At 37.3% G+C, this 144,179-nt stretch overlaps 7 protein-coding genes across 10 annotated transcripts in view; 4 read left to right on the top strand and 3 right to left on the bottom strand.

Annotated features, from left to right (window-relative positions):
* Nucleotides 1–25,611, bottom strand: part of atad2b (ATPase family AAA domain containing 2B) — an 80,242-nt gene extending 54,631 nt beyond the window's left edge. The window contains exons 1-19 of one of the 2 annotated variants that reach the window (XM_079584639.1): nt 25,330–25,611; nt 22,755–22,912; nt 22,387–22,418; nt 21,849–21,996; nt 19,030–19,126; nt 18,647–18,773; nt 18,158–18,313; nt 17,955–18,030; nt 17,725–17,826; nt 17,491–17,602; nt 17,249–17,364; nt 16,940–17,114; nt 14,689–14,777; nt 14,273–14,432; nt 12,982–13,072; nt 11,879–12,190; nt 8,628–8,772; nt 7,684–7,870; nt 6,819–7,004 (exon numbers count right to left, since the gene is read on the bottom strand). In XM_079584639.1, coding sequence (XP_079440765.1) covers nt 6,819–7,004; nt 7,684–7,870; nt 8,628–8,772; nt 11,879–12,190; nt 12,982–13,072; nt 14,273–14,432; nt 14,689–14,777; nt 16,940–17,114; nt 17,249–17,364; nt 17,491–17,602; nt 17,725–17,826; nt 17,955–18,030; nt 18,158–18,313; nt 18,647–18,773; nt 19,030–19,126; nt 21,849–21,996; nt 22,387–22,418; nt 22,755–22,912; nt 25,330–25,440 — 2,580 coding nt within the window. In that variant the 5' untranslated portion in view covers nt 25,441–25,611. Of the gene's footprint in view, nt 1–6,818; nt 7,005–7,683; nt 7,871–8,627; nt 8,773–11,878; nt 12,191–12,981; nt 13,073–14,272; nt 14,433–14,688; nt 14,778–16,939; nt 17,115–17,248; nt 17,365–17,490; nt 17,603–17,724; nt 17,827–17,954; nt 18,031–18,157; nt 18,314–18,646; nt 18,774–19,029; nt 19,127–21,848; nt 21,997–22,386; nt 22,419–22,754; nt 22,913–25,284 lie in introns of both variants that reach the window. The other variant, XM_079584638.1, reaches the window with a different exon arrangement.
* A 2,180-nt stretch (nt 25,612–27,791) lies between these two features.
* On the top strand, nt 27,792–34,461 carry ubxn2a (UBX domain protein 2A). Of its 2 annotated transcripts, none has more exons than XM_079584642.1 (7): nt 27,792–28,122; nt 29,110–29,175; nt 29,288–29,430; nt 31,816–31,925; nt 32,369–32,506; nt 32,833–32,994; nt 33,644–34,461. In XM_079584642.1, exons 2-7 carry the CDS (start codon nt 29,166–29,168, stop codon nt 33,825–33,827), a joined length of 747 nt encoding a protein of 248 aa, XP_079440768.1. In that variant the 5' UTR covers nt 27,792–28,122; nt 29,110–29,165; the 3' UTR covers nt 33,828–34,461. The 2 variants fall into 2 exon arrangements, with proteins under 2 accessions (XP_079440768.1, XP_079440767.1); XM_079584641.1 differs by having other exon boundaries at nt 29,295–29,430.
* A 2,341-nt stretch (nt 34,462–36,802) lies between these two features.
* On the top strand, nt 36,803–61,321 carry mfsd2b (MFSD2 lysolipid transporter B, sphingolipid). The gene is made up of 15 exons (XM_079639007.1): nt 36,803–36,922; nt 37,467–37,644; nt 45,244–45,369; nt 46,200–46,324; nt 51,236–51,359; nt 52,865–52,943; nt 53,139–53,320; nt 54,629–54,719; nt 56,006–56,127; nt 56,482–56,565; nt 56,782–56,865; nt 59,034–59,143; nt 59,735–59,878; nt 60,052–60,228; nt 60,856–61,321. The coding sequence occupies exons 2-15, from the start codon at nt 37,474–37,476 to the stop codon at nt 60,905–60,907; spliced, it is 1,671 nt and encodes a 556-aa protein (XP_079495133.1). The 5' UTR covers nt 36,803–36,922; nt 37,467–37,473; the 3' UTR covers nt 60,908–61,321.
* Nucleotides 61,322–61,394: 73 nt separating this feature from the next.
* On the bottom strand, nt 61,395–66,407 carry wdcp (WD repeat and coiled coil containing). Its single transcript, XM_079583466.1, has 4 exons — nt 66,275–66,407; nt 63,492–65,652; nt 62,447–62,567; nt 61,395–61,986 (listed from the first exon to the last, which is right to left on the bottom strand). Exons 2-4 carry the CDS (start codon nt 65,418–65,420, stop codon nt 61,814–61,816), a joined length of 2,223 nt encoding a protein of 740 aa, XP_079439592.1. The 5' UTR covers nt 65,421–65,652; nt 66,275–66,407; the 3' UTR covers nt 61,395–61,813.
* A 318-nt stretch (nt 66,408–66,725) lies between these two features.
* fkbp1b (FKBP prolyl isomerase 1B) lies at nt 66,726–82,026 on the top strand. Its single transcript, XM_079583467.1, has 4 exons — nt 66,726–66,877; nt 70,768–70,815; nt 80,685–80,797; nt 80,888–82,026. The coding sequence occupies exons 1-4, from the start codon at nt 66,841–66,843 to the stop codon at nt 81,014–81,016; spliced, it is 327 nt and encodes a 108-aa protein (XP_079439593.1). The 5' UTR covers nt 66,726–66,840; the 3' UTR covers nt 81,017–82,026.
* A 251-nt stretch (nt 82,027–82,277) lies between these two features.
* Nucleotides 82,278–111,371, top strand: mmut (methylmalonyl CoA mutase). Of its 2 annotated transcripts, none has more exons than XM_079583468.1 (13): nt 82,278–82,853; nt 83,339–83,792; nt 84,507–84,874; nt 85,259–85,416; nt 86,137–86,308; nt 86,627–86,875; nt 87,915–88,026; nt 94,596–94,711; nt 100,073–100,188; nt 102,463–102,594; nt 105,837–105,984; nt 107,022–107,189; nt 110,972–111,371. In XM_079583468.1, the coding sequence occupies exons 2-13, from the start codon at nt 83,387–83,389 to the stop codon at nt 111,098–111,100; spliced, it is 2,274 nt and encodes a 757-aa protein (XP_079439594.1). In that variant the 5' UTR covers nt 82,278–82,853; nt 83,339–83,386; the 3' UTR covers nt 111,101–111,371. The 2 variants fall into 2 exon arrangements, with proteins under 2 accessions (XP_079439594.1, XP_079439595.1); XM_079583469.1 differs by lacking the exon at nt 82,278–82,853 and adding an exon at nt 82,857–82,997.
* A 15,772-nt stretch (nt 111,372–127,143) lies between these two features.
* Nucleotides 127,144–141,589, bottom strand: opn8b (opsin 8, group member b). Its single transcript, XM_079584845.1, has 4 exons — nt 141,197–141,589; nt 135,599–135,892; nt 130,802–131,127; nt 127,144–127,648 (listed from the first exon to the last, which is right to left on the bottom strand). Exons 1-4 carry the CDS (start codon nt 141,264–141,266, stop codon nt 127,292–127,294), a joined length of 1,047 nt encoding a protein of 348 aa, XP_079440971.1. The 5' UTR covers nt 141,267–141,589; the 3' UTR covers nt 127,144–127,291.
* Between the last annotated feature and the right edge of the window lie 2,590 nt (nt 141,590–144,179).

The following is a 144,179-nucleotide window of genomic DNA, read 5'->3' on the forward strand; positions in this document are numbered from 1 at the left end:
ATGTTTCATCTTTACTTCACATGAACAACAAGTAGATAAGAAACTTTATAGAATAGAGAGAATAAACTTGGCATTTGCAAACCAGTGTGATATCTTAATGTAAATTCAACGTGAAAGGACATGTGCAGTGTAATTTACTTTCATAATGTGACATTTTCAGGATGTTCATTGACAAGAAAAACAAAAAAAAAAGAGGTAAAATTAAGTTTTTCCATTTGCTGTCAATTTTGAAGGATCTCCTAAAAAGCACCCCACTGACTGAAACTTGAAGGGAAAAGTTCACCCAAAAATGGAAATGCTGTGTTGTCATTATTTACTCACCCTCAAGTCGTTCCAAAACCTGTCTGACTTTCATTCTTTTGTGGAACACAAAAGACGACATTTTTAAAAATGTCTCAGTGTTTTTTGTCTATGAATTAAAGTCAATGGGGGCTCCAATTTGATTTGGACCCCAACGTTCTCCAAATCATCATCTTTTGTGTTGTGAAAAAGAAATTAAGTCATACAGGTTTGAAACAACATTTTGGGTAGACTTTTCCTTTTAAGCGACACAATATTCACAACTTGGGGAAATCAACATACAAACTGTTACTTATTGACAATACATCTCTAAAAACAAGCCTTAATATCTTTCATTGTCAATTCTCAAGTAAATATATCTTGTTTCGAGGATTTTTAGAAAATTTTAAAGGAAAATTAGTTTTTATTTTCCTATGTAATGAAAACAAAAATTTTCATGTTAAACTGGAATATTAGAAAGTAACGATGAATCGCATCCAAAATAACATTTTGTGTTTACATAAACGTTCGTGCTTAATAAATGTGTGTGTACTGTGTATAATTATTTTATATATTTAAATACACACACATGCTTGTATACATTTAAGAAATATTTGCATGTATATACTGTATATAGATTTATATATAATTTATATTATATATAAATTATAAATATTTTATATATAAATAACAAATTTTTCTTAAATATACATGAAAGTGTGTGTATTTATATATACAAAATAATTATACACAGTACACACACATTTTTTAAGCACAAACGTTTATTTTGGATGCGATTCATCGTTTAACAGCCCTAATTTTAACACAAAAAAAGCTTAATATATACTATTCATATTGATATCACCTTCCACATTTCATATTGAATGTATTGTAGAGATTGTTAAATCTTAATTTACGATAAAACATTTTTTAAAACTTTACATATAGATTGTTTTATTAATGATCATTATTACCCATATTGTCTAAGATTAATCCATTAAAACACAAAATTACACAAACAGATAAAAAGACACCAGGCTGCTCAAAACCCTGACGGTATTACAGTGAACTAATAAGTGTACACTGAGGTGTAACCTTACACTGCTGGAGCTGACTACTGGCATGTGGCATCCCTCCTACACGCGCTGGCATGAGCCAAAACTCTTCCCGCAGCCGAGCACAGGGGCACGTACCTCCTTCCCGTGATCCATGCCACCTACTCCCACTGCAGATGCTGTTTACAGACGGAACTGGCATCTGTCTCTACATCTTTCTCTTTAAGAAATGTGAGATAACGGACGAGTTGAGAGATTTGTAGTGGTTATTTTGTTGCAGTTTCTTTTAATTTGTCGGAGGCCTCACCCCTGATGTGCAGTGCCGCAGAGAGGACAGCTGTCTCGCTGAACGTGCCAGAAGCCGAGGGCCAGTGCAAACTGTTCTCGAGCTTCTACTTTGCATATTTGGGCTGCACTTAATGCAGATAAGCTCAGGGGCTAATGAACCTTTTTTCATCTTGAACCAAAGTAGGTTCAATATATTCCCACTTAAGACCGACTTGATGTGTACAGAACCAAATTGTTACTGCTATTTAGTTTAGTTTAAATATATATTACAACCATGTTTGTCAATATAACGTGTCAATTTAGACTATTTAACATAATATAATATAAACCACTAAGTGAGAACAAATCACAATCCTTTGGTTCGTCAAACTGACTAGCAAAACAACTTGGTTTGAATCAAAATAGAGTTACAACTACACATCTTAACATAACAGTTACTTAAAGTTTCCACACTAGACACATACATACTTCTGACACTTAAGAGTAAAAAGACACACTAAGGAGGATTTCTTTTCATTAGAGGATTTTTTCCTAACGTAATAAAACAAAATCACAGTATGCCTTGGTTCCATTATCACATCACAAAAGCTCGTTCACAGTAAATGCTGCATCGCATGAACTCTGCATCATCACATCATCTCTGCATGTGCTGCGAGTTTGGGTCAATTATTAATGTGCATTTGGGAACACAACACACGTCAACCATCTTGCCAAACTTGTAACGAGAAGCACTTGAAAACCAGACGTCAACAAAAGAGATTCTTTAAAGACTGCTTGGTTTTCCTCCACCACAATACATTTTAAAGAAAGGATAGGCAATTTTGGGAGAGACTAGCAATAGCGATTTAGCTTTGAAAGCATAAGATCCCACCCTCCCTTCAGACTGTCTCCAAAGCCGCAACTCCTTCAAAACACATGAACGAGAACAGAAGGGAGCAAACAAAGGTCTCACCTTAGTGATTGCTATTAGGATATGAAGAGACTTTCAACCAGCAAAAAAAATTCTGGAACAAATCACCTACCCTCCCGCTAAACAAAATATCCTTGAGTTATACCATTAAAAAATTGTGTTCAAAACCTTGTTATTTGCCTATATACAGTCAATACACATACAGTAAACTTGTAATAATTTAGACTTCGCACTGTCGGGTTCAATCTGGTGAGGCGCTATTTAGTCTGATCCTTTTTGACACGCGATCATAGGATATATCCATCAGATTCCAGAAATCAAACATCCACGCAAAATATATTAAACATGTTCCTCTACCATTATTTACGCCATTCACTCATACTTTTAACACTTAAGTACATGCAATACGTTTCTTAAGCACCTGTGCTTTCCCCCAGTGGGTTACTTTAAGTCACTTTCCATACAGGAAAATGCATTACCATCTTATTCTAAAGCATGACTTCCGAGTACTTCATATAACTACCCTCTGACATCAGTGAAGGCCAAACATTTCCTGATGCTTTAAAGGGCTCCTTTCTGAATTTCACACACAAACCTTCCATCTCCAAATCTCAGAGGCCCTAGATTCAAGCGCTCATGAGTGGGAGAGGCCGGGATGGTTTACTCTAAAAAGAGAATCTGACCGTAGAGCTCTTGTGGTGTTACTGTGAAGCTGCAGTATTGATCGCGGATTTAGCACAGGACCCCCTGCCCGGATGAAGAAACGACTCTCACACCAAGGTAAGGGTGGTACGATTCAGAGCGAGGATGGTACGATTCCACCGAAGGGGCCTTGGGATACGTTTCAAAGCGGGAACAAGCTTTGTGGATTCAAACAGTCGATTCTCAGAATTTGCCAACTTCACCATTCAAAGCCACTTCAGATCTTCTGTGGTTGTCAAAACTTGGGGTTGACGTCAACATAAAACAACATTCGTAACCCATTTCGCTTCTATACTATGGCATTTTTGATTGAAACGGGATGTACAAGGACGGGACTTGATTGTATCCATCAGGAATGGACTGGATCATGAAAAGAGTGTGTTCTATACCACAATTGAGTCAGAGCAAGATTGTGGAGGAATACTGTCCTCCTGAGACATTGCTGGATACACTTTAAGGAGGTTTTTTGACCAGGATGTGCAAGAGAAGCCTGAATTACTGTCGCGCTTCAGCCAAAAAGGAAGGTCCTTTTAAGATGGAACTATGGATGCACAATATTAAATATCATATAAAATATCATTAACTGGCCAATATTAAAATTATACTATTTTGTCTAAATGTACATTTATTTTGTCTAAATTAAAAATTAAAACGTAATTATAAAAAGAAAAAAAAATATCAAAATATCCATCTTTTTTAAATGTTACAAGTTCATTTGGCATCCTAACAATATACAGTAATGTACATCATGATCTGCTGAGCTTCTGAGTTCAAACTGAGCATCAGAATAGGAAAGAAAGATTATTTATGTGACATTCCTATCAGCTAAGAACAGAAAACTGAGGCTAAAATTTGCACGGCTTACCAAAATTGGACAATAGAAGATTGGAAAAACATCTAGATTTCTGCTGCGACATTTTGATTTTCGTGGGGTCAGATCCATGCTTTCATGTTGTTTATGCCAAATTCTATCCAGCCTTGTATCAACAGCACAGGCTGGTGGATGTGTAATGGTGTAGTGAGTATTTTCTTGGCACACTTTACACACACACACACACACACTTTACACACACACATGCACACTTTACACACACACACATGCACACTTTACACACACTATGGTTTTAAAAGTATGATTTTTGTTATAAGAAACAATAAATAAATAAAAAGTGCATCACAACCAGTGAATTAAAAATTAACTTGATTTTCAAAAGTCAATCAATTTGCAACAGCTGAATTTAACATTTTAGCCAAACATGTCAGTGTCTGAGTAACATGTCATTTATTTAAGCCACAAAATAAATGTAATTCAGTAAAATTAGTATAATGACATTTTTTGAACGTCTCCAAGTTTTATAATTACCCAAAAAATCAAACCCCTTACGTTATCACATCTGTCAAAAACCTAAGCTGGCTGTCGGCTGGAATATTAGACTAAAAAACATAGACATATCACACTCATGGGCAATCAATGAATGCTTTGAAATCCACATCATTTGAATATCACAACATTGATGTCTGTCAAAAAAATACCATGCACAATACACGGCAGTATTTACGAGAAGCAGAGGTCCAGCGCGTACACACATAACCTGGACAACTCACGCTACTGGATGTTTTTAATGCGCCATAGCTTTCCGAGAAGAGGGAAAAAATGGCAGCCTGAACGTTATCAGAGACGATACGCATGTAATACATAATGCATGCAAGTATAAATTTGTTCTTCACTCGCTGAAACTGAATCAGAATGATCAGGGAACTGAGTGAAATACTTCACACTGCATGCTAAAGAGAATAAACGCCAATCCAAATAGAGAAACTTTGACAGGTTAGTGAACATTGGTCAACGTGTTGGTTTTGACGGACATTTTTAATGCACGGTTAACATTGTGTTAACTGATGTTAACATTCCTGATTTTAATATTTTTAACAACTTTTTTTTATAACTTTTGTTAAATGATCTTGAGATGAGTCCCTGTAGTGCTCCAAATTGACTCATATGCTGATGTAATATATATTATAAACTTGACAGGTGATTTTTATAAAATGTAGTTTAATCACCATCTTCTCAGTTTAAAAGATTAAGGCAGTTATCAAATGCTTAGTTTTCCAATAAAAGAGGATACATTTTTACACAATTTGTAACATTTAATTTCACTTTTCAGCAAAATCCACCCACGAATGGCTATAGATAAATATAGATATATATTCTCTGCACATTATTTGATCCACTTTTCTTTTTTTTTAATGTTTTTTCTGTAGAGCTGTTTTGAAACAACATGTATTGTAAAAAGCAGTCTACAAATAACCGTGAATAGAATTATATGCACTGACTGCAGATTCTAAATCACTGTCATATATAGGTAGAATTTCAAAGTGAAGACACCACAGGGGTCTTCAAAGGGTCCTTCAACACTGAGAGTTGAGTCAAATTTCCAAAGCAAATGAGGAAACAAAAACAAGTGTGACAAAAACCCAGTGCCACAGAAAGGGTGAAATAAGCAACCCATCCTTGTCTACTATCAATTAAACATGTGTCTTTCCTCAGAGGAACGAGCCTGGCTTTAATGAACACACCTTGCAGGGATAGAGTGAGCGAGAGACGGCCTGTCAATAACATTAATGCTTTTGTTCTAAACACACTCGTGCCCTCCTGGTGGGCATCAGTCATTTCAGCAGGGGCCATGATCAAGGGCTTCACCACCAGCCAATCAGCAGTCGCCCAGCGACGCACCCTGGGATGCATGGGGCGCACAGCATGAGCCGCTGGAGGCTCTTGATGCTGGATTGTGAGGTGAAACCGCAGCGCTGCCAGAGTGACTCCCCGTCAGCATAATTAAGGGAGAATATATATATATATAATTTTTTTGTTATGTGACTTCAGACTGCATTACTTATCACTGCCTTCCACTCTCTCGTTGCTCCTTTCATTTTAAAGACTTCTCTCACATGCTCTTCCTGCCATGTCTTTGAGAACTGATTTTAATGCCCCTGGTGCGCTTAGAAAAGGACTAGAAAAGAATAGAAAGGGAATGATGGGTACAGGTCAGACCTTGAAGAAAAAGGAGGACAGGCGGACATAAAGTGGAAAAGAAACTGTGAGGGAAAAGAAAAAAGGCCGTTGGCCTGTGGCCTAGTGGATGGGCAGATGGTGTACCAATATAAATACACACACACACACACACACAAATAAATAAGTGTGTGTATATATATATATATTTGCGTGTGTATTTGTGTATTTATATTGATACACCATACCATAGTGGTATACAAATAATAATTATTATTTTGTTATAAATAAAATGAAAGATTTTTTATATTCTATTAATTTTACCAGATTTTAACTCTCACATAATGCGAGCAGCATCGGTTTCCATGCAGCATCGGTTTCCATGCAGATTCTCCAGATGGAGAAAAAAAAAAGCCAAAAAATAACAAAAACAAGTACACCTCACCCTTAGCCAAGTAATAATACTTCTGTCCACAACAAGCCACAGACTTTCATGTCTCTAGCACAAACTGCTATGCTAAGTATATGTATGGTTTGAGGTGTGTTCAGGGGAGACAGAGGACAGATTGGTCACCTCGTCAGGGAGCTGCTGGTAGACAGCCTCTGCTGTGGCGAGGATGAGGAGCGGCGTGAATGAGGGCACGTCCTGCAGCAGTGTGAGGAAGCTGCTCTTGACCGTCTCACTGATGGCTTCCCACCAGTCACTGATGTGAGGCATGTAGATGATGCTGGGTACACACCGCCGAGCCTCACGAAACACCTACAAACACACACACAAACCGAATAAAATTACTAATAATAATAATGCAATGCTCAACAATAAAACATTCAGATTTGTATTTCTTATATGTACTGCCAACCTATTCCATTTTTATTGATCTTTTATTTAGTACTGCATTTTCATATTTGCTAGAAATATGTATATTTTACATTATATATATATATATATAATTTCTCTGTAATGCAAATCTAATCTTTGTTAGTTAGTTACTGACTTACCAATAAATGTTATAAAGTGTTTCTAAACCATTTACCTTATTTTGTGCAACACAGATGTAAGCTATTTTCTAGATTTCTTATTCATTAACTGCTATGTAAAAAACTAGACGGTTAACAAAATGCATAAAAGGTCAAACTATTTGTGCTACAAACCAGTGTTTTAATGATTATATAATAAATCTAAATAATATGATAAGAAATATCAGTTTGCAACATCGAGCAGCATAACGGACTGTTTTGGTACAGGAACAATAACTGGAAGCGAATGACAGCGGAAGCCTCGCACATTCATGCTACAAACGGCTGCACTAAAATTAAGAATAAGGTGGATGACTACCATGATCACACATCTTAGTCACAACACTGTTAATACTACAAGCCTACAGCCCCACACACAGGCTGTGTGAAATATTCTAAAGTGATTGTGTATCTCAGCTTGCCTGAGCACAGGACTCCTCTGGGGTTTTGGCACTGACGGAGTATAGTGTGGGAAGGTCAAGACGGTGCACAGTGAACTTCTCCAGGTGGTGCAGCACAGCAGGGGCCAGGTGTGTGCTCTGCCCCGCGCCCTGGGGCCCCGTCAGCAGCAGCCGTGGCCGGTAAGAGGTGGGCTGCTGGTAGGCAGAACTGAAACAAACAGGAAAAAAAAAAAGGTAATTATCCATCCATCCATCCGTATTACTATCCATCTATCTATACATTTATCTATCGAGACACAACCTCAGATTCTGAATTTAGGAAGAGTTGCTGACAAGCGGAATCAAGCTATGATGACTGACTAAAACTCCAATAATGTAATGAAGAGAAATAAAGGTAATTGATAAAGTTGGCAGCTCTTTAGGGATGACAAATTTTCATGCATTTGACATCTATACTGTATATTAATATATTGAGATGAACCACTTGCCAACATCTCATTTAAGTGTGAGGAGCTGCAAGTATTGATGATCTCAAGCTAATGTCATAAAACGCAACCACTGAACCATGAAGAACAAATCAATGCAAACGAGATTGAAGTAGGTCTTCTGAGGAACAAAAGACATCTCAGAGCTGACGGTCAGTTCTACAGCATTCCAACAGATGGCAGCAAAACACAGCGCTTGACTAGCAAATAAAGCTCTCAGGTTTAGGGAATTATAAATGTAACACATTTTGTTTGTTGTTTATTTTCTATTGCCATATCAACATGAAAGGAAATATTCATACAAATTATAATATCTAATATTCTAAATCTAAAAGATAACAGCTATATGGTAGTCATTGTTTATGACAATATTGTTAATTATGTATAATCATAATGAATGAAGGGTCTCATAGTGCACTGATTAATCATAAGGGTGCTGAGGATGACAACTGAGATTTTGTGTGAATTTATGTAACTCACGTGGTAAAGTGGAGAAAGGGTTTATGGGTGGTGCAGGAAGCGGCTTTCTTCGGCGATCCTGGCTGAGTTTCATAAATGGAAGGAGCACCAAGACATTCCTCGTCCTCGCTGTACGAGTCCTCCACCAACAGATGATTGTCCATGTCTGAAAACACAGACAAGAAACTTTAAATGCTGCCATTTCTATCACAGTGCTTTACAGCCAGTTTAACTAATACAGAAAACTTAAAAAACTGAAAACAGAATATTCAGCAAGAAATAGTGCTTTGATTTCATGCATTAATGTTGGGGAAAGGAAAGTAAAATAAATTCAAATAAAATAAAATAGTAATATGTTATTATTTAATAAATTAAACCCCTTCCCTCAGTAATACATTTGTAAAACATTATTCAAATCGGGAAAATCTTAGCTCTTGTAGTTGGCACTTTCTCTTGAGAACTTGAGAAAAAAGCAAGAGCAAAAACTGATATTTGCCTGATTTTAATATTTTCTTTACAAATTTATTCTTGAGAGAAGTTTAAAAAGGCATGGAGGCATATTCTTGCAAATTTATTCTTTCTACGTTTATTTTTCTTATGATTTGTACTTTTCTTATGAAACAAACCACTAAAACAAAAACATACATAAAACAAAGGAGTTATTGGATAAAATGGTAACAATATAAATAAGAAAGTCAGTAAATAAATGAATAATAAATACATACATGTATATGCCAACACCATAAGTTCCTATTAGGAGCTATATCATGTTTGCCATGACTACTATTTTTTATCTCGCCACATGCTTGCTACTACAGTGGGTTAGAGAAAAGCAAAAATGTTCCCCATTTATCAAAATAAACATCAGTTCTCCCATGCAGACTATAGAAGGGTTTTTCAAGGACTGCCACCCGTCCTAAATCTGAAAGTCACTCACAAATCGGAGGCCTTTCCGGAAGATTTTCAGCTTTAACAATCGCACGTCTACCCAGCATGATGCAGCTCTCTATGATTCAAGTTTTTTAACATGACTCCAAGGCCGAGGGTCACCAAGACTGTATAAGGAAATAGATCCTACTGGGTCTGTGATATCTTTAAAATATAATCATGCACCTCTCTCCAAAAATACTAGGCTTCTGAGCATTGCACACAAGACATGAAATCGGTCCCCCTCCTCTCTCTGGCATCGCCAAAACTCAGGATTATCTCTAAATAGCCTTCTGGGTGTCCAGTACAATCTGTGTAACATTTTTAATTGTAAGACGTGTTCCAATATATATATAGATCAATTTTAAATTACGATCCTCCCCCATTCTTCATCTTCATATGTGCATCCCAAATCTTTTTCCCAAATTATCTTAAAGGCAGAACTAATATTTTGGCCCATTTGACTACCGGTAATACATAAGGAACAATATTTAGATGCCTAATGGCCAGTACCCATGATATTCCGGATCATCATGAGAGTGTTTTTACCCCTGGGAGCATGTGAGGGGGAGGCAAAGATACTTGTGAGCATGCGTCTCATTTGTAGATATTTCCAGAACTGATCATTAGGCAAGCTGAATTGTTTTTAAAGTCTCTCAAAAGATATCAATGCATCTTCCAGAATACTGATATTTTTATCCACTCATTTCTTCCATAACACAGGTGTTCCACCTATTAACAACTTTGGATTGGCCCAGATAGCAGACGAAGGGCGTAAAAAAAGGCTCAACCCCAAAAATGCGGGAGGTCTTTTTCCAAACTGTTGGAGATGGGAAATAATCGGGTAATTACGCACTGGTAGTGATAGCTTTGTTATCAATAAGTGCTTAAAAGGTATAAGCGAAACAACAGATTTTTCCATGTTAGCCATGGGGGAGCCCACTCTGTGCAACAAGGCATAATGATATGCATAATGATACCTAGTCCTACCCTCTCATACATTATTTTTAAAGTGAAAAGTACTGAAAAAAATTATAATTACCTCCCAAATCAAATATAGAGTAGGGGAAATAGTTTGTCATTCTAGAGGAGTGTTACTCATTGCAAGGCTCGCCAAGCTTTAATTTGTGGCTCGCATGGCAGTAAATAATACGGTGATATGATCATGCAGTCAATACAGATATTTCATAGAAACATTAAAAACAAATAGGGCTGTAACTTGTTTCGGATTCTCATCCACAGACGACTGGTTTTGGGCATTTTTACTGTGTGATAAATATAAGCAGCACGGCACAACAGTTCATGCTCACAGTCTCCAAATTAAGAGGAGAAATGGATAAATATTAAGTCTGCTGTTTAAAACAAAGAACCAGTGTAGGAGAAGGTTATTAAGCGCAAACAGCATGGAACTGTATATTTGTGCAGTGTGCGGCATGTCAAAAAATTTATTCAGATTTGAAGCTTGTGTTGTGACAAACACGCACATCAACCCGATCGATCGTTCATAACAACTACAATACATTCAGATTCATCAATCGGAATGGTTTGATACATGATGGGCTAATGTAGAAAAAATAACTTAAGGTCATTAAATGTATTCTAGAAATCCTGCTTTTTTTTGTCATTAAGGGAAATCATCTTGTTTTCGTTACAAATTTGAATGGTAAATCATAAAGAATATTTCCCTGCCCTTTTGTATTTATTGCAATGCATATTGTATGTTCAGGGATGACAGATTGATAAGCAGACATGGTATTTATGACTGGATGTAACTTTTGATGCTTTGCGGTAAAATTGGCTCTCTTACTGACTTTGTCCTATCAGTGTGGCTCATGAAAAAAGTGAAGACCACAGTTCTAGAGGAAAAAGATTGCTCTAATTGAAAAATGACCCATTTATAAAATATTTATATTATTCATCAACCTAAAAAAGGGGGTCAATTTTGATTTAATGTTTCATTTAATTGTTTATTTAACTTCTCACCAGTTATCAATCATCTCTAACATTTCATACAAAGTTTCACTTCAAATAAGCAGTTTAACTACAGCAAAGCATAAACTCAAGACTAAAATGGAGGGATGGAGTCACATGACTTATTACTACAAAGAGGGCAGTCATTAAAAACACTGGGAAAATTATATTCCCAGCAGAAATATGAGGTGGTTATAATAAAAGCTCTGTACGTAAGGTACAAAAAATAGATTTAAATGGATGACGAAACACCTAAATGAGAAAAGAAGGGCAAAGAAAAAAAACAAATGAAAGCAATTTTTGTACCTGTGATGTCTAAAAGAAATAACTCAGCGAACAAAATAAAACCCATCAGCAGGAAATGGAGGGCGTACCGTCTGTGTGTTCCCTGTGCAGGAGCTCTGCGTGGGGGAAGACTCGCATCAGGCAGGCAAGCATTTGAGCCAGCGTGGGCTCCAGCAGGGGCTTCAATACACAGGAAAGGGCCTGGCCGGGCGGAGCCACAGCCCTTTGGCCCGCAGGTACTATGGAGCGAAGGGCACAACCAAAGTCCCGCGCCCCCAAAACGATGGAGCCCACGTCCAGCTGATAGCGCTGGCTGGTGGCGTAGATCTGAGGATAGCGCCGCCGCAGAGCCGCTAGCGCAGCCTCTGTGCAAAGTGCTTTGATGTCGGCCCCACAGTAACCTGAGACACGGGGAGACAGCAGAGTTGGACATGTAGAAATATGGACAAATAGCTAGCATTATATATTTACAAGCTAATAGTTGCATAATTACACACAAATAAATAGGTATATTAATATTAAAAAGTCATTACAACATGTTTTCATTATAGCCTTGCTAACAGTAGAATTATTAATGCTGTGTTCCAATCAACTTAAAGAGAAAAAGTTATTTTATATTTGAGGAAAGTGCAATTTTTTTTATAAAATACAATAAAAATTATTATTATTTTTTAATTAAATTTTATTTAAAATTATAAATAAAATTTAATTTTGATATCAGCCTTTGATTATCAGGCAAACATTTTACTAAAATTTGAGAAATATGCAAAAAAACTTAAGTCCCACAAACATGGCAATATCTAGGAATATACTTTAAGACACGGTTTATTCACTTTTAGGCATATAAAATAATGTATCAGTGAGTCAATATTCCTGTATTAAATTATAATAAAACCTGATGAACAAACACTGACACCCGAGAAAGGTGTGTAAAACATAGTAAACGTTCTTATTATGGCACTGGCATCTTCTGAGTATCAGACAACAAAACACTTTATGATCTAGAGATATCAAGTTGTAATAGAGCTCACATCTGACTTTGAATGTAGATTAAACATCAAACATGTTCTGACTGGGGGTTTTATGGAAAAAAAGAAATGACTTGAGACCCAAAACGCATTTAACGTTGCACCTAGTTAGGATGAACTGTAGAGCTGAAGCTAGAAAATCATGACTTTTGCATCCATCTTACCGACACATTTCTCGGCTAGCTCATTTATGAAGGGTTCGGCTAGCTTGGGGCTCCAGTCCCTGGTGTGGATTTCTAGAATGTGCTTTCGGGCCTGTTTAACACAAACACAGACAGTTTACAGATGAAACAAAGCGCAGCCAAACTGTTTTGATCATAAACTCTTAACAAAGGGGCTGGAGAAAACATAAGAGCTAACGTTTGATTAGCCAGCACCCTGCTGTGAAGACAAACATTATACACATCCAGATATTAGAACCGCACACACCTGACCTGATATTACAACTTCAGCTACAAAGCTCAGGCGTAGTTGACGCACAGTCATGAACAATTCTGGGGTGTAACTATGTTTGACAATTATATAAGAAGCTGTGAAACTATATAAACAAGTCTGATTGAAAAAATAATAGTTACAAAATAAATGCATTTACATTATTGTTTTCCCCAATTTAGTACATTTATTACAAATTATGTATTAAAATAATAACTCTGAATAATAAATAGATGGAATGATATACAACAAATCTATATATGACCATTAGTGAAAATATATTTTGTATGTTTACAATTTAATGTATTGTTTTCCACTACAAATTGGTAATAAAATTTTAAATACCAGATTTTCAATGTATTTCACACTTTTGGACCTTATACAAAATAATATTATAATATTTATTACAATAATAATACTCTATTATACTGATCATCGTTGTGTCTTTGAATGTTTTCTGGTTTGATTGATGGTATTTTAGAGTACACTGATATGAAATCCTCATTCTTGTGAAGATAGTGCAGAACTGCTCTGACTGGTGGACAAAGGAAAAATATATATGCTATGAATCTAAAACGATATTTCCCTTAAAGTCTTATATGTAGTTAGCGTCTATTCATTTATAGCTTGGAGTGCTAAATACTTCAAAACAGTAGCTTGACTGTAAAAGTGACTTGAAAATCTTCTGTTTAAAGGTAACGTTAAAGGCTTCAACACCAGCCATGAAATGTTTTGAACTAAAGCAGGAATGCCCAGACATCAGCAGTGAGCAGCATGCTAAACCGAACTCATCAAATTTAATTGGCATTCCATTTGTCAAGCTGTCAACGAGCTTGACAAACAGAATATGTGAGATTATCAGATAAGATGCATTTCGAAGGCCAAAAAGGCTGTGAAAGACTAGAAACTGAGCTTTCAGACTATTTCAGGATAAGTGTTTTGAGTGAGGGACACCAAGGACTATCTGGGACACAGAGTGTCAGTTGGCTGTACCCGGCAAAGTAAAAAAAAGGATTTGTGCACCTTTTTATCTGGCAGGTTGAACAGAAACTCCCGGTCAAAGCGTCCGGGCCTCCTGAGTGCGGGGTCGATAGAGTCGAGTCTGTTTGTAGCACCGATGACCACTATCTCCCCCCGGCTGTCCAAACCATCCATCAATGCCAGTAATGTGGACACTATGGAGCTAAAGAAATTTAAACACAATGACTGGTTAACCTCTTTGCATGTAAAATGAAAAGGAGTTGATGTGTAAATGTGGGTAGGACATCTAACTCATTTCAAACGAGCAAGAAATATCTTGTTTTCCATGATAGATTCCTTGTAATACCAAAACCCTTTGTGTGGAAATCATAATGAACTATCTGATTCCTTCAGGAGCATTTCTAATCCTGATGATGAAACCTTCTGCAATACCCGCCACATTCATTTGAATGCATTACCTGTGAATTTGATCCTGTCTGCTGGAGCGAACAGGAGCGAGGCCATCAATCTCATCGAAAAAGATGATGGAGGGTCTCATGAGGTATGCCTGCCAGGAGGACAGGAAGTGTTAGGTGTGTGGCTGGACAATCACATACCTAACACATCAAAACAGCTAGGGAGAGAACAGAGACTAACTATATTTCCATCACCCTGTTTTTATGCACATTTTGAAGTATGGCATCAGAAAAGAGAAACGAATGCCAATTTTCAGGGAGGAAAAAAAACGTAATTCGCAAAAAAGTTTACACGCTTGCTTGAGGTGTTTTTTGACTTGAGCGAAAAAAGTTGTGCGAATAAAATGTGAATAATGGGAGATGGAAACCCCACGTGACTGGGAATTTCGGCTCTTTTTAGGGAACCGAACCGGAACATTTGGCTCAGCTCAGTAATAAGAGTATAGGCTTGCGTGTGTTACGTGATATTAAGGATGAGCTTTACACCACACTGCTCGACCACACGCACTCCATGCAGTGACTGAATATTATGGTAATGTGTAGCCTACTGTATGTGCGCGAGATGAATCGAGAGGCGCGGAACCGGTACTGTCATCACACGTGATCACACGCATATACACATCACAATAACATTCAGATAGTTACTACTTGATTTGTGGCTGAGCAGTGTAGCGAAAGGATAATCATATTATTCCGTCTTGTATTAATATACAAAAAGGGAAAACGGCTCTCAGACGGAAACCGACTCTACCCGTTCACTTAAAGTCCGACACATCACAGGCCCTGTCCCAAACGGCACCCTAAGCACTCGCGGTCTTCCTCTGAGTCTGCACTTTACTGACGTAACACCACTTTGACTGTCGGGAAGAAGTCTGCTGCAGAGCTCGCATCAGTGCGGGCTTGGCAAAAGTGCGCATTGAGGGTGCAAATTGACCGCAAAGGGGGCGCTGGCGAGTACCCTTCTGAGCTAAAATGACAAATGGGACATCCTACAGTTTCACGGACTTAACGGACACGCACACACGGCAGCCATTCTAAGTCCACAAGACCGAAAGTGCATATGAAGTGTGCCATTTGGGACAGAGCCACTACTGTTTCCACTCATGGTGTTTTATTTACTGTTGGTTACCAATACCACCGTTGTCCGCTCGCATCCAAATTTACATTTGTTTTATTGTGAATTTGTAAGAATCGCTTTACGTTTGGATGGAAACCCAGCTACTGACACCTGTTTTTTATAGGGACAACAAGACAACTTGAGATAAACTACAAGAATGAACAAAGAGGAAAAAGCTCTAGTGGAAAATTTATGTTAGATGTTAAATACTATAATCTAAGTCTAAGGTTTTATATGTATTAAACTCATTCATTTTAATGTTGTTATTATTATGTAAATGACAAATTGGTTTTAAAACTGCAAACTTAAACTCCAAAGAAGTTTAACACTTATTGGGAGTATTTAACTCATTAGCTCTAATGTGCTTGTTAAGTCTGACATCACACATCACCGTTTCATCTTTTATGAATCATTAAAGCTACACTGTGTACTTTTTTTAAGTTGATTCTTAGCAAAAAAACACTTTGTTCTTTTAAAATTATATGTGCTCATTACTTCTACCAACTAATCAAGTATTCTCATAAGCGTATCTGCCATTTATAATGCATACGGGTGAGCTGCTCGAATAGCGGAAGCCATGCTGCGCCTCCATCTTAAAAATACATTAGCCAAAGAGGGACATACCTGGAAATTCAAACTTCGTCTTTCGCGTTTTTACACTCAGTGGCACCGTGACGAATGTGAGGGGGAGATTACTCGCGACTGCCGGCAGATTTGAAATAATACGGCCACAGTAGACGTTAAAACGCCCTCGGAATGGGAGGGGCTAGAAAGTAATATTCAATTGGTAGTCATACAATTTCACTGTTAGATGGGAGTAATTCCTACACAGGGTAGCTTTAAAATATTGGTGTCTCTCTCTGTGAACCCAGAGACTGTAGTGTACACCATGAGCTTATAAAAGCTTACCTTAAATGTGTAATATGAATAAATAGTGATCAAAAACGGCTGTTGAGATAGAATTCTCTCATGAAACATGAAATGTTTGGACCCGGTAATAGTATTCCATTCATTACAACTTAACAAATGGCCAGGAATGTGCAATATATGTTCATCAACAAATATCACCTCACAGACAACATAAACTAGCTCAAGGTCATACTGGGATCAGAGTTGGGAGGTTGTCTACTAGATCACCTGGTCAAAAAGTAGGCGGAGCTGTCGCTCAGACTCTCCCACCCATTTGCTGAGGCAGTCGGCGCCCTTGCGCATGAAAAAAGACACCTTCCTGTCACCCTGACTGCATTCATTAGCCAAAGCCCGTGCCACCAGCGTCTTCCCGGTTCCTGGAGGCCCATAGAACAGACATCCTCTGCAAAGAGGGGGGAAAATTGTTGGTGTCAACCTCAGCCAACACGCCAAGAGACATTTAAGCGCATGATGAATATTACACACAAAACTGGAAAACCCGTGTGAAAAAAAAATCATACAAGCAATAAGCCACACCTTGGAGGCTGGATCTTAAACTTCTCAAACACTTCTGGATATAGTAGAGGAAAGACAACCATTTCTTTCAAAGACTGGATGTGGTGGGTGAGACCTCCAACACTGTCAAACTTCACCTGCATTGAAAGAGACAAGAACACATGCTAGCCCACAAAGCATCTTTTTCCTCAATGGATATCAATGAAGCATCAAGGAGATGATAATAAATTGAATGTAAACGAGTATACAACTCCAAGACTCACAGAAGTGTCCAGATTCATGGGATCCACGTCCGCTAAACTGGCACCCACTTTTACTCGGTCTCGAAGAACACCGCTAGCCAAATCCTCTGTCCGCAGGTTCATGGGTAGACACCTGTCACACAATATAGACAAATAACAGATCAACATCAAGCCTTAGTAAAATTTCACACTCTTTCGCTCTGTAACAAGCCACGAATTGAGTGAATAAACAGTCATTCAGTTAGGTAATGTCACCTGTTACGAGCTCGGCTCATGCTTTTGCTTTTCCGCCTTTCAAAACGCTCTTCGTCTGATGATGATGTTGATTCACTGCTGTGAATGGCATGTTTTTTTACTCTGGTGATAAAAAAAACAGAAAAGGAAAAAATTATAAATAACCCTCCAAAAATCATAAAACATACAACAGGGAGAAATGACACACGAGAACAGAAACATCTGGACAGCTGCAAATAACCATTATTCACCTAATATGGCTTCTTCTTGCAGGAGATCGGTGTGTGTCGAACAGAGAGCCCTTGCTTTGCTTCCTGTTCACTGGCTCTGAGAAAACGCATATCATAAAAATATTTTAATAATTGCATAGGCTACATGGCTTAAGTTTCTGCGAGACGTAGAGAGTGAGCATTGAGAGCTTTGTTGCTCGTGTGGATGTGTCCGAAGCGAGTACCTATTGGGGGAGCTTCATATCGCTGCACAGTTTTACGCTGCCTGAGGTTATAAGGTCTGTCGTTCTCCTCTCCAACCTCTTCTGCCTCGTCTCCTTCATCGTCTTCATCATCATCAGCCTCCACATCTTCATCCTCCTCTCCCTCCTCATGAGACTCTTAAAAATGAGAAAGAGAACTGTTCCGACACCACGGCCAAACAGAAAAGCTCATCGGCCAATGCCGATATAATGCCAAATATTGGCCGATATCTCAGCCTTTCCGATATATCGGCCTACCACTAACCTACACCATGGTGACACGTCATAACTAAAATATTATAATAACAAAGCTGTCTGCACTGAAAGTGCTGTTTGCAGCAGTTTTCAAAGCATTACTCTTTCTGCTCAGTGCCAGATTTTTTATTTAATAATAATATACCACAGTATAAATGTTATATCTTGATCTCTACCATTATTTGTTCTCCTCATAAGTCCACAATCCACTTATACCTTCAGTTCCTTCCTCCTCTTCAGGGTCCTTTGATTTGCTCATGACTTTGTGATGCCCCTGCATTCCATACGTGTTCCTCCGCAAAGACTTCCTCCTCTTCACACGGGAGTACATGTCCATGTTTTCCTGAACCAAAAAAATTAAATAAATAAATAAATAAACATATAAATGAGAAATGTGGAGCAGAATCAATGGAGTTTGTAGTATGTGAGTTGACTCATCAGTGGGTTCACAGCCCACACTGAAGAGAGAGGCCAATGCTTCAGAGTAACACAGGATTTTAATAACCTCAATGCGGGCAATCGTTTGCTTAATGAGATGGAAAACAAGGCGGCCCAATTGTTCTGCTGTGTAATCAGTGTTAAAGAATAGGAGGAGTCACCAGTTCAGTGTCCGTCCACATGCGTAGGCGCTCCACTTCTCGATTCTGCCGTATGCTGCTGATGTTGTCCATCTCTTGAAGAACTGCTTCTGCCGTACTAATAACAGACAAGTAGAGTAGTAAAAAAAAAATGTAACTGAAAGTTTACTGAAGTGCAGGCGTCTATCAGCGGATCCCTAATATATCTGCTGATAGACGCCGCTTTCAAACGCTCCTGTGTGTATCAGTGTATGAGCTCAATGAAGAGCATCATTGAGATGTCATTGTTGATCATTGTAGCCTATCACAGACATGATGAGCGCGTCAACACAATGGCCAATCAGAGACGTATATGTTGAGTGCATCAACAAAACGGCCAATCAGAAGTGTTTAAGAATCCTAGAGGGGATTAAAAATGCTAGAGGGAAATGCTGGTCACATTTTGAAAATTTCAGTACCGACTTGGTGCCGAAGTCGGTAATTTTGACAACTCTAGACAAGAACATTACACGCATTCAACAACAATACTTACATTTTTAATTTATAGTCTAATAAAACAATAGTTCTCAAACTGTCATTTACAAACATATTCAGATATTTAAAAATAGTAAAAATCAGTCATCAACAGAGAGTTCATAAAGAGGTTTACTAATGGCGCTTTTCCATTACCAGTACCAGCTCGACTCGACTCAGCTCGCTTTTCTCTCCGTTTCCCATTGCAGATAGTACCTCCACAATAGTACCTGGTTGTCATAGCGACGCGACACACACCCACAACCCACACACACACGACAATGTAGGAAATCGAGTGTATGCTGTTTTACATAATATTAGTAATGGGTATATCACGCAATCTCTGGCCAAACTATTTAAAAATGTCGGGGTTCAGGATACTCCGTCTGGCACGTGCAATGATGACGCAGTGAATAGTGACGATTCTCTCTGACCAATCAGCAGTCTGCCGTGTTTCACGTCACATTTTAGTATCGTCTCAGCTCGCTCAGAACCTCGCCGGAGGTGATACGAAAAAAAGTATCTGGAAGCAGGTACCGGTACAACTTTTACACAGTGGAAAATCAAACAAAAGCGAGTCGAGTCGAGGCAAGGCAAGCTGGTAGTGTGTAGTGGAAAAGCGCCATAAGCTTCAGTATTGAGTAACATCGCTCAGAACGAGTCGAGTAAAGCAGCTCAGCCCATTCATGTGCCACACCAGCAGGTCTCCTCTCCAATACACTTCCACCATCTGTCTTTGACTAGCAGCAACATGTTAGCTCACACTAAAATCCTTGATAGGACACAGCCTAGTAAATCCATTGGTTAAAATTGCATTTCAACGTTATCTTGTTGCATCTGTAGTGGTACATGTACACTGACTACAAAACTCAGCTCAGTGCCGCTCAAAAAGCTCTGGGGTGTGTCTGAAGTGAGTGTGTTTAATTGTATTGTTCAGGACACGGCCAATATAATCATCATATACAGCCTACATCGAATTACAGTAGGAAAGATTCAAGCTTTGCCCAAAATAAAAATACGGTATCAAATAAATCAACTTTTTAAACCCAACCTATTCTATTCTCAATGACAGCATCCACACAGCAATATTTAGCAAATATGGAACAACTGCAATGTGTTCAATATGTAAACAATATAATAAAGCACTAATTCCTGCAGAAACTCCTGGAAAACCTGCACATTTTGAAATGCTCATGACAACCATCACTACCTGCACCTCACAATGATTGGCTGCCGCCTGACGTTTTTAGCTTAGCATTTGCATAAAGTTGAGCATTTATGACCCTTTCGATGCTTTCAACATAGTCTCCGATCTGCTTTCAATCCCACAATCCACAGCGTGAGTGTGTTGCTTGGCTCACATTGGACTTAAATGAAAATGCCACTCCATGCCAGTGTAAATATGCCATGTGTTCATCAACATCAAACCACAAATGTGTGTTCAATCACAAAACTTTCCCTGAGAAATTTATTTACAGTATAAAAGAACTCAAGATGAGATTTTTAACACAAGTACAGTCATTTGCGGTCTTTGTATCCTTATGGTGGAATTTAAACAATACAGAAGCTCAAACGAGTGTGAAATATTACCAAAGGCCAAATTACCAATTACCATTACCAAAAATTTAACAAAGACTTGCAGGTTTAATGAAGCAAAGTCTACATCTTCTCAAGTACAGCCAGAACCTCCTTAAGTACCCCTGGGATACATGTAGCCTTGGCTGGGAATCACCAATTATATCAGAAACCATTATGTGCATGAATGCAAGCTGAACAACTACCGTCACCATACATAGTGAGCCCACTTCTAAATCTGCTCGTGAACTCTGTACATTGTCTTGTTTTAGTCCTTGAGTTTAAAATGCCTGTTTCTGCAAGAGTAAACTTTTTGGGTTTCAGATGTCTTACTAATTATACACTAGCTACTCAAAACCATGAGGGAATTATAACGTACGCACACAAAGTCCAAACAGAACCTGATTTCGAACTGTGAGCTCTTAGTGGGGTGAAACTCTAGTTGGTAGGTAGGCGTGAAGCGGAAAAGGACCATCCAACATCATTTGACGCTCAATAACTTCACAGACAGACAACCAGGAGAGAAATTATTTGCGGACTGTTTGGGCCAACACTGAATAGGTGTCTAGACGTGTAAATGTAGTTAATCATGTGTTCATGTTTACATTTGTCTGTAATCGGTAAGAAAGGAAGCAAAGATCCTGAACAAGCTGTTTCATTGGCAATAAATGGTCTTTTTGCACTCAAGAGAAAGTCTGAAACTATCATTATACCGGCATTAAATAACTATACATACAAGCATCAGATTTTACCTGTTGACAAGTTGGTCGAAAAGTAAACTCTGATTGAGGTGTTCGAATTGGGACTTCCTGATGCGACGGCTTCTCTTGAGCTCAACATGACCGTTCATTCGACCATGGTCCCCCTCTGATGTAGAATCACCCCTCAGGCTCATTCGACCTATGGGGGTTACAAAAAAGCGGGTTACTAAAGTCATCCCCTGATGAACATTAAACGTACCCTCATGTGTTTCATGATCAGACATCATTAACATCAAACCTGATCTAAATGCGGTCAATTTGTTTTGAGTGTTACAGATCGACAGAGTACCAAATTAAGTTATCTTTCAGGACTTATTGAGCTTGAATGGTCAAAAACACACGACATTAAGTCAAAATCTCATCTTGGGAAGGTATCCACAATAAACACAGTCAGTTATGTCTTAAGTGAACGAACAGCTGGGAAAGAGATCGAATCGTGTGTTCCCCCACTATTAGGTGACTCTTCCTTGTAAGCTTTCAATAAAGAATGATTCAGTAAATTAAAATGAACACACTAATATACACTTACTGTGTCCATTCTGCAAGGCACCAGTGGACAACCTGGAAGACAAGGTGAAAATGCATCTGAACATAGCTCTTAACAAATAGTATAAAAAGACAGAAAAGTCCTTTTTTTAGTGCATACATTTTTTTCTTTGAGTAAAAGCAATTCTTGTCTAAATACATTTTGTCAAAACATATTGAAAATTGTGTTTAAATTTGCTGCATGTCATGTTGCTCATTTGCCATGTAGACAGTGTAAAAGCCAATATACACTAAAAGCGAGCAACACAAAACTAAAATGCTGCAACACTGGTTATAATGGGATGAGATCATCAAAATACCACAAGAAATAAGTATTAATCATGCGACTCTACATCGACTGTCCGACCTCACCTAGTACAGTGTTTGGACATGGTCCATGAGCCTCTCTGGCCTTTACTCTGGGGACTTGGAGAAGTATCAGTAGAACTTGGTGGCGTCTGTCTGCGTGTCCGCTTGGGAGGTGGGGACAAACGTGGGCTACTGCTGTTAACATCACTGCTGGGCTCTTTCTATAACAGGCAGAGGTGTGTAGGATATTAAAAAGCTTGCACGAGCATGCAGAATACACAGAGAGAATTATGATGATGGCAAGTCCACACTCAAATATGATCTGCACTAGGGACACTTGACGCAATATCACAGCTGTGGCCACGAGTCGCCTGAAAGAACATTCGGATTCACGTGACATAGACTTCATCATCCTCTATTGACCCGGTGAGCGAAGGACTCATGTCATCTCCCAAATTCTTCATCCTCTCCTCCCAGATCTCATTCAAACCTGTCTGTTGACTAAATAAGCCTATGATTCATACATAGCCAGCGTTTACACCACCCAATAACATGCAAGATAAGAAAATAAAGAGTTTGAGGTTCATCCAGCCAAAATTATGAAATCGTGCTATTTCATACTTTATAACCAAATCATTTCCATGAACTTTACAGTCATTTGCTAAATACGGGATAAGAATTTTTTTAAAGCATTTAAATTCAGAACAAATCACTAATGAATCATTATGAACGATTTGTGAATCGGTTTGATGATTCATTCAAAAGAACTCACTCAGCCATAAATAATACATCACTATAGCTTGCGAACAAGTTTTGCTCAAATTTTCTTTACTGAATATATTTTTTAGATACATCTATTTCACTACATAATTTATATGACTTAAATAATATCATACTAATATAAGTATTAATTTCTATGATTTTCCAAAACCTGGAAATCACTATTTTAAAATTTCCTGATATTTCCATTTTTTAATTACCATAGGTAATTATTTATCATTTTTATATAATTTAGTGTTAAAGAATGTTAAAGAATGTTTAAACATTTAATAGAAATTATATACTATGCTATTTTTGGAACTTGCATAACTAGAACTGTCATGAAATGGATGGAAATCAAATCACGTTTTTAAAATTATTGCTTCCAAAATTTCATTGACTGGGAACCCTACATTAAATCAATCTGTAACAGAAAGGTTTGCAAAGTAAAATTCAATAAGTGACATAACGCACTCAAAAATTATAACAACAATTGGATATTGAGCGAAGACGAAATTCATTGCCAGAGGACAAGCCACTTATGCCAGAAACTTGTGGCAGAGTATCTAATACTTATTATTCAAAAAACTTCAAGCATTCTTGACAACTAGCACACAACTTGATAATTAAACTGGACACCCTTGCAAAAAGTATTGTGGTCGTACTGATGACATCAGACGGTAACAGCAGCATGGGACTTCACTACTCTAACATAATAGAGTACAGTACCGTGACAGTACCATGGTGCATGTCCAAAAAACATTGTAGTTCCATAATATCACGATAACTACGATATGAATGCGGGATTATCGTTTCAAACAGCCTTCCTAATGTGCACATCCACAAAAACAACCTAAGCCAAGAGCCGATAACACACAGAATCAGAAGTTTCACCTAAATACTCTCAAGTTCAAAGTTTACTTTACAAAAAAAATCACGAACAATGTCTGTTTTGAGCCACAAGGGGTCTGTCTCAGCTGAGCTTTTCCCTTCCCCCAACACTAGCTTGTTTTATTGTTGAAGACACACGGACGAGACGTTTTTTATCAACAAAAGGTGACAACCGCGCATTTGTTTTGATTGTTAATCGGTGCGTGACAGCATGGCGCGCGCCGGTGCCTCTCGAGCGCAACAAACACACAGCAACAAAATAACGCTCGACTCTTGTCAGCGAGTCGATTCGATTGAACTGTTGTTTTCGATGATCCGATTCACTTAATTAATGACTAAAAACGCTGCAATTTCTTTTAGTGGTGAAATGATTTCAAACTACTTTTTTCAATACGTTTGTAATAAAACTATATTCTTATTTTGCGTTTCATCTCGGTGCTGCTACTCCCAATTCTTTTTTATGACACATATCAGGTGTATACAGGCATTTCCCTACCTTCTCGAAAAAAAATATATACGGTCAAATATTAAGTAATACATCGTTGTCAGTTTTACTGCCAACATTCTTACACAGTACAGTACCATGCAAACACAGCGAGTCGGTTCGCTCGGTTCATTCAAAAGAACCGGTTCAATAGAATGATTCATTCGCGAATCGGACACCAATATAACAAAGACAACTTAGGGGCACTGAGTGCATTAAACCAGCCAGCCGGCTTTATTAAAGTCCAGCTAGTATGTGTGACAAAACACATAAAACTAAGCGACACGCCACGATTAAGCGCTGTCGTGTCATTAAACTGCTATTTCTGCATCGCCAAGTGTCACTCAAGGCGCAATTTGGGAACAAAAGATGTGGACATCCATTTATCCAGCCATTTATCTATACAGCCATCCATCCATCCATCCATCTCCAAGAGGCCAGAGTGAGCAGCTCGCTAACCGGCTGGCGGAGAGAATAGGCTGCCGGTGTCTCTCTCTTCCTTACACGGCTGTTGTGCTCGTCCAAGTTTGGGGTGTTCCTCTGAGACGACCTCGTCCGGCCCGAGATGAAGGGACTGGCGGGCTTGTGCTCCGAGCTCTTCCTGGTGTTCACCATGATTGCTGTCTGTCCCCGCTGATAGACAGTTCCTATCCTGTAGCTCTTGTCAGTTGCTTTCGTTCTGACTGTGTCTCTCAGCTAGCAGAGTGCCGAGGCGCCATTTCTCTTTCTCTCTCTCTCCCTCTGCTGTCAGCCAGCCGAAACTCTCCGGCGAGCCACTTCCGCTTCAGAGAGAAGCGTGAGTGCGCGCGCTTGTATGAAGTTGGCGCCAGAGTAATTTTGAAAAATATATTTGTATACAATACATAAGGGTGAGAAAATTAGAAATAAATACGTTGTTTTTCTATTGGTTATATTTACTCGGGCGGTTCTGGCAGTAGGGTAATGTTTTAATACATTTCTTTACAATAAATAATATTACAATAAATTATTCAATTTATTATATTTATTTGGTGCTGGAAATTGTAAAAGTTACATTTGTGTTAACTGTCTGTCTAGTCTTTTTCTTGAGTAACAAAACAGCGGTCCACATATCATTTTTGAACATGCAACCATGGTAGTACTATGGTATTTTAAGTACCCTGGACAGTACCGTACGTGGTGTGTATCAAAGCATCATTATTACCATTGAATATTTTCTCTGTGTCATGGTACTGCCACGGTACTTTTTGTTAAGGTGTTGTTGCCAAAAAAGGTATGATATTGTTAAATTACAATTAATTGTAATAATTATATGGTCTAACCTGAAAATATCAGGGAGATTGAATGTGTGACTTTCAGGAATGGAAAATAAATGATTATCTTAAAAGGTCATGGAAATTCAATATGATCTTTTCCTAGTCTATTTTTTTCTATTATAATTTTTTTCTATTTTTAAATACATTTTCCATCCCATACAGATACTCTAACATCTTTGTTCTTATCAAGTGCTGACAGACAGAAAGAAATTTGGAAAATGTAATTTGCACTTAGAAAACTCTATGGCTGCATCCAAAAGCTTAAAAATGCTGCCTTCGGAGGATGCATTTCTAGGCATCGAGCCATGTCCGAATCCAATGGTAGCCTAACTTCCTGTCCACTGAGATACATTCGTCTGATGGATTTTTGAAGGCAGCATAGATGTATCCTTCGCTGCCTTTGATATCCCACAATCCTGTGCTTTCCATTCTGTGACAGTTGAGCTAGAAAATAAAGATGGCGTCTGAAAGTTGCGGTTGGTGGTCAGTTTGTGTAAATTTACATTTTTTACCAACTTTTTCCACTTTTGATGTCATATCTAGCAAGAAATTACTATTGTACTAATAAAATATTTGCTTAGTTATCACTAAAGCTTTCTCTATTTTGCTCGAACTCACGAACTCATCTTCAATCTGCAGTGGTCAGGTGGTACAGCGGCCACGTGGTACAAGTCATAGTTCTCATAAAATTATGAGTTTACACATTGTAATTACAAGTTCTACAAGCATGAGAAGACTTTTTACAGTTCAGAAGTGTTACGGTAATTACGATTTGGTGTGAACTCACATTGAATCTGCAGTGGTCAGGTGGTACAGCGTCAAGTTGTAATTACGAGTTCTAAGAGTGTGTGAAGGCGTTTTACAAGTTGGAATCTCGTAATTACTACATGGAGTGAACACACCTTGATTATCTTTGCCCAAAGCACTTGTTATTAAAGGGTTAGTTTACCCAAAAATGACAATTATTTTATTAATTCCTCACCTCGTGTCATTCCAATCCTGTAAGACATTCGTTTAACTTCGGAACACAAATGAAGATCTTTTTAATGAAATCTGTTCATCATATAAAGCGATCGAGTCTCTTCAGAAAATGTAAAAGTGTAGTTGCGTAGCTCTCAATGGAGGGACAGGAAGCTCTCAAGTTTCATCAAAAAGATCTTCATTTGCGTTCCGAAGATGATCGAAAGTCTTACGGGTTTGGAACAACATGAGGGTGAGTAATTAATGACGGAATTTTCATATTTGGTTGAACTATCCCTTTAACACTGTTAATCAATCAATCAATTAGACTTCAGAACAGACTCTGGGTCCAAATAAAAAACAAGACAATAGGCTACATTAAATATTAATACATATAAAAATATATATTAAAAAAATCACTGTGTTACAGATACAACGGTACCAGTGTCTCCACAACTTGGACAGGTAGCCTATGAATTTGTGACTCTTATATACACGATAAGCCTCAATATTTTCATTTTCAGAATGCAACTGCAACTTTAACAATAATGATTATTGTCAGAAAGGTTTCCTGGACCCTCTTCTGTCTTCCATTGGTCGAGCAAACTCATAGCCCAAATTCACACCTCTTCAAACTTTTCTGATTGGCTAGCATTTGCTAACATTCTTGGCTGTTTACAAACTAAAGCCTTTAGCTATCAGTATGATTTCTCAGGTAGTGGGGTCAGATTATGTGGGGTATTAAAAATCGCTTCTAGCAGCTTTGCTGAGGGTATTTTATTTCTGTGCTGCTGACTGCATCCACCATCTGTCACTGTCTACACCCAAAACAACACACATGCCACCAGTATTCAGCTACGTTCAATGAACCATCTCATTATATTCATATCATTTTGGCCTTGCTATGTCATAGTGACGTGTGCACAAACGTGAAGTCTGGAGACGTCACAGGAATGGTGGACTGCTGTCGCGTAAGGAGCGGCATGTGAGAAACTTACAAGCCGAAGAGACAGTTTTACGACACCATTGAAGCCTTACACTGGTAACCATCTACAGTTTATAATCGGAATTATTAGCCTGCGATTCAGAAATGATGTGTTATGGGTTATAGCGCTTGTTTTCCGTCATAACGGATCGCAGTGCGCTTGCGTGATCGCTACACTATCCTTACGTAATTTTGGCGCACTGTTTTCATTTATTATGCTGCCTTCGACCTGTTTGTTACGGTGAATATGAATACGAAGCTCAAAGCATGCACGTGGGTGCCTTTACCAGAGATTGGCCTTAAAACATTTGATTAAATAAACTGAAGGTATTAGTAAACACATAACGTAGGCTACGTCATGTAGTTTATTGTCAGTGTATCATGACGTCAGTATTAAGCAGCTGATCGCATGTCAAATGTGTATCAGTATAATATTGATAAATTGTCTTTGTACCCTTTAAATGCTTCAGATGTTTTTTATGGCACATGTCCAAAAATCCATAGTAGCCTACGCTTTGCAAGTGCGTATTTTTGGATAACTAGGTAATGCCACATTTTTTGGACGTGCAATGTGGTATTCATTGAAGTACAGTGAAAATGTCATTATAATATATGCATTTAATAATCTTTCAGTACACTAGTATATGCCAAAGTGCCCTAATACCATTACTAAGGTAATTGTAAGGTTTTTTTTTTATATAATACTTATTTTTATGTAATAGACCTATATTTCTATTTATTAATTTTATAATATTAATTTTAAATTGAATTGTTATTTCATTCAATATCAAAGAACTGTACAGTAATTACAATTGATATCAGTATAATAGTGGTCATTTCTGGTCAGTTGAAAATCATTTTGCCCATATTTACTGGTCTGGTATGAAAGCAGATCGATATTTTGAGAATTTCAGGTCTCACTGCACCTGTCAATCTCAGATAGAAATGCCCCATGAATTATTCAGGAAGCACTGATGCAGTGGTTAGATTGACTTGCACCATCCCTTATAACTTATATATGCCCGCATATGTTTGTGTTGCAAGATGGACAACAGAAGACGTCATGATGAAAGATATTGATTCAAGAGAAAGGGTTCAAGATGACACATGGTAAGTCCGCTATACGCCGCTCTGTCTATTATCCGACTTGAAACATCATGCCAGCATCATTTCACCATTACTGAATGTTCATCATAATTGAACGCTTTGTTTCCTTCATGAGCTCTTAGGTGTAAAGGGGCACAAAATGATGAAGAGGAGGAGGATGATGATGAGGAGGCGAGCCCTCTTAGATCGAGTTTCTCCGTCGAGGACCTGCTCGATGAGGTGGAGAAGATCAGCAGTGTCGCCAGTAGTGGCAAAAAGGTCAGACAGTTCATATGAGACGTCTTGTGTGCCATCGCATTCAGAACATCCAGGTGGTTACCTAAAATCAAAATGTTGTTGAAAAAAATAGTACATCAAGTTAATGTCAGGTAGGGGTGGGCAATATGACTAAAGTCCTATTTCACGATGTGATACATTTTATTTCACGATAACGATATATATCACAAAATAGTTATTTTATCTAATTTCTGTTATTAAAAATAAGAAAAAAGAAGCAAATTCCAAACAATTGGACTAATACAATATAGCAAAAATATGAATTAAACAAATCACAGTTTTCAGGTAAAATAGGTGTATTTAGCATGTAGTTAGAATTAGTACGTAAATGTAATCAAATGTAAAAATAAGATATTGCACAGGGCTCCAGACTGCGACCAATTGGTCGCATTTTGCGACCAAAATTTGAGAGTGTGCGACTGAATTTTACATCCAGTCGCACATGTGCGACCAGTAAATTAGTCCCTTTTTTTTTCTTTCTTTTTTTACACGTTAAACGTGGAAGGGGCTTATCAATGAATCCGGAATGTGTGGCAGTGCAAGAAGAATAGGGAATGGCCACTGTAAGTGGCTAATGTGTGGAGGGGGAGGGCCCTAGAGATAATCGAGCGCGCGTTTAAACGTCTGTAGGAAGGAGACGGAGACAAATATCTGCTATGTGCGTCTGAGCCACGAGCAAGCGAACTATTGACTCGTTCTGCGGCTAGTGTGTCAGTTAAATTCACTTGCTGGCTTCTCAAATAAAACATTACAACAGCGATAATAATAAAAAAACGTGAATAAAACGATTACTCTTTGTGCATTGTTCAATGTGAGTGCCAAATGCTCGAACATGACCTGTCATTTACGCCGTCATCACCCGGGAGTTGATAGCGCACGAGCGCAGGCGAGACCTGAACTGCAGATGTTACCATCGGTGTTTAAACTAAACTCATTTATTTTGCCAATGCAAACATTCAAGAGCAAGACGCGAAAGAGAACTCGCGTCTAGATTTGTGTGCGCGCGTGTGTGTGTGTGTGCGCGCGCGCAGGTCTATGTGTATGCGTAGGTTACTCATCTCGGACAGCGCGCAAATATTATCTTTCAAGTTATCTTTCAAGTCTTGCTCTTGAATGGACAAATTCACACAAAAAGTATGTCAACATGTCCGTCTTGATTAATATCCTAGCAGACATAGTATCTGTTATGCCTTAAGTGAACATGTATGAAGAAAGACACTCACAGTATCGGTGTAGGCCTACTGAATCAGCTCTGAATTAAATAGCTTTTGTAACTTTAATAAGGATTCATCTTTAATTTATACAGTCAAATATGCAATGTTATTTTACATTTGATTATTTTATTCAATTTCTGTACCTGAAAACTAATGTTAGACCTACCTGAAAAGCATAGTTTATTTTATTAGTAGGCTAGGCTATCTTTGCTCTATTGTATTTATTTGTGCTTTTGCTTGTGGTTAGATTATTTCCTAATTTTTTTGACAGTAGTCTTTTTTTTCCCCTGAACATAACACCGAAATCATACCGAAACCGTGAACCTAAAACTGTGATACAAACTGAACTGTGAGCTATTTGAAATGTTGCAGCCCTAGTACAGTGTCACAGTCGGATGATGATTCAGAGTGAGAGGTTTTAGTGGCAAAAAAGGCCGAACCCACCATTTTCGGGCTGCGAGAATTCAGCTGGTTGAGGTAGTACTGTAAGGAGACGAATACCATGAACTGCGAATGTTGCAGTCGCTACCCCATAACTGCGGGGAACACGAAGTTTGCCAACAGTGCAGGCACTTCACAGTTTAAACACAATACTCTATTTAATAACAAAGCATAGAGTATGCGGTGTTAATAAATCAATTGCCGGTTGCTTTTAGAAGACAAGAGGCTGTAACGTTAAATCAGAGCGCAAAGGCATTGTAATTTCTGCATCTATTATCAAAGTATTTATTAGTAATACACTGGAAATTAGTAGAAATGTGAATATTTGGTTAGTATGTTGATTTACGGTGTGTGCTCCTAAATTTCCTGGTTGTGCTCCTAAAATTTTCAGTTAGGGGCCACTGTGCTCCTAGGGAAAAAAGTTAGTCTGGAGCCCTGTTGCATAGTCTTCACTGTATGCATTAAGTATAAATGTATTCTTATTAAAGCCAAAAACTAGTTATTGAGTCAAGAGCAGTAAGTTATTTTCTCTTGTTTGATTCACATTAAAGACACAGAGCAGCAGGTAGGTTTATTAGGCTGTTGTCACTTTAAGACCAAACGCACAGTTTATGTCAGCATAAACATGTCATTTCTGATCCACTAGCATCATCAAACAAAAAATGCACAAAATAATAATTTTGAAAAGTATTCTCATGACTGAACTTTACAGGTGGAGATTGTGGTGAGACTGTGGAAAAATGGCTTCACAGTAAACGACGAGGATTTGCGCAGTTACACCCTAGAAGAAAACCAAGAGTTCTTGGAGGCCATTAAAAGAGGGTGAGTATTGTTTTTGTCACTAGCTATCTTTCCATCCATCTATTTGTATGCAAATTTTCAGATATCACATTAAAAAAAACGCTGTATTGAAACGCCAAGATGCGTATAAATTCTAAAAATGCACATAAAAAACTTTATGTGCGCTCAATTGAGATGAATAATTTTTTATTTGATAATAAGACACGCGCATAAACTACGATGAAAACACATTTACCGAATTAATCCCTCAATGCACAGCAAACGCTCACCTGACTTTGGATGTGATTGTATAACTGGACTAACCAGCGGACTAATTTAATTGCACAGCATAAAAAAATGGCTTTAAAATACCCATTGTGTTATCATGTTTTGTGCTTTTTTTATCCCCATCAAATGATGACATGCTGACAGAATAAAATTGAAATATTTTTAATTGTATTGATTTAAAAATCCTCTATATAAAGTGAGCTGCCTCTGGAGCTAGAAGGAAGAGCCGAGGATGAAGAACTAGAAATCAACATGGAGGAAATGAAAGATGAGGTTTATGTCCCAATGAAAAAGACCTTCCACCCGTTTACAGGCCGAGGTTACAGACTGGGAAGGTAGTAGGTCCTCTTTTGCGTACAGTTTTTTAATTTATTTTAAGTCATAGTAGTGATGTTAGTAAACAACGCTATTAATTTAGCATAAAAATGACAGATTTGAGCAAGATTTTAGTTATTCCTACAAATATCCACTAGGTGTCCTCACAACACTTCCACTCTATGATGGTTTAACTGTAAATGTGTTGAGGATTATCTAGATGTTAGTGTTAGTTAGTTAACCCTCTAATCGCATATTAAATCACACGGCAGCACAATAATTACAGTGCATCTGTTAAAAGCCTATCTTTAGAAGTTGATGAAGTTGAAATGATTGTCCTCGGCAGTGTGGCGCCGCGAGTGGTGGCCAGGTCTCGGTCGATACACGAGGACTGTTCTGGTCCTCCTCTCCCGGCAGTGGAGCTGAATGAGGACCTTCCTGTGACCTCCCTCCAGATTTGGCTGGCAGACGGTCAACGGCTCGTGCAGAGGTTTAATCTGAGCCATCGGTGAGTATCATATGGTCGTAGAAGGTGAATTTCACGAAAACATACTTAGGTCATATCCCCCTAAAAGTGTGTCTCGAAATTAAGTACAGTTGATTGGTTATATATTTTTGCCTAGCATCAACTTTAAAACCCTATTATTTAACTAAACATAATTTAAATGACTGAATACAATTTATTGTTGTTTTTTATTATTATGAGTATTTCAAATTTTAAGTTTGATATGTATATATAATTTGATACTGGTATGGCGTTAAAGGATAAATAATACTGAATATGCATCCTTTACATAGTGTAATTTGCTTTCACTCAACACAGCTGAAGTTACTGGCTTTAAACATGATTATGTTTGAATGTTTATTGTCAAAATCCACCCCGGGCTTGTTGTGATGCTCTAAATTTTGAAATCCTACCCTTAAAAGCTCTTACATAATTCGCATTCATCATTTATGTAATACAATCATGCAAGGTAAAATGGAAGAATCGTAAGCTGCAACTCTGCGGCAGATCAAATCAGATTACGCTGGATTTAACGTATGCGTCACAACATGTAAGGATTTCATGCCTCCCGACTTGAACATGATTGCTAAGATGTGGCTGCAAAGCTCCCTGAGAAGATGCGTTCATGTTGGCTTTTATGTAATTGGTCCAGGATCAGTGATGTGCAGCATTTTGTGGAGCAGGCTCAGAGAACGGACGCCCAGTTCATCCTGACTACATCCCTGCCGTTCCGAGAGCTGACGGATGAGGGTCAGAGTTTGGAAGAAGCCAACTTAGCGAATGCCGTCATCATTCAGAGGCCTCTCAACACACAAGCTCCTTTCGGTCACTCCTGACTGTTCCTGCTTTCACCGGAGACTCTGATCTTTTGGTCCCACCCATGTCTGGGTAACATTTGATAAATCCATCTCCCTTAAAGCCGTAAAAAGCCAATGTTTTTGTCTGGTTATGAATACAGGGCTCCTTTGGACATCACTATGACTGTATAAATGGCCACTTAACTCAAATAGCTTTAAAGGAATAGTTCATAGTTCACTTGCAGCAAGCTAACAACCCACTGGACTAAAAGATTATCAGTAAACGATGACTTAAATGCAATGGCATGTGGGTGATTAATAAATGGTAAGTGATGACAACGTTTTCTTATTTAGGGGTATTATTCCTTTTACACTTATGCTTTCTTTTTAATTTTCCCATCATGCTCTTGCACAACTAGAAGTGTTGGCCTTTTCTGATGCAATGCAGTATTTACAAGCCAAGTGTTTAACCTTCACGATTCTACATGTTTACACATATATCAATGAAGAAGTCAGATCATGGAAGCTGCCATGATGCTTAATGGAGTTCTGTGCTGGGATGTCTTATAATGTACTGTTAAGTTATAAATGTCAAATGTTGATGCACTTTGCCTAACACAGAGGCTCTGTTATAAAGACCTCTGCTTGCAATAAACCTACTGATGATATGCTGATTCCTGTTCTCATTTCAAATGGGTTCTAATATGCACACAGAGCTGATAAGTATACATTTAGGAGACTTTCTGATTCATGTGCTTTTTTGTTGCATGAATGGACTTGGGTCGTTCTTCTACTTTTAAATATTTTAGAAGTGATATGAGCTCATGAGATTTTTTTTTAAAGATCATGCAGGTCAGTTGTCTAAAGAGTAGTGTATGTTTATCCACTATCAATCTTCTGCAATGCAATTCAGTCAACCGTTGTCTTTTTAAACTTCCTGTTCATTTCCACATATTGTTTATCGTTGCACAAAATACGTTTACTTGTAATGTCAACCATATGCTCGATGTCCTGGCCAGGGGGCTGAATGTCAAGAATTTCTAAAGTACATTAAGGTTGGGTTGACTATTTTGATCAGGTCTTGCAACCATGATGAGAATTTTTTTAATAATTTACTAGCAAGTTTATATCTGGGATTTTGTGAGCAGTTCATGCATAATTAAATGTGTATTTTCTCTTCTTTTCATGCAAGTCATTGTAAACGCTGAGTCAGGGTGACTGAGGTGAAACTAAAAGATTGTATTCATTTTGTTTTGCTACTAGTTGTAATTTATGCATAAAATATCTGGTTTATTCTACAGAGACTTACCAGTTACATTTTTGTCCACTATAGCTGTGTCTCTGAGATCATACAGTACATGACACTATTTTTTACAACTGGTTCTTCCAGTTTCTTAACATGTAAATATTTGTATGAATGAACATAAAAATATTCAGCAATTGAGACATAAACTGAACAAATTTCACTGACATTTGACAAACGAGTCCCTTGATCAAGGGCAGTCAGTATGTGGTTTGGCCACCGGCTGATTTAAGAGCTACTGTGCGTCTCGTCCTCAACGACACCATATCTGCCAGATCTTGCTGTGAGATGTTATGACACCCTTCCACCAAGGTGCTTGCACATTCTCAAACAATATGTCTGGGGGGACACATGGTTACATGTGGTTTGGCACTGTCCTTATTAGACATTGCAGTTAATTGCTCTGGCCACATCTGTAGTCATCATGTGATCAAGGAGCCTGGGCTTCTTTATACCAGGTGTTTTTCAGAGTCTGTGGAAAAATCTCTTAAGTGTCCTAAGCTAACTCTGACCTCAAAGGACTTTAGATTTTTTTTTTCGACTGGATGTTTTTCCACAGTTGCATGTGCAAAAATAGTTTTTTATTCATTCATTTAATATACTGTATACTGAAAAAGATACATTTCTTTTTTTTTGCATCTCCAATATATATGTTTTTATTTTATTGATTTATGTTTATTATTCCAAAACACTAATTTATATAAAATGTCTGTATGCTAATAATTTTATTTAATCTCATGCTGCTTTATTTATTTTTATTCCAGCCGAGGCTTGACTGTAAAGGGCAGTTGTGACAGAGCACCACCAAAATATGAATCCAAAACATAGACCTCTATATAAATATGAATATATTGTATCTTAATTCATTATCTATATTAATTAATTTAAAATGTGTTTAGCATTCTACAAAAAAATATTTGCATCTAGGCAATTTTAGTCGTAAAGTGAGCAGGATATAGCTAAATTTAGCGATACTAATCCGGGCAGAGGGTGCCTGAGTCCTAGCCAGCTCTAGTGCCCCACAATTTTCCCAATGTAAATTTGTGGTGAACAATGGAACTGCAGCGTGCTTTAATTAGAGCATTTGGGCAGATTTTAGACGTAAACCTAGCTTTCTTTCTTACATAAACCTCGCTCCAGTCTAGACCAAGACGATATCAGCCTGCTTCAGATATGTGTGCATTAGTCTCCATCAGGTCAGTGACTAGTTGCCATCTCTGTTCTGCGAAGTAGCATATCAAATTAATGTATAAATCCATTGGTTTAAATTGTTTAGTTTTAGTCTTTTTTTACAGTCTATGGTTTAAACGTGCTTAGTTCTGCTTTGTTTATGTTTGTTCTGAGATTAGAATTGACTTTATTTCCTCACTTTACCTTCAAATCTTGTAATATTCTAAAACAACATTCTGAGGCAATAAATACTAAGGAAATGATATGCGTGTGTTGTGTGTAGCGCCAAGAGCGCCACCCTCAGGCTGAATAACACAAGGACACTAGACCTCTACCGTCTGCAAAGCTTACAAATTGTATAACTTAAACTAGCGCTAATAATCTGCCCTACCTAAATTTACAACCAGGAGCTGCTACTGGTCACTTCATTTTACTTTAGCCTGTAACCTGGAGTGCATTAAGAGCGTTATGGTGTCTTAACTAGATGTAGGATCCTGTGAGTTGCCTTTGGTGTCCTGCAGGGGGCGCGCTTGTTTGTTTGTGATTACTACTATCGAACGTGCTGCTGCAGAATGAGTGTGTGTGTTTGTGTGTGTGTGAAGGAATGAACCCGCAGTTCATCCACCGCTGCAGCAGATGTGCATCTCACCGCATCACTCAGGTTATCTATCTATCTATCTATCTATCTATCTATCTATCTATCTATCTATCTATCTATCTATCTATCTATCTATCTATCTATCTATCTATCTATCTATCTATCTATCTATCTATCTATCTATCTATCTATCTATATGCTTTTGTCTCTTCATTTTGTGTGTATGTGCACTCGATATTTATTTAATCAACTGAATATGTTGCTTGATATAAAAATATATATAAAAAATATAAAAAAATATAAAATATATTTGATATAAAATATAAAAAAAAAATGCATGGAAAACAAATAATTATTGCAGTATTTATGTTGGAAAAGTGACCATTAGATGTTTTATTCACTACCTGAAAAAAATCTTAATGAACTCTTACTTTGCATATGTGTTTATTTAGTGTTTTAGTGTCTTTGTGACAGCATAGGAATGTATGCTATCCGATTCAGGTAAGCAGCTTGTTTTGGTAGAGCGAGGACTGTGATTGGCTCATATCTGTGAGTGACAGCTGGTAAGCATCTGTATCTAACCCTGCCCATCCTCTCGCTGCTGCAGTATGTGAATGGACGCAGGCACAGCTGTAGCCAGCTCTGAGAAGCCAGAGAGTTCAGCTGCTGTCTCTGTACCCGTCACACCGGGTGCCATGGCAAAGGGGGAGAAAGCCCGGGTCACATCAGGGGATAAAGTCATGATGAAGCACTCTGAAAGTTCTTTCACCAAGCTACCACCACAGGTAAGGCAATGTGATGCTCACTTCTTCTTTTTCTCTGTGTTAAACTGTGAGTTATGTGCAAACTGCGGTGTCTTTTTTAAAATCAGCGTGCAATCTTAATTTATATAAATTACTGGTCAAGTCAAATTTAATATGAAATGACTGAATCAACCTGACTACTTTGGGTTGCACAGTTAATTTTTGAGTGTCAGGTTAAGGTAAAAATAACAGTATCAATTGCATTGTAAACTTTGGAGTTGAACACTCAGTAGGGGGGAACAGGTGCCAATATACGCATATTTTTGTTATGATACCAGTCTGAACGTTTCTGCATCTGTACGTTATGAAAGTAAAGTATGTGGAATGGCATGTTTTAATGAGCACATGGAATGTTTGTGTGGAATGGATGCTTTACTACCAACACACATAAGGCTGCTTAGGCGTAGCACAGGCTGACAGTTAAACCCACTAGTACATACTGCTGTAAAGACACAAACTGTATTTTTGAACTTGTATATTACAAGATTACATTTGAGTTTTACCATTGCACCAGTCAAAAAATCAGAACTGAATTCCTTTCACATGCCACAGACTGCAGTGTATTATCATCGGGGTTAGAAATAGATATAATGTGCATTGAAAGTAAAGGAAAAGCTTGTCCCTGTCATTATCACAATTGAGTGTTATTAATATTTGCCTTTTTTAGAGTTTTTGGAGAGATCACTATTAATTTTGATTTTCTTGAGAGGTTGCTTGCATGTTCCTTGACAAGTAAATGCAGTCAGACAGCAAATATTGGCATTTTATTCTATTCAAATTAAAGATAGCATAATATTTGTAGATAGAACTGGAAGGATGACCTTCATCCGTGGAGGAAAAAAAAATGTCAGGGATGATCTGTCAAGTGAAATAAAGTCTGTGCTGTTCTTCTGCGCTGACCCTGTGGTCGAGGGGAAAATGGCAGTCGTGTGTCAATAATGTATGGAAAACACACTAATGGAGCTCTTGTTCTCACGCACGCCATTACAAAAAGGAAAGACGGAGACTCTCATAGTGGAAGGTTAAAGATTTAAAGTGGAAATGGAAGGGGATTCACTTTTAGCATGGATTTTTTTTTTTTGGACATGTTAACGGTAATACCTTTGTTATACTGTAACTTAACCACAGTATTGTTTGAAATAGCTTGTAAATAATGATCATGTAGCTTGATGATGGTAATCATTTAGTAACATGGTATATATTAAAGTACCATAGTATTACCTTATACCGCTACAAAAGTAAAGGCTGCCTCAAGAAAATGGTATTGCTTTTCAAACTTTATGTGAGATTTACTATGGATTCACGAGATCACCAATGTTATTGTCTTGATAAAGAGCGATTATGTTACTGTGGTTAACTTGACTGTCTGGCATGTTTGTACAGACCAATGTACCAGTTATTTCATGCAGTCTGAATCTACTGAGACTCCATCAGAGAACATTTGCCTCAACAGTCATGAAAAAATGATTGCTACACTTGCGTGTCTGGGTTTTGCGAGCTTGATATTGTTTTTCGTACTCTTTGCACAAGAAAAACAAAATCGCATTCAGACTGGAGGTGAAAGTCCAGGGTCAATTTGACATTGCAAGTGTAATGATAAAATGCATTTTTTAAATCCCGCTGGGCATGAAGCCGTAAACCCTTCATTATATCATCCAGATTCATCCTCACGCAAACATACACAGGGAAAAGCAGCTTAGAGCAGCAACCCTGAGAAAGTAGGCTAAGCACAAAGAGTTTTAGTTCAGTTGAATCTCACAAACATCATGGAGTCATCATGGGTCCGGGTCACATTTCACCCAAAAAATCAGATGGAGAAAAAAAAAGGGACAATTCTTATGACTATTAAGCCTGTTTCCCCCTTAAAATATGTGCTTATTATCATGAAAATAATGACACTATATATATGTTTACCTGCTTGTTAACGCACATATCTAATCAGCCAATCACATGACAGCTACTCATAGCCATGGTCAAGACGATCTGCTGAAGTTGCAGAATGGGGAAGAAAGGCGATTTAAGCGACTTTAAACGTGATCTACTGGGGTTTTCACGCACAACCATCTCTAGGGTTTACAGAGAATGGTCTGAAAAAGAGAAAATCTCCAGTTAGAAGTTCTGTGGAGGGAAAATGTCTTGTTGATGCCAGAGGTCAGAGGAGAACGGCCGGACTGGATTGAGCTGATAGAAAGACAACAGTGACTCAAATAACCACACGTTACAACAAGAGTCTGCAGAAGAGCATCTCTGAACACACAACACATCCAACCTTGAAGCAGAGGAGCTACAGGAGCAGAAGACACACACCGGTGACACTCCTTCCAGATAAGAACAGGAAACTGAGGAAACAATTCAGCAATATTGGAAAATAGAAGATTGGAAAAACATAGCTTGATCTGATGGGTCTCGGTTTCTGCTGCGTCAATCAGATGGTCGGGTCAGAATTTGGTGTAAACAACATGAAAGCGTGGATCCATCCTGCCTTGTATCAGCGGTTCAGGCTGGTGCTGGTGTAATGGTGTGAGGATATTTTCTTGACATCAATTGAACATCGCTTAAACGCAACAGCCGACCTGAGTATTGTTGCTGACCATGTCCACCCCTTTATGACCACATATGTTCACATCTTCTGATGGCTATTTCCAGCAGGATAACACACCATGTCACAAAGCTCAAATCACCTCAAACTGGTTTCTTGAACATGACATTGAGTTCACTAAACAGTCACCAGATCTCAATCCAACACGTTTGGGATGTACTGGAACGGGAGAGTCATGTCATGGATGCGCAGCCGACAAATCTGCAGGAACTGCGTGATGCTATCGTGTCAATATGGACCAAAATCTCTGAAAGAAAAGAATAAGTTTCCTTCACATTGTTGAATCTATGCCACAAAGAATTAAGGCAGTTCTGAAGGCAAAAGGGGGTCCAACCCGGTACTACTGTAGCAATGTACCTAATAAAGTGGCCGGTGAGTGTATATATTAAAAGAATAATAATAGTTTTTAATTGAGATTTTGAGGTCAAATATGTCCCAAACGTGTTCTTGACAAGCTTTGTGAGACAAAATTCCAAAAGGAAAGTTTGGTCCACATGTCCACTGTATATTTACTCTGTCTTCCCACACTTCTGCTGCTATCATGCTTTTGCTGTTTTCAATCTGTGAGGAAGTCAGATACAGTATTTTGTGTCTCAACTCGAAGTCTCAACAACTTCCTGTTTGTGTCTATCATGATAACAGCAACGAAAATAAACTTTGTGAGAATTCGAGCGATCCATGATGATATAGTGTTGTGAATGGTCTCCTGGGTGTGTTGCGAAGTGGTTGTCTACCAATCCAAGTCAATAGATCCCACAATAAGATTCTCTGAGTCCCTTGTTCAATGTACACTTCCGTTCAAAAGTTTGAGGTGGGTACGATTTTTTTTTTTATTTGTTTGTTTTAAAAGACATTAATACTTTTATTTAGCAAGGATGAAATTGATCAAAAGTTACAGTAAAGACTTTTATATTGTTACAAAAAAGTATATTCTTTTATAATATAATATATTCTATTATAATTTAAAATGATAATTTTATAATATAATAATTGTATTTCAAATAAATGCTGAATAAAAACATCATGTTTTCAACATGAATAATAATAAGAAATGTTTCCTGCGCAGGATATCAGCATATCAGAATGATTTCTGTAGGATCGTGTGACACTGAAGACTGGAGTAATGATGCTGAAAATTCAGCTTTGCATCACAGAAATCATCTATTTGAAAATATATTTAAAATTGAAAACAGCAATTTTAAATTGCAATAGTAGGCTACTTTACAGTATTATTGTTTTTACTTTATTTCTGATCCAATGCAGCTGCCGATAAGGGATTTGTGCTAAAAACCTTACAATGACCCCAAACTTTTAAACGGCAGTGAAAGTCTGATTTTCTTTCTGCAATTTTTTTAACATCTGACTGCTGAAAATCATCCAATTGTTTCAAAAAGTATTAACATACCTCATGCAAGTATTTTTGTCTGGTTTTCCATAAAAAAATATACAAGTATTTAGTGCTGCCAAATCGATTAATAGCGATTAATCTCATCTAACATAAAAGTTTATATATATATATATATATATATATATATAAACTTTTATGTTAGATGAGATTAATCGCGATTAATCAATATATATATATATTATATATAGATAAATATATAGGCTATATATTTTTATTATTATTATAAAAGCATTTTTATTGCAAATTACAAACTTTTATTATACACGTATATTTACAAGTGAGGTTTATGCTTTAAAACAAGGGGGGGAAGCCATTTGCCAATGTGTTAAAAATAAGCCATTTAAAAAAAAAAGGTTTTTATTTTATTTTGTACAATTCTGCTTCTCAATCATATTAGTTTTAAGAGTGTTGAGATTCTTATCAGAAAACTCTTACTTTTCCTCTTTTAGAGGCATAATTGTTGTTCAGTAGCATCAGAATTTAGATTAAATAGACTTGGGTGAACTCTCTGATCTTTTGATTTTCTTGCCTGAGTGATAATCCGAATAATTACATTTTAACCTCCTAAATTGTGATTTTAGAAGTCATTCATCTTTTTTTCATCATGGTGAAGTTTAGAACGTGAGGGGGAAATTCAGTGAGTTAATTACAGCGTCGTTTGAAGAGCGATCGGTCCTGCCCTCTGTGGTTGTGTTTTTTGCGAGGGTACCCAGAGTGCACGTTGGCTTGGAGACGCCAAACACCGGCTTTGATTGAGCGGATGAATGAGTTAACAACTCAAAGAGGAGTGTTTGACTTCTGTAGTATTTTCAGCACCAAATGTCTGTCTGACTGTCTCCAAGATCTCTCTCATAAATATATGGCTCTAAGCGGCGGTTTGACTTCCCTTTTATGTGTTGAAAGGATCTCCCCTCCGTTTTCTACTCACACACCGCACATATGCAGACACACACACACACACACACACCCTCAAAAACACACATTTGCTCTGCCTTATCCACAGAGTTTTCCAAGGGATGAGTGTCCTTTTTAATGTGTGAAACACTTTACATTCAGAAAGCCACTCAAAACATATGCATTTCATTACGGTAAAGAGAAGTCACTCACTACACCTGTGTTGCGTCCATTGTGTCATTGCCGGGTTTCTTTTGAATGGCAAGTGCAATTAAGAAATGTGCTTCCATTTTAAAGGAATAGTTCCACTAAAAATTAAAGTTTTATCATTTACCGTATTTTCCGGACTATACGTCGCTCCGGACGAGTCTGGAATATAGTAAGTCGCATCAGTCAAAAAAATGCGTCATGAAGAGGAAAAAAAAACATATACGTCGCACTGGACTATAAGTCGTATTTAGAAATGTATTTCACCAAATCCAAGACCAAGAACAGACATTTAATCTGGAAAGGCAAGTTCTTCAACTACACAATAGCACACAGAACAACAGGCTGAATAGGTGTCCGGCATGTTAACGTAACACATTAATAGTTATTCAGCTACACAATAGCATAAATAACATATACCTGGGAGGCTGAATAGGCTAAATTAACATTAGCCAGCGAGTCTAACAAGTAAGTTACCGGTAAGCAAGTTCACCAAGCTCCCGTGATCTCATTCCACAACACTGAATCCCACATATACATCTATGCCTCAATCCATTGAATTCTTCCTCTGTGTCGCTTCTGAACAACTCCGCCAACTAGAGCGTCCTCTCGCGGCTGTAGACGGTAATGTTTTCTCTTGGTTAATCTCAGGCCATGTCCACACGGACACGGGTATTTTTATAACCGGAGTTTTTCCTCCTGCGTTTTTGAAAAAATCTCCGTCTACATGAAAACGCAAAAACACGCTATCAAGCGCCGTCAAGAGCATTCCACACCAGCAGGCGGCGATATAACCCTAACCGTAAAGCCACGTTGGCCAATCAGAAGCCGTCAGCGGCGCACAATCTGACGTCAAACACAGCAGATTATGGCGCACACTTTGACGTCGCAAGGCAAAAACTCCGGTTTTACTGTCCACACGACAACACTGCAACCGGCGTTTCTGAAAATCCTCACCCTGGCAGGGGTTTTCAAAAATGTTCGGTTTCAGTGACCTGACACTGCGTTTCCGTGTGGACGAACGGGCGAACCGCGTAAAAAAAGTCACGGTTATAAAAATACCCGTGTTCGTGTGGACAAGGCCTCAGTCAGTATGAATCAATTTTGATATACAAGTCGCACCTGACTATAAGTCGCAGGACCAGTCAAACAATGAAAAAAAGTGTGACTTATAGTCCGGAAAATACGGTATTCACTCTCATGTCGTCCCAAATCTGTTTATTTTCAACTTTAGAGAACATTCAAAAGTAACGTTTCCATATTGTTCTCAAAAAACGTTACATTTACATGTAATCATTTAGAAGATGCTTTTATCCAAAGCGACAAATGAGGAGAGCAATAGAAGCATTTAAACCAACAATAGGGAAACTATGTGCAGATCTGTGACTAGTCTCAGTTAGAACGTTAACGTTCACATACATAACCAAGAAAAAAGGTTTTTAAAATGTTTAAAAAACTGGATGTTTTCAATGTTCAGCGAACATTCATTTAACTTATTTTCATAACCCAATGGGAATGGTAGCACAACAAGAACATATTTTTGTTGCATGCGACAGTAAAAAAACAAACATCAAGCTAGCTAAAAACTAATGGTAATATTCTTCCAAGTTTTCAGACATTTTCTTTAACCCTAAGAAACAACACTTTATAGGCTACTGTGTAATGCAAAATATGGGGAAATGTTTACAGACACTTTTTATTTACAGAATTTTTGACCTTCTTTAAAGAACTATATAGCAACTTAAGAAATATATACAGAAAAAAAAATCATTCCCTAAAAAGAAGCTTTGAAGAAGCTTTATTTTAAGGGTGTTCTCTGTGATCAAACATCCCGTCACTCACAGCAGTGGAAGCATCTGGATTAAATATGTCCTGTGGTTTCGGGACTGAGGGTCCTTCAAACTATCCCACCCACGTAATGGAGAAAAGAGAAACTCTGAACCGACAGCACAAAGACAGATGCTGTGATTATCACCTAAAAACCTCAATAAAAGAACTCCTAGAACCTCTAATCAAGTACCGACTACATCAAATCGAGAAAAATTACTTTGAAGAAATTAAAAAATGAAAAGGTGAAAACACCATTATATAATTCACAGCACATTATTTGTGAGATTTAACTATTTGCATGTTTATGGTGGTTTTTATGGCTCTGCAGCTAAGGTGGAACACACACACACACACACAAATTATATTATTGAGACAGAGAGAGAGAGAGAGAGAGAGAGAGAGAGAGAGAGAGAGAGAGAGAGAGAGAGAGAGAGAGAGAGAGAGTGTCAACATCAAAGAGAATGATAAAAAAATTACTGAATAAAAAAAGAAATATTTGAAATTGAAACTTGCAATGGCACAGTAATGGAATCAGCTTCCAAATGTAACCTTAGAAACACAAGATGGTTTTGTACTCTCCAAAAAAACAGTGTTTGTGATGGTTGCATCTAATTTTCTGACCCCAAGACTTTTTTTCTCTCAGACTCATCTGGATCAGAAACTCACTGTTTGTAGCAAACTATGTTTCGCCATCGGAGGGGCGCCGAATCAGGTCGCCGGGAGCGCAACAGCATTCTTCCTTCAGATATATCTACTTGACATTGCACAGGTGAGATCTTGGAATTTTAATCAAATATGAAGCCACACTGTGAAAATAAATGGAGAACTTAAAAATCCAAGGCAACTTGAGTTCTCTCAACTCTTTTTTTTTTTGGTCAATTTTTATTTTATTTTATTTGTTCATTCTCTAAATGCAAAATGCCTCATTCAGCCAATAAATTTGTCAAGACAACAACAGATTTTCATTTTCATTTAATAACAAAATAAATGTGTTGTTATAATAGCCAGTATATGGTCTTATAGGATACTTAGCATGTTTAGTGAACTATGTTGGATGATTGTTTTTCTTCACAAAGATAGAAAAGCAAAGATATCCAAAATATAGTTTTAAATGGTTGAACATACTGTAGGCCTCAACACTTGACACAGAAACCTCACAAACGGTGGCAATCAATATATGGAAAATTATGCGGGAAAAAATCTATAACAGTAAACACCTAATTTATTCAGAGTGCAATGCATGCTGGGAACTCACAAATGTTTAACATTTCAGCAATATGAAATTTTGTTGGTCTGACATGGGTTTTTATGTCATTTCAAGAAAATTACATTTCTTTGTCTTTGAGACTCGGAAGGTTTCGGAAACTGTAAAATAAGTAGCTGTTTTTTTACTGTGATATAATTCTTGAGGATATGATTTTAATAGAGCATATTAATCACAGAATAGCACCCTATTAATTATTTGATGAATTGAGCCAAAAATAATTCAACCTGTGTTAATGATTCTGTTTGCAAGAACCATAAAGGATGAATAACACATAAGGATTGATGGTATTTATTAATGTAGGCCTAGAGGTTCACTTTCTCTTCTCCTGACAGATTAACCCGTTCCAGGCCTCCATGGTGTTGTTCGTCGGTAAGGCTTGGGGGGCAGTGACTGACCCCATTGTGGGATTCTTCATTACTAAGAGTAAATGGACAAAGATTGGACGACTCATGCCATGGTGAGTGGCGTTTGGGAACTGGTGAATGAAGCAGTGTGTTTGAAAGTGCACCTATTGTTTTTCTCATACTAAAGGCATGTCATTCATGTTCAATAATTGTATGTATTGCTTCCTGATGAGAAAGGCATAAATATTCAAATATTAACATAGAAAATCAGAGCAAGTCTGCAGATTTTCAGCAGTCAAGAGGTTTTTTTTACAGAAAATAATGGGCATAGAATCCGATTTGTAGCATCCAGTTGAAGAATTTCAAACATGTTTGATATTTTGAGCCAATTTAGAACACACATACAGTAGTTTTCAATAGAGAGCATTAGTGCCCGTCCACTCTTTCAGCGGCACTGGTTTCGGAAATATTTTTCCATAAATTTTTTTCTCATATGGATTTTAAAATAAGTCTTTGTTAAATCATTGTAAGCCATGAACCAAGCCAACCAGAGGTGAATCATAACATTATAAACTTTGATTTAAAGCAAAAATGTTTTCGAAAATTGGACAACAAAAAGAAAGATACAAGACTATGTAGGCTACTCAACGGCTTTAGTGAGGGAAAGAACTACAATCCCATGAAGCATTGCAAACAGCATAATCGAATTAAAAACGATGGAGAAATATAAAACTACTCATTTACAAATGTTGATTTTATATATATATATATATATATATATATATATATATATATATATATATATATATATATATATATATATATATATATAAAAATCTACACATTTTAGATCGTCGTTCACAGTGCTTTATGGGAGTGGGCGGAGCTAAATAGCTCTTTTTGCTTATTTTGCTCTTTTCGACTCTCTGATTGGTGGAATTTTTTGCAACGCATGTCGTTTTTCACCACAAATTGCAGTTAAACATGATTATTTTAAAAAATAAGCTGAAATAATGCAGGCTGATGGCTTCAAAAAAGCAAATAGCATAGATTAGCAACCTACAGTAGGGCAGTCTTTAAAGTTTAAGTTATTACTAAAAAACAATTATCCTATGGAGAAAATTAATGGAGAAGATACTTCCGGAACCCTTGCACTTACAAAATCAGCAAATGCATGATGCCTAGTGTTTTAATATCTGTTCAGATGTTGCGCAGTGTATTCCTGCCTTTAGTTCAGGATTTAGTCAAAATAGCACTAGCCCATATTCTAACAAATTACATCTAAGCAAGTAACACACAGGTTTCTGAAGGTTGAAGGCTTCTTAAAATGGGCTTGTGGACGTCTCAGGAGATTAAAGTGACGACATGCCCAAGATGTGAGTGCCTGACAGGAAGTTCTGATTACACTCTGATGTGACATCATGGTGTCTGGGAGGAAGTAGTTAGGGTTTGTTTTCAGAGAATCACTGCAGAACATCTCAGCCATGCCCATGTGGGCCTTCTGGTGTGTCTCAGTGTTTATTATGCTAAAGCCGTGCCAACACAAAGACAATATGTTGATTTACAGATTCTACATTCTCTTTTAAAAGGGGGAATTCTGCTATATTACTCATCCTATCGGCATCACGCTTGAAATTTCTACTCTGAGGCTTCTTTTGTTTTTAGTTACGTAATCAGTGACATTCTCAAAGCACAGGTTGTTGACCTCTTTTAACTCTCATGCTAATGTTTTGGAAGCTCAGTGCAGCTCTTAACGTTTATCGGACACTTAAATCTAAATCTCTTTCTTTGACGTTCAAAGAAATTATGTAATACCACAAAAATATAAAGTCTGTTCCAGAAACAGGGAAGTTGTGAGTAAGCTGATTTATAGAAAAAAAAGCTTATTTTTTAACATTATTTGAATGCATTTTTTTGGGTAACACTTTCGTTCATTAAAAAGTATTAACAAATATTAGGCTATATTATAATTCTTAACACATCAGTAGCCTATTTCTTTATTTGTTTATTTTATCATTCTATTATAATGTATCATGTTGTATCTTTTTTTGTGGGTTGTACAGTGTACAGTTTTATTTATTTTTCTGGAAAGATATATTTTAATGTTTAACACATAGATCAGTATACCATACATTTACAATTTTATGAACTTGTATCGTTTTATTATATATTTTTCATGTTTTATTGTTCTTTTTGTGTGTACAGTCCCAGAGTTAAACCACATTTTAAAAAATTAAGATATATATTTACTTAATTTTTCTTTTGCACTCTATTTTTAAGTAAATTTCATGGAATTAATATGGAATATGGAAAAATATGGAATTAAGTAAAAACTGCTTAACTAAGTTATGTAAAATTATCAAGGACTCAGACAGCAACATAGTGTTGTCCCAGATCCGGCCCACATCTGGTATGCGTTGAATCCACATGTACAGATGTGGCCCGCATCTGGTCCGACACTATATGTTGCTGTCTGGGAATAAATCAATTTAACTTGGCCAGTTAGTCTTTGTTTCTACAATTTTTGCCCCAGTGAATGAATCACAGTATTAAAAAGTTCAGTAGGTTTTAGTTAATTTTATAACTTTGATACTTACTCAAAGCACCATTGTAAACATAACAAACAATTCCAAATAAAATATACTTAAAAGTTCAAGCTTTAATTTCTACTATCTTGAATCGAGTAATAATACAATGTACTTTTTTTTTCCCTTCAATGTAGAAATTACATTCGTTTTTTTCTGTAGTATTTACTTCAACACAGAATCATTTTTATCAGTAAATTTTAACTAGTTGTCTTAGGCTTTTTTCCCTCAGGTTACTTTGCTCCCAGAGTTAAAATATCAGGTCATCTCACATTCACATTCAGCACCTTACATAGTCGAGTCAAGTCACCTTCATTTATATAGCGCTTTTAACAATAAAGATTGTTTCAAAGCAGCTTTACAGTGATAATTGGAATTAAAGTAACAGAGATTGTTTTGGCTTTACAGCAGCTCTAGAATAAAGTTATTGTCCAGCTAAAGTAGATTCACTTCCGTTACAAAGATCATTAGTTATTAAAGGAGTGGTAAAATGCCCTTTTCACAAGATGTAAAATAAATCTCTGATGTCCCCAGAGTGTGTGTGTGTGAAGTTTTAGCACAAAATACCCCACATATATTATTATATAGCATGTTAAAGTTGTCACTTTTATGAGGGTTTGCAAAAACGCATTGTTTTGTGTCTGGCCTTTTAAATGCAAATGAGCGTGTGTGTGCGATTACCTCACGCAGACACACTACAATGAGTCAGACAAAGATTGAGAGACTCCAGAAGAAGTGACAACATGTAGAAGTTTTACAGATTCTAGAAACGTGAATTTTAAATGAAAGTTTGGTATCAAAGAGCACACCCAGGTTCCGTACCGTCTGGCTCTCTCCAGTCACATGAACCGTCTATCCTGCTCTCTCTCTCTCTCTCTCCTGTACGGTGGCTCCTTTGTGTGGCCGAACAATCAGCAGGGCACACAGAAGTTGCTCCACACTGCAGTAGTGGCATCTGGACTGTGCCAGAATTGGCCACTCTCTTTACCTCCCTGTTCTCTGTTGCTTGTTTGCTCACAGTTGTTTATCCTCTGTGAAAGTGAAAAGCAGTGTGGCACAGAGGTCAGTGTGTCCAGGGTAAACTGCTTAGAAAGTACCTGACCAAACATCGAGGTTTTCTTTACAGGAACAGGGTTGTGATAGTTCTAGAGTTGACAAGGTCACGCAATTTAGTATGAAAGCCAACAACCTGAATTCAGCATTCAGCAAACGGTTGCGTACTGTGGGACAAGTCTCGCTCCTGCGTCAAAGGGAGATATGGGAAACAGGGCTATGGACTGTGACTAAAATGCAACAAAAACAAAATCTAGTTGTGAAAGCTTTGTGTGCGTCCATTTGCGGTTTCGCCAGATTTTTTTCTCGTTAGTGTGTGCCAATGTGTCCTGCACACAACAATGAACAGCGTGAGCAATGATGTTTGATTTTATGGAAATTGACTCTGTAAACTGGTTCTTTTTAATGAACCATGAAAATAAATAAAACAACAATCTATCTATCTATCTATCTATCTATCTATCTATCTATCTATCTATCTATCTATCTATCTATCTATCTATCTATCTATCTATCTATCTATCTATCTATCTATCTATCTATCTATCTATCTATCGATTAACAAGTAAGGTTTAATGACAAACACATTTAATGATTACATGTAAAGGCATTTCAATGTTTTGGCCAAACATTCATATCTGCATACTTTCTTTACGTAAAGTATATTTCTTGTACGCCTTTGCCACAAGAATCCATGGATAGATTGCACTTTTAAAAAATCTACAAAAGTGTAGAATATATAATTTAGCTGGTATATGGGGATAAATTGCTGAGAAAAGGCACATTCAGCTGTAGTATTTGAAATCCTCTCAACCCGCAGCTGACGGCCTCTCCCATAATGGTATGCAAGACTTGTATCAGTATGAATTATATATGGCCAACACATTTTCCACGTCCTGCTTCACTCTGTGAAGACGACTTGGTCGGAATAAGACTGTCAGTGTGCGATTCACTGTTTTAGATGATCTCCATTCCTTCAGTCTGCTGTAGCGTCCATACAAACAGAGACAACATTGATACACAGATACACAAATCTGCTATAAATGTGCACTGTAGCTTTAAGATGATACTCAAGCAGCCCTTGGTAGGTTATTTTGATTAGTTCATAAGCTAAAATGGGAGATCAACCACAGGACATTCATTGAAGACAATGTTATTTTGCAAATTTAGCAATGTTATTTAGTTAATTTTCCTTTCTAGCACTTCCTGTGACCAGATGACTTTTGCCCAAAATATTGTCCCAAAAACATTTGTTTGCTTGTTTGTTTGTTTTCACATTCTCAATCATGTGCATACTGATAATCATACTCAGATGATCTCATTTATCTATCAGTTGAATTTTTACACTTAATTGCATTAAGACTTGTGTGTCCTTTTCTCCTCCAGGATGGTGGGCTGCACTCCATTTGTGGTGGTCTCTTACTTCTACCTTTGGTTTGTCCCACCTTTTACCAATGGGAGGTTCATCTGGTATCTGGGCTTTTACTGTCTCTACCAAACTCTCATCACAGTAAGTATCCAGCATATTTGCTCTGATGTTCTTAAAGTTGTACTATCATTTAATGGTAAATAATCATTTACAGATTAACAAGACTTTAAAATAAAAATCCTTCTGACCCCAAACTATTGAAAGGTAGTGTATCTGATGCAGTGTTGCTTCTCAAGTAAATTTAATCTTGCTATAAATGCTTGTCAACAAAATTGAGTGTGGTTATAGCCCAGCCTGTTTGATCTCTCCATGGAGTTTTCCATGATTTATTTGTGTTTCTATCCTTTGTTACTATGGCTTGGCTCATTCTGTCCTCCGTAAAAACCCGCCAATACGCGCAGGAGTGGGGAAGCCGTTCTGACCACATCGGTCTACGCTGTAATGAAAAGTCATTCTAACTACTTGATAAATACATGGTACAATCTGCCCGAAACCACCAGAGAGGATAAATGCTGCTTTCCTCTTTTAGCGTTCTTCATTGTCTGTAAGCACAAAGCTGAGAAGCACCAGCTGCTGTTAGTGTGCATGTATAAGATTGTAGTACCGGTAGTTTACATGATTCTAATTAGTCCGTTTTTCATAATTAAGCTTTGGTTCATGTTTAAATAAACAAAAATCTTCCAGCTACCCAGAATCAAAACCCTTAATGGAAGTCAATATGGGGAACTCTTAAGAAACAGGAGCACCGCTGGAGAAGCACTCTGTAGTTAGGTTTATTTTGGTAGCCGTTTGGGCCGTTGGTCTGCCGCAGTGCTGACTTGGCTTTCGTGAGAATTAGAAAAGCTATAGCTGACAGTAGTGCACACTTATAGTAAGCATGCAATGCAATATGTAAGCAAGTTCAAGGAAGGTTTGCTGTACTTTGATAAATATTGATTTTGTACCGCACATTTATAAGTACTGTAGCCTACACAGAACATGTTGTTCTTAAAATGAATAGCTTTGATTTATGAGTTTTTTTAAAAATGATATACAACATCATATAAATGGGGAAGATGAGTGGTTATGAAACCACTGATAAATGTACATGCTCTAAATTTTGGATCACTCATCATTTTGCTTGCCTTTTTTTAGATCATCACTTATGAGAGCGTACAGAACGCTCCATAATAATAAACATAAAGCTTCCAATTAGAACTAAAAATAATTGTATTGCCTGAACCATAGGTGGTCCTATTAAACCTCCATGAGAACTTTTGATTATCTGGTTCTTTATAAAAACCATAATGTCCTGCTGCTTTAAAAAACCTAGAAACCAAAACCTAGTCTGAAGAAGCTATTATATAATACAGCAGAAATTGATTCTTTGCTTAACCTAAAGCGCAGCAAAAACTTTTAGGAAAGTCTACACTAAATAATTAGTTTATTCACCGGTTTAATATTGAGATTTTTTCACATTAAGCGCATATTTATTAAAATGTATTTCATTATTTTGTGCAATAATGTATTGCATTTTCAATGTCCAATGTTCAGTTTCCATCTTAATCACTGTTTGTCTTGTATTTTATTCTTAATCTTTCTTGCAGTGTTTCCATGTGCCTTATTCCGCCCTGACCATGTTCTTGAGCACCGACCAGCGAGAGAGAGACTCTGCTACAGCTTACCGTAAGCTTACAGTTACACAGACAACATTGTTCATCTTTAAACCCATGCTTGGATTTGCTCTAGAATATTAACATCTGATTCCATTGTGCTCCAATAATCCTAAAATAAATGCTTCCCAAGTGCTTATGTTGAGAACTGCGTATGTTTGAATATAAATAATGATTTAACACTTTTCTGCATGCATATTATGTGCAGGTATGACGGTGGAGGTGCTTGGGACGCTGGTCGGTGCCGCCATTCAGGGTCAGATTGTGGCGAGCGCACACACTCTGAAGCACTGTCCGCATCGCAACCTGACGACGGGTCACCTGGCAAACAGCAGTGGCACAGAGATCATCAGATCCCGGGCGCTATCACAGGACTTCCTGTTTCATGCTGTACGTGTCACAGTCACAGTTGTTTAAAACTCACCTAAAAGTGTACCAGTGAACCACGGCACTTAAAGGAACAGTTCACCCAAAAATTATAATTAGCCCATAATTTACTCACTCTCAAGCCATCCTAGGTGTCTTATTTCAGCCAAACACAATCTGAGTTATATAAAAAAAATATCCTGGCTCTTCCCAGCTTTATAATGGGAGTAAATAGAGCCTGAGATTTTGAAGCTCCAAAAAAGCGCATCCATCCATCATAAGATTAATCTATACGTTAATCAATTTCTTTTGAAGCGAAGCGATGGGTTTTTGTAAGACATTTTTTCAAAATAAGGCTTTTTAAGTTTTAAAAAGATTTAAAACTTTATAAACTATAATCACTGGCTTCTAGGAATGACTCGAGAGTCGAGTTCAGGCGGACTATTCCATATATTTATTCATTACAACATTTGTTGATATATTCAAATATAATATAATGTAATATGCTTTGATATTGTATATGCAGTTGGGGAAAAAATTATTTCCCCCTGAAATCATCAATCATCATTTCATCCAACCATAAACCCTTCAAACTTAATTAGGTATGGATTTCTAGAGCTTGACCTTCAGAGGATCAATTTATATTCATCAGAGTCCTCAGAATCAATCAATTAATGTGCTTGTTTTTAGGGGATATATATATCTCTATTTTGAGCCGAGAGCCACTGAGCTCCATGTCAGTCGAAACCGACTTGTGAGTGAACCGACAGGCTTGGTTTGTGGATGTGGCTGAGGGTTCCAGAGTGGAAACCCATGATGGAGAACCATGAAGGCCCACAGCTATTTGGAGCTGGACTGCAGAGCGTCTCTCTGGTTAAAGCTCTCTGAGGCGGCCGGGCTAAATCCAACACGCACCGTGTCACTGCGCATTCTTCTGTGGCCGGGCCGAATGGAAGGGTGCGCCAACCGTCTCCTCTGAAACGGCTCTTTTGATCTGGAACAATAATGAAGTGCTTGCCGCGGTCCGTGGAAAAATAGCAAACAATCCTGAGGTTGTTTAGGGCAGAGCAGTTCCTGTTTGGGGGAAATAGATTGAAAAGTTCCTCTTTTCTGGGCTTGCACCTAATTTGAGCTCGCTAAAATTTTACAAGACCATACAGTACGAAGTCTGAAGCAGCCACTACACACAAATGAATATCATGGATTTGGAACATGACAACCATGTACTGGAATAAAGCTACAACCAAAGATTAAGATGTATTAAAGATAGAATGAAATGTGTTGAGAGACTTTTTGCAGGACTGTTTTCTCATGGTCTGCTTCTCTTTACAGAAGGAAGTGTACATGATCGCTGCCGGAGTGATCGGTGGGCTGTTTCTGGTTTGTACGGTGGTCATGTTTCTGGGAGTCAAAGAGAGAGATGGTGAGCATGTAATCATGTGGTATTCTTTTTGTTTTGTCATTGCATCCGGATGGAAAAGTTTGTTTAGTTCAACTTTTCCAATGATTTCCTGCCTTCTGTGGAATACAAGAGGAGATGCACACTGCTCTTTTCTATACAGTTTAAAGAGAGAGTTGTTGATCTCTGTTAAACACACCAAATCAGTAGTCCGTATGACTTTTCTGAAGATACACAATCATTCAAAAGTTTGAGTTTTGAGATTTTTTGTTGCTTGTGAAAGTTCTCTTAAGCTCACCAAAGCTGCATTCATTTGAGAAAAAATACAGCAAAAAAGTCAGATATTGTGAAAAATCATAACAATTTTAAATAACTTTTTTTTCTTCTAAATTCTAAAATCTAATTTTTTCCTGTGATGGCAAAGCTGAATTTTTAGCATCATTACTATCAATGTTGAAAACAGTTGAGAAGCTTAATATATTTATATTATTGTGAAATATTAATACAAAAAAAATATATATTTTTTTTATACAATACAACTTTTCTATTTAAATACAGTATATATTAAAATAATTTATTCCTGTGAGGGCAAAGCTGAATTTTCAGCATAATTACTTACATAATTACAGTCTTTAGTGTCACATGATCCTTCAGAAATCATTCTAATATGATGATTTGATGCTCGAGAAACATTTCTTGTTGCTATCCTTTTTAAAAACAATTGTACTGTTTTTTGGGGGGAAATCGTGATGCATTTTCTTTTTCAGGATTATTTTTGACGAATAGAAAGTAAAAAAAATTACATAATTTATTTAAAATAGAAATCTTTTGTATACATGTAAAGTCTTTACTGTCACTTATGATCAATTTAATGCACCCTTTTTTTGCATCCATATTGACCCCAAATTTTTGAAGAGTAGTGTGTATGACAGCTTTGTGTGAATTGAACAAAACAGACCAAAATCCATTCACTATTCAAATATGGCATACGCGTCCAGTTTGAATACATGCAAGTGCAAATTATATTTATAAATATAAATACACACGGTATATAAGTGAATTCTAACTTGCACACAAAGCTACCGAATGGAATCAGAAGACTGTTTTATTGCACTTTTATTTCTTAGCTTGAAAGTGTCTTTCACTCTTTAATTATATGGAAAACTGCAGCATAACTATTGTGTCTAAAATATATTTTTGCATCCCAGTGAAATACTTCTTCAGTGAACTTTTCCTTTAAATGTGTCATAATAGTGTCACACTGTACCTCAGAAAACATATCTAACTTGTGTTTTCTCCGTCTGCATTAGATCCCTATGCTACTAAAACAGACAAAGCCATTCCTTTCCATAAGGGCTTTGTTTTGGTCATGAAGCACGGGTCTTACCTCACTCTGACGGCAGCTTTCCTTTTCATATCTGTGGCCATCCAGGTAACACACTTTCCCTCCAGTATTTCATTCTACAGTAGTTTGTTCAGTTGTATGTAACTTAATTATTATATTTATTAGCAGCAGCATATACAGTTTCATCATGTTTGAAACTCTGAATACATTCCCAGAATGTATTTCTTAAAGGGATAGTTCACCCCCCAAAAAAATCTGTCATTATTTACTCGCACTCACGTCATTCCAAACCCGTGGGCTATTTGTCCGATGGAACACGAAAGTCAAAAACGTTCATCTTTGGGTGAGCTATCCCTTTAATCACAGTGTTTTGGGCTGGATTAATTAATGACATCATTATAACTGTATTATATGTCCATTTGCCGCTGTCTCCTTTTGCAGTTGATACAAAGTAACTTTGTGCTGTTCTGCACGTATGCGGTGGAGCTTCGAGATCACTTTCAGAACATTGTTTTGACAATTCTGGTGAGTAGTACCTGATAAAGACATGCAAAGCTGACACCACTATGAACTTTATTCAATAAACAGATATTGTTGAGGATGTCATATCCATTTCTATAGACCTGTCATCGGTTGTTTGTTTGTTGCTGACGTTGAAATGAAGACAAAGCTCTCTATACTTCTCTAATGTGTGTATCTTGGGTAGAATGACCATGTGACTGAATTTCTAAATCTCCCCAGATGTCAGCAGCAGTGAGTATCCCATTCTGGCAATGGTTCCTTGAGAAGTTCGGGAAGAAGACAGCAGCATTCTGCGGCATTACAGTAATTGTTACTTTATCTTTTCTTAATCAGTGATTTGGATGACTCTTTATTCAGTTATAAATTATCAAAGGATACTACCATGTCATAAACAGCAATTATTGTCTATTTTTTACTATATATAGTGTGTCATATAGCAATGTTTACTCTGAATGTGTCTGATAATAGTGGCCTAATCAAAATCAATAGTATTCTGCTGGTCATGTGATCTCAGAATTGCAGCCACCATGTTGTGAAACTAGTCTTATACTGAATAAATGGCCTTTTCTAGACCACTGACCACTGTTATGGCACAATTGGTCTAAAGGCACACCGGGGTAAAAGGCGCATTTGACTTAATTCTCTTTTAAACCACTAGATGGCACAACACAGCACTTTTCTTAAAGGGATAGTTCACTTTAAAATTAAAATTCTGTCATCATTTACTCACCCTCAAGTTGTTTCAAACCTGTATTAATTTATTTCTTCTGCTGAACACAAAGAAAGATATTTTGAAGAATGTCAGTAACCAAACAGTAGTCTGTACCCATTGACTTCCATAGTAGGAAAAAAAAATACTATGGAAGTCAATGGGTACAGACTACTGTTTGGTTACTGACATTCTTCAAAATATCTTTCTTTGTGTTCAGCAGAAGAAATAAATTAATACAGGTTTGAAACAACTTGAGGGTGAGTAAATGATGACAGAATTTTAATTTTAAAGTGAACTATCCCTTTAAAGTCCCTCTGTGGTGAAAATCAAGCTTTTAATGTTGCATATAAAGACAAACCATGTGTAAATTCATGAGTCATCATCATTGCTGAGTATTTTGTCCTTAAAACTGCAGTGAACCAAAGACAGTCTCAAAAACGCGCTTTGAAATCGCTGGTGTTTCTGACGTCACAAACTACCTTGTAACCAATCACCTCAACGAGTGGATATGAGCCGGTGTGAGTGAGTGGAGGCGGGGCTTATTTGCATATTCATAGAACCACGCATACTAAATGAGGCAAGGGTGTATAGTTACATTCAAGCTATTTTAAGGCATTAAAAACATATTTTCAAGGAAAAAACTTTTAAATATGTAATTTTGGTGATCAAAGATAAAATGATTTACTACAGGGGGACTTTAACATCCGCTTTTGATGATGCATGTGGAAAATTGTCCGAACTTTGATGCAATCGTGGGCAGCAGCGCAAAGTTGATTTTGCGCTAATTTTATCTAATATTTAATTTTTTTTTTTTTTAATGTTGTAGATTTTATAGCAAATGAGAATTGATAAAATGATTGTCTTTATTTTGAGACAAAGGTCTTGTTAACGATTTTAGTTTTGTTCAAGGTAATTAAAGCACCAGTTTTTTAATAACAGATGAATATGTAAAAGTATGGTATTTGGAATATTTTGCTTCTGCTGTTGAGGCTAAAGGCACAATTATTAACATGATAATAAACAGCCGGCTGACTTTTCCATTTGTTGACATGACATGGTTAGATTCAGATGGTAAATATATATTAAGTTGGGGGTGTCCACCTTAGAGATAATCACCATATTTATAATGAAACCATCATTTAAAATATGATATTAATGATATTAATCGTATCATATAATAAAATATAATATTTATTTGTTATAAAGATTTTTTTTCATTATTATGCGATCTCATTCAATGCTTTCCGAATCTTTTTTAAATAATTTTGTTTCTGTGTTTTTTTAAATCAACATATTTTAATGGCAATACATTTATTAAGCAAAAATGTATTCTTTTATTTATCAAAATAAACCAAAAAAAAGTACAAACTTTGCTAAAGGGGTTGTTTTGAACAAGTATTAACTTAGACATGATTAAAAACATAATATTTTAGCTAAAGTATTTGTATCTATCAATAGTTTATGCCTTTTGCCCCATGCTAGTTTTAGTTTTTTCCTCCACCTCATACATTTATAAGATTTTTAAACAAACAAACTGATTTATTTTCACACAAAATCTGTTGCTTCATCAATGTTCAATAAAAACATATTTTTCCATACACTATGGAAGTAGTGCCTTTAGCCCCGTTGTACTACGCTATATGACTGGAGCCATTTGAAAATGTTTATCAAATGCATTATACATTTCTGGGGGTTAAAAGCATACTCATTGCAACTTTAAAGGGTTTAATGCCTATGTTTCAAACTGTCATCCTTGCAGTGGATCATGCCGTTCACAGTGATGCTGGTGTTCATCCCTAATCTGATAGTGGCATATGTTGTGGCCGTATCGTCTGGGCTTAGTGTGGCTGCTTCTCTCCTGTTACCATGGTGAGTCTTCCAAACCGAAATATAATACTGCACAAACAATGCATAAACAAAAAATATGCATTCAATACTTTACGCATTATTCTGTGCTTTAAAACAAAAATCACAGAGTTTTTGCTGTGGCAATGAAAAAAAAAAGCAGCGGCAATGAAAAAAGCAGCATTTAGTTTGGTTTATGTCATGTATTTAAAGGGATAGTTCACCCAAAAATGAAAATCCTGTCATTATTTACTCGCCCTCAAGTTGTTCCCTTAGTAGACGAAGGGACGTAGACTATCACTACTTCCGTTTCATGCCGGGTTTAAAAGTTATCCATAAAGAACGTATTACAACTTTTACTTTACCCGGCCAAGCTTTAACCTTCATATATAGGTTTAATAACCAGTAATCTCCAAATAACAGGTTTCATGGCAGGGTCATGCTATTTTTTGGTTTTTAAAGATAGACTCTGCTTGATTGGAAAGGCCCCAAATGAGTAAATTGCCGTTTTTATGTGCCGTCTACAAAGAGGATTTGGCTTTATGGTACCAATGTCAATGTTTAATACGAGAGGATGAATGATGCCTCTGCCGTGTTGTGTTTCCTGTTGCTCAGGTCGATGTTACCAGATGTTGTGGATGACTTCAGACTGGCAAACCGCAACTCGAAGGGACACGAGGCGATCTTCTACTCCCTATATGCCTTCTTCACAAAGTTTGCTGCAGGCATTTCTCTTGGAGTGTCCACGCTCTGTCTACAGTGAGAGCGCTCTTTCATTACTCTGGAAATAACCATTCATGACAGACCACTGGTGTAAACACTGTAATATTAAGAATTTGATCTTTTTCTTTGCTCATTGACATTTGGAAACCAGTCAGTAAATGAGTAAATGAATGATCCCATGAAAGCTGACTGCACAGTTGTTTTTGTAGGTTTGCTGGTTATGACACAGGAGCGTGCAGACAGCCCCCTCCAGTGGTCTACACACTGAAACTGCTCATCGGCGCCGCCCCGGTGGCCTGTATCACCACAGGCCTCATGATCCTCATGGTGTACCCGATCAGCGAGGACGTCAGATTACGAAACAAACTCGCCCTGGAAGAGCTCAGGTGATGACCTTGTGTCACATTTCAGGCTTACATATAATCCATATATATTTAAGTATATCTATATATATATATATCTATATATATTATTACAAAAGTTTGGAGTCTGTATGTTTTTATTCAGCAAGGTCGCATTAAATTGGATCAAAAGTGACAGTAAAGACATTCATAATTGTACAAAAAATGTCATTTTCAAATAAATGCTGTTCTTTTAAACTTTCTATTCATCAGTTTCTGACATTTATAATAGTAGAACATATTGTTACTGTTATCAATGGTTCCCTGTTTATGAAAAGCAAAAATAAATAAGAGTACATAAAGCCTATATTTTTATCACAGTCCCCACTCAAATAAATATAAAGCAGCTTCATTGGAGAAAAAGAAAATATATATATTATATCATTTTTTTAACGATAATTCACAATATTAGTTTTTATTGTATTTTTGATTAAATAAATTTTTTTAAACTTTTGAACAGTAGTGTGTGTGTGTGTATATATATATATATATATACAGTATAAAGAAGCATTTTTATATTTTACAAATTATATTTTTTATTATTTTATATATCTATTATATTTGGCATAATATTATATATAATAAAATGTATATATGTCGTTTATTTTTCAGAAGCCAGAGCATTACCTGCAAATCTCTCAGAGTTGATCTGAACAGTGCGTAACGTCCTCAGACAGCGGATCCTGATATTCTAGCCCAGTGCTGGGATGAGTTGTGTTGGTGTATATTACACTGTGTGAGATTTATAATATGTTTTAATGTAAACATTTCAGTTTGTTTCTGTATTCAGTCTGTTTCTGTATTTTCACATGAACATATAGCCACATATATCTAATTTATACACATGACATGAATGGATTATATATCATTATATATATAAGGATTTCCTGAGGGAAAATATACTGATAATATATTAAGATGTTATAGTGATTATTCATATTTTTAATTGACTTGATTCCAGGATGAATAAAAAAATTGTGCTGGTTCACGTAGCTTCAGCATATTTCAATGATGCTTCAATAAAAAATAAAATATAGAATAATGACAATAAAAGAATTGAATATTAATTGGATGAATTAATCTAGTTTGTGTGTGTGTGTACAGTATGTTGTTTAAATGAGCCCAAAGAATCCTTTAGATTTACTAAAATAATAATTATAATCCTATAAATAATAATCAGGTAATGCAAAAAGGTATTAAGGTGCTATTGTGTGGTTTACAGAACACAAACACTATGAAGTTTCACTGTAAGTTTTAATAACATATTACATATATCTTCATTTTGTTGTATGGAGCAAAATAGAAACTATTTTTAGCAAAAATAATCAAGCAGGCACTCAAGTATTTCTTCTGAAAAAATGAACAAAAAAATGTCTGCCCTTGACAACTCTCCCGCTACACAAATCTACCATCATTCATTAAATATCAAAGAGGCGAACATGTCAGCAAGAAATTTTCCCTGAATTCCACATTTTGGAATATTCCTGTTAGCCACAAATATCCAGCAAACAAAAGACAAATATTATAAAAAAAAATCTTTCTAAAAAGTCCTCTGGCTGTGATATGGGTTTCATTTTTCTGCATTGGGAGACAGTGGACTTTCAGGGAAAAATTCATCTGTGCCATTCAGGGGTCTCGCAGGAGATTTCCTTCTGGCGTTCCTGATCGTGAGCTCGTCCTTGTGTTTAAACGTGAGCGGGACGAAACCATCTGCATCAGCCACCAGGACAATCCACATGGGACCTGTGAGAAGAAGAACAAGTCATTTCTGCACATTCATTTGCAGTCTCAGCAGAAGTGACAGTGGTTCGAGCAGACATCAGTGTAGAGATGCACAGCACAAAAGGCTGTAAGCTGATTCGACCTTAAACCCTCAAATCCGATTGCACCACCTAATCACTTCCTATTTTAGTCATTGACAATTAAATGAAGCCAAAGCGCTTGAACAATCTGTCTTCAACAAAGGATTCCTCATTAATAGATCCCATCTGCTCATTGTTGTCTGAAATGTCAACAGAGATCTCACAAACGTTCAGTGTGTTGCAATGGTTGCAATATTATCAACGCTCAGCTTATCAACGCAATAATGTACATCTTGACTTATTGAACCTCTATAATATGAGATGTCTCATATTATTACATATGTATTGATCACGTTGGTGGAATCAGCATTTTGCAAGGTGTCTCTATCATCCAGACGTACCATGCATCATCTCCACGACGGTCAGGCCGAAGAGTTCCTGCACCAGCCGCAGGCAGATCCGCCCCCCACACAGCAGCAGCGCCCTCCTCTCATCCGTGTACACATTCTCAGACAACTGTTTCTGCAGATGACACAAAACACAAAGTGCAATCGATGAACACCACGAGGAGCGTCATTCATAACAGACCTGGTCATGTGGTCACGGAATAAGTGATGAAGTTATGCCCAGGTCAACAGAATCACTTCAATCTGACATCTGCTGACAAAGGGTTGTACTGACAACACAGTTGGCGTGATGCTTACAGTGCCTGATGGTCTGACTAAGAGTAAAATGGGCTTTGTGGAGTCTTGGTTTGGATTAAGGCTTAGCTCCAGAAGCAAACAATTTAATCAAGTAATCCTTTATTTTGTGGTGTATTTATTAAATATAACATTAACTGTGTATCTACGTCTAAGAAGGTTCCCTAATGGTAGAGGATATTTGACCTGACTTGACCCATAAAGTGGATCTTCAGCTTTGGAAAATGAAGAAACTCTAACAAACAGAAGTCTGCTAAGAACCAATAATACAGCTAATGCATAAAAATTTATAAAACTAATGTAACTAATCAATAATAAAAAATGGTTGACAACAAAAAATGGCATCAGTTATTAAGGCCTGTGCTCTAATATTGTAATGTTTGCATTTAATTTGTTTAATTATTGTAATGTAAATTATTAGAAATAATAATCAATATTGTTATTATTTATATTAATTGTAATTTATATTATTTATAAATGATAGTGTTGTTAAATTTAATAACAATCATAATATATTACATTTAATATTAAAATTAATTATTAGTATTAAAACGATTCACACAATATGCAGCATATTTTTGTTTGAGAGAATTTGCATATTGAGAATGCGCAAATATAATTTTTTATGCAATTAATTGAACAAATAAAATCAACAGATTAGCACTTTTCTACTACAGAAGACTGCACACTTTCCTTGCTTATGTTTAGACTCCACTATACGATTAAAAATAAAATAATTTCATACCTGACACGTAATGTGCACGTATTGCGGTTCATAAGCGGACGGATAAGCGCATGCGATCTTCTTGCCGTTCTGGGTGAAGTCTCTGATTTCTGAGAGGCACTGCTGGAGGTCAGCAAATCGGGTGAAAATCCTCTCCATGTTCTGCGTCAGCTGCTCCAGGTTGTTCTCTTTGGACTGAAAGCTGTTCTTTGGTGGAGTGGCGTCGGAGTACATTTTTTCCGAGGCCTCGTACCTGGGCGAGCACGGCCGACTGGAATCCCGGCTGGCCTGACCGGCTACGGCGAGCGTGGCCATGCGGCTGATGTGATCCATGTCGTAGTTTTCTAGAGTAATGGAAGAGGAACTGGACGCTCTATCCGAGAAGTCGACGGAGCTTGCCACGGGGCTCAAATCTGAGCTGCGCACCTCCTCGATTAGTTTTCTCCGACTGGATGGGGAAACAATTACAGAGCCTCCGGGAAGAATTAGATCCTTAATTGACAGACGGTCCTCTTTAGAAAAGTTCTCAGAATGACGTCTAATCCCATGATGTTGGCTTGGCGGCTCGGACTTGGGAACCACTGGGGTGGCACGTTCCTCGTCGAATACCAGCTCCTTGGCTATTAGCCTCAAGATGTACTTGTCTGTGTTGGAGGAGGGGAGGAAAGCAGGATCATTGGACTTCTGCCGGCCAATCATAAAGAGCAACATCTTGTTGGTGAAAAAGCACACCCCTTTGGGCCTCTCGTTCTTTTGGAGCTGGATCTGTTGCACGTTGGGCATGGAAGAATCCGTGATACAGTAAACCAGGATCATGTTGCACGTGTTCGAAGCCACGGCCATCGTGCTCCCGCTCGGATCGAAGGCAATGATGTCCGGGACCAAGATGCCAGGGATGCTGACCTTCCTTGTGGTGGTGACCTTGCGTTCGTACGTTACTAGAATCAAATGTGAAGAGTCCTGACCAGTCCCCGACAAATGATCCCGCCGCCTCAAGTGAATGAGAGGGCTCGGGTCTGATTTCCTGTGTCTGGCGAGAATATGCGTTAGATCCATGGGTCCGGATGAAGAGGCGTGTCCCGAGCGTTCAGAATCACATGATCTCCGTCTAGAGTCCAAATAATAGTCCGTATCCACTGTCAAAACCGGAGAAGGGCGACAAGTCGATGCCTCGGACTCATTCGGTAGGTCGAAGGCCATGCCCGCATTGAGCCCGCAAATTTTATCAAGCGGAAGTTCAGTTGCCACAGCCACTTGAGCCTCGTTGGTGGACTCGATGGCGCAGATATACCCACCTATATCGAAAACAGGACAGAAGGAACACGCCACCAGGCTTTTTTGGATGTCGTTCCAAATGTAAGAGTGCAATGCGCTACCGATGGCGACCACAAGGCGGGTTCCGTCTTTAGTCCAGCAGGCACAATGGATCAGACCACTGCCCTTGATGTCGGCCTTCACACGGCGATTATCAACCCGCACAGTAAACAGAACCGAGGCGTCCCGCTTGGTCAAAACAGCTAAGATGTCCATTTTGGGATGCCAGACACATCCTTGGGACAGCAGTGGGAACGGCTCGCTCATTTCACAGGTCTGCGTGCACAGGAGTTTGTTTTGCTCCGAAGCGCTCAGCTGAAGTTGCCAGACCGTGATGTGCTTCTTATGCTGCACGGCAAGCAACGCCGGGGACCCGGAGCAGCACAACGGCCCCCAGAAGAGTCCCAAGACATGTTCGAATTGTCCAATGACATTGGTGTCACCAAATTTGGGCTCACCGTCAGCAGAATACAATGACGTGAGACAGACCTGCTTACCGTCCGTCCAGGCTATTCCGTGCACAGGGTGAATGGCTTGGTGCAGGGTGTTTATCCCTGTTCTCAGAAGTTTGGCTTTTCCTAGCTCCATGCTTGGCTCAGTTTCTCCAATGGAAAGGAAAATATTGTTCCTGGTCATACAGGAAAGTGTTTTTGAGTCAGAATTGAGCGATAGATGTAACTCTGTGCTTCAGTATGAGAAGACTGCCATCATACTCCAAGAATAGGTAAAGCCTCTTCCCTCACTCTCTAATCCTATTGGCCCGAGTGAGGCTCCACTCAAGGATGACCAGATTAGGCTGACACGACCCCCGACGTCATTAAACCCTCGGAGGTTTGGATGCTATGTCTTTTATTTTTCGGACCCAGGCCTGAAATACACAAAAATATATGTAGGACAAGACATATGCAAAGACTGAACATCACAGAAATGTCACTGTGGAAAAAGTATGATGATATGAAAAACAGCGCCTTACAAAAAAACAAAAAAACAAAACATTTTTTTTTTTATTCTATTATAATAACTAAAATAAAACTGTAGTGGCTTTGAATTAGCCATCAAGCGATCAATAATTAATTAGTTAATGCTAATTGTAGTAAAAAAGCAATTATAAAGTATATAAAAAAGAACTATGGTTAATATTTGTAATGGGAAGTCAGTTTACCACAACAGACATGATCAAAAACTGAGAAGAATCACATAAATTTAACTTAAACATAATCCAAAATAACCCCTTACTAAAAGTTACCATGTTAGCCAAAGTTAGACCACAAACATATTCTAAAAGGTTATTGTTTAAAGTTTGGAGTAGTAAAAATAACTATCATCAAGTTGTTGTCTAATTTCTCTGAGGTGCGTTCGCGAAACTATTTTATTCACATGTATTGCCACAATCCCACATGCTAGCACGTGAAGAAGATCTAGAACAATCCTGAAAATAAGAGGAAAAATATAAGATAATAGCAAACCAGAAGGTAATATTAAAAACATACCATAATGCTATTGACAACACTACGGAAACCATGGTAACTCCACAGAGAGAAAATCACGTAAAGTAACCTGAGCAGTGTGTGCATTTCCCCGCGGAGACATTTGAAGTCATGGACAAACGGAAAGAGAATGACTTGGGCATTCTGGGAGTTGTAGTTCACACACGTTCGATAGGAAGTCTGATTCATTTCCGCGAATCGATTCTTTCGAACAATTCGTTTTAAAGGGCTAGTTCACACATATTTTATTATTATTAAACTTCAAACAAACAAAGCCAATGTACATTCAGAACTGCAATACGATATACATACAACAACATAAAAAAGCTATTTTAGACTACAAGTGTCGTTACTGGATGTTACACACAGCACACAATTCCAGAATCTCGTAAAAAAAATGAGGTCATCAGAACGGAATGTTGCCCAATATAATATTTCACCACGGGTTGACCATTGCGCATACAGTTAGACTGATATGACAGTGGGCGGAGTGCAGTAGCGCTGCATGTTGTCTCTCACTCACTCTGTCTCTCTCTCTCACTACTGTAGGAACTATCCGCGCGAACAGAATGGGTGTTGAGATTGAAACAATATCTCCAGGAGACGGTAAGATGCTATGATCTAATAAGTTCCATTTTTTTAATCCCCAAACGTTCTATATAGAACGAGTGGCGAATTCGAATGTTGTTCTGGTAGCGGGATTGTGGGAACATTCTGTCGCTCTAATTACATAATCTAAACATTCTTGAATTTAATTTATTATTTGCGTAAAGAAGTCAGCACTAATACAAATTCAATGAAATAGCCATCGCTATGATGAGGATGTTTGCGCTCACTGTCTAGTCAGGGATTTATCGTGTGTCTGTGCCCAGCAGAATAATGTGCCATGCGTGCCAACTCAACACTCTTCTCATGATTATGATTATGATTCCTCACTGCAGCTTTCAGAACGGTGCCTTCAGGATTTCCTCTAACATGCTTGTAGAATGATTTTGCTGATGAAAGGCAGGTATATGTTGATCGTGTTTGTCTCAAATGGCAGCATTCTTGCCTTGGCTAGACATGAGCTTTGATGTTAATCCGATGGGGCTTTGCGGGATAATTTGGCACAGTTGGCAGTCTCTGCTGGCCTGGCTGGTCTAATGCTGTTATGTGCTGTTATATGTGCCACTTGTTGCATTACCTGTTTGCAGGTGGCAGTGGCACCAAACTGACCGGTTGACCATTATGTCATTGACACAATTCAGAATTGTTGACATTTATATATGGATGTATTGTATCTGATTGGCCAAACTGATATAGAGTATAACTAAAAGCATTGGGACCACGCATTACTTCATTCTTCATAGCCTATACAAACCACTCAAAAATGTGAGGTCAGTAAGATTTTTATGCTAACCAAGGCTGCATTTATTTGAGCGAAAATGCAATAAAACAGCAATATTATGAAATATGATTACAATTTAAAATAACTTTATTAAAATGTATTTAAAATGTATTTTTTCCTGAATTTTCATCATTACTCCAGTCTTCAGTGTCTCGTGATCCTTTAGAAATCCTTCTAATATGATGATTTGCTGCTCAAGAAACATTTTTTATTATTGCCAATGTTGAAAACAGCTGCTTAATAATTTTGTGGAAACCATTACACTTTTTTTTATTAATAGAAAGTTTAAAGAACAACATTTTTGTGATATATATATACACACACACAGAATACTAAATTATCTTATCTAAATACAAATGTGCAGATAATTTAATGTGACACTGTAGGCTATCTATATAATTTATTTATTTTATATAAAGCTTGCCAATATTTACAAAGAAAACATCAAAGGTAAATCCAGTCTATGATTTTCAATTATAGACTTTTAACCCCAAGTTATTTTATTGGGCTATCACTTTACTGTATTTAAGCCACTTTAGGTAAAAACATCAGAGAAGTGACACTCTTGTAATATTCTAACAACTCAACCTGCCTATATGCTTAAAATGGTTACGTTTAGGTTTCTTTAAAATCAGAATTTGGGTCTGAGAGTCTGATTATTCATTTATAAGTTTCTATGGACCAATAGGAGGCCAGTGAGTCATAATAACGAGCATTATTATGAAATTATCAATAGAAGCTGTAAATAAGTGCTGGAGTGAGTGACCATGAGCTCATATGATTTTGACACCGTTCAGACGTAAAATTCTTGGCACAAGTCATCAAACTCGAGAACTGCCCTCCGGGGTCACCAGTGTCAGGAATGAATGCGGCGTAATGGCGCTTTTATTTTTCTTGCTCTGCTCTGGTCGCTTGCGTCTGCGGGACGCTCTCGACTGACATCCTATCTGACCCCCCCCAGCCTGCTGTCATGTGGCTCACATTCCTGTCCAGCTCCCACACACATTAATCAGACACCACCTCCACCACACACACGCACGCACGCACGCGCACACACACACACACACACACACACACACACACACACACACACACACACACACACACACACACACACTTTTCCTAATCTGCCCTGGTCTACAGATGAAGACCATACCCAAGTCTCATGACTGTAGGAGCTGCTCATGGATTTAGACGCGTTTTTATTAATCCCTCTAGGGTTTGTGGATTAAGTTAAGCTATTCCACAATTATTTGAAAAAAAAAGAATTCCACTAGTCTATTATTTGTGGTATCTATTTTAGACAAACTCAATGGTTGCATCCACAATTGCATAGTAGGTGAAAAAAAGAAGCATGTCTGAATTCACAGAACTCATAAAAGAGCAGGCAAAAAGTCCCCAGATGACGTACAACTTTCAGCGAGATTCTGAAGTGTGGATATGATGGACACTTTACTATCCCATGAGGCCACGGGAGAGGATTCATGAATGGCAGTTAAGCGACGCAACTGATGCTTGTAGGTCATATAATAATGACAACATGGCAAATGTAGTACGTCATACTACACACACTCATACTATATAACATACTTTTTGACGGTCATGAAGTAATTACTATCATCTATTACTATCATTATCTAGTCAAGAGAGTATGCGATTTCGAACGCAGCCAATGCTAATCCGAAACTGTGGTTGGTTTCAAGCCAATCAGACCTTTTCCTCCGGTTTGGGTCTTTCTTGGCCATAAAAGCTGCTAAGGAGACAAAACGAAATACAAATCTGAGGATCTTTCAAAGATTCAATGCCACAAATATTGCAAACCTCTGAAATCTGTTAGAAGTCTTAGAAGTGATCATTGTACATCCTGGTAACCCTGGTAACCCCGTTGACTGATTACAGTAAGACGTGAGTCTTGAAGCTGTGTGTCAGCCAGCCAATAAGATTGGACCTGGACATTTGAGTCAGCTCTTGCCATTTTTTATGTGCAGTACACATCAGACGATCAGTGACGGTCAGCGGGGGTGTCGTCTAACCCCTTAAGCAGCACCCCCTTTTTTTAATAGACATGAAAATGCACATTCCGAACTTAAATGGTTGTAATTCAAGAATAAAGAAGACTTAAAGAAGATTTTTGTAGAAGTGAAATAAATTAAGAAAGTTAAACAGAAAAAAAGTTATAGAAGTTTGAGTTTATGAAAATGTACAATGTTAAAAATGTAATTATTCATATTTTACATAAAATGCATATTTTCAAAACCTGGTGGACTCTAAAAATGCAAAAAAAAAAAAAAATTCTAAGCCAAAAATCTGAACAAATTGTGTTTCAAATTTTAGGTTGATATCTCAAAAAATAAGCTTTCAGTGAGATTTTGTTTGGGCGCAGTACCAAACTTTTTCACTAGTTGACATTACTGCCCATATAAGTGCGCCTCCATTTCCATATGTTGTTTGAGTGATCTGAACCATTATTTTTTACAATTTTCATACAATTTATGAAGTAGACATCGTATTCAGAAGTAGTATTGGAAGTTTGGCAGATTTTGAAATTAATTCAACCTCTAAGAAACACAAAAAGAACACGTATGTGCATTGTAGCTCGCTGCCACATCACAAATGGTGAATCTATATTTTTTTTCTTTATATTTAAAACATTTTCAGACCATTTTTTGAACGGATGCTATCTTTTGAACTCTTGGCATGAAAACAAACTGAGGTTTCTACCATTCTTTCATGATTTTTCATGTTCATCACTATTTCAAAATAAAGGTCTGAACACGCCTTAGGAGTATGAAAATATTCTTGTTGCAAATTGATAAATTACGGCTCCTCTGTAAGTTATTTTGCAAAATCAGTCACCAAATATGTAAACTAGAGATTGTAAGCTTTCAAATGATATATAGTTTGTCAAGATTAGTTTAGGTTTAGTATAGGATATTACTGTTTTTAATATGTAATGGCTCTATGCCAATATAAGCTGTGAATGAACTGATAACATTACAAGTTGGAAAAGACTGTCGCCAGACTGTGATGGTGCCAGTGGATATTGCGATATGTAAAACAAGGCTATAATTCTTTGAACTAACTGTCTCATTCTCTTCTTTCTTCACAGGAAGAACTTTTCCGAAGAAAGGACAGACATGCGTTGTGCATTACATAGGTAAACGATCTGCTGATGATAAATGTTCACATATGTTGTTTATTGGAGGTTTCGCTCAGACGACCAGTGCGCCCTGTAGACGACCAACTCAGACAGACCGGGAACAGGATGTCGATAACAACATTCTGTCTCCTCGTGTTTATTGTTTTCTTTCCTCTCAGTATCCCAGCGGTTCTCTTTGAAAACACAGGTAGAACTTGATAAGTGTTGCAGTTCTTTCCTTGTATTGAATTGCTTGGTCTTCAAATTGCTTACATAATAAGCCCTTATAAATTTTGCTTTACTATTGTGCATGACACACAGCATCAGAAAATGTATGCATTTTCCACTCATTATGTTCATATTGCTGCCGATAATACAATAATACAACAAAAAATCGTATAGAACCCAAACGTTTCAACAGTAGTTTGATTATTTTTGTCTCTGTAGGACAAAATTGTTATTTCTTAAAATATTTCTTATTTCTTAAGAAATATTGTTATTTCTTAAAATATTCTTAAGGAATATTTTTAATACTGCCAAAAGAAAGACAAAAATATGATTCGCCCATACGGAAATGTAATATATGACATACTGTATATGTCCCTATATCGCTAGTGACGCCGTCATATATGCTAAATATAAGACAATATATTGCTATCACATATACATATCTCTACATATATGTTGATATAGGTTTTTAACATGTATAAATTTGCCATATTAAATTAGTATTTTGACATATATTAATATGATGTATATGATTATTATTTATAAAATACTGTATGTTTTGACCATACATGTCACCGATATGTTTAATTTATATATGCCATTTATATAACTATTTACTATTTAACTATTTATTTAAAGTTTACAGATCAAGTCTACATATCCACATTTAATTTCAATTTTTATCTCACCAGCTCATAAAAACAAAACAAATACTACACAAATTCAATTTGAAAACTGATAATTAATATATATGTGACATGTATATAAAAAAAACACTATTATACATAGGCTACATAAAATATATGGGCTGGTTTTATTTGTCAATTGTTCCATTTTCTAATAGGTTTTATATATGGGCATATATATTTTATATATGTGGATATATTTCATATATGTATATTTCATATGTGTACATACATTACATTTCCGTCTTTTCAGAGGGACCTGCACTAGGATTGATGTGCAGTTTGAGAGCGAACTCTCAGTGTTATGATAAGCTAGATTCAGGCCGCTCCGACTGTGAGATCATTAGCACTCAGAGCAGCAAACAGGGTCAGACTCACTGCAGACGTCGATACAGCTCTTCTGCAGCACTTAATATAGCACTGCAGGGCCTTTGCTGAGAGCCCTCGAGTGAACCAGATACAGCATGCCACCAGAGACAGGCAAGTCATCACTATTCAGCCACTCTGTTTTTGGATGAAATGGGCAAAAATCAACAGGGCAAATGTTTGGAGTGTTGGAGCAGAAGGGAAATTTCGGCTTAAGATTTAGAATTTAAAATCTGTCTGCAGTGACCAGATTAAAAAAAGAAGCATAAAATGTTAAATTAGGGGTCAGAAACCATGTTTCATTGAGGTCAGATGCCATAAGCAACAGAAAGCGTTTTCTAGGCCTTTTTTTTATTATTTTTTAGCTCATATCAGAGAATTAAATCAAAGCAATGCAAATTGCTGACTAAAAGAAAAGCTTTGTGACTGACTGTCACTTGTCCTAATATGACACAACAAAGTCTATATCTGGGTATCGTTCAAAAATTTGCGCTATCAATAATGTACCTTGACTTCGATACTGGTTCCTGAACGATACTTTTTCCGAAACCAATTTTATGAAATCAGAAATCAGTGTTTTTTTTAACGGACTCAATGACTCATAATGTAGCCTATGCCTCGCGGTCAAGCGCACGTAGGCTATAAAGCTTGTAATTTATTGTAAATAAATTAGCTGTAAAGCACTGGCAAAAGTAGCCTAATGATTATGAATGTGTCGGGAGAAAATAGCAAGGAGATATTTTAGTAACGGTTTTGTGGTCCAAAGTCACACAAATAGGAAGCTAACAAGGGAGAGCAGGTGGGGCGACTGAACCAAATAATCGGATAACAAAGATGGGGTTAAGACAATAGACAGAAGAGAAAATGGCCCAAAGAAAAACATACATGACAAGCCATGTGCTCACGCCAAACATGACAAAAATGTGGCCAGCGAACACAATCACAACACAAGCCATGTGCTCAAACCGAACAAGAACAGGAACACACAGCTAGCTAGTAATGAGAACACTCATAAGCCTCGTGTTCACATAAAACATGACATGAAAGAAAACACAAGACAGAACAGAACATGAAAGCACACGGCTCCTGTTTTACCCGGGCAGAAGAGTGTACGGCCCGTGCAAACTCGAAACACAACAAGACAGAGCGCACGGAGAATGAGCGAATGCTCAAAACAGACGACAAACTCGCTTTATTTTATCTCCGGATAAAGTTTATAAAAGTTTGGAGTCTGTAAGATTTGTAATGTTTCCGAAAGAATTATCTTATGCTCGTCAAGGCTGCATTTATTTGATCAAAAATAGAGGAAAAGCAGTAATATTGTGAAATATTTTTTTACAATTAAAAATAACTGGTTTCAATTTTAATATGTTAAACTGTCATTTATTCCTGTCATATCAAAGCTGAATTTTCAGCATTTATAGCATAGTCATAGCATTTTTCATATTTTCATTTTTCAGCATCATTACTCTAGTCTTCTGTGTCACATGATCCTTCAGAAATCATTCTAATATGCTGATTTGCTGAACATTTCTATTATCCATGTTGAAAACATCATAAAAAAAATAATTCTCTTGGTGGGTGTAAATGGAAGGGAACTAGGGAACATTCCATTTTATATTTTTGCAAACATTATGGGAATGTTAATTCTGAATGTTCTCTTAAAAACGGAATAACTTTGAACGAACATTCTATTAATGTTACCGGAAAAACTTGTGTTCACAAGTTTGAGAGAACCTTGCCAGAACGCTCTGAGAACATTCCCTGTTAGCTCAACTCAACTCATCTTTATTTATAGAGCACTTACAACACCACAAGTGGAACCAAAGTTCCGTACAGAAGGTATAAAATAAAAACAAAAAACAAAGACAGAAAAACAATGCAAACATATGACATACACAACTTACAAAGCATTATCAAATGCTAAAGAAAACAAGTACGTTTTAAGTGCACTCTGAAAAACACCCAGAGTGCGGTTAAAACTTGTTTTCTTTAGCATTTGATAATGCTTTGGACAGGTTGTATATTATCAGCAGTCACGGTTGGATGTCAAGTGAAACGGGATGGATTTTATTATGGGCTCATGCCTGAATTAGCAGAGACCCCCAGCCCGTTGCACACCTACCATTCTCTGACCCAGGCGGGCAGAACAAATCAATTAGCCCAGTCCCGCTGGGTCCCCTGAGGTTTATTATTAGAGGACAGGAAGCCATCAGATCTCTCGTGACGGGCGGCTCTATTAATAACAATGGCAACACTATATAAATATGTTCTGAAGAGACACCCATGTGATTGGTGGTGGCATTAGGAGAGCACTGTAATGGTAATAAAGAGAAACCCAGTTCCCTGAACCCTGACCAGGCATTCAGAGGCAGTAAAGTAGTGATGTCATGCGCAATTATTATGGGTATATTCCCTTCTTTAGATTTAATACTTCTTTATGTTCGAGCCACAGTTCAATGCTTTAGCCTTTTTTAAAGGAATAATTGACCCCGATACAAAAATTGTCTATGCAGTTATTCTTACCCACTACACATAATGTAACGTTTCATACACTTCATTTTGTTGATGTCGAATTTTCAACATAATTTTTTCTCTTTGTATTTTTATATCACTTAAAACAAGATTATCCCATTCAAATCTATCTGATAAAATGCTAAAAGTAAGGTAAAAAGTCAGCAAAAAGTAGTAATGTAATAGATTACGTTGGTAACTACAATTTGTAAGAAATACCCAGCACTGAAAACCTACTGTACTTTATTGCATGGATCACAAAAATGTTTTGCAGATGTTTTATTGTCCAAGCTGCTCTTTGTTTATACAATAAAAAGTATGTTTTCTGTCTCATCCATAGTGGAAGAGCTTGTTGTAGGTAATCATATTTGAAAAATAGTCTTTGAATCCCCTCTGGAAATAGTATACCATCCGGGCACATTTCCTTTTTTTCCAACTTAACTATGATTCAAGATGCTGGCACATTCTGGCATTCTGTATATTATGGATATGGAAATTGGGATTTAGCCAGGGTTTCAAGTTCTGGGAATGAGTTGTACAGGTCACCACTCAGCAGCCTGTAATATGAGATTGAGTTAGTGTGGAGATTATTGGACAAAATTAAGATGTATAGCCTACACTACCTTTTAAACGTCAAGATTTTTTTCTTTGAAAGAAACTAATACTTTGATTCAGCAAAGATGCATTAAATTGATCAAAACTGGCATTAAAGACTTTTATATTGTTACGAAAAAATTATATTTAAAATATTTTTATTAAAGAATACTAAAACATATCATAGTTTCCACACAAAAAATTCTTTCAAATTTATTATAACAATCATGTTTAGAAGGATTTATAAAGGATCATATGACACTGAAGACTGGAATAATTAGGCTGAAAAAATTCAGCTTTGCATCACAGGAATAAATTAAATTTTTCATTATATTAAAACAGAAAACAGTTATTTTAATTTGAATAATATTTCACAATTGTACTGGTTTTACTGTATTTTTAGTCAAATAAATATAGACTTGGCACTACAAAGTGATGTCTTATATGTAGCCCAGAGCCTCTCTATAGGCCTATGTGCTGTTTTTTTATGTTGAGATAATTTATCAGAAGTCGGCTGCATTTTTTATATCAACAGCTAAGGATTAAAATAGGAGCATTAATATTTATTAACACCATCATTCTATTGAAATACCAAGTATTGTTCGTCTTAATCATCATCCAGCGCCATTTGAAAGCACTTTTTCTCTGCATCTGATGTTTCCGCCGGAATACTCTTGTTTGATGATGATACATGAACCCAACCCATGAGTTTGCCATGCCACGTGGTTTTCTGCTGACATGTTTTTGAGTTGAAATGTGCCAACAAATCTATAAGAGGCAGGTGCATTCAGGTAGCGTGTGCATCTGATTACATTTGACGCTGACTGAGAGAGAAACGGCTGCCAGCTCGGGTAGACAGACACTGTAAGCTGAGGTAAAAATAACCGTCCTGGCCTCCGCTCCGCCTGCTGGACGGGTTCACCCCGATCTTTCCCACCGGTCTCTCACGCACAGGTTCAGGAACTAAGATTTAGATTTTTCTCCACTGAAAGCAGTCAGCAGATCAGGTTCACATCTGCTTGTGTCTACATCCACCGGGCACAGAAAAGCTCCCCAACATGACCGCTGATTGTAATCGTGGAAAACAATTTACAGTGGAGCTGGTAGCAGCTATACAGGCTGCGACATATTCTGGGTTTGTAAAGCTATTGACATTAAAATCTCTCTGTTAAAGTCAGCATGAAACGGAAGTTGCAATGGTTTTTCTTTTCTATAGAGAGCCTAAGTCCCTCCCCTTCCGGTCGACCACCATGGGACCTTATTTCGGAAAAATATTGTATGGTAGTCAATGGCGAGAGACAACAAATATTTTGATCTCGTTTGAATTGTGCCCTGAATTACACATATGATGTTTGTCAATTTAAAAGATACATTTTAAAGTCAAGAAAGTCGCAGTTTGATGTAAAACTGTTGAGGTATAAGACTGTGAAAATACGTAATTACAAAGACTACAAACCCAGAAGGCGCACATGCGACGTCATACCTTTTCTCTCAATGAATGAAGCTAACTTTACTGAAGCTAACGTCTGTCATTTTTTCTATAGTCTTACATTATAATCCTAACGTTACGCCGTCATGCCTGACTCGTGTTTTGAGCCAGAATACACACATACGAGCAACGGATCTTGTGACGTAGGCTACATAGTGCGAGACGAGAGATGTAGTTCATCGAGCGATTTTCACATACAACTAAACGTTACTCTTCTGTTTTATGACAAACTGCGACTTTCTTGACTTTCATATTTACCTTTTAAATTGACAAACATCATATGTGTAGTTCAGGGGACAGTTCAGACGGAATAAAAAGATAAGTTATCTCTCGCCATTGACTTCCATACATATTTTTTCCGAAATAAGGTCCCATGAGCCGGAAGCGGAGGGGCGGGACTTAGGCTCTCTATTGTGACATATATACAAGTGAAACGGCTTTTTGAAAGAGAAAAACTGTTGGGTGGAACTTGATTTTGTCCATGGGGAATTGATTGAATGGTTGTGGTTCGCTATTGGTCGATCTCATCACGAGTGACAGGTTGCCCCGCCCTCATGCCACTGAACACATCATCAGAAAAGAGAAGAGATGTTGCTGCAAGAGGGAGGGGAAGTTCTTCTGATTAGGCACATGCATTTTTATAAAATATGCATGAAAAAATTATATAATTTATAATGGATATTTCATTAAAAAGAAATTGTCATGCTTCATTGCGTCATCACAAATAAAACAATAGTCTCCAAACAAAACTATGCAATATGCTTACAAAAGCTTTAGCCCATTTTTAATAATATTTAAATATGTCGAGATCAAGATGTCCTTGGCTTTTGGCCACTGCTATACAAATAACATGACTTGATATAAATACTTTTATTTTTAAATTGATGGTTTCACATTCTGAAAATGTAAAAATCGAGTTTATAAATGGTAATTGTACAGATTGATAAAAGTTCCAAAGGTTTGATAGAGCAACGCTGGAGAACTTCAGTCAGTTAAGTTCATTCATAAATATGCTTTAGTTCGTCCTTGTAGTAGAACAAGCTTCTTTTATAATATACTGGTTCTGGAACGGAGCCCGCTCTGCAGATATTTTGGCGCAGAGAGCTTCCTGGAAGTCTCAGTGAAACTCAAGGGGGAGTGAAAGCTAATACTTTACTGTACTGCAAGAGAACCATCTCTCCGCATAAGGACCTTTATATCTCCCTCAGCATGATGAAACTGATGGTGTGTCAGACAGACTCCCCATGTTATAGTGTTTATTTTTTGCTGTTAAAAAAGGGGGGGGAAACACTTGGAGCATTTGGAAAATTAAAGAATTTTGGTATACATATCTAGCACGTTTGTTACTTCATGTTCTAATAATTAGCCTGATTATAGCCAATAAAGCCTTATTGTTTGTAAAAAATGTTTGAAAAATATAAAATATTTCATATGAAATATTATTTTACATAGTATATTTTTATTATTTTATTTTAAGATTTAAAATTAGATTTAGGTTTGGAGTTAGGTATTTTTTTATTAAGGTACTTTTTATTTTATTTTATTGGTGATGTCAATTTAATATGGTAATTTGCTGATTAATCTAAAAAAATTGAAGGTGGTTAAAAAACAATATAAATATTTTTTAAATTTAATTATGCTGATTAATATGTATTGTATAATTAAATCATAATTATGTTTTACAGTATTATTTTCTATTTTATTTCAATTTTGATTGACACCAAAATATAAATGTATAAATAGGAGATATTTAAAACGGCATTATTTATTTATTATTTTTTTACAATTCTTATTTAAGTACTGTACATCTGACAAAACTTATTTGTCAAAAAAATATTACAATCTTTTATTATGCTTTTATTTACATTTGGCCTTTATGACTAAAGACATATTCGTATATGCATGGCTTATTCTATAATAATGGAGGACCAGAGTGTTTCTGTGTGTATCTTCCTCTCTCTTTCTCTTTTTCTTCCTTTGATATAGACGGAGGCAAAAGGTGACCTACTTAAGCCGGCTGAATAATCTGTTGAATTAGGCCAGTGTTTCATATTTCATTCTTTTTGTTCATTTAGATCACAAGAGCTCAGATTCCACAGGAGATTTTGATAAGTACAGAAGCGCTCCCTCTGATTGGTCAGCTGTGTGTTTGTGGACCATGTCTGATTTTAAAGCCTGATTGACCGAAGGCATCCTGAAGGAGTTAACTAAAGAGAAATAAATTTAGCATCGACCTCTTTATTACAGATTTTCTCTTATTTTCTTAAGGATTAACTTGGCACAAAAAATGGCACAAAATGACATTTAAAAAAAAAAAGCTATAGACTTACATTTAAATAGACCAGACCAGAATATCACACAGATTTCTGGGGACACCCAGTACACCCTAAAAACATCCAGACCACCCTAGCAGCCACCTAGCGACATCTTAACAACCAACCAGAACACACCACCAACCACCTAGCAACAACTAAAAACCACCAAGAAACCCCTAGCAACACCCTAAAAACCACACAGAAGACCCAAGCAACGCCATAGAAACATCCAGAACACACTAGCAATACTCTAAAACACCCAGAACACTAGCAACACCCTAAAGCCTGGAACACACCAAGCTGACGGTCGGCCGTCGGACAGTTTTTGTGCGTCGTCCGACTAAGTTTTCTCAGTGTGTTCCGCACCGTCGGCTGAAATTGGTCCTCGTCAGCTTTGTTTCGGCCGATTCGACATGTTGAATCGGCGTCGGTGAAAGAGGGAACTCTGATTGGCTGTTGTTCAGCTTACTGAACGAGTCATATCTGCAGAAATATACAGTTGTCACATTCACACGCAGGCGCAGAACGCGCATTCTAGCTGACCGTCGGCTGTAGTTCTCTCGGTGTGTTCAAGTGCAGCTTTTTACCCCGACGCGAGGCGACAACACAGTCGGCTTTCATCAGCGCTAGTTCGTCGGCGTCGGCTTGGTGTGTTCCAGGCTTAACAAGCACCAAGAGCACCCTAGCAACACCCTAACAACTACCCAGAACACATTAGCAACCACCTAAGAACACCCAGAAGACCCTATCAACACCCTAAAAACATCCAGAACAACCTAACAATATTCTAAAACCACACAGAAGACTCTAGCAATACCATAACAACCAGCAAGAGCACCCTAACAACACCCTAACAACTACCTAGAACACATTAGCACCCAGAAACACCCTAAAAACCACAAGGAAAACCTAGCAACACTGCAGAAACATCAGAACACCCTAGCAATACTCTAAAACCTCGCAGAAGACCCTAGCAACACCCTAGAAACATCCAGAACACCCTATAGTAATACTCTAAAACCACCCAGAAGACCCTAGCAACACACATGAAACATCCAGAACACCCTAGCAATACTCTAAAAACATCCAGAAGACCCTAGCAACACCCTAGCTACCCCCTCAAACCCCATAGCTTCACGGCCTGTGCATAAGTTGCTTGAGAAAATGTAGTCGTCACTGAGAATCTAGTGACGACTGTAAATCTAGTTGTCACTGAGTATTACTGGGTATGACATCAGTACAAACAGCTGGGATTATTGGATCTGTTTGTGTGGCCACTCCACAGGTGGCGGATGGTTGATGTGGACTGTGTGTTTCACCAGCTGTTGTTTTGGGACCAGTGTTGGACTGTCAGTTTTTGTTTTTCACCATGTTGCACAGTCTGAATCTGCAGTTAAATGGATGCTTGAGGATGTTGTGCTGATGGTATCTGTTGAGCTCTTGGTCCGAGGCGGCAATTACTGTCTCCTGTGAGCCTGGGAACCGCAATCACGCTTGTTTCTTCGTCAGCTGCTTGTCTGTTTAGATGTGGTATTTTCTCCTTAATTGGATTTTTGCGTTATAAACAGTAAACGTTTTTAGGGAACCATACACTCTGAACTGAGTGTTTCTCTTTTTTTTCTTCAGAAAAGAAAAAAAATAGTTTGTTGTAATGATGCTAATTGTATATTTAAATTGTATGCTATTCAATTGCAGGGATGCTGCAGAACGGAAAGAAGTTTGACTCGTCACGAGACAGAAACAAGCCCTTCAAATTCAAGATCGGCCGACAGGAAGTCATCAAGGGCTGGGAGGAAGGAGTTGCACAGGTAATGGAGCCTGACGATGTTCTGCATGTACTCTGGAGCTAATGTTTCTTTGGAGTATACTTGCTCTATAATATTTCGACCTAATTTCAGATGAGTTTGGGTCAGCGGGCGAAGATCACCTGCACCCCAGACATGGCTTATGGGGCCACAGGACACCCTGGTGTCATTCCTCCCAACGCCACGCTTGTATTTGATGTGGAGCTGCTGAAACTGGAGTAAACCACGAGCTGTTACAGGGCTGAAGTCCTCAAACGGAGAAGGAGAAACACTAGTCCCTGCCCCACCAACAAAACCTTCATCTAAACACTCTAGACATCATCTTTTGTGTTTGTTTGCCAACAAATCCAATACACTGTTTAGTTACTTTACACATGACCTTAACACTATTTTGGCATCTCGTTTTCATTTTGCTACATGCAGCTTTTTTTTTTCATACTACATTTTCCTGAAAATATGTGAATACATTAGAATCAGTATTTGAATTTGTACCAGACTGAATTCACCACCTTACTAAATTTAGTAGGGTTACTTAGTATTTTGCAGAAGGGTATAATGGGTTATAATTCTGTATTCCGAGGGGCATTAACAACCACTGTCTGCATTGCCACTTTTGATAAAAGTATATCCTGCTGAATGCATGTGATATAAGGATAATGTTACTGTATTTACTATATATTTTATATATAAATCTATCCCTTATAAATATTTGCTGTAAGTCTCATTCGTGGAACAAACTGAATATGTATGCTGGAGTGCTTTGGCTTCAATTAACATTTTATCAACTTGCTCTTAATAAAGACATTTGAACTCTTGGAAATCTTTGTGCCGTTGATGTAATTTGATCTGATACACTAACAGTGTAATGATGCTGCATTATTATCCGTTCTCCTGCTACTGTGTGTAAGATAAGAGAGTAGATAACAATTTGTTGTTTCATAACTTCGAGGCAAGACATTACATTTTACAATAAGCATTTATTTTTCAAGCTAATGTTCTTCTTTAATATAATACAAATTAAATTGGCTGAAAAAGATTAAATATAAAAATATTTTAAAATCGAAAAAATAATAATAGCCTACTTAATTTCTTGATTTCTTGGATACTTTGTATACATAATATTTATGAAACATTTCATGAACATATATGAAACAAAGAAAGATTAAATGAACAACAATTTATGGCCAAAGGCAACCCGTGAGTGTTTTAAATTGAAATAAAAGAAATTATGTAAAAAAATGGCGTTTGGACTGGAGCCTCTGGTGTTTCATAATGCATATTTTAATTACTGATAATGCATTGCATGTGTGCAAAAACAATATATTTATGCAGAGACACTACAGGATTGCAAAATTATCAGCCGTTATGAATTGTAATAATGACAAATAATTGTGCAAACCTGCAGCGTATATTTACCATATATTATAGACAGTATAAGATATTTACATATAACTTGGCATATGTCGCCACCTGCTGGAATTATGGTGACATAACGATTGCATAGATATATTCCATTGGGCTGCCATATTGGAACGGTCAAAAAACACAAGTTGACTTGTGCGTCTGCAACCGCAGATAGACGCGTGTATGAATATCTACATCTGCAATAGACTTCAGCAGATTTTGCTAAACTAACACAATACAGCCAGACGAAGGCGTCATCTAACACGACATGCTGACCGTTCCAAGATGAGGGTCGCACTAACGTTGGAGCAGTGGTTTACGTATTTATAGCTATGTAACGACTGTCAAAATAATATATCGGCGAGACCGTGATGTATCTCACTATACAAAACTAAACTATACTACACTATCTATACTATAACTAACTGTAATTTTGGCGGACTTATCCACCATAAATCGAATATTATAAAATAAAACACTAAACGGAACCTTTGATTCAAAGCCTCAATATCATCCGTGAAGTTATACAGTGCACATCCGGGTCAGAGTTGATGCTGATTGGCTGAATCTGGTTTGTTGTTAAATGTGATTGGCTGGAGCGCAATACGCCTGTCAGCGTGTCATCGTCAGTGTCTGGTAAATAGAAGAACGCAAGGTCAGAAATAGCTTTTGTTTTGCTCTTAAATGTCCTGTTTTAAAACATTATGATGTCACCGATTGCATTTAAATGTTATTTCGTCGGGCACTGTCCTAGATGATCAATTATTGTTAGTATGTAAAGGCTCCAAACAGGAGGCCTGTAAGTTAGCAAACTTTAATGGATAATAGTGAAAGTGGCTGATTATCTGTGATGTATACTGCTTTGAATGTGACATTTACTAAGATATTTTGTTGAATGGTAATAGAAATGTAATGTAATAGAAATGCTATAATATAATAGGTACTGTTTGATGACATGTTTGATAGTGGAGAGGCTTTACCAGGTATTTTTAGTCATAACAGTCGTATTGTGTGGGTGACTTTCAGTATCCAGTATCAAAGACTGCATGCTAATCACCATATACTTATTTATACTGTACACACACACACACACACATAATAATTATTTTTTCTTGTTTCTTGTTATTTCTTTTTTATTAGATACCCTTGAGGAACTAAACTCGCTCTCATATACCCAATGAATACAACATGTTGACCGCACGGAAGGCATGCGTGTCTTTGACAGCCAGACGGCTGCTGGGAGCGTCTGTATCCTCGACCCTTGACCTCCAGCACCACCCCAGACAGTTCCGTACGGCCACCCCACACCGAGATGAAGTGAAGATCCACGAGGGCTGGGCTGCCCTGGCCAAGAAGCAGCTGAAAGGGAAAAACCCAGAAGATCTGATCTGGAAGACCCCTGAGGGCCTCTCCATTAAACCCGTATACACTCAGACGGACACGGCCGCGGTGGAAGATGAGCTGCCTGGGGTCTTTCCCTTCACCCGAGGGCCGTACCCCACCATGTACACCTACAGACCCTGGACCATCAGGCAATATGCTGGCTTCAGCACTGTAGAGGAAAGCAACAAGTTTTACAGGGACAATATTAAAGGTATGACACAATATTAAAACTACATCAGTTATTAGATAATATAAAATAAAAGGCTTACTAAAATATATATTATTTTATATATATTGTATAAATATTTTATTTGTTTATCTGCATTTCATGTGATCATTAACTGACAGAGAACCGTGAATGTGTTGTTGAATTATTTGAAAATGTGCAATATTAAAGGTGTAATGAAAATTCTGTCATACATTTCTCACCCTCATGTTGTTCCAAACCCATAAAACTTTCATTCTTTTAATATTTTTTATGAAATCTGAGTGATTTCTGTCTCTCCATTGATAGTCTATTCTCCCAAAGCTCTGATGCTTCAAAACATTCATAAAGAGACCGTAAAAAAAACCCAACATATGAATCCGGCGGTTTAAGTCTTCTGAAGAGACTCGATCACTTTATATGATGAACAGATTGAATTTAGGCTTTTATTCACATACAAATATCAATCAGAGAACATAGAGCCCTCAATAATGGTCAACGGAAGCTCAGCCGTACTATCTTCATTTGTGTTCTGAAGATGAACGAAAGTTTTATGGGTTTGGAACGACATGAGAGTGAGTAAATGATGACAGCATTTTTATTTTGGAGTGAACTATCCCTTTAACTTAATCTTAGAGGGTCTTAAAATAAATATTTAAGGTTAAAAGGGGTTCAGTTGACCAAAAAAGAAGATAAAAGTCATATAAATTCCCTTTTCAGCGGGCCAGCAGGGCCTCTCTGTGGCCTTTGACCTTGCGACGCACAGAGGTTACGACTCGGACAATCCCAGAGTTCATGGGGATGTGGGAATGGCGGGTGTAGCCATCGACACCGTAGAGGACACCAAGCTGCTGTTTGACGGCATCCCGCTGGAGAAGATGTCGGTGTCCATGACAATGAACGGAGCCGTCATTCCCATTCTAGCCATGTTCATCGTGACCGGAGAAGAGCAAGGTGTGCCCAAGGAGAACCTGACCGGCACGATCCAGAACGACATTCTCAAAGAGTTCATGGTGCGAAACACCTACATCTTCCCTCCAGAGCCGTCCATGCACGCCATCGCCGATATCTTCGCCTACACTTCAAAGGTACAGCTTGTGTGACATGACATATAAATGTCATTCTTTCTCTCTCTTAGGCGTATTCTTTTTATACTTCTACACAACTTCTGTAATTGCTTCTTTTTTGTCTATGAACTTTAAAAACGACTTTTAAGAAGATTAAGATAAAAATTATTATCTTCCACTGACTTGTATTGATAGAATGTTCAGCATATGATAGTGATGTTGCCTTTGTAATATTTACATATTGATTTCTTTGATCTTTTTTTCTGAAACTCTGTTCTTTATCTGACACTTTGATATTTTGTGATCCTAGCCTATGGGCTTTTCACACCCTGTCTTTGTTGAATCAATATTCAGAGGATCTCTCTCCTCTACTCTTGTGTAACACATTGAATTGTCTTCTTACAGAATATGCCCAAGTTTAATTCTATTTCCATCAGTGGATACCACATCCAGGAAGCTGGCGCTGATGCCATCCTGGAGTTGGCTTACACTATTGCCAATGGACTGAAATACTGCAGGACCGGACTGAAGGCTGGACTCACCATCGACGAGTTCGCTCCCAGGTTAACTCTGAGATTCAGTGACATTTACAGTGCTTGGCATAAGTGAACACACCCATGCTAAAGTTGACTAAAAAGAGGAATAAAAAATCTACTTTTGGAAATTGATCTTAATACTTTAATTTAAAAAATGAGGAAAACCCCAACCTTTAAGGACACCAATTTTCTTTGTGAATGAATAATGTATCGTAAATTAATAAATGTTCTTCCTTAAAATAGAGGGTGCATAAGTCTGGACACCCCAATGTTAAATTCCCATAGAGGCAGGCAGATTTTTATTTTTAAAGGCCAGTTATTTCCTGGATCCAGGATACTATGCATCCTGATAAAGTTCCCTTGGCCTTTGGTATTAAAATAGCCGCATATCATCACACACCCTTCGCCATACCTAGAGACCTAGAGATTAATATTGTTATTATTATTATTATATGAATACATTATTTCTAATGAATTCAGTTACTATACATTTTATTTAATGCATATTAACAATTACATTATAGGTTATAAAGATGATGATGATAATGCTATAATAATAATAAAGAATAGCACACGGCGATGTGATTATTCTGTATTTATATATCAGATTGAATTGCTTAAATCTGCGAATGTTACGTTACGGACACTATTAACATGTTAGCCAGTGTTCGTGGTCAGGTTTTAGCTGATCACATGTTGAGTTTTCTAAAGGTTTCATATACAGTACTGTGCATGATCTCTTTTTAGACTGTCGTTCTTCTGGGGCATCGGCATGAATTTTTATATGGAGATAGCGAAGCTGAGGGCTGCGCGCCGTCTGTGGGCGACCCTCATCAAAGAGAAGTTCCAACCCAAGAACTCCAAATCCCTCCTGCTGAGAACTCACTGTCAGACGTCTGGATGGTCCCTCACTGAGCAGGTACTGTGACCGCAGGCTCGTTCACAGCGGAGGATTTCACAGCTGTTTCCCTCGCTCTTTGAAAGATGATGGACAATAGCTTGTTCAATAAGCCATGGTGGTGCAGTAAAGCGTGGCGGTGTTAACTCGCATCTTTGACGGGCAGTATGTGACATTTTGCCATTTGCTTGTTTTCAATTTCTGTGATGGAATGCTGGGTAGTCAGTCACTAGTGACGCCCCCGGGGGAAATATCATTGGTCTAGAATCCTGCCGTATTTTTAGGATAAGTTATGTTGTGACGGGTCTCATGATTAAATGTACCCCATCTGTCCTTCAGGACCCTTACAACAATGTGGTCCGGACCGTAATCGAGGGCATGGCTGCAGTATTCGGCGGCACACAGTCTCTGCACACTAACTCTTTCGATGAGGCTCTGGGTCTGCCCACGGTCAAGAGCGCTCGCATCGCCCGCAATACACAGATCATCATCCAGGAGGAGTCGGGCATCCCGAAGGTGGCTGACCCCTGGGGTGGGTCCTACATGATGGAGTCCCTCACCGATGATGTGTACAACTCAGCGCTCACGGTTCGTACCACAGAGAACCGCTCGTTATAAACCTTTATTACCTTGATAAACCTTCTTTAACTTGAAGATACTTGTGTGTGGACGTCTAATGTTATGCATCATAAATTATAATCAGTGGTCACAAATGTATTTATTTATAATCCCCCCTCATTTGTCTGCATATTAATAAATCCACTTGACTTTACATAATATGTCTGTAATTAAACACCTGATGTGTCTTAAAAGCACATAATGAAATGTTTTATGACAACACACACAGGCTGTAGAAATTTTGGCTGATACTTATTTTGATGTTATGGCTAATAACTGATATGATATTGCCAGTATTATAAATCTATACTGTTATAATAGTAATATTATCATTACTAAAATTAATAATCATGTTTAAAATAAATAATACATTTGTTGACTTAAATGGCAAATATATATTTATTATTATTATTGTACATTTAAATGTTACGTAATGCATTTTTTAATAATAAATATTTAATTTAAGTGACAATAGAAATAAAAATGAATTAAATCTGTTTTATTGTTTTGTTAAAACTATATTTAATTGTATATGAAGTAGAGCTGATGTAGAACTATTTTTTCTTAATTGATTAATCTTGTAACTAATTTACAAATTAAATTAACAAATTAATTTGAAAACAATCTGTAGTATATTAATCGCTATATAAATAAATGTGATTTGACTTGGCTTCATACATTTTATTAATTAATAAGTGTTGAATTGTATTGTTTGGATGAATATTTTTTTGTAGTATTATTACTGCATACTTTCAAATTAACATAACTACTACATTTTTATTTAATGCATAATATTATTAATAATAATAATACAAATAATAATTTAATGACAGCCATATCAGTTATCTGTCATAAAAATTATTCTTGGATTTATGAAAATAAGTAGTTGCCCTTTAAATCAATAAAGTACTTATATTCCTATTTAAACAGCGATTTGTTGCTTAAGGTCTAGCAATATATGTGATTGTGTATGTTTACATGAATTCTGTTCTCGTTGTGTCTTGTTTAGTTCATCACTGAGATTGAGGACATGGGCGGTATGGCTCGCGCTGTGGCCGAGGGAATTCCCAAACTGCGCATCGAGGAATGTGCCGCCCGCAGACAAGCGCGCATTGATTCAGGTACCACAGCAAAACACTCATATACACAAGCCTGCATACATAATTACAGCCCAGGACATGTGACCAATGTCCCATTTAACTATGCAGTGCTACTTTTAAAAACCTCCATGACCAAAGAAAGTGACCTCGGCCAGTCACATGCATTAATAACATATGAACTCATACAAGAAGGTTGCACTTGCTTAAAGCTAGAGTAGGTAATGTTGGAGAGCTAGCCAGATTTGAAAGTGGCACCTCTTCTAAGCTCCGCCCCCTCCTGTCAGTGCTCCGTCCAAAGCTACGCCCCCCCACAAACATGAACGCGCATCCACATTTGGAGTCAGCTGCATGTACCCATAGACATGTATACAAAGGCTAGATGGCTCAAGGCGGAGTCAGCTGTGTCGTCACTTGGCGGCCATCTTAGGTCAGGAGACTGCGCTGCTGCTCCCTGCTGCTGTGGACGGAAGGTGAGTGACATACGCCAACTAAAATGCTCGTATCTTGCTGAATTCTTGACGGATTTACAAACGGTTTGGTTTATTTCAAACCTTATTAACGTGGCTATGATTTGTGCTGATGCCGATGTTTAATAAACTCCGTGGCTATAATTTTTCACAAGTATGCAGTTAAATAGCCGCATCCCTGACGTTTATGACACACCAAGCCGTTTGAAAATCGGTTGAAAATTTAGCAAAATATAGTTATTTCAGCACTACATGCACAATAGACTTTAATGTTATAACTGGACGAGCGGTCCTGTCCTAAGATGGCCGCCGTGTGACGTCGTCGGGTCCCATTGGCTCTCAGCGCCGGTAAGCCATCTAGCCTTTCTATACATGTCTATGCATGTACCTACCAGTGATGCGCGGGTTGATCCAAAATGAGCGGGTGCCTGCGGTTACCCGCGGTTACGAGTCATCCAAAAATATTTTTAATGATATTCGGGTCGCGGTCGGTCGGGTCGTTTACCTTTGTAATTTATATAGTACTAGACACAATGTTCTATGAAATACACAGGTCTACTTTATTGGTTGAATGCACGAGGATGACGCACGAGCTCAGTCTGCAGATGAAAGTGGGAAATCCTTATTTACCTTTTGAATGTTGAGCGCGTTATTAACTTTTGAATAAAAGCTGACGCGGGACAAAATGCCCGATTTCCCAACGCGTTGAACTGAGAAATGCCATTGTGCCATTTTAATAGGCTACTTTTAAACGCATATAGCTCAGTAATGTCAGTTTTATGTATTTGCTGAGAGGGGGCGGGCGGGATTTTTGTTGGGAAAGTCAGGGGAGAGACGCACACGCCGATTAGACTGGATAAACACATGCAGCATCTTGTTAAGAAAATGAAACGAAATAAATGAATAAATCAAGCCTTTATTACATAACACTAGGCTATATCATACAGCATTCAGAAAAATGCGCACCCCTAGTTCCTCCGTCTATGGCCCATGACGCGATGAGCATAAACTATAGCTACTTTAAAAAACGTGGGTCAGGAAGCGGGTCGGGTACAATATTTTCTTACCTTTTTTTTGCGGTCCGAGTTGCGGGCGGGTTAATTGAAAACGTCGGTCGGGTGCGGGTTGTTTATACATTGACCCACGCATCACTGCTGTGCACGCAGTGGTGCTCGGGCACGAGACATGAAGGCATCTGATTGGTTCTTTACATTCGCACCGAATGGCAGTGATTGGTCAGAGTTTTTACTGTCCTACAGCTGCTACAGAGGTCAGATTTTTTTCATTCCTTTTTCTGAACACATAATGTAAGGACTACTGTCAGAATGGAAGGACCATTTCACCCAGTATAAATTTTTTTTTTTCTGAACAGGATTACCTACCCTAACTTTAAGTAAGCAATTAAGTACAGCTTCAATCTACTAATGTGTTTCCACATTTCCAATCTTGTCCAGCTAATGCACATGTGTGTTCTATCTAGAGTAAATAAGCAGATGCAACATCTGTTAAATAGTTAACTATTTCAGTAATTCAACTTAAAAGGTGAAACTAATATATTATTAGACTCATTACATGCAAAGGGAGATATGTCAAGCCTTTATTTGTTATAATTTTGGTGATTATGGCTTACAGCTTATGAAAACCTCAAATTCAAAATTAGAATATTGTGAAAAGGTTTTCATAAGCTGTAAGCCATAATCATCAAAATAACAAATAAAGGCTTTAAATATCTCACTTTGCATGTAATGAGTCTATATAATATATTAGTTTCACTTTTTAAGTTGAATTACTGAAATAGTTAACTTTTGCACGATATTAAAATTTTTCGATATTCTCCTTAAGCTATTTTGTGTGAATGTGCGAGGCTTCCGATTCATTAGGGAAATAACGAGACAAAATGCTGTAAATTGTAAAACTATTTGCGCTACAAACCAATGTGTTTATTTTTTAATTACGACAATAAATCAAAATTATAGGGTAAGAAATACGAGTTTGCAATGTCAAGCAGAACACGCTTTTTTGTACAGCTAAAAATAACTGAAAGCGGAAGCCAGACACATTAAATTTACAAATGTCCGCTTCCAGTCTTACCTGAAAAATAATGTGGAAACTGTCCCTACTTTAAAAAAGCATTGTCACTACAGTAAGCTAGGTTAGCGTCGACATTGTAACCATTTCAGGAAGTGATTGATGCTCCTGATGATTGACTCTGAGAGGGTTTGCTTCAAAAAAGGATTTGACATCTCCTCTTCTTTAACAATAAATAGATAATAAGCAGTGAGTGGGTGTTGAGGCAGATGTCACGTTAGGATCCTCTCGCCCGCTGTGGAGACATCAATCAATCGGTCGAGCGAAAGCTGGGGCTTTTCTGAACCAGACCACACGTCCTCTAAACGGCTTATGTCAATGCACTCTGGTGACAGATAGTTTTCAGAAGCACTGACATGCTAGCCGTGAAAAATCAGCAACGTTTGGAGAAGTTTTTGAATGTAGGGTGTGTTTTTGGGGTGACATGTGTTCATTTTGAACTCAATAGCTGTAATACAACCTGTCTTGAAGGTAATTAGGGCCCGAGCACCGATGGTGTGAGGACCCTATTGGAATTGCTCCGTTTATTATGTGACTTGTTATCAGTGTGACAGGCTCAGACATTAGATTTCTGAAAAGGCATTTGGAACACAATTGCCTGTAAAGAATTTAAACTGTGTTGTGAAGCATCAGTTTTTAACACATTCATTGAGGTTGAAAACCTAGAAATAGCCGGGAATATTTTAATTGAAAAAGGAATGGAAACCTCTGAAGTTGACGCATATCAGAAACGTGCTCGGGTTTGAAATATTAGCATTGCTCTCTGCTGTCTTTATACAATTATTTTATATGGCTGAATTCAAGTAAATTCTTGGACATTCGTAGACCAATTAAACTAGTGCGAGAAAAGTGTGAACATTTTGTTTTGCATCTTGTGGCATCTGCTGTTGTTGTTTTGAAGTAGATTTCTCTGGCGTCACCGGAGGACTTGTGACAGATGGCATTCGAGATGCCATTTAAGATCTCTATAAACAGATGTGCATAATGCTCTGATCAATAGTGAACCAGAACCGCTAAAGATAACAATGATTATTATTTTTTAATGAATCATTCTGTCTGTGTAGTCTAAAAGTTAAGTTCGAGATCTCAGATACTGACATGCTATCGGTAGAACTTGAGTGATGCAGAAATTGGTTCCCATTTCTCTATGCTTTGCTGATTGAGAAATACAGTGCCACTAGGGGGCAGTCTTTTAACAGGCATGACTCGCGCATACAATAATCATTATGCCAAATACCTCCATGAAAACTTTCACATGCATGCTTCTATTTCCAGTCCTGAGGCCTTAAGTTTGATGTCTTAAATCGAATGTTGCTTCACATCAGGTAATGTTTTGCCAGTGGCTCTTTCTCCAAGGAATTATGCATAATTTAAATATCTCACAGATGCCGCACAGCTGGATATTTTAGTGGATGTAGGCTAGCGCAAGTGATGTGAACGCCACGCGGTTATCGCTAAAGACTTCAGAAGCCACTCTAATGCGTCCTGATGGACTCTGGGAGGACAGAAAGTGTGTAAATAAATGATCACATTAATGAAGTGGTGGATGCATTAGCTACACCTGCCATTAACCACACACACTTCTTATAAGAGCCTATTATCACACTGCTCTCAAGAATGAGCGAGAAATTAGACGTTTCTGCAGGAAGTATTTTGCATATCATTAGCATAACAATTTGAGGTAGAAGTTTAATTGAAAAAAATATTATTTTTGCTTTGCTTGGGCTAAACTACCTGAAATATTTCTAATTCATTTTATATTTCTTTGTTTTACATTTTTCAGAATCTTTCAACTTTATTTCAAATCCAAGATGTTCAGTGTGATCTTGGATGTTTGTGTAAATATTGACTGAATGGACAACAGGGTCCTTGAAAGATGCAAGAAGCAACATTTCAAACAGAAACTGCCCCATGTTGTGTTTTCAGCAGATGTTTGAAGCTCCCCGGGTTTGTTAAGGCCCCAGACAGTCAAGGCATTGATCTTGAGGGCCCTCTGTGGATGTTTCTCATGTGCATGAGTGGTGGAATATGTATGAATGGACCAGCCTGTCATTTATCTTCTGTCCCCTTATTCACTTCACTTGTTCAGGCTTTACATTTCTTTATTTTCAGAAAGTTTTCAGAAAGCCTTTCTCTTTTTTTAAAAAGTCCCCCTGTTGTCAATAACCATACCCTTAAAGGACAAGTTCGGTATTTTACACTTAAAGCCCTGTTTTCAGATCGTTTCTGATGAAATACAACGGTTAAGATTGAAATTTGGACAAATGCTGCTGGCCCGAGAATTTTCGGTTTCTGTGGTAGCACCCAACCCCCCCCACCCCCACCCACCTCCACAATGGCTGCATAGGTGCACTGGAACAATCCTTCCTAAAACGCATTAAACTTTCGTTTACAAAGACGTGAAACTCACCGAGTGGTCAGGGGTGTTCACTGATATGCTCACACAAAAATCGCTGCAAAAGATGCTTTCCAACAGGTTTTATCATAGTCTTTGTCCAACTCCATTGACTTGTATTGGATGTGCTGTGAGGTACTAGTCAATGGAGTTGGACAAAAACTACGACGAACACCCCAGACCACTCGGTGAGAATGTTCAGCAATGGTGTTGACTTATGCTTAAAAGATAAACCATGAGCAAATTCATATTAAAAACAACACAATCTGTGTAGTGCAGGGTGAGTCATCAATTTTTAGTTTGCTTTCCAAAGTTTAAATGTGTACACTACTTTAAAGAAGTCTCTTATACTCAACAAGGCTGCATTTATACTGTAATATTGTGATGTATTGTTAGAGGTTAAAATAACTCTTTTCTATTTGAATATATTTTAAAATGTCATTTATTGCTGTGATGCAAAGCTGAATTTTCAGCATCATTACTCCAGTCTTCAGTGTCACATGATCCTTCAGAAATCATTCTAATATGCATTCTGAAGTTCAAAAGAAGCATTTTTTTCCATAGAAATCTTTTGTAACATTATAAATGTTTACTATCACTTTTGATCAATTTAACGTATCATTGGTGAATGAAAAGTTACCCCAAACTTTGTAAAGGTAGTGTAAATCTGCTAAAAATATTCTCATATTTTAGGGGCAGGGTTGTTATAGTTAGCTAAAATTAAAACTAAAACCATTAAAAAAACGAAAATGTTCATTACTAAAATAAAATAAGTTCACTAACATGAAATAACTATTAAAAAAAACATAAATAACAAAACAAACAAAAAATACTAAAGCTTTAATATGATAAAACTAATGAAAAATATGAATAAAAATGTATGATAGTATCTCAATTAAACTAAAATAAGTAGCTAGCATACATAGATGACTTCCAAGCTAATACACATGAATGAAAATCCACAAAACTCTAATGTAAGAGTCATCGCTGTAAGACATTTATTCTCATTTAGTATTGTATCATCAGTTCCAAATTTCCCACTCACTCTTCCTGGGTGGTTTTGGCCCTAAATAAAATGTAACCTAGAAAGAAAGAAAAAAATTGTGCAATACCAAACATTCAGACTTATATTTGTTTAACATATCCTTTCATCTTATTCACATTTCATATGTTACATATTTGTACATGCATATATTGTCTATTTCTTTATTCTATATTTTTTTGTTCACTTGTCTGTATTTTATTGTAATAATTTTCTAAGACAAATTCGTTGGAGATACTTGTCAATAAATGTCATTCGAAATCTGATTCAACCTACACTTGATTCCAATAGCCAAAAACTCTGACTACCCAAGACAGTTGCAATGATATCCCTCCAGGTTTGTGTTTAATGAACATGTGCTGTAAGGTAATAGAAGACACCCTGTGAGCTTTCGTTTCCATATGGATGATTATCCTCTCCTCATAGTGAGGTGAGAGGAGCCCATTAAATCTGTACCCTCTGATCTTTACCCACAGGGCAATGCGCAGAGATCTGCGAAGCTGTGATGCTTAATTTCAGCTACAGGTGTCTAGTGTTGCCCTTCATTTTTTAGGCTCTGCTACTGATGCCCTCTCACACTGTCTCTGTCTCGCTATAGGCTCTGAGGTCATCGTGGGGGTCAACAAGTACCGCCTGGAGAAGGAAGAATCCGTCGACGTGCTTTCCATCGACAACACAGCTGTGCGTAACAAGCAGATTGAAAAGCTGCAGAAGGTTAGTTCCCTCTGGCAATGACTCACAGCACGGATTTTGAAGTCGAGTGCCTTCATCCGTATTGACGTGATCTGAAATGGTCACGTATAGTCCGTTCCCAACCGAGCACTCTGTGAAGTTACCTAATCACAATCAAGGGCTTTAATTCAATCGAGCACTTGAAGTGCTCCATTGAAATGGTCATAATTGATCATTTTATTCTTCAGAGTCAGAGAAAGTATTATGGCATTCAGAAAAGAAAATGCATGACATTGACATAGACTCACAGGACATATAGACAAGACATATAGAATCATATTCAGGGCTGTAGGAGCAATTTGGACTTCAAGTCGGCATGAAAAGAAGGTTGCATTAGTCTTGAGCTGAGATAATTGGATTTGAAATAGTTGCGTTTTGTAAAAATAACAGTTTTCATCTGTTTTTTATATACATTTGCAGTTTTTATTTCATTTAGTAGAAGCAATTTATAATAAATCCAAAAAATAATTATGATATTCATAGTTTGCAGCACAGGGCTGTCTATTTGCCACCTCAAAAGAAGATAAACTAAAATTTGTGAACAAAACTTTGTTTTTTCAATCATTAAATCATTGGGACATTCTAAAACACAACGTGAAAAAAACGTGAAGTGTCTTTAATGTACTAAAACATATTTAAAGATCATATTCAGTATACACCTTTTTGATAATGCGTACTATATATAAGCAAGCAGAGACCAGAATATGAATGCAACATGCTAAATGGTTAAAGGTGCAGTAAGCGGTTTCCGAGAAACCCCGTTGAAAGTGGATCGGACTGAGCATTGCTTGTAGCCAATCAGCAGTAGGGGGCGTGTCCACTCATGATGGGGGAGGGGAGAGAGTGAGCACGAGGGAGATTTGAAGAAAGACTGTAGAAAGAGAGATGGCTGAGAGACATTACAAAAGAGAAAAGCTAAGAGGAATATCACTGGGAAAAGAAGGGTTATGATCAGGCAAGGGCTTTAGGACCGCGTTAATATTAGAAAAGCTTTCCAGCGCTGGAGAGAGATAAGCGTGAAGGCCTGAAAACAGACGCAGAGGTTGTGTTGTTTCTGCTCCACATGTGAGTAACATTGGTTTTGACAAGGTATGCTGTTGTTGTGATGTTAGCTGTAGTAACAGGACAGTTTTAAGTGTCATTGTTTCTCTGGAGCTGGTGTGCTGTTGCTGGCGACTTACAACCAACTCTTCCTTGTGTATACTCCGGTGTACTGTTCATTTTTTATTCTTAGTGGTCATTCTTTCATCATCTTCGCTTTATTTTTCGCGAAGCATTATTTTGCTGCACCTTTTAAGCGTTTTCTTTAGAATGGTTTTCTATAGAAAAATACCTAACGAGAAACTATTTTGGGTTAATCTGGTTGCCTGTACATAGTAATAGTATACATCATCAATAAGTTGTATATTGAATTTGTCTTTTAATAACACTGTCTGTCTTAGTGGTTCAACGGATCACAAAACTCATGGTTCGAATCATATTACGGTTTTTGATTAAAGTATTATTTTTTGGATCAGCGCAAACATATTTTGGTAAAATGTAACTTTGCTGTCCATTTATTACCTAAAGCACACTTTAACTTCGATACCACAGCAAATACTACTAGTCTAACTAATAATGTTCAAACATTATTATTTAATAAAAACATTTCATAAATTTTTTTAAAAATCAAATACAATAATTACAAGCATAGATAAATACAATTACAAATGACAAATAAAGTAAGGTCTAACTGTATGAATTCAAGTGCAGACATGTAGTAATTAGGCCTAAATGTAAATAACACTAGTGTTCACTGTATAAATTAAATATAGATTCATCTTTTTTTAAAGCGGTGTTTTGCCAAAACGGGTATCTTGACATCATTTTGTGTTTATGTGTTCGTTCAAGCGTATGGGGATGCGAAAAAGGAATCAATTCACTGTTCGCACGCCCCTCTCTCTGTGTGTGTGTAGCTGTGCGCACAGATAACAGCGCACGTGTACCAAATTGACGGTGAAACTTAGTAATTAATCCGCAAAACACATGTGTGCTGAACCTTGGGGGCTGGTCCGTACGGATCAACTACAATCCGTTTGTCCCCTGGCCTTTAGAAATATAATGGATCATGTGACACGTGACATTTTGCCATCACATAAATACATTTTTACAATGTATAAAAATAGCTACAAATAATGTTTAGTTAAACAAATTAAAGTTAACATTTATAATTATGATATTTTGCACCTTTACAGTTTTTTTATTTACTTGATCTTTGTGAGCACAAGAGACTTCTTTCAAAAAATCTTACCAACCCCAATCTTTTGAAAAATTATATATGTGGTACATTTCTAGTTGTCCTTTTTTATGTGAGCTACAGTATTGTATTATTTTGAGAGTGACAAGTCAACATGGCAACTCAGAATGTCTGAGAAATATTAATAGCCAGTTTTAATGATATTTAATGTGAGGTAATTGCAGTTAGACCACATATAGGGACCAATATGCTCAAAGAAGACGGTTGTATAAACTGCTGCTTAGACTAGTCTTAAAAATTAGCCACCTAATTTTTTCCCCCTCAAGACTGGTCCTAACTTTTTAAAGTCAGCTACATAAAAAGGTACTCGGCCTACTTTGAAATGGAAAAGTAAAACTGATTACCCCTTGGCTAACTGGTAGTTGGTCAAACTAGTTAAGACACAGTCTTAACATAGTGGCTAATTTAATGCAATTTAATGCCCCTGGAGTCAAAGTTGAAGTTCAACAAGTTGACAGAGAGTTTCCTGAAGACAAAGTTCTCATTTCCATATAGGCTGTAGAAATTGAGTAAGGGGATCCAGCCTTAAACTAACCTAAGATACATAAACACACTAATACTTGGTCATATGGATAATTAGGTTATCAAATGCTAGTCATATGATAGGTTAAAAGGAAAGATAACTTTAGCAACATCCAAACATAGTATTCTGTTCTTTACGCATATTAGGTCATTTAAAGACATTGTCTTTGAAACTTTATAACTTTTTAACTTAACTTGAAGTTAATTACAAAACAAGTACACAGTGTTTACTCATTTAGCCCTTCTGTCAGAGAATAAATGTTACTGCATTCCTGACATAGGTCAGACCCTTTAGTAACCTCTCAGATATACAGACATTTCCTGTAACATAAATACCAGAATAGATACACTGGTTTTAAGAAAATTATGATTTCCAATTCATTATATAATACAATAAGAGGGATTGTAAATCCACCCCCTTTAAGTGGATTCACTGAAATGCATTTCATTTGCTCATCATTTGATCTCCCGCGTCACATTCAGAATGCTTTGATATTAGATTGCATTTATCTTTCCCTTCAAGGGATTATTAATATATCTCATGAGCTTTCAGCAAGTGATCTTTATGGGATACTGTGCAGTCGGTTGGCCATTGCAAAATAGCAGGGTGATGAAGGCTAATGATTGACCAAATAATTTTGGTGAATCAGTTTGTTTGGCATGTAAATGCTCAAATTCCTGTGTTTCGCTGATTGTCTTGCAGTCTTAATCGAAATTATTCAACCCAGGTTTATTGACTTTCAGCTGTTTGCAATGAACAAATCAAACATAAGTAATTTAAATGGCTCAACACAACAAATGTTTCAAGTGGTTTCCCCAAAATTCAACTGAAAATGCATCTTTCAATGACTTCTTTTTGTTAATTGCAAACAGCTGAAAGTCTAGATTTTGCCAATAAGCCTGATTTGCAATGGTGGTTGAATAATTTTGAATACAAGTGTTGTGGAGTTGCATGGTTGTATTCCCATACAACAGGAAAAAGGTTCCTAATAATCGTTTCTCATACACCAGACCATAGTGTCTTTAGTTGCCCTACTCTACCCTCTGAACATTGATTTAAATAAATGTCATGAGTTTCTAATAATGCATGGCTCTTTGTGAAGATCCAATTAAACACTTATTTGTGCTGCATGTTTTCTATGAATGTATAGAGCAGTTTGATGTGATAAAGTGTGCATTTTGCATGTCAGATCACACAGTGATTTTTTTTTTTGGCTTTTTGTGGGTTTATTGCCATTTCTCTGGAGTGAAGACTTTCTTGCAGGTTGTTTTATCTGTTGTCACTCTAAGAAATAAACTTCAGTTTGATGATAAATGCAAGTCGACAGTATGTTGCTTGGGAATTCTCGTGTTATGACAGTCTGTATATTGATGTGGAAAATGTAAATGCGTGAAACTGCCATGATGTAAAATTGAAAGTTTCTGTCAGTGACGGCTCAAATATTTGAAGGTGGTTTTGTTTGATCATCTTCAGTTCAGAAAGTATGTACTGCATGAGTGGGGTGATGTTTGGTACCTCGGAAAATAATGTAGACTCCATGTTGTGAAAAAGAAATATTTCATATTTTCAGTAAATTTGTGTAAAGTAATACACTGGAAATGGAAGTCTACAACAACACCGCAAATAAACAACATTTCAAGCAACATTTGTTCTTTTTAAACCCTCAAAATCAAATGGGCCTGTGTACTTGCCATAATTATTTTATTTTAGATATTTTATTTTATTTAGAAAAAGATACAAGTATTATCTGTGATAATGGACATTATGACACATATTCAACTGATATTGTAACTTTAATAAAATTCAACTGATAAAAACTGATAGAGATTCTGCAAAGGAATCAGTATTATTTATTTGGGGTTTGTCATTATTTAAGTGCTCTTATAGTTTTTATTAATATATTGAATTAAATTTTTTATTTAAAACATTTAGTTGGTTTTAGTAATTTTGTTATGGATTTTGTTATGTTTTTTATAACCCTATAACTTTGATTAATTTTTAAAGCTTTAATTATTTCACCTAAATATATATATATATATATGATTTTATTATTTTGTATTATTATTATATTTAATTATTTGTATTATTATTATTCAGTTTTATTTAACAAAACAACACTGAAATGAATTCCCTTCTTAGCCAAAGGTATTGCACAAAGATCACACATCGTCATTTAACAGTCAGGTGATCCTTTTTTTATTTATTATTTTTGCACAATATTAGCACAAGCTAGAGGATGTGAAGGATCACAGTACCTTCTCTGTGGTTCACTGCCTTCACAATGTGTTCACCCCATTTACAGCAAGTAGTTTAGTTATAACAATCTGATTCTGCACTATATGCTGTGTTTTCTGAGACCGTTTTCACCCACAATGTATTAATGCTCTCCCACTCCTCCATCTGCATGACTTTAAATGTCACCCATGTTGTTTATACACTCCATACTGAGTCCATGTTGTATGTTTGCATGGCTCATCCATGTTCAGTGTTTGCAGATGGTAATGAGGCTGCCATTGCATTGCAGGTCAGAGAGAGCAGAGATGCAGAGGCGGCGAAGAGGTGCTTGTCCGCGATCGAGCAGTGTGCGCGTACCAGAGATGGAAACCTACTGGAGCTCGCTGTGGAGGCTGCGAGAGCCCGGTGAGTCTCCCTGCATGACTTCCAGGTGCAGTGGGCTTTGGAAACTGGGTGAAACTCACAGTTGAAAATACAAACACACTCACCAAAGGTTTATTCCAACCCCTAAAGGCCTGTTCACAACAAGAACTATAACAATTAAGATATAGTTTTAGAAATGTAAAATAATAGTTGAGTTTACACCACAACTATAATGGCACAGAGAAACAGTTATTTTTTTATAGTTGTCGTTGTTGGCCCTTAACTCTAAATATTAGGGTGTAACTTATTGGCATAAACTATTAGTGTGTGACTTGCATCGTTTGCTTAAAGACGTGAAATATTCCGTCTGCACATCCTCTCACACATTCACTAAATCTGTTTTGTGAAACAGAACTATCTTCTTTATTAAATTACATAACATATCATAATCCAGTGTTTCATTTACTATTCATTAGATCACAAATTATTTATAAGTATTGTGCTCATTTATCATTTATTAGTTTTGATCCAATAATTTGCATAAATATAAATCTGTCACAAAGAAACTCAGGTGAGGTTGCAGCTCTATTTTGCAAATAGTACAGAGTCCTGCCGTCCATCTTCATAATTTGAAGCGACAGGAAGACAAGATCGAAGTACGGGTGTGATGTCTCTCATCCATCAGTGCTCATGAAACCGGCACATGCTACAGTGTATATGCTCTGTTTTTGCTCGTAGTCAAGAAGGTATATTTTTTTTATGGTTTTAGTTTCGGTTATAATTACAACCCTGGTGCACATATACCTAGGGGTGGGCGATATACCGGTAGACACAATAAACCGGTATAAATTTGTCAACTGGTAGAGTTAGTTATGATAGAGACAGGTCGCAATTATGATAGAGACGATGGTTGAACTGAGTTCAACGTTAAAATACATAAGCTTATGTGTCAAAATGCCTGACTTCTTGTCGTTTATGTCTTAAAGTCTCCCTGTGGTGAGAATCCAGCTTTTAATGTTGTCTATATGTCTATGTGGTGTTTTTAATATGCTTTAAAACAAACCATGAGCAAATTCATAAGTCAGCACCATTGCTGAGTATTTTGTCCTTAAAACTGCAGTGAACCAAAGACAGTCTCAAAAACGCGGTTTGAAATCGCTGGTGTTTCTGACGTCACAAACTACCTTGTCAGATGTAACGTGTGATCGTCAACCAGTGGATCTCTGAGCTGGTGTGAGTGAGTGGAGGCGGGGCTTATTTGCATATTCATAGAACCGCATATACTAAATGAGGCAAGGGTGTAGAAAAAAACATTTAAATATGTAAATTTGCTGATCAAAGATAAGTTTTAAGGGATACAATTATTGACTACAGTGGGCCTTTAAGTGAATTTAAACGGTTGAGAAAGAAAACGTGTGTAACGGTGTATTGGATCCATGCATTCAATCTTAAATAGACAGCAGCCTAATATCACTGCTGCTGTCTGTGTCATTAATGTAAATCTAACCGTAAAAGAAAATGAGAAAATCACTCATTGATCTTGACTGAATTACTTTTATAACTTTAATAAAATATAAATGTATGTATATTTAATTTACACAGTGAAAACTAGTTTTTTTTCTTTTTTTTCATTTAATTACAATTTATGTAGTTATTCTTTTCTTGTGCTTAAAGTTTTTCGGGTAGGTCTATTTCATTTGTGTCTTTGTTCTATTGTAGTTTTGTCCTTTTGCCCTATTATATATATTTTTTTCTTTCTTTCTTTTATCACTGATTGTTTACTTGTCTTCAGTAAGCTTGAGAGTTTCTTTGCTTTAGTTTTTTACTATTTTTGTTTTTCAATGGTATCAAAAATGTTGATATCATAACCTTATTTAAAGCAAAAATAACTATACCGTGATGTATGTTATTGTGAAATAAAATGACTCGTATCGTGATTTTAAGATTTTTCTCATATCGCCCAGACGCCCACCCCTGCATAAACCTTATTGCGACACCTCAAGCTGTATTCAATTGTAACTTTCTTTCTTTTTTTCCCATATTATAAAAATATGATCTTGCTTGTGGATGTCTGGCTGGAAGAGCTCGAGTTAGTGCCGCGTGTCTGTGTTTTACCAAGCTTAGTGCAAAGCTGCTGTTTCTCAGCGGCAGATTGGGGGATCACACGCTTTGAACATATGGAATGCGATTCTTGCCTGTTTAATGCACTGCGAACACAAATTCAATCATATAACAATCCAAACAAAAATAAAGGAATTGTGTTGCATGTTATAATGTGGTTATGTGTGGATTAAAGGATTCTGTTGGATTCTGCAGGTGCTCGGTGGGGGAGATCACAGATGCCATGAAATCAGTTTTCGGGGAGCACAAGGCCAGCACGCGCATGGTGAGCGGAGCGTACCGCAGCGAGTACGGCGAGCACGAGGAGATAGCGCTGGCACATGATAGGTAGGAGCTTGCAAATTCCCCTACCTGGAACTGTACTCATTCCTCACCTAAATATGGTTGCTTTTCTTCTGTATAATATGCTAAAAGCCGTAAATCAAATTAATAGTATGTCCCAGTGGACAAAAAAACCCCAAGATTGCTTACTAGTCCTGCCCAGGTGTGCATCTGACTTCTTCTCATGAGGCCGGGTAAAGGAGTTGACATAATTAAAAACATACATGCATGTATACATAAATGCGTATACATAGTATAATACATTTATGACATAATCGAAAATATAAAAGTAAATTATGAAAAAATTTATAGTAGTGTGTACTGTATGTCCTAAAAGTGATGTATGTGTATTTATTTATTTATTTACAGTAGGGGCCAAAAGTGATGTCCAACTTATTTATTTATTAAATGTATGAAGTTGTATGGAGTCCCTAAAGGGAACTTTGAAAGAATATAAAGACTTTTGCGTGCGCACATAAAACTTATTTTGTGCTCGCGTGAAACGTTTGCGTGGGCAAGAGAAACTATTGTGTGCACACGAGAAACTTTTCACGTGTGTACAGGAAATGTTTTTTTTTTTTGCATGCTCACACCTCACAATTTCCGTTTAATTTATACTACCTTTGTGCGTTACTGCCATTTTACTATGAAGAAAATGATGAGAGTATGGATGCGCATGAATGAATAAAAATCGATTTGCTAAAAATATGTAGGCTATAGGCTATCTCTAATATCCATGACCTTATGTCCGCTTTAACGCATCCTCTGTGACCGTCGAGACACCAGCTGTAAAATGGGCTGATGGCGTAATATGGTTGGGTGGAGTTTTGACTGACAGTTTGAGGAGCCAATGGAGTTATGAGGTTTACACAGCGTCTTTTAAATGCTTTTCATTGGTTAAATATTTGTAAAATACACATACAGACATAAAGGATGACCAATAGCATTCATTTTATAAAACAAAAATGATGAAATATAGAGATATGAGGTTTCGACCTGACAGCGACGATATCACGGCACCAGCACAGTGGTTGGGAAACACTGCTCTACGGTATATCCTGCTCATGGAGACTCCAAAAGAGGTCAAATGTTGCATTAAACAATAATAACAGTTTGTCGACATTTAATCTTTTTTTTTGCTCTTGAGCTGACCCCATAACTCGGTGTGATATCTTCCTTTTGTCCCTTATGGCATCATGATTGTTACTTTCATAAAGCACTAAATGTAACTGGATTTATCTTTAGCTGCTGAATTGATGATAAATCAGGATGGCTTAGACAGAGAAAAGCTGTGAGATCCCACTAGATCTCTGTATTTGTGTGTCTTAAGGATTTTCTGCAGTCAGATTAAAGCACGTCTACCCGCCCCAATGTGACCTCAGTTGGACAGATTAGATGAGATGAGAGTGTGACAGTACATATCAAACATTACACCATAAATATTTAACACGAAACTTTCAAAAGAACCAGATCTTACAACCTGAACATCTCAGACTCACATGGTACATTAAAAATACATGGTGCAAAATAATTCCCCTGTAATGTAAAGTTTTATGCTAAATTGCTTTTGTAGTTAATTACATAAACATATATTATAAATACTCTTGATTATCCAGACATTTGTTTTACACCAGATATAGTAAAGTTTTAGTAAGAGTGAGTGTTCTTTTAGTATTATTTATATGCTATTGAAGTACTTATTTATATTTTTGATTATATTTATTTTTATACTTTCAATTAAAATTTTAGTTGAAGTTTTAGCAGATTTAAAAAAAAAAAAATCTATATTGGGACCCAGGAATATACTTTTGTCCACTGTAGTGGACATTATGTTTTAGTAAATTTCTCTGACACCATACATGTCACATGTCCTGTAAACAGCACATTCAGGGCTTTTCAGAGATACCACATTTTTGGAGGTTTCACCATGAAAACAACTTGTCCTTGGTCTTTAATGTCTGACATTAATTTAGTGATCAAATGTTGCACTCTTATGGAAATATGATAATATATTGTAATTATAATTTAAATCAGACTACTTTTCAAATTGTATTTAACAAACCAACATCTCAGGAAAACGTTATGGGGTTTCAAATCTAAAAATGACTTTCTGTTACAGAACATGGCATTGATTTCATACATGTCCATTGTCCACTGTAGAGGACATCAGGAATTACATTTACATTTACATTTATGCATTTGGCAGACGCTTTTATCCAAAGCGACTTACATTGCATTCAAGGTACACATTTTACATTTTATCAGGTCTTGCTTTCCCTGGGAATCGAACCCATGACCTTGGCGTTGCTAGCGCCAACGCTCTACTGTTTGAGTTTGAATTAAATCATGTTTATCAGGCATTTTGGGAGACACAACAAGTGAATATGGAAATAAATTATACATCAATATTCCTATGTAATAGATATTATTATTAAAATGTTGCTAATTATTACTCCAATTATTACACTTATTTTTTCATTAAATGTTGTTCCAAGAGCACATTGATGTGCAAATTAGATACATTACATTGAATGGGAATATTAATTTATGGCCATTTTACCCACGTATTGCATAAAGTAAAATGGTGTATCAATGCATTCCGTTATATCTTTCATAACATAGTTGAGAATCATCTTTATACAAATTTTGGTTAAAAAATATCCTGAAACCCCAAAATGTATTGGTCTATGAAAAAAAAATCCCATTGTTTTTGCCTATACATATATTATGTTCATGTCATTTTAATTTTTAAACAACTCCTGGTGTCCACTACAGAGGACATAGCATAACCTAATGAATAAAATATCATTTTTCAAAAATGTGTTTTTTTTTTTTTAACCATTTGTTTCTTATGTTCTAAACAATGTGATGACATGAAAAAAAAGCAGCTTGATTTTTTTTTTTTTTTAAGATTTTTTTTAAATAATTTTAGTACTTCAACTAGTATTTATATTTCATGTTGTTTAAGTTATTTAGTTAACAAGAACAACAGTCCTACAGGAAAATATATGAAGTAACCAACCCCAAGTTTCTTCTTTTAAAGGAATAGCTTACCCCCAAAAAATAATTACGCACCCTCATGTTGTTTTAAACACATGTGACTTAGTTTCAGCACAAAATGGAAAAAAAAAATGGATAAAATAAAAATAAATTAAGCTCCAAAATAAAAGTACCTTAAAAGTGTTTGAAACCTCATCTTATTTAGTCAGTGTGTTGATGGTATCACCCCATGTACTTTTGTTTTTCAGAATCCTACAGTTCAAAAAGCATGAAGGCAGAAATCCCCGTCTGCTCGTGGCCAAAATGGGACAGGACGGTCATGATAGAGGGGCAAAGGTCATCGCCACTGGATTCGCAGACCTTGGGTTCGATGTGGACGTCGGCCCGCTCTTCCAGGTATGAAAGACGCTATATCCGTCATGGTGCATCTCTACTTTTTTGTTCCCATTTAAAAGAGTTTTTATTTGAATGCATTACTAATCTTTTGCAAGTGAGGGTAAAAATATCCTTTCCTCTGAAAGTCATCCATGTGTCAAAGACCAAAGATCTCATGGAGCTTAACTTTTCTTAATCGTGTTTATCTCCCACATTTTGGCACTCGAGTTTCTTTTAAAGACAAGTCTATCATCAATTAAGAGATCCTTTCTGAACCATAGACATCAATAGATCAAGTGCATACCTCTGAGTTAAGCTCCCACTTCTCCCTAGTTTTCAAAATAAGAATAATCCGGTTTTCTCATTTGTGCTCCATGAATACTTTCCTGGAAAAAATCCGATTATGATGTTCATTTTAAAAGCCAATGTCTCTGACCCTAAACACATTAATATACACCACCGTTCAAAGGTTTGGGGTCAGTACGATTTTTGTTGTTGTTGTAGTAGTTTAGGAAAGAAGTCTCTATTGCTTCCCAAAAACTGTAATATTGTGAAATATTACAATTTCAAATTAAGGTTTTCTATTTGAGTATAGTTAAAAATGTAATTTATTCTTATAATGGCAGCTGAATTTTCAGCATCATTACTCCAGTCTTCAGTGTCACGTGATCCTTAATATGCTAATTTACTGCTCAAGAAATATTTCAGATTTTTATCAATGTTGAAAACAGCTGTGCTGGTTAATATTTTTGTGGAAACCATTTTTTTCAGGATTCTTTGATGAATAGAAAGTTCAAAAGAATAGCATTTATTTGAAATTGAGACTTTGTCAATTTAAAATGAACTTTATTGTCAGTTTTGAGCAATTTAATGCATCCTTGTTTAATAAAAGTATTAAAGGGATAGTTAACCCAAAAATAAAAATTCTGTCATTAATTACTCGCCCTCATGTCGTTCCAAACCCGTAAGACTTTCGTTCATCTTCAGAACACAAATGAAAATCTGAGAGATTGAATGATGACTGTTTTTGTTTTTTTTGTCCGTTTCCATGATGACAGACCCCGCTGGAGGTCGCCCAACAGGCCGTAGATGCAGATGTGCATTGTGTGGGGGTCAGCACACTGGCAGCTGGACACAAGACACTCGTGCCCGAGCTCATCAAAGAGCTGTGTAACCTCAACCGGCCAGATATCATGGTGATCTGCGGAGGGGTCATACCACCACAGGTAACACCTGACTCCTGACAGACAGCTCGATATACGAGCAGAGGCACGGTGTGAGCTGAATTGCTGCTTACACAGGCCGAGAATTGTGTCTCTTAGAAACACATTGTGTCTCTTTCACAGAACCGATCACAAAAAAAGCGGAATATGAAAATTTATATCAAATTAGTCAAAAAGTTTGAAGGCATTTTTCTCAGTTAGTTAGCTTGTGTAATTACTGCTTTGCCTCGCACCAAATCTTTCCCATATATTTCCCTAACCAGCGGCTGGAACAACACCAAAAAAAGAAAATAATTATGACAATTATAATCTCAGGTTACAGGTACTGATCATGTGCTTTATTTAATGTTAAAATAATTGAATGTGAGTTTGAATATCATTTTGCATGACTTTATAGCTATACTAAAAGTGACAATGGATATTTCACCTCAGATCTAGGTGTGTCCCAGTTCGTGTTACTATTCTATGCCATTTTGTAGAATAAATAGTGTGTGAGTAGTGTTATCACACTGAAAATTTCAAAAAGGGTGTGTTCACACTTGGCAAGTTTGGTTGGATTAAAACGAAACCTGGTGCAACTGCTCTGTTAGTGCGGTTCATTTTAATAAGTGTGAACGCTGCCATCCGAACCCTGACTCGCACTAAACAAGCGGACGAGACCCCTGAAAAGATGGGTCAAGTTCCGCTTCCAAACGAAATCTGGTGCGGTTCGACTGAAATATGATCGGAACACTGACCAATGACATGTAATCTTATCGAACCAAAAACAGGACATGATGTCACAAGTTGCGACCCTAAAAAGTTCAAAATGACAGTGAACGCTAAGTGAATATGGACTAAATGTATCGCTTTCTTTTTTGGTCTGGACCAAAAGAACCAACTACAAGTGTGAACACTTGCTATCAGACTCCAAATACTGGATGTCAGATTAACCTTATAAAACTCATACACTACAAAGTTTAGTACATAAGTACATACATAGTGGATAGTGTGTCATTTAGGACACAACTCTTAAAAATGAATGAAAGGAAACAAGAATGTCCAAACTTTTAACTGTGTATTCTATGACAAAGATTGTTTCAGTCTCTCAGAATGTATTTTCAATCATGTTAAAATGGTCTAATGATTATTTTGTTGCATGTGCAAAGCGCTTACAAAGAGACTCCATCCACAGGCTCCTCTGATCAGCTGTATTTTGTCGTGTCTCGGAGTTGCTTTGCATCTGGTGTGGACAGACAAATTACTTGTCGCTGGAATCTTGTCACATCGTATCTAGTTAAGACACGGGCGTTAGATGTCTACGCCTCAGATAGCCTTATAATATAAAAATGAACATTTTATGAGCTGTTATCTTTGTTTTGATATGGACAACACTGAAATTAAATTATCTGTCCAGAACCGAAGACATTGATGTAGATTAGACTTGACTGAACTCTATGTGCATTCATTCAGAAAGTTCACCATTCACAATGTGTATGGAAAAGATAAGAAACGGCAACTTTCATGGCAGAAACGTCAAGGTTTTTTCCTCTATTAATCGTTAAATCTTTAAATCTCAGTGCATAAAGTCAGATTACCTTTTTTGTATTGATTAATAAAGCAGTAAGTCGTGATGACGCGCTACATTGATTTCAGCATTGATGAAGGGTTGTTGGGCACGACACACAGCATAGGCCGCTTATGCCTGCCGAGTAACATGATTAGAAATCAATTTAATAAGCATTCTGACCTTTGCCACATTTATATTGAATTTGAATCGTAAGGTCACTGATTCAGTGTGTATGGTGCAACACTTGCTGCATTCATATAGAATTGAATAGATGTGCACCTACATGTACAGTTATTGACAATGCTTTGATTTCAATGGAATGCATAAACTGATAAAAAAAATGTATGCAGCTTGGTGTAAAATGTAAAGATACTACTGGTAAAAAGTTTGGGGTTGGTAAGATGCATACATTTTTTCTCTCTCATTGAATTCTCTCATCAAGGCTGCATTTATTTAATCAGAAATACTGTAAAAACAGTAATATTATGAAATATTACTAGTATTTAAAATAGCTGTTTTCAATTTGAATTTATTTGAAAATATAACTCATTCCTGTGATGCAAAGCTGAATTTTCAGCATTATTCATCCAGTCTTTAGTGTCACATGATCCTTCAGAAATCATTCTAATATGCTGATTTGCTGCACAAGAAACATTTCTTATTATTATTTACTTTGTTTACTGTCACTTTTGATCAATATAATGCATCCTCCCTGAAGTATTAATTTCTTTTTTTTAAAGTCTTACTGACCCCAACACTAGTGTGTTTAAATCATCTAATCTAACGCTAATAACCCTGTTATTTTTCAGTATTGCCTGATTCTTAATATAACACCGTCTGTGCGCTCATTCAGATCAAATAATTAACATGCATCCTTTCATCTTTTCATCTTCAACCAGAGACCATTAGCTCTCCCAGCAGAATACAGATAAATGTGCATCTAGATCATCGATTTGTTCAAATATAGGTCCGTTCTCGGTCACAGTGGGGTTTAATTAGGACCTTTATAAGGTCAGTCTACACAATCCTTACGTAATGATCTCCTAGCTTGTGTATATGAACGTTGGATGTATGTAGCAACCTGTATGCCTGCAAGTACACTGGCATAGATACTTTGAATATGTCTTTTTGAGCTTGCCCGCATATGCGTAAAATAGATTCCATTTACGTTTGGTTGCATTGAGGTCTGAGAACGCCTTGGTTCTTAGTTAACTGAGTGCCATTTAAATGATTATTGAGTGTTAACCTGTAGTGAGTGTGGGCCAGTGGAGGCGAAAGCTGTGGTAATTGAAGCAGACATGGAAATCCATCTCATGCACACAATCCATTTGTTTATACTAGATCAGATCTACCAGGTAGATTCCACCAGCGTTTGGCATAGCAGTTAAAATAAACTAAATATAATATAAATATAATAAACTGAATTTAGCTGTTTCACTTTGTGAGCTTGTGATTCTCAACGAGTGGGTCACGACCCAAAATATGAATCATGCTGATTGTTAATACAAAAATGCAGCTGATCATATCATTTTGCATAGTTAGGATAGAAAAACGAGTAGCTCTTCAAAATCAAGGAGACAACGCTATATCTATTGACTTTTGTTGTTAATGTCAGAGGTTGTGCATCCAATCAGACTTTGCCGTACTATTATTATATTATTAATACATTATTTTAACAATTTGGTACAGTGCATTTCAAGTCATACGCTTTGATAATTCCATCCATCCATCCATCCATCCATCCATCCATCCATCCATCCATCCATCCATCCCTCCCTTTCTTCCTTCCTTCCTTCCTGGTTATCATGGTTTAAAAAGATCATTCAGACAGATGAGCAAGTATTATAGTTTATTTTATATATATATTGTTATTGTTTTTTTTTTACTCATTTTGGAACTCTTTTGTTTTTATAAACTAGAATAAGGAATTTACCATTAGCGGACATCTTGTTAGAGACTCATAATAAACTGTTGAGTTCCTGAAAAAAAATTTTTGTGTGATCCAAAAAACTCTACATTTTGAGCGAACAGTCCATTTCAGTTCGAGTCTGTTTATGACCGTGATTGTTGTTTTTATCTAAAAGCAATTGGTTGGATTGAATTAGTTTCAAATTCAATATGTCCTCCAAAGCACACTTAAAATATTCAAGGTTCAAAACAAGTAATGTACTCAATTAATTATTTTGCTAATCATGACATGGTGAAATAGTTCAGATGCATTTTCTTCTCTTTTTAGGACTACGAGTTCCTCTACAATAGCGGCGTCAGCAGTATCTTCGGCCCAGGCACCAGAATTCCTCAAGCAGCAGTGGAGGTTCTTGACAACATTGAAAAAAGCCTGGAGAAGAACCGGCATGCCATGTAACCAGAGAACAGTTAGATTTTGTTCTTCACACACACTCAACATCTCAAAATGCACTTAAGCTTTGAGCAAGACAGCAATTCAATAGGATATTGACTGCGAATAATTAGAACACTTTTATATTTCAACAGATATCACAACATGATGTAATCAGTTTGAAATAACTGACTCTCAGAATTGTGTTTGATTTGAAAACATGTGAAAGCAATCATTAGTTTTGTCTAAAATCTGTATAGTTTGACATAATGCATTAAACTCAGTGTTGATGTGGTCACCAGCCCCTTTCTTAACCATCATTTGCTATTTACAGATCTTATGTGATAAGATGGCACACTTGTGTGTAATTTTATGATATTTTCCTCATCAGAGTGAAGCTGTTTTGTTCAACAATAGAAAATACCATAAGCACAGTAATGTATTAACTTAGTGCATTTTAGATACACAGTAATAGAAGCTTTCTGTCTTTGCTCAACGTGGCCTTATGGACTTTTCTTGCATGATCTCTATCTGTTTGAGCACCATCTGTTTCAGCTTCAAATGAGCACGTGGATGTTAAGATTATGTGTCTACACTGGGATGAAACCATAAACCCTCGGTGTTGTGAAAGTGAGCAGCTACATCTGCTTCCCGTGACTTTATACTTTTTATCTGATTTCATTGCAGTACTGGATAAACCTTTATTTAAGTATAGCTATGTTCATGTGAACTAATCCTAATTTAAAAATAGTCGCTTTATGTTGGTAATTTCACATGTTCAGATTTCTTTTTTGAAAGGAAGTTCACACTTTGGTGACTGTACAACTAGATTTGACAAGAAATCTGAGGTATATTTTTACAGAATGCCGAAAGCTACAAAACAGAGACACAAATGGATCGCTGCAATTTATCCATCACACTAAATGGAAGTTAGTACCAGCGTGTTTAGTCCCATGTAGCGTTTATCTGCTCCGGCTGCGTCACCCTCCCCCAAAAAAAGAAGCGAGTATGACAGGACATGTGATTGAATCTGACGTTTTGTTCGCGTGTCCCGTTGACTGTGAGATCCGCAGAAGCCGTCGGGAGATACACTCCTGCTGTGGGCCTGTTTATGTTGTTGACAAGTTCATGCGGCAATTTATTAATGTTCTAAAAAAAAATGTTTTTTCATAAAGTGAAAGGAATAGTGGGTATGCGTGATGTCATTGTCGGCCGGAGTGACTGACGTCACGGCCAAGTGGTAGAAAGGCTGAGCGGCATCATTTGTTTCCGCAACAAAAGAAAACACACAAAACACAACTAAAACGGGAAAGAGCTTTGCGATTGACTGTACAACTAGATTTGACAAGAAATCTGAGGTATATTTTTACAGAATGCCGAAAGCTACAAAACAGAGACACAAATGGATCGCTGCAATTTATAGAAACAACTGGACTCCAGGCAGCGAAAGGTGGATTTGCAGTTATCATTTTGTGTCAATGTGCTGAATTTTGGGTAAAATCACACCATATACATTGTTATATATTGTATTTACAACTCCTCAATTAAATATTTACCATCTTATATTCTGCATAATTGGATGTTTTTAATTAAACACTGACAAAAAAGAAAAACTAAAGTTTAAGGGGCTGGACGATATATATATATATAACATTGATACAAGTGATCACCCGGATTTAGACCTACCTATATTGTATTTATAAAAAGCGGTCACAGGCAAATTTTCCTAATTTATTTCCCCTGCGTCGAAATCAGGCTCATATAAATGTCAGAAAACACGATTCCTGGCTGTATGTCAATATTCACGGATCACTGGATCTTTGGTAAGTTGTAAGGAACACTACATCGAATCCAACCTTTATTTTAAACTGATAATACTTAGTTTTACTCGTGTTTTTGCAGTTTTCCCCTATTTAATCCAGTCACGCAGCAGCTCTTCTGCCACTCAGTCTGGCTGAGGGGGTGTATTCTGGTGGGAAACTGATGTCAATGCATACCCTCTATACATTCTCAAAACAGCTCGAACCAGTGGCCATTCTCCTCTGAACTCTGGCATCAACGAGGCATTTTCACCTACAGAACTGCGGCTCACTGGATATTTGCTCTTTTTTGGACCATTCTCTGTAAACACATGGTTGTGCATGAAAATCCCAGTAGATCATCAGTTTCTGAAACACTCAGACCAGCCTGTCTGGCACCAACAACAACCATACCACGTGTAAAGTCGCTTGAATCACATTTCTTCCCCATTCTGATGCTCCGTTTGAACTTCAGTAGATCTTCTTGACCATGCGGAAGTGAGGCTCCCTATTACCTACTTACTCCAAAGGGCAGAGCCCTTGAAGTGGGGACTTTGGAGGGAGCAGGACACTTGAGCGTCATTATGAAGCCGCTTGGAACTTCTTGATGAAGGGAGTAATTATAGACCACCCAATTTCCTCATTAGCTTCACGTGGAATGTTATCAAAACAAAGCTAGGCAAATAAATGTACAATACATTTATAATGAAGCTTTTCAAATATGCTTTACATGTGTGTGTTCCTGATCTGCTCTTAAACATAAGGCATTAAACACATTTCTTGCCTATAAACTGTTTTTGAAAATGTGTCTATCTAGATTTAAAATTAATCCTGAGGATTCGCCACCCTGGGTCACATGACCATAAAAGATTAAATTACTTCCTTGATGTGACCATCCCATGTTCCCTTCGCTAACGGACTTGTGGAAGGGCTCTTTGTGAAGGGATTCAGTCAGTGTGTAATGCCCCTCATGTCTACATGCCTAAATGCAATGAGTTGCTGCCATGTGATTGGCTGATTAGATATTTGTGTTAACGAGGAGTTGAATGTGTAACTAGTGAGTGAGTGAGAGTAATTGTAGTTATTTTGTGATCCTGATGGACACATTTTGTATAAAATTGAGAAAAAAAAGATATGTTTCACAAATGCAGTGGGCCTTAAAAGTCAAGAAGTAACCTAACCTATAGTAACCTAATGAATCTTTAGAGAGCATTACATAAAAGCTCTGAGTTGATCATTCTGAAGTTTCAGCCTTTTGGCAGACAGGGAAGATGACATGGAGTTCAAAGCAACTGCACTGCTACTGCAAAATTAGCTTGTTCATGTATTTTACTGGGGGTCAGTGAGATGCAGGAACATTCCAGGAGTCTCAGAGGAATGCTATGAGATAAACGCATCCAGATTTCAGTCTACTCTCTTGGAATGGCTCCTCAAGAAATATATAGAGTATGTACAGTAGAGCGTGTACATGTTCTCAAGTATATGTGGTTCTTCATTTTTGAATATAACAGTGATGCTGCCTTGAAAATCAAATGGCAAGTTTGGTCATTACTTGCATTAAAAAATGTATATATATTTTCTTTGGTACAATGTACATATTGTGTTCGTGTTGTATTGCAAAACACTTTTGCTTCAATCGAGTTGGAATATGGGTAAGGTTAGGGACAGGTTTGGTGGTATGATTAGATTTAAGGGAGGGTTATGTATACATGCAGGTTTTTAAGTAAAAAAAATATGATTATTGTAACAAAATAAAAAAGCATGCCTGTGATGCCCTTGGTCAAACTGTCACGTCAAGTTTATTTCCATATAGTGCTTTTTACTATAGACATTGCTTCAAAGCAGCTTTGCAAAACTAATAAGTATGTGTAGCAAAATTCAGTTATCAGTAGTTTCAGTTTTCAAGTGCAAATTTAAGTACGATTTGTAGTTATACTATATATTCTACAATACAAAATGTATAAACAATGATAATCACACACCATTTACAGTCATTGCTTGGTATTGTCAGAGGAATATTGAATTGTTAAAGGACAAGTTCGGTATTTTACACTTAAAGCCCTGTTTTCAGATCGTTTCTGATGAAATAGAACGGTTAAGATTGAAATTTGGACACATGCTGCTGGCCCGAGAACTTACCGAGTGGTCAGGGGTGTTCACTGATATGCTCACACAAAAATCGCTGCAAAAGATGCTTTCCAACAGGTGTTTTACCATTCGTTGTAAAACTGGACCTATTTTTCCAGACGCCTCACACCCGTAAATTCTTACGGATAGCGTAGCTTACGATACCGCGACTGCATAAGACTACAGAAAGAATACAAACAACCTCATTTCCGTTTCCGGCGGCGAAGTAATACCACACCTCACAGCACATCCAATACAAGCATCTTTTGCAGTGAACACCCCTGACCACTCGGTGAGTTTCACGTCTTTGTAAACGAAAGTTTAATGCGTTTTAGGAAGGATTGTTCCAGTGCACCTATGCAGCCATTGTGGAGGTGGGGGGGTGCTACCACAGAAACCGAAAATTCTCGGGCCAGCATTATGTGTCCAAATTTCAATCTTAACCATTCTATTTCATCAGAAACGATCTGAAAACAGGGCTTTAAGTGTAAAATACCAATCTTGTCCTTTAAACCTAAAAGTTGTTAAGCCAGCCCAGTTTTAAAATACCTCTTCAAGAAAATAATTTTTTTTTCTAGGAATGGAGCCTTTGAAAAGCTTTCAGTGGGGGTGTTGAGCACGGTCAATACTGGCCATTACTCACATCTTAAGTGGTGTGTAATTTTATCTGGTTAAACCTGTTATCAGTGGTGGCTTGAGGGGAGCAGATGCAAGTGAGGTTCATTTTCACTAGAGCTCTGATTGTCATGGTAATGCAGATGTCAAGGCGCTGCAGCACAGGTTAATCATTCGAGTTATCCACAGATCTTTGTTGAAATGTTCAACGTGCAGTATAAATGGGGTTAATGGGGTATTGATTGCCGACCCTAACATATCCCTGTATATTTCGTTATCATACATTTTCAATGAACTTCTTGATGTTTAATGGCTTGTTGCTTTATTACCATTTCTGTTTTTGAGCCAAAAAGCGTTCCCAGAATCCCTGTACCCATATGATAAACACTGAAACATGTAGATGCTAACCATGAAGAGGTAAATAGCTTTTATATCTTTTGTTTTAATATATAGTTTTGTTTGACCATATCCTTTTCGCTTCCTTTTCTGTTAGTTTTCAGTAGTCATGAACAGCATTTTTACTACATTTATGCATTTTGGAGTAGTGTCTGTGTCCGTGTTCTTGTATATACAAAAACTAGGCCAAAAATGGAGAAGCCATGTGTGACAAACTAAGTGAACCCTTACTGCTTCCATAGGAATTAAGAGGGTAAGTACCAGTCAGGCACTGCTAATCAAATTAATCATCAGCAAGCATGACCACCTCTAAAAGCAGAAGTTTTGGCAGTGTGCTGGTCTAGAGCATTTGTGTGTGTGTGTGTGTGTGTTAACACAATGCCAAGGAGGAAAGACATGAAGCAATTGTTGCTGCCCATCAATATATGAAGGGTTACAAGGCCATTTCCAGACATTTTAAAGTCCATCATTTTACATTGAGAAAGATTAGGCTCATTCAGTGGAAAAGTGGATAACATTCTAGACAATTGGCAATCTTACTAGGAATGGACAACCCAGCATATTAACGTAAGACAGTGTAATGCTCTGATAAACTACAAAACACACAAGAGCTACATCTCAGACTCTACAGGCTTCAGCTGGCATGTTAAATGTTAAAGTTCATGACAGTACAATTAGAAAAGACTGAACAAGTATGGCATGTTTGGAAGGGTTGCTCGGAGAAAGCCTCTTCTCTCTGTAAAGAACATGGCAGCATGGTTTAGGTTTGCAAAGTTGCATCTGAACAAACCTCAATTGACGTTAAGACTTCTGGAACAAAGTCCGGACTGACAAGACCAAAGTAGAGAAGTCTGGCCATAATGCACAGCACCACATTGGCGAAAACCAAAAACCTCAACTGTCCATTCCGGTGATGGACGGGTGATGATCTGGGCTTGTTTTCCAGCCACAGCATCTGGGGACCTTGCAGTCCTCTGTATACCAAAGTATTCTAGAGTCAAATGTAGGGCTGCACGATTAATCGCATGCGATTATTTTATGCGCAGTTTGTCGGTGCAGTGCGGCTGACAGGTAGTAAATACTGCTTCATCTGAACACCAGAGGGCGCTCTCACGCAGACACGATAAATATGCCCCGCCGCAGAAGTACAATAGAGCTCGGACGTAGACGTTATGGAACGGTGCATTGTGGGTAACGGCGACCATTAGAGGCCATTAGAGGCAACGCAAAGGCCGGTTTGGAATAAGGTGATAGCGTAGCCAGACGGTCTCCACCGGCACAGAGAAAGAGTTATGGACCGTGACAAAAAAAAGGTTGGCTATACCGTATACTGACAAACTTAATAATGAAGCCAAACAACGCTACTTAAAAAAAAAATGAGGATATAGGCGGAATCGATCCCTATGAACATAGAGTATAGTGTAATAATTATGAAAGTTTACCAAGCCTCAGTTTCCCTGATATTTTCTCCTACCTGGTCTGTGGAGTGAGCACTTACACCTCCGATCAATTTAAAAACTTCAAGTCACTGGAGGCTCACCTGTGGATGTGGAATTCACAAATGGATGGGTGCAAGATCTGCAGATCTACAAAGTAAACGCGGAGAAAACAATCGTTCGCACTAAGGCAACATTAACGTTAACCGGCATCAGTGGTGACACACACACTTGTCAGATTCGGTGAGCTATGAAGCTTGTCTATGTGGGTTTGTTACACTTATTTACCTATCATACATGCAATAATCCACTGTTTTCATCCGGTAGCTCTGTAATCCGGTATAATGTTCGTATAATATTGACGAACATTCACCTCAGACACAACCCACCGTTCACCAAAACAAGACGCCTCACTTCCTATATTTCCAGGAACACCAGTTCGCAATACTGAACCATTTTCCTAAATTAAACCATTTTACAATTTGAATTACCTGCCCTAGTCAAATGTGAGGCCATCTGTCCGACAGAAAAAGTTTGGCTGATATTGGGTCATGTAACAGGTCAATAATCCCAAGCACACCAGCAAATCTACAACAGAATGACTGAAAAACAAAAGAATGAAGGTGTTGCACTGGGCCAGTCAAAGTTCAGACCTCAACCCCACTGAAATACTGTGGTGGGACCTTAAGAGAGCTGTGCATAAACAAATGCCCAAAAACCTAAGTGAACTGAAGCGACATTGTAAAGAAGAGTGGGCCAAAATTCTTCCACAACGATGCGGGAGAATGATAAAGTCATATAGAAAATGATTACTTCAAGTTATTGCTGCTAAAGGTGGTTCTATAAGCAATTAAATCATAGGGTGTACTTAGTTTGTCACACATGGCTTCGCCATTTTAGCCTAGTTTTAGTTAAATAAATAATAAGTGTAATATGCCTTGTGTTATTGTTCATCTGAGGCTGTATTTACCTCATTTTAAGACCTGCTAAAGACCAGGGCCTGCTAAAGACGAAAATTCCTAGAAGTGTGGGCGTTTACTCTTAAAATTAAATAAAAAATCCTAGTAAAGAAAAAAGTAATAAGATGCTATAGATTAGATCGTGCAGGGATCATGTTTGTGACAGATCTTATTACACGCTAACATCTCTGACACAGCGCAGGAATGGAAATTTTGCAACTGGGAAAATGCAACAATGTGATGATTTGGGTCTGTCAAACCTTCTGTACGCAGAGTGATCACACAAACAATCACAGCACTTTCAGATCCTCTTATTGTGTCGCAGTTCATTTCCTTTCCACTGGACATTCCCACCTTGCAGGCTCAAACAACTGCATTTATGAATATAGCAGGTTTCCCTGGTGCGCACAAGCAGGGGAATGAACCGTTAATAATTTATTATTAACCGCTATAAGCTCCCACGTCTGCATCTTGCCCTGCGCTTTGACACCCGGCCTGCATTTTCCTTTAAGGATGGCCTTGTGTTCATCAACTAACTGGGCTAATCGCTCTTTTTTTCCCTTCTTGGACAAACAACCAATCACAGTCTTCAAAAGATTGTGTCATACATAGCAACGGGGTCAGCCCCGCCTCCTCATTAAGATGAAAGTTTTTGTCTTTTCCTTGCTCAGAGTTGCTCTCAGATCGGTTCCGAATCGCCTAAGTTAAGCTAAGACTCCTACTGTACGTAGAAGTTTTTAAGCTAAATTAAGAGTTTTCTGAGAGGATTCTTAAAATCTTTAAGAAAATGGTCCCAGGTGATTTTTTTAAAATTATGTCCTGACGATACACTTCTCTGTTTTAAAAGCACTCGATTGAAATGTAAGTCAGGAAAGGAAATGTCTAGCATAATGGACACGGGACATATTTAAAGCACTGGGTTCCTTCAGAAGAAATGTGGTGCGATGTGAACTTGGAGCCCAGTGGCGAATATTAAAGAGAGTGCAATCAAAACATCATGCGACGTGAGGAGGGAGAGAATTAGTGGTGTGAAACTCCGTCGGAGAATTGCACAGACAGATCCAGGTCACTATAAAATGAAAGATCTTATCTGCCACGCTATAGCTATGGTTTTTCCTCATATTTCCTCTTACACGCTGTGACTGAAATTACTGAGACCGAAAGACAAACACTAGCTGGACTGGACTGGACTCATGCGGACGTGACTGAAGGCTTGCTGTATTCCACATTATAGAGTCTTGCATGTGTTAATATTACAGGCAGTAGAAGCTCAGTAACAATTAATTTTTTTGGTAACACTTTACAATAAGGTCTCATTTGATAACATTAGTTGATGCATTAAAGGATTAGTTCACTTTTAAAGTGAAAATTCTGACATCATATACTCACCCTTAAGTTGTTTCAAACCTGTATGAATTTCTTTCCTCTGCTGAACACAAAGGAAGATATTTAGAAGAATGTCAGTAACCAAACAGTTTTTGGTTCCCATTGACTTCCATAGTAGGAAAAAAATATACTATGGAAGTCAATGGGAACCAAAAACTGTCTGGTTACTGACATTCTTCTAAATATCTTCCTTTGTGTTCAGCAGAGGAAAGAAATTCATACAGGTTTGAAACAACTTAAGGGTGAGTATATGATGACAGAATTTTCATTTTAAAAATGAACTAATCCTTTAACTTCTGATTTATTAGCCTATATATATGGAGATAACAAGAATATATCAAAGTGCAGTAAACTGTAAAACTGTTTGGGCTACGAGCCAGCTTGTTTATAACTACGACAATACATTAAAATAATAGGGTAATAAACACCGGGTTGCAATCTCAAGCAGCATAACCAGTTGTTTTATACAGCTAAAAATAACTGGAAGCGGATGACATCGGAAGCCAGACCCATTATTACAACTGGCCATGCCCACTCTTATGTGAAAAATAAGGTGGATTGCGTGAGACCGTTACGGGACATGTGTCAGATTTCTGCTTTGTCATGCAAACACAAACTGGTCACACAAGATTGAGATCTAAACACAATGAAGAGAAAGCAAAGTTTGCCCACCTCTTAACTTTGATAAGCTTTCGATCTTGATTTAGATTTAATTTTGATCATAATGCGTAAAAAGTCAAGCATTCATTTAGAGCAGTGGTCAGTGCATGAGTTGACCGAGATGCAGATTCGAATCTGACCTGCACCTTCGGAAAAATGTTCTCGTTTTTCTCTTTAAAACGGAAAAACAAAGAAAACGTTCATTTATCACATATTCGAACCTTCTCAAGAACATAAACGTGTGTTTTTTCATATTTTTATATTCGGTTTCATCACACTTTGTTCTAATTCGCCTAGTGGAAATATAATAAAACCAAAATGAATAAACAGCTTGAATATTCGATCTCTACACGAGCGGGAATTAAACGGGAATGAAATATTCTGCTCTGACCATTCTTGGCATTGATTGTACAAGTTCACAACTATTTTTTTCACATCTCTTCTGTTAAACTGGTGGGGTGTGTGTGACCTGCTTGAGTGTTGCTCTACTCGTCTCTACACAATCCCCCACACGTGCCCAATAGTGTTCACACCAGGTGAAATACTGAAGACTTTTCACCTTGGGAGAATGTATAGAGTCATTGTCATGTTGAAAAAGTGCTCAACAGCGCATGGAATAAGGAGAAGATAACATTTTCAGTTTCATTGTGTATCACGCAATGGTTTTGAATTCATGACGCCATTGATTAAGCACAACTCCTTTTAGCACTCATTCATCCCTATATAACAACTACTGTATACCACCAAACGTCACTGTGGGGTCCAGGCACTTCTCACTCCTGCCCCTGCAATGCCATTTTTGGATGCTGTTATATCTGAAGTGATTGATTTGGTCTTGAGACCAGAATTTGGATTACCAGAAGTCTAATCTTTTGATATTGGCCTTGGAAATCACTAAAAGAGTTTCTTTGGTTACAGTAGCCAGCTCCTTTGTTGACAACAACAATGCATTTTACTTGCACATTGCGTCTTATTGTGTGAGATGAAAGAGTCCAGCTCTGAGACGCTTGCTTGGCATTTCTCCTGTGCTTTTCTTCATTCTTCAAAAAAAAAAAAAAAAAAAAAAAAACACCCATTATGAAACGAAAGCTTAAAGGCTAGTTGTTTCAGGGACGTTGTCACAAGTCCTTTGAGTTTCTGTGTTATTTTGCTACATTTCACACTTAAAACATTACATTGAAAATCCTCTTCTTTTTTGCAAAGTCTTCTGACATTTCTCTCCTATCGTTCCATTGTCAGCATTAGGTTTGAGATTGATTCAATGGGCTTTACATCATGGTGTGTCTGAATACTCAATTCTGAATGGCTGGAAGGTGTGCAATAATGCAAAGTTCCAAATCAGTTTAATCACTGTTCTATATTAATACGCTGTTTTCATTGGCGCACACACACATCGCAGCATTAAACGATTTTGATGCACTTTACAGAGACAACCACCCTCCGCTTCCCTTCAAATGTCGAGAAAAAAACTCTTATTTAAATGGTTTGGTGCAGCATATCAACTGTTTATCAAAAATTGCCCTTAACTTGCACCATCATTTTTTTTTATTATTTTATTTTTTCAGAAGGATGTACTATTTTTTGCAACACAACATTTTAGCACTTTGCTAATAAAATCCAGAGTATTTTTCCTGATAATATTGACATGCTTCTCTGGTAATGGATCAAGCGTACATTATATCTTCAAGGTACCCTACTATGTCTTCTACATAAAGAGTAATTGCTGAATTTGTTAACTTTCAGAGGGGGTGTACTCATACTGAGTACTGTACAATAAAAACTAAATACTAATAAAAACAAGCATTAGTTTGAAGTATGTTTTTAATGAATTCCCCACACATTTTATATGTACATTCACATTCATTTTCTGATGGCATTTTAGCCAAAATACTTCTGAACCATATTTGTTTATAACTTATTTGCCTGTTTATTCTCACCAGAGGAATATTTTCATGTGCTGATTTTCATCTGCATTTGTTCACACAAACTGCAGTGAGCCACAGAAACACAGTGCTTCCGAACAAAACAAGTTTGTCCTCAGTAAATGCAAAAATAAAAAACATTGGTTGTAGTGACATGAACACAAACATTAGTCTCTTTTGGTTTGAATATTGTGATAAAATGGTACGATTCCAAGGCTCATTCCTGTTATGAAGTACATTTTCATTGGCCATGATCTATGGGATACTTCTTTTTTTTATCAGTCTTTTCATTTCTTTAATCAATTTACTATTTCGGTTTGAGTGGATATTGCCATTTTTTGCATCTTTAAATTTGCTCTGCATTTTGTTAAAATGTTTCAAACAAATCACATATTCTTTTGTTGAATTTGTAACCTGCCAATTTAGGTTTTTTATTACTTTCCATTCTTTAAGTCTTGTGTACAATCCTTTTAAAAAAAACAGGTAATTAATGATATATTTCAACAGGAAATTATATATTTCTACAGGAAGTGACATAATTTTTGCAGGAAAACAACAGCACACGCCTCAGTGAGTATTATTGATGTTTTGTGGTATTATTTGCTTTGTCTCACTCTCAAACATTGTATTCTGTTCAATAAAATCACAGAAATTGGTTTGATAATATCAACATTTCAAAATATAATCCTCATGAATTAAAATCCTAATTTAAGCTAACTGTTTATAAAAGCTTATTTGAGGTATTTTGTAATCGTGCTGTTTGGCACCCTGTTCACTTTGACATTGTGTAAATAATTAAATTGTAATTAACTTTTGTAATTACATTTTGAAAACTGCTATATTTAAACTACAGCATAATCATATTATTTAATGTTTCATAATTCAGGTATTTCATAGCAGGATTGATTGAAGTCCACAAAAAAAAAAAGAAGAAGATTTACAGCAATAAATAAGATCCTAAATGGAACAGTCTAAACAGCATTCCATTAGTCCTTTGATATCACGCATAAAACCATCAATAATAAAATAATACTTTCACGGTTTCACAATGAACCTCACAGTCTTTCTCTTGATCCTGATCCTCTGATGTCTCTCTCCATCACTCTAAGTGAAGAATAAAGTTTAAAGGCAAGTACAACATCAGAATGAATCCCTGAAGGCGCTTGAAAAGTTTAGACCGAAGAAAAAAAAGACAGAATGAAAATGGACATGGACAGTGACTTTGATTTTTTTGGTCTGAAACTATATTTGCAGTCATTGAATCACATACACTGCCATTCAAATGTATGATGCAAAACTGAAACTGTCACATGATCATTCAGAAATCATTCTAATATGCTGATTTGCTGCTCAAGAAACATTTCTTATTATTGTCAATGACATTTGTGCTGCTTAATATTTTTGTGGAAACATTTTTTTAAGTATTTTTTTTATGAATAGAAAGTTCAAAAGAGCAAAATACATTTTAAATAGTACAACAGATGTCTGACACATTTGGTGACTTTAATAACTTAATGTATCTAGTGAATAAAATTCTTCATTTTCATAATAAATAAATAAAAATCGTACAGACCCCAAATGATTGAATGGTAGTCTGTATGTAGAGAAACACAAGTTCATACCCGTTAGTTCATTTAACAACTCTCTTTCATTATCACTTCCTGAGTATTACAAAAGAAGAAAGGTTTGTTCTTTTGTACGCTTTGCACTTAAAGCATTTCTACTTTCTTGCCCTCAAGATTTAGCTAAATTCAAGCACTTCTATCTCTGTTTTGAGGTACTCCAATGAGCAATTTGAAGTTCTTCCCACAATTCCACCAAACACAACTTCTGGTCAATCCATCTGTGGCTGAAATCCACTCTAAATAAATAAGATTCAATTGCTTTTCTGGGCGAAGGAATGATTGTTTTATCAGGGAATAACTAATATTCCATGATGTACTGTTTTATTAGGAAAGCATTTGGTGAACATTTTTAGTGCAGTGAGTTTACACACAAAGACTTGATGTGACAGGACAAGTGGTCCTCCAACTGGGACGATTCACTGGGTTTTAACATCTTTATCAAATATGCATGTTCATCTCAAATCTGAAATGGAAACAGTTTGTGAAACAGCAAGTTTAAAAGCATGTGTTGGTATGTGTCTGACGTAACAAATCAAATATTCATGTTTAGCTCCAGATGCTGATAATAACCCTAAAAGGTACAACTTTTTTTCTGTTTAAAATTAACTATTTAAAATGAGTTGATATCATCAGTCCTTCTTCCAAAACATGTTTTTATCTAACCCTCACTCACTAAGCCTATAAGTGTTTATATTTTAGACATGTTAGGATGGTTTTCGCCGAGTGTGTCTCGTCATATCCGTAAATAGAGAAAAGTTGCTCCGGCTACTCTGATGCGTGTCTGGTGTGGGAGTGGCATAGGTTAGTTGTCACAACGAATAAAAAAGCTCGGGAATCCCCGTTTTAAACAAATGTCGAACAGAGGAGTGTCTGCTGGCACAAAGAGAACGCAACAGAGCTCGTAATAGAACAAGAATCAACATTAGCTTGGCTTTTCCAAGATGGCGAGAACTGAGGGATTTTAAATGTTGTCAAAGCGACGTGGAGATGTTTTTTTTTATTATTATTATTGAACTGGTGAGTAATGCTTTTTATTGAACAGATAAACTGCCATATGTACCTCTCTAAGAGATCACTGTAAACAATATATATATAAAAATCACGGAAGTACCATGTCTATTAATAGGTTCTATCTCTAAAGCTTATAGTGAATGTTTTATGAGGTGCAGGATAACCGTATTCATCCGCACAGTCACACAGAGCCAAAGCACAACAAAATAATGTTCTTCCACAAAAATCATGCAGTTTTGTTTGATTAACTGCTAGAGATTACATAGTGTACATTTGAAATATTGAAAACTGGGTCCCTGCAACTACTCTGGCATCAACATCCATTTTTAAGGTTAATATTCGTATTTTATTCAAATCTTTTAATTTAGGCCTATTTGTTGCTTTCATGGGATTTTTTATTATTATTAATGTTGAAAACAGTTGTGCTGCTTCATATTTTTGTGCAAACCATGATTTTTTTTCTTCTTCGGGTTTCATTAATACAAAGTTTAAATTAATTCTTACTGACTCCACACTTTTGAATGGTAATCTATAAAGTGTGAAATTTAATATTTTAAGATACAATATTTTAAAGGAAAACATGAAATTGCATTATTTTAGTATTATGTTCTTTACCATTATTTTTTCTTAAATATATAGGCTATATGTATATATATATATATGTTTATATATATATATATATATATATATATATATATATATTTATATATATATATTTAAATGTTTCTCCCCAAGTGTTAAACACAATGAAAATGTTGTTTCATAACAGGATATCATGTGCTTCAGCCTGCTGAGTGAACCATGCAAACACTCTCATCAATGGTGGGAACATATACCTGCATAACAGCAAAGTGCCTGTTCTTCCCCACTGATGAGATAAATGACCACAGCCTTTTACAACACCTCAAGATACAAACAACCCGGTTCTGGCCACAGTAGAGTCATTCAAGCACGGTTTATCAAAGCATCTACATGTTCGCAAGAATAGTTTGCAAGAGCTCGATTATAAACAGAACAAAGCTGTAAAAGTAAACTAGTGAATAGATGAATTTTACTGTTTGTCTGATGACATTTAATGTCCCCGATAACCTCTATAGTCCCATTTAGCCACTTGTTAAGGAACAACCTTTTTTCCAGACAACTTAAAGCTTTAAAGAAACTAGAGGGTATGTATATGTAGAATTTTATGTCATAAATTAAACCATGAGAATATCTGTGTGAACCACGGACCTTATTGTAGGCATTTAACCAAAAACCCATTGATTTCAGGAAGATGGAACTGGAAGTGCTAAAAACTCATTTTCGGGGTTTGGCCTACAAAAATACATCATTCCTGCAATACTCTATTAGCACTGGGTTTAAATACCCCGACACCATTTACACAACGGTACTGTCTCCTGACACAATACTGTATTAGTTTAGAAGACTTGGAATATTGCGCACGGGTCATATTTTGACTAGTCTTATACTTTATGAGTGCTCTATTTGTCCGTTATGGAGTTTGCCGTTTAGATCCACAGAAGAAAGAAAGACATACAGGTTTGGAACAGCAAAATGGTGAGTAAATAATGATTGGATTTTCATTTTTGGGTGAACTTTTAGAGTAAATATCAACCGTCTTGAAATCTATTTGAGAGTACTTAGCATGCTTAAACAACAGACTATATATGATATCTCAATGAAATGCCTTTTTTATAAAGCCATCACCCCCTTGATAATACGGTGTCACACAGCAATGTGCTATGCCATATGTTGTGATGATATGGATCCGTATTGCAGCTTGTGGAATAAGTAAATAAATAACACACAAAGAACCACTCCATGTGCTATTAAAGTGAGCATGAAATGGAAGTTGTGATAGTCTTTTTGTCCCTAATGTGACGTATATCTGAGATAAACGGCTTCTCAAACAAGAAGAATTTTAAGCAGGACTTGATTTTTTTAGCATTGGGAATTGATTGGATTGTTGTGGTTTGCTATTGGTGGATGTGAGTGTGAGTGACAGGTTGTCCCGCCCTCATGCCGACTCACACGTCACCAGAGAAGAGAAGAGAAGAGTTGTTGCTGCAAGAGGGAAGGGAAGTTATTTCGATTAAAGATTATGAGCTCATGAATAAAAAAAAAAGATGTGCACAGAAATATAATTTATAATAAATATTGCAATATTACATAAAAAAACAAAAACAAGTCTATTTTGATTTCATGGTGACTTGAACCAGGCAAAAGTTCCTGTTAACTAATGTTCTGTACATATTCATTCATAAGAGCGCAAGTCACAGATCCTACTGATTCGGCATCAGTTGAGTCTCATTCTCCTTGCTTTCCTCCGCTCCAGGTTTGGACTTGTTTGGGTCACACACCAGAAAGATGGTATTCTCTGGGTCGATTTTGGCGTCGGATGTACGGCAGATGTTGAATCTCCCGCAGAGGCGGCTCAACTGGTTGACTTCTCGTTTGAAGTTCTTGCTGAACACATAGTAGATGAACGGGTTGTATATAGTGGACGTCTTGGCGAACAGACACGGTAGCATGCTGACCTCAGGAGGGATTGAATCACCAGGCCGGTAGACGGACCACAGGCTAATGATGCCATACGGCGCCCAGCAGCCGACAAACCCAATGCTAATCAACACAGCGATCTGTAAAAGCAGAGAATAACATGCTGAGATCTGTTTTGATGTTTGTTCCTGGCCAACATTGCATGGTGGGGCCAATATGGGCCCTACATGGTTTGTCCATGGGTTCCATGTTGGCCCAGCATGGGCTAATTCAGATAGGGCCAAAATAGGAACCGTTGCCAAACCCATATAGGGTCCATACTGGGGATAATTCAGATACTGCCAACATTGAACCCATTAATAAACCCATTTAGGGCCCATACTGGGACTATTTCAGATAGGGCCAACATTTAACTCATTGACAAATCCATTTAAGGCCAATACTGGGGCTATTTCAGATAGGGCCGACATGAAACCCATTGACAAACCCATTTAGGCCCAATACTGGGGCTATTTCAGATAGGGCCGACATGAAACCCATTGACAAACCCATTTAGGGCCCAAACTGGGGCTAATTCAGATAGGGCCGACATGGAACCCATTGACGAACCCATTTAGGGCTAATACTGGGGCTATTTCAGATAGGGCCGACATGAAACCCATTGACGAACCCATTTAGGGCCAATACTGGGGCTATTTCAGACAAGGCCGACATGGAACCCATTGACGAACCCATTTAGGGCCAATACTGGGGCTATTTCAGACAAGGCCGACATGAAACCCATTGACGAACCCATTTAGGGCCAATACTGGGGCTATTTCAGATAGGGCCGACATGGAACCCATTGACGAACCCATTTAGGGCCAATACTGGGGCTATTTCAGACAAGGCCGACATGAAACCCATTGACGAACCCATTTAGGGCCCAAGGCTATTTCAGATAGGGCCGACGTGGAACCCATTGACGAACCCATTTAGGGCCAATACTGGGGCTATTTCAGATAGGGCCGACATGGAACCCATTGACGAACCCATTTAGGGCCAATACTGGGGCTATTTCAGATAAGGCCGACATGAAACCCATTGACGAACCCATTTAGGGCCCAAACTGGGGCTATTTCAGATAGGGCCGACATGGAACCCATTGACGAACCCATTTAGGGCCAATACTGGGGCTATTTCAGATAGGGCCGACATGGAACCCATTGACGAACCCATTTAGGGCCCAAACTGGGGCTAATTCAGATAGGGCCAACATGTCACCCATTGATCAACAGATCATTATAAATAATACGGCTTAGTTAGTGTCTTGCAATGCTACAGTATAGTGATTGGCACCTCTTTCTGAATACATTCAATGCTATGAAAATATGAATGCTGAATGTGTCTGTAAACAACCTTCAGGTGATGTGAAGCTTATGCATACAGCAGCTTTTAAATGGTCTCATGTGGGAAGAACAATCACAGATAAGACCATGGGAAAAGAAAGCCAGTGATAATTGAATCATCTTCTTGTCATGGAATGTATTTTTGTTGTGTCTGTTGGATTGTTGTTGTGGTATTTTGTGTTGCATTACCATGAAAAAAGAATACATAAATAAATGAAATGAAATTTACAGTATTTTGGAATAACTGTTGCTTTCGAAAGCTCAAGGGCATTAGGGATGAATAGAGCTCAGTTTTGAATGAGTTACGTTTAAAAATCCAATTCACACTACAGGGAGACATATCCCTCAGCGTCATTACACTAGGAATAAAAATGTCCAGGTTGAGATTGCGGAAAGAATCAGAGTTTGAGTGAGGTGTGATGTAAGGATTGGTAAAGGTTGAACACAATGTATTATTTTTTCTTAGGCTTGTCAAGGCTTTTCTTTTCCATATACTGACAGCAGACAAGGGAAACAGTCATGCTCTTTAAAGTAGTCCATATAATCTGTTTCACTATTCTAACTCTTCTGAAGCATTAAGAGCAGAAACAAACTGAAATGATTTTTCACATTGTTCACAAGTTTCACATTTTGTAAAATGCAATAAAATCCACAAATCTATGATTTGTTAATTCTCTTTTTAACTGACAAAAATACAATGAAAAGTTTTCCAATGTTTTGACAACATAATTTTGTAATTAAACTATTTTGTATTTTGTAAACATACACAAATTTTGATTTTGATGGCTGCAACACACTACAATCATGAGATAATTGTCAAACAATTAAAAAAAAAAAATCTCAATGCAAGATTGCTAAGAATGTATGTCTTTCACCATCTTCCATACATAATATTGTGAAAAGATTCAGGGAATCCAGAGAAATCTCAGTCTTTGTAAAGGGCAAGGCAGGAGACCTCCGTTGAATGTGCGTGACCTTTGAGCCCTCAGGTGGCACTGCATGAGAAACCATCATGCTACTGTTAAATATAGCCACATGTGCTCGGGAGTACTTCGGAAAAGCATTGTCACTTAACAGTCTGACGCCGCATCAAGAAATGCAACTCGAATCTCTGTTACGCAAGGAAAAAGCTATACATCTGTTCAATGCAGAAATGCTGCCGAGTTCTCTGGGCCCGAGCTTATCTCAGATGGTCTAGAAGACAGTGGAAATGTGTGCAGTGGTCAGACGAGTCCGTGTTTCAGCTTGTTTTTGGAAAAAACAGACATCCAGTTCTCAGTCCTAAAGATGAAAGGGACCATACAGACATTCATCATCAGCGACATTCATCAAGTCTTGGAATGGGGGTGCATCAGTGCAAGAGGCATGGGTGAGTTTCATATGTGTGAAGTTACCATTGACGTGTCTGGATTGTGCAGAGACATGTACTGCCATCAAAATGACATTTTTCCCAGGAAGCAAGACCATGTCAGGCCTCATATTGCACATGCTCAACAGAGTGGTTTACACACAGCCTGCATGCAGTCCAGATCGCTCTCTTATTGAAAATGTATGGCCCATCATGAAAAGGAGAATCAGACAACGATTACCACAAACTGTTATTAAAGCAGATGTCTTATATCAGGCAAGATTGGGTAAAAATTCCACTTGCAAAACTGCAACAATTAGTATCCTCAATTCCCAAATTAATAAAAAGTGTAATTAAAAGGAAAGGTGATGTGACACAGTGGTAAACATGCCTCTGTCCCAAATTTTTTTGGAGTGTTGCTGCCATCAAAATCAAAATTAGTTTATATACAATTGATTTCTGGCTATTGTGACTTAAATAACATGACTAAAGATAAAAGCTAGAAAGCCTCATATTAGCAGTGTAGCTGGTACACACTTTAAATCAAACACACTCACCACCATGAGCCGCCGCTGCATCTTTATCATGTTGGGTATGTGGTTGCTGTCGTCCATAGACTTGTAGGTGACGTATAGTTTCAGAGCGATGCCAGAGTAGCACGACATGATGATGATGGCTGGGAGGATGAGGTTCATGATGAAGATGGTAACGACAAAAGACTGGCTTTGTTCCTTCATGTCCCTCCAGGCCAGAGTACAGGACAGGCCGAAGGACTCTGGGCCGTATTTCCCCCATCCAATCAGAGGGAGAAGAGCCCAGAGTAGCGCGTACAGCCATGTGGTTGCCACAAGTATCTTTGCGTTCCTTTTGCTGATTTTCTCTTCTATGGACAGAGACAGACATTGCTAGGTATGAAAAGGGGATTCAAATGGAAAAAGTATGTATCATTTAGTTCTATGACCATTTTTCATGCTATGATTTTGAAGCTGCTTTTTCACTGTTGCTATTGCCTGCCGCCCCTCTAATGAACTTGCGATTATAGCTCGTGAAGTGGCAATGATTTTGCATTCATCTAAAGGAGTGATTGAATGAACCCATATGGGTTAGTTGAAGCTACAGTGTTCTGTAAATATAAATATAACAGAATAGAATGTAAATAATTAAATTATATTTCAAATTGTATTCAAAACCCTCTATTTTACAAAACTATAAAGTTAGACAAACAAATAATATAATAATAATTATGAAATAATTGTTGTGCTCATGCATATATTTTAAACATGTTTCATATATTTAATCATTTATTTGATTTGTTCCACAATAAATTCATTTTATTTTTTAAAAGAACAAAAAAAAAAATCCTGTTTTTTATTATTTATCTATTGTTTCCACTTATGGTATCTTATTTTATTGGTAGATACTCTTTCAAGACAAGTTAAGGACTAAAGACCTCAATCTCTATAGCACATTTAGCCTATACTGTAAGTGGTTGAAGAATTATTTTGCTAGCAAGCATCACCAAGAACACTAATATAAGAGGAATTGTACAAGCTGACCTGTATAACTGCCCTCATATTAAGCTGAGTTCACACTAAATGCCCCAAAAATATGGGCAACTGGATCTCTCGTCTAGATGTGCCTGAACTTGGCTGAGAGAGTGGTTTGAAACCACTGCCATGTGTTTGTATGCTTCATTAAGACAGAGACAGAGCTGGAAACATACCGAGTCTTTTCCTAGAAAACAGTGGAATGTGTGGTTTTCCAGATTACATACACATACCGGTATATAAGCTTCTGCCAGTAAACCAACACAAACAAGAGTCTAGATCCTTTCATTCAGGGGGAGACCGGGGAGTGTTGTAACATGGGGTCAGTTGTAACACTGTCAGCTTGACAAGTCAGAAAATAGCTATGGTGATGTCATCAATATCATACACTCCTATCACCTTTTTGAGCTCACAGGAGAAGTGGCATGTGACTGTGAGCAACATTGTAGTTTTTGTGACAAAAAAAAATGTTTAATCAAGATTATTTTTTGCCAATTTTTTAGGCCCTGTTTACACCTGGTATTAAGATGTGTTTTGGCCGATCGGATCACAAGTAGATACAAGTACAGTAGATAGACGAGGGAGACACATACCCGTTCACACCCGTTTGTCTCTTTTGTCCACTTTCAACCACTGTCCTGATCTCTTCGAGGGGAGATTCTATGGGCGGCTAAATGTATGTATTTCAGATCTTTCGATCCAATGGAAAAAAACAAGCTCGCGCAATTCACATATGATCGCGTGCGGAGACGACGGAAAAACATACGGAAAGCAGCAGCTTTAGTTTCTGCTCTGACAGCGGCAAGACCAGCCGAACGCTGTGAGTGTGTGTTAGAAATCAGGAATGCTGAGAGAACATTATGCTTGGAACGTTTTTCGTCTTCAAATCAAACTTGGGTCTCCAGCCAAAGTTTAAATCCCGTCTTGCTAGCACGATTCCCATAATGTTTACGCATTAGGTCAGTAGGCAGAGAGTATGTGGTCTTCTGCGGCTGTTCAAACGCATTCGACCACATGGACGTTTACACTACGAAAGCAATCCGGTTCAACTACCTCTGGAAGTGGTCGAAAGTGGATAAGCTCAAAACGTTTTAGGCCCTGTTTACACCTGTATATAGCGTTGTCTACTTGAGATCAAATCAACCAAAACTCATCTTAATACCAGGTGTAAACAGGGCCTTAGGCTGCATTCACACTGTCAGTTCAAATCCGATTAGCCTATTTGTGTATCCAATTGGAATCTGATCTAAAATGATTGACTGTCCACATGGTGTATCGCAACTTTTCAGATTCGGTTTGTGTGTCCATGGGTCTTTAGTTTCCGGAATATCTGCATTGGTTCCTATATGGCAATGGCAATGCATTGGTAGGTATATGCCAACAACAACAACAGCAACTGCACTATGGAGGGGTTTGCAATAGAGATGTTGTCTTATTTATAGCATGACAATGTGTAGCCGCCGTGCTGAACTACTGCATCTTATGAGGCAGCGTTCGGCACTTTGCAACAACACAACCTTGATTCTGCAACCACTTTCAGCATGTTCCCTATATTCATCTGACGTTTACATTTTACATGGCATGAGAAAGTCACATAAACCACGCAAAATCCAATCAGGGCAGTCAGACTGAAACGGATTTCCAGAAATGCGTTTTGAATTGGATTTCAAACCACATGAATGTAGCTCATAACAAATTTGGAAAATTTGCATTTTATGTGACACTTGCTAAATCTGGTCAGATTTCAATCGGACATGCACAAAAGTCGTATTTGAAATGACAGTCTGAATGTTCCGAGACTGATAGCAGCAATGTTTCTAGGTCCCCATCCCGGGATTGATGTTAGGGTGCTGCTATGTAGTTGCTAGTATGTTCTGGATGGTTGCTAGGGTGGTCTGTGATGTTACCATAGTGTAGGTGGTTGCTGTGAAGTTCAGGGTGGATGTTAGGGCATTGCTATGCAGTTGCTAGGGTGTTCTGGGTGGTTGCTAGGGGGTTGCCAGGGCATTGCTATATGGTTGCTAGGTTGGGTGGTTGGCAAGACCGCCTACTGAATGAACTCTTCTGGTGTCGTATCTCTTTTATCAGTATCAGTATTAGTCTGGCAACAAGAACAAACAAGAGATCCATTTATTTCTCTACACGGCAGTTTTCCCATGCCAAGTTTCATTTCAATAATTCAGTGTTTGTCTCCCGGGCATGAGACAACAAAAAACTCTATTAAGTTAGCTTTCTGAACTGTCATGTCGAGTTTGTGTGTAAATGACAACTATGTGCTGTAACAGAGCTCCCCAGCAGCTCTCAGCGTGAAAACGATCTCTTACAGAGATGAAACCGGATCGCTCCGTCTGTCAAACCATTACTGGATATCGAAACCTTGTTTTGCTATTATAGTGGAAAAAATCAGAAATGATTGGCTGTTTGCACAACCTATTTGGAGGATGTCGAATGTGAGATATTATTTTACATCGTACTGAAGAAAAAAACGCTCTTTTAGTGATCTCATTTGCTTTCTGTGCTGGACTGTTGAAACTGTAGGAGGGAAGTACTAGTTATCGTCATTTAAATAAATATTCGTTATTTAAATATTTTGAGACTTGGCCTACTAAATCTCCCTCCATGCTCTTTGCAACAAAAAATAAATCCCTTATTTTTACTCTCAAGACTGATATTGTAATATTTGATGTATAAATTAACTCTCATGTTCTGTTTGAGGTCTTAGAGACCTCAAGGCTCATTTTAATAGCTTGAAAATTATGGTCAAGGGAATATTCCAGGTTTGGTATACAAGGTAAGCTCATTCGACAGCATTTGTAGCATAATGTTGATTAGGCTACCAAAAAAACTCATACCAACTCATTTTCGTAAAAAATAAAACCAAAAATGCAGGCATTTACAATTAAAGTGAATGGAGCCAATTTCTGGAGGATTTAAAAGCAGAAATGTGAAGCTTATAACTTTATAAAAGCACTTGACTTAGTTCTGTGTATTATATGAGCTGTAAAGTTGTTTAAACCCTTTTTACAGTCGTTTAGGGTTTTAGAGTTTACGGTGTTACGTTTTCATGGCGACAAAGTAGTAAAATTGTATAGAACTCTTCACAGAAAAATTGAGTACGCGATGATTGATTCAATAATAAAATCACATATTGTTTGTCTTGTGTCTATACTGTTGAAACAGTGATCGTTTTAACATTTACATTTTATTGTGCCGCACGTAACTCAGATTTTAATAGGAAATTGTAATTATTCTCTCAAATGCTGTTGATTAACCTCAAACTGTACTAAACTTGGAGTATTCATTTAATACCTACAGATATAGATACAGAATTTTTTTATGATCTTATGAGAACAGATTATAAACAAAATGTCAGCAGATAACACGCATCAACCATCTTCCATGAAAATTTGGGATATGTATTGGGTCTTATGGAAACCTGCAATAAATTCTAAGATTCTTTGATTTATTTTATTGTGTTAATCTACAATGTGCTTTAGCTGGGGTCAAACTGACTCTAAATAGAAATACGTAACTAGAAACAATATGGGTTACATTTCTGAAAAGTGTAACCCATGTATAATATCTGTAAGCTAAGTTTGATTAGCTCAGATTAATGTATTGGAAAAATGTGAACTACTACCATTCTGAAACATACATCATTGTCATTCTGAACAGAACATTAAAATGGTAAGAAAAGGCAATTCATTTGTATCTCAGCCAGTAGCCTTGAGGTGGTATCACTCGTTAGGAATCCATGCTGAATTCAGAATAGAAATAGGTCTAAGGATAAACCCCTGAGGAACTCACTGGGTGATTGGAGCGTTAAAGACACGATGAAGCGAACAATCGCCATAATTGTCAGGGTCATCATGCTAGCTGCTCCAAAGAAAAATCCCATCAGGCCGTAGTACACACAGGTGACGTCTCCTCCTATCCAATGGTGGTTCCAAGCTGAGGCTACAGCCAGCGGGTACATTGTGACGGCTGCTCCCAGATCTGTCACAGCAAGATTCACGCCAAGAAGCTCTGGGGGCTTCATGTGGTTTGACCGCTTGTACGCCATCACAAGAACCATCAAGTTCCCCACAATGGAAAGAATTGCTGCATGTGAAAGATAACAGGTAGAAATACATTAAGAAATTAGGTGTGTACATACAGCAACATGTTATTCAACCGGTTTTACTCATTCAAAACAATGCCTTTAATTTACTAAGAATTATAGTACATATATAGTGCTTTGTTGGCTATATGGTAAAACATTTATTTTTCACTTAAAAGTTTGGGGTCTGTAAGATTTTTTAAAAAAAAATCTGCAAGGCTGCATTTATTTGATTAAAAATACAGTGAAAACTGTAATACTGGGAAATATTATTACAATTAAAAATAAATGTTTTCTATTTGAATATATTTTTAAAGTGTCATTTTGATGGCAGAGCTGAATTATCAGCATCATTACTCCAGTCTTTAGTGTCACATGATCCTTCAGAAATCATTATGCTAATATGATTTGCTGCTCAAGAAACATTTTTACTATAAATTTTAAACCAGTTGTTTTACTTAATATTCTTGTTGATACACTTTTTCAGGGTACTTTGATGAATAGAAAGTTCAAAAGAATAGCACATATTTTACCCCAAACGTTTGAACAGTAGTGTGTGTGCATATTATTATATATATAAACTATCCCATTTTGTATAACACTAAATGTATCTGTAATTCTTGATTCTGATTGGTCAATTGCTGAATTCTGCGCTCAAATATTTTTGTATACCGGCCGTGGCAAGCATTATCCAACGTACCTGTACCCGTACAATGAACAGTTGTCTTAGAATCACTTCGTTCTCTAAAGTGACATGTATTAAATCAATATTCCGTGTCCATTTCTTTACTATTTATTTCAAAATGAATGACATATTGCGTCTGGGTTTTGATTTTGAGATAATGACTAGCTGACTGTACATTTCCCTCTTTATTACTTACAGGATTTTCCTCCATAAACTTGTTGAATAACCCATGCTGTATCTTCCATATATTAGTTCTATTTTGCATTTACATTTTTATTTATGGATTTGGCTTATACCCAAAGTGACATGCATTGCCTTTAAGTTTCATTTGATCAGTTTGTCCATTTTCCATGTTCTTGGCTCTCCTCTACAGTTTAAACCACAGGGAGTATTGTGTGTGTTGTGTTGTGTTTAATGTTAGGGGCAAATCCCAGACGAATTCTTCTGCAGTCTTATGTAACCCCATCTTCAAACAGTCTCTTGTGTCCTTTCTTTGTGTCTTCGCCTCTCTTTAATCTCAGCAGCCAACAGTATGTCATCTTGACTCTTTGATAACCTTCTTGTTGTGCCCTTCAGCCATGTACAGTTTCACACCGAGATGTCGGGTGCTTTATCGCCAAATTATACAGGTCTGTTCCATTCATAATCAAACTGGAGCTTTAGACTGCATTATAATAGTGTACATTAGCGGTGGGACTTACATTTACTGTGTGCATTTGGCAGATACTTTTATCCAAAGCAACTTTTATTGAAATCAAGGCATATATTGTAAACACTTCATGCATTCTCTGGGAATCAAACCCATGACCAACTCTACTCCACAACAACACTATTTTAATTTGCTGAATGTTACATTTTACTAGCATTATCAGGTTTGATCTGTGCTGTGCTGGTGAAATCCTTCATCCAGTAGGTTGACCGCTGAGTACGTGGATTACATTAAATACGAGCCATCTGTAGTCATACCTTTTAAAGAATCGCACGCAAGATTCTAGGATAAACTAATAGATCTCCCTGCGGCGGAAAAACAAACAGAATACCTACATCTACTCCAGCAAAATTAACAACAGCTTCCTTTGCATGGAACAAACGTGTTTAGGGAACAGAGGACCTTCATTCAACAGAGAATTATGGGTAAAGTGTGTATAAGTCATAAGCCATCAGCTTTACCCCTTATCCTCAGCTTGTCAATAGGTTCAATGCTCCCAAGGATTTACCAAACACCTGCAGTTTGCTGTGACATGTATTGAGGAGATTAAATGTCCCCAGTTGCAAAGACCTGAAAAATGATGTGGGGTACAAACTACTGCGTCAACATCCACAGGCATTTCTCAAAGAAGCCGAATGAAAAGCGACACCCAAATCAGTGTGAAAGCACCTGAATTTCTATTTATGATGTCTCAATATGTCATTTACAACACAATTTTCTGAAGTGTGTGGACTTTGAGGCGTGAAAAGACTCCAGACTTGGAAAGTCATCTGCTTTGGTGACCTGGAGGTCAAAGCTGCAAATCTTGTAATTGAAGATATTAAATGAACCTTGAACTCAATTGAGCTGAATAATTGCCCACTGTAGAGCTGCTTTACAGCCGAATTGAATTAATTTCATAATTGAATCATTTTCTCTCGCCTCTCGAAATTCATGACATGACTCTCAGATTTTCTATATAAATACTACATGAGTAAATTAAATGACTGAGTGATGACAAAGGATGGGAGAGAAGGAGAGGATGCAGGCATTTATCTGTTCACAAATAGGGTGGACTGGGGATAGTTACACTTTTAATAGCAAATCAATTTCTGCGTAAAATCATACTTGAAGCAATTGAACAACCCTTACTGCTCAGAAAAAAAGGAAAGTTAATTGAACAAACCATATTGGGGAACGTCATCATGCCGTTCGGCACAGTTTCTGAAGGGAGGGCATCATGTTCTGCTACAGAATGTCACAGTACATGTTGCAATCCATGTTTCCCTTAATGAAGCGCAGCTCCCCAGTACCAGCAGCACTCATGCAGCCCCAGACCATGATGCTACCACCACCATGCTTGACACAGTAGGCAAGACACAATTTTCTTGGTACTCCGTCCTCACCAGGGCATCGCCACACATTCTGGACATCATCTGAGCCAAACAAGTTTATCTAAGTCTCATCAGACCACAGGACATGGTTAATCATGGTCTAAGTCATGGTCGTGGAAAGGTTGTTTTCTGCAAACTGTTTGCGGGCTTTCCTGTGAGCCAGCTTTAGAAGAGGCTTCCTTCTGGGACGACGACCATGCAAACCGACTTGTTGCAGTGAGCGGCGTATGGTCTGAGCACTGACCAGCTGACCTTCCACTTCTGCAACCTCTAAAGCAATGCTGGCAGCACTCATGCGTCTGTTTTTTGAAGCCAGCTTCTGCACCTGACGCACAACACGAGGACTCAACTTCTTTGATTGACCCTTGCGAGGCTTGTTACCCGTCTTGGAAAACATCTGTATGACCATGGCCTGTACTGTAACTCAGTTTCTGGGTGTTACCAATCTTCTTATAGCCTATAGGTCAACTTTGTGGAGAGCAACAATTCTAATTCTCAAATCCTTAGAGAGTTCTTTGTCATGAGGTTGGACATGTTGAACATCCAGTGGTCAGTAGCTATGAGAGAATTGTACTCAAAGCACAAATTTGAACTGCTCTAATACAAGATACAATGATGAATAGGACACGTGGCGTTGCATGGTTTTGCATGGTTAAACAACATACAGCTATTACCACTTCGGGTGTACTCACTTTTGTTGCTAGATATTTTGATAATAATGGCTGTATGTTGAGTTATTTTCTGAGGACAGTAAATATATACTGGTATACAAGCAGATCATTGACTACTCTAAAATATCCAAGTTTAATTTCTATAGTATTGTCCCTTGAGTAGATATACAGAAATGTTTGCTAAAATGTGAGGTGTGTACTCAATTTTGTGAAATACTGTTGTTATGAAACCTCTAGAGAAAATTGTGGTAAAACAGCTTAGAGGGTAAATTAGATACTTATTAGTTTGCGTATAAGCAAAATCGCAGTACAGAGGATGCAGTGGTAACACTATTACTGAAGCATCTGGATAAGTCTTAAACTATATCTCTGGCTCTCTTTGTGGACTTTACCTCTGTGTTTAATGCGATACAGCCTGAGCTTCTACTGACAAAAAATGATTCAAATGAAAGTTAATCCTTACCTGGTTGATTGGTACTACTCATTTTTGACAGGTAGAATACAGATAGTTAGATCAGAATCAATCAGAAAAATTCCACTTGTTTCTTATTCAGGAGCGCCTCAGGTTGGGTGAGCACATCTTTCCTTTTTATACAAACGACTGTAAAACTGATATCATAAACATATATATTGAAGTTTACAGATGCTTTTGTCTTTAGTAGGGATTGAAGATGATTCATCAGTGTTGTATGGATAGATTAGCGAAAGGATTTCACTTATTATAAATGAAAAGAAGACAGGAAATAATTTTGGTCTTCCAGTGAATCAAACACAAGTGTACATACTGAACAAGTGTCTTCTTATAAATACTTGGGTATGTGGATGCTGCTTAATCATGCAATGAAAAATCTGAGAAGGGTCGAACATAATACAATCGAGCACACATCCAATGCACATACAGTATAGATTACGTTTGATGTAAGTTACAAGAACGTAACTATTTTCTTAGGATACTACAGTCGTTTCAAGCTAATAAACAGATCTTGCTATTGTTTTTTTTAAATCTATAATACGGAGGGTTGTACAATATGGAACATGTGCATGGTATAACCTGTCTCTCTCTTCAATTTAAAGCTCGATTGGCTATGTATTTGTTCAATCTGAGCCAAATGCTTGATTCAAGTTTTCAAGATTTATATACTAAAAACGTTTAGGTCTCTGGCAGGTAAAATGATGTCTAACCCTTCATATCAGCTTTTATATTCATATCACGAATATCAGCTTTTGCCATTAAACAGAAGATTTAGCATATGCTGAACAGATTAATGGAAATATTTTGATCACCAGTCTGTTAACTTAATAGAGTTGGGGATCTAAGTAGGCCTCTGGTTTCTGAAAACATATATGACTAAATTGATGCACTGTTTAGTGTATTGTGATGTATTAATTGATGTGAGACAGTAAACGCTGCGGGATGCGAGACCATTTTTAGAAGAAATTCCCACAATAGGCCTAAAGTGAAATTGGAAAAAAAAATTTGAAAGCGAAAATTTCACAAAAATGAAGCTACAGTAATTCAATAACGCTGTTTGACAACAAAGCCATTACTAGAGAACGAGAAAAAAGCAATTGTGTAGTTGGGCTTGTGTTGTTGTTTAAAAGCCTTGTAGTTGCTGAGAAAGGTTATTTAGCCCTCATGAGAACTTCTCGCGTATGACAACTAACCCCGGTTTATCCTAAATGAAAGTATAGGCTACCAAAGCATCGATTGATAATCTTCTATAAACTTGTTTTCGGATTAACACATCCCTTTTGAGTCAATTATGTAAGAAGTGAATTTCAGTAATCCGTCTGGAAACAAACAGACTCGTTATTACGCACCAAAATCGGTTACCAAAAAAGTTGGAGATCCAGAAACTCAATCTTACCAATGAGCAGCAGGAACGCCCCAACTCCATAATCCACAGCGGGCGATAGTTTAGAGGAATAAATATCCATGAGGACAAGTGAGGTGTGCTCTTCAGCGGGAAGAGATGATGTTAATCAATTCCCAGAAATAAACGCGCTCGACATGATCAGTGCAATTGGGGGAAAAGTTACAGAAAATATACGCGCGGCGTAATGATCCACACTGCTGTCATGTGTCAGAAACATCTGTCGTCCAAAAGAGATAACGAACGCGATTAAATGAAGCTTCGACCACACCAACAGACCGAGGGAATGAAACGAAGCCGTTGTCTTTGCTCAATGAGGAGGAAAACAGAAGAACACACCATGAGCAGTTAGTGGTGCGCGTTGGACACACTCACTCCAGCGCGACTGCAGCGTCTCTGATATATATACACCATCTCTACAAGAGTCCGCTTCAGTCAAGTCCTCAACAGACAACAGGAGGGGCTTCATAACCACTGGACCACTCTTGAGATAGATAGATAGATAGATAGATAGATAGATAGATAGATAGATAGATAGATAGATAGATAGATAGATAGATAGATAGATAGATAGATAGATAGATAGATAGATAGATAGATAGATAGATAGATAGATAGATAGATAGATAGATAGATAGATAGATAGATAGTTGGATAGATAGATAGATAGATAGATTTCCCTCATTATATTTGTGTGTGTGTGTGTGTGTGTGTATAGGCTATATATATATATATATATTAAAGCTGTAAATTGCAATCATGCAATCCTCACAAAACACACTTGATTACAGAAACACAGTAAACACTGTAGCCTATGCAAGAAACAAGTGGATTCTTCTTACACATATAAAGGAAATTAAATCAAATCAAATCAACAAGCTTCAGTTGTAATTATGTTTTCAAGAGTTGGATTCCCAACCTTAATTAAATTTAACGAAACAAACTGGGACATCATGACCCAGTAAAATATGAATAATTTACTGTACTGCATTATCAAAACTGATGGAGCCATTTCGAAGTGCACTAAGACAATTATGTTCTGGTCTCTTTGATGTCTCTGAATGAAACGAAAACTTAAATCCATCAAGAATAGTCAAACTGTGAGATTGAGCACATTAGCATATAAAGTTTGTGTGCAGAGCAGAAATGAGTCAAATTATGCAATTAAAGCACAATGCTCAGAGGAATTTGTTTGGGCACAATTCACAATTAAAGCTACATTTTGATTTCTTCAGCTGGTTGTTTTTCAGCAGAAAACTTTGAGTGAGGTTAATGAAGGAACTGTGCTGTGTCCCAATTGGGCTTATTTGCATGGACAATATGTATCTGTACTTTTTGGAGCGTGTTCATGTGCATATCAAAAATCCAAACCCACACCTTTGACTCTTATAACATACTTTGATTTAGGACACACTAATTCTGTTCTAACATACTATTTAGGATGTTTATAATGGCGAAAATCAGGACTGATTAATTTCCTATGGAAAGCATGAACTGATAAAATGTATTTAATGCACTGCAAGTTGCTTGAGATAAAAACATCTGCACAAATGTAATGGATGCTAACAAATAGCTTGCTCCAGGTATTATAGACCTACTTGGTTAAGACAAGAAGATTTAGGAAAGACAAAGCATGAATGCTAGTTGGTTGAGCATGGCATCTTTGATATAGTTAATGTTATACCATGACATCTTCCCAGCACAAGAAAAGTTCTCTGAACTTTGCCCAACTTCATGGCAAGATTATGAACTGAGAACATAATTCTAGTAACATTAATAGAATGGCAGTTCAAATGTATAGTCTTTATAATGTTCTCAAAACGTTAGCAGTGTTTGTAAGTGTTATTATTTCAGAATGTTCAGAGAACATTCAAAAGCCTTACCCATAATGTAATTAAAAATGATAAAAAGTTAAAAAGAACAGCATTTATTCAAAATATAAATCTTTTATAAAGATATAAATATTTACTATCAGCTTTCATCACTTTAACACATCCTTGCATGGATAAAAGTATGAATTTCTTTTGAAAAAAGAGAGAAAAAAGACTGACTGTAGTTATTTTAAATAAATGTTTTTTTTTTAACTTTTTTTTTACAACTTTTTATTCATCAAAGAATTATTAAAAATTGATTAAAATTAATTTAAAAAATCAAGATAAAAAAGGATAATGTTACACTGAAGACTGGAGTACTGATGGAAATTCAGTTTTTCCATCACATAAATATATATATATTTTTAAGTATATTAAAAAAGAAAAGCATTATTTTAAATTTTAATAATATTTCACCATATTACTGTTTTTCTGTATTTTTGATCAAATAAACGCAGGCTTGAAAAACATTAAAAATTGTAATGTTTCCAAACCGTATATAGCCTACTGTATAGACATATTGTACTGTATAGTTCTGTTTTGGGTTCATGTTTCATGTTACAGTCATGTATCCTGTCATGTGATTCCCTTGCTCAAGTGATTCTGCCTTCTGCTTACCTAGAGGCTTGTTCGACTTGTCCGGCGCTGCACAGACCGATCGGTGAATGACGTCAAAGTACCGTGAGAGCGATTAGAGAGCAGACGGCTGCGTATGCTTTTGAATCGCTCTCATGGTATTTGATGTCATAAACCGATCGGTCTGTGCAGCGCCGGTTCAAGTCAAACAACCCTCTAGTCTCTTGTGTCATGTTGCCATTGGCTATTTGTCTTGATTGCTGTATATGTTCACAGGTGTGTCTTGTTTAGTCACTAGTCCTTGTGTATTTAAGCCCTCATGTTTGCCATGCGTCTTTGACTAGCTCCCCGTTTACACGTACATGATTATTTTGAAAATCTGAGACATTTCCCTTCGTTTGTGCCCTTCGTTTACACGCAAACGGAGAATTCGCCTCTGAAACCGATTCTTTCTACAAACTTCGGGCAGAGTGGAGATTTTGGAAAACTTCGTTTGCACGTTGTTTGCATGTAAACTGAGAAAAACTGAG

Source organism: Phoxinus phoxinus (assembly GCF_949152265.1).
Source record: "Phoxinus phoxinus genome assembly, chromosome: 16".
Taxonomy (NCBI): domain Eukaryota; kingdom Metazoa; phylum Chordata; class Actinopteri; order Cypriniformes; family Leuciscidae; genus Phoxinus; species Phoxinus phoxinus.

What these genes read in the sequence shown, in the direction of transcription:
- ubxn2a (XM_079584641.1), top strand. Translation starts at nt 29,129, where the DNA reads ATGATGAAAGATATTGATTCAAGAGAAAGGGTTCAAGATGACACATG. An exon ending in AGGGTTCAAGATGACACATG is followed by an intron (nt 29,176 to 29,294) that starts GTAAGTCCGCTA and finishes ATGAGCTCTTAG; the next exon opens with GTGTAAAGGGGCACAAAATG. An exon ending in TCGCCAGTAGTGGCAAAAAG is followed by an intron (nt 29,431 to 31,815) that starts GTCAGACAGTTC and finishes TGAACTTTACAG; the next exon opens with GTGGAGATTGTGGTGAGACT.
- mfsd2b (XM_079639007.1), top strand. Translation starts at nt 37,474, where the DNA reads ATGGACGCAGGCACAGCTGTAGCCAGCTCTGAGAAGCCAGAGAGTTCA. An exon ending in AGACTCTGCTACAGCTTACC is followed by an intron (nt 52,944 to 53,138) that starts GTAAGCTTACAG and finishes TATTATGTGCAG; the next exon opens with GTATGACGGTGGAGGTGCTT. An exon ending in GTGTCCACGCTCTGTCTACA is followed by an intron (nt 59,879 to 60,051) that starts GTGAGAGCGCTC and finishes TTGTTTTTGTAG; the next exon opens with GTTTGCTGGTTATGACACAG.
- wdcp (XM_079583466.1), bottom strand. Translation starts at nt 65,420, where the DNA reads ATGACCAGGAACAATATTTTCCTTTCCATTGGAGAAACTGAGCCAAGC. An exon ending in ACGTGCACATTACGTGTCAG is followed by an intron (nt 62,568 to 63,491) that starts GTATGAAATTAT and finishes TGTCATCTGCAG; the next exon opens with AAACAGTTGTCTGAGAATGT. An exon ending in CGTCGTGGAGATGATGCATG is followed by an intron (nt 61,987 to 62,446) that starts GTACGTCTGGAT and finishes TTCTTCTCACAG; the next exon opens with GTCCCATGTGGATTGTCCTG.
- fkbp1b (XM_079583467.1), top strand. Translation starts at nt 66,841, where the DNA reads ATGGGTGTTGAGATTGAAACAATATCTCCAGGAGACG. An exon ending in ATGCGTTGTGCATTACATAG is followed by an intron (nt 70,816 to 80,684) that starts GTAAACGATCTG and finishes ATTCAATTGCAG; the next exon opens with GGATGCTGCAGAACGGAAAG. An exon ending in GGGAGGAAGGAGTTGCACAG is followed by an intron (nt 80,798 to 80,887) that starts GTAATGGAGCCT and finishes ACCTAATTTCAG; the next exon opens with ATGAGTTTGGGTCAGCGGGC.
- mmut (XM_079583468.1), top strand. Translation starts at nt 83,387, where the DNA reads ATGTTGACCGCACGGAAGGCATGCGTGTCTTTGACAGCCAGACGGCTG. An exon ending in TTACAGGGACAATATTAAAG is followed by an intron (nt 83,793 to 84,506) that starts GTATGACACAAT and finishes TTCCCTTTTCAG; the next exon opens with CGGGCCAGCAGGGCCTCTCT. An exon ending in TGTACAACTCAGCGCTCACG is followed by an intron (nt 86,876 to 87,914) that starts GTTCGTACCACA and finishes TGTCTTGTTTAG; the next exon opens with TTCATCACTGAGATTGAGGA.
- opn8b (XM_079584845.1), bottom strand. Translation starts at nt 141,266, where the DNA reads ATGGATATTTATTCCTCTAAACTATCGCCCGCTGTGGATTATGGAGTT. An exon ending in GGCGTTCCTGCTGCTCATTG is followed by an intron (nt 135,893 to 141,196) that starts GTAAGATTGAGT and finishes TTTCACATGCAG; the next exon opens with CAATTCTTTCCATTGTGGGG. An exon ending in TGCAGCGGCGGCTCATGGTG is followed by an intron (nt 127,649 to 130,801) that starts GTGAGTGTGTTT and finishes CTGCTTTTACAG; the next exon opens with ATCGCTGTGTTGATTAGCAT.